Source organism: Pieris brassicae, chromosome 2 (genome assembly GCF_905147105.1).
Source record: "Pieris brassicae chromosome 2, ilPieBrab1.1, whole genome shotgun sequence".
Lineage (NCBI taxonomy): Eukaryota > Metazoa > Arthropoda > Insecta > Lepidoptera > Pieridae > Pieris > Pieris brassicae.
Window position 1 is genome coordinate 17,398,442 of NC_059666.1, and position 102,173 is coordinate 17,500,614.

The window sequence follows — 102,173 nt, forward strand, 5'->3', positions numbered from 1 at the left end:
GCCGTAAAATTGCAATGGCCAAAGGTTTATGATCAAATATATTGCGCCTTTTAACTTTTTCGAGCAAAGTGCATAAAGGCTCGATGCTTTTACGTTCAGTGGAATGCAGTACATGGCAGTCCTTAATATCCAGCGCCTTTCTGTATGATATTACGTCAATCCTTGAAGGCCACATCATAACGAGCTTTTAGCTAAATCACTAGCACGTAACTATTATCATATTTGCTTACACTCGCCTCTCTTTTGGAGATTTTTTTTATGTAACGGGGAGGCAAACCGGCAGGAGCCTCACCTGATGTTAAGTGATACTGCCGCCAATAGATAGTTACATTGACAAACCGCTTGCAAGTGCGATGCTGGCCTTTTAAGAAGCACTTTTCTTGAATGACCCTAAGGCGAAACGGTTCGGAAATACATCGGTGAGCAGCTAGCACCAGATAGTGATGGGGCGCGGTAAACACGCTCAGCTGTGGAACGACGGATGTCGAGGTGAAACGGATGGAATTTCATAATCTGCCTCGACGTCTGATAATGAAACTCAGCAGGTATTAATCCGAACAACACCCCCATGGTATATGCGGTAAGCGTTGCAGAGATACCACACATCTCTACGCAACGCCCAGGAATCAAGTGAAAAATTAAAGTAAATTAACCAAACGCGTGACCAATTAATATATACTGGCATAAATGTATTTAAAAAAGCTTTGTGTCAAGGTCAAGCAGCTTGCATTGAGTGGGAATTATTAAATTTTAGATAAACTAAGGAGGTCAACGCGTAAAACAATTTAAATCGTAAAAGGTGACAATTAGTACGTGGTCGGGTCAGGCACTTATTGTGGCCTACGCTCGTAATTTACATTGAACCGTTCTCGGCAATTTAAAAGCTCGAGTAGGAGTATTTTAAAATAAGCTTCTTAAATACAGCATGGAATTATTTACCATCGAGTATTTCAGAGTGTATATCGTTGTTTGAATTCAATTTTAATGAGAAATAATCACTTACATAGGCAAATTGTGAGGAATTTACAGAAGATGTTAATGTTAGCGTAATTTGTTATATTTTTTATGTTCAAATGTCACATAGTGTTCGTATTTATCAATCCGTGCGTAGCTGGAGTAAGACGCTAGTATAAATGACGGAACGTGGTACATCCTTTATAAACTCAGAGACTACAGGGCCTAATAAATTATTTAGGCTGCTTTACATAGAATGTTCATGACGACAATAAGGTCATTTTTCATCAATATCTGACTAGTTAATGAAAGAAGTGAACCCACGTTTTCTCGTAATGATGAATGATTTTGCTCCGCTCCAAAGAATTTAATTAAACTTATGTATTTATTTTTAAAATCAGTTTTTTCAACTTTGGTAAAAAATCTAATTTGATTTTAATTTAAAACATACTAAATCAAATTTACCTTAATTAAGATTCTATTTTTTATATGTACCTAGAACAAAAGTAGGCTTAAATTAAGCTCTTTATAACAGTCTACAACATTTTAATTTTTTTAATTAAAAAAAATACTCCTGTTAATATAATTAATAGGTTCAAGATGTCATGAGGAGTGGAGTGTCAGGAGTAACCTAAATAAAGAATGAAAAATATTTCAATTCAAAATAGACCAATTGGTCGATTATATTCTATGCAATTACGCGGATTATTTTTTGTACTTACTGTATATTTCTTTAAAGAATGAAACAAAGCTTCTTTATTTAAGCTTTATAATTGATGTTTAATCATATTACAGTATATTTAAACATATGGCCAATTGTACTACGTATTTAAACGTAAATCTTTTACAACTTCAATTGTAATGAAACGGTAGACAAATATGTCGTAAAACAGTATATAAACAAAAAAAACACTACTAAAATAAATAAAAATGAAAATAATTCCACTCTCTCCTATTCGTGAATATGTAATACAAATGCATTTGATAACATTAACATTTACGTGCAAAAATTGAAATTGTCTTGTAATTTTCATCCCAAATACACAAGTCATCGTCAAAAGTTTAGCACAAATGAAACCTAACTATTACACTCGTCGTGACTCCTTATACACTACGTTTCTTTAACGAAATATATTGTCATTTATAGACAATCGTGTAAGTTTAATATGTACTATTGGAATGCAACTGTAATGTAGATATTTTTATTATTATTATTGAAGTTCATAAGTGTGATACCAATATGATTTCAAATAATTATTACATTTTAATGCGCGCACGGTAAAACTATGATACTAAACTTAAATAATTTAAAAATACCTTGGAAAAAATCCATTAGGTACTTGAACACAAATTTAAAGTCACATTATATATGATTTTTGTATAACTTTCTCAATAACAAATAATTATGGTTTCTATTAATTAATGCTCCTTCACAATTTTTCGTTGCTTGATGTTTTATAGCCTGATATGAAATGATTATTGTTTTGTTTATTCGAAGCTATAACTGCCGTGATTAGCGCGTTCAACGAAACCACCTAACTCGGTTTAACTCGCAAGTATTACACATTATAAAAAATCCATATGTTGATGTTTTTTTAGATATTTAAATGACCTTTACCCTCTTACCGTATGAATATGCTTTAGAAAGTCTAGTAACCAAGACTGCCGCAATCAGAAACTCTCGCTTATTCAATCCAAGAGCTAGCTATGTGGACTTATTCTCATACAATAAAAATATACATTCACAGTATCTATTTTTTAAATATTTTAAAATTATTTAAGCTATCTATTCTTAATTGTTAGAAATTTCACCGGTTAATTGTCCTTTGTCAGACATGTAGACTGCAGAGGTAATTCTTAGAGCGATACAAATCTAATCATATCTTTTCTCTCCTCTGTAGCTAATTGATTCCCTACTGATCGACATCAGTAATTTATTGCGTTTGTAAGAAACGTTACTTAAATATTTCAAAGGCAATACATCTATAATGATCATCTACTTTACTTTGTCGCTATTTTTTCATATTCGCAAATAAGCAATGGTTATACCATCTCACGCTTGGGAAAGACTAAGTAACGCACGCAAGCGTTAACTTGTGTCATAAAAACATATATAATGTAATACAATAATAAAAAAATGAAATTGTATTGGTAAGGAATATTCGATAACAAGGCGTCACTAACGGAATTTTACATATAAGTTATGGTGTATAACTCTCATATACATATATTATTTTTTTACGTAAACATATATATCCTATATTTTAGTACATGTAATAGATTTACTGTAACGATGTTTTAATCGTTCGTAATTATCTATCTTAATTCTTACAGTAATGGTCCTTGTACAATAACATAAATTGCTTCCCGTGTTACATACAAACATGGGGAAGTCGAGTACACAATTTTAGTTGTACAAATAACGTTACAAAAATATATAAACAACGAAGTTGTATCAAAGAATAACTTCTTTAACTGACAAATTCACAATGCTAGAGCCACACACATTTCGTCAGGTGAGTTAAACTTAATTTGTGTTTATGTGTCTACATTAAAAAACTTATAAAGCGTACCGTTAGTTAACGGACATAGTTATATCCCAAGTTTTTTTTTAAACTTATGTATTGTAACAAAATATTATAATTTCATCGACGTTATGCAAATTAAACATTTAAGAATCATATAAACTAATGGTTGAAAAATATTTTGTCCTCTTTATTTTAAAAGCAACTTAAAAGATAAAGAGAAGACAAACAAAAACACTTGATAACTATTTGACACTTATAATAAACAGTGTAAACACCAGGTGCCGTCCCTCGATTTAACTACGAACTCCCTAAAGCGTCTAAATCAATTGGCTTTAGTTGGTTTAGCTTGTCTTCTATATTTCTCTACATAGCATTACACCCACTCCACAACGACAACAATTGAGTAATAAGGTACTTTTTAAGTTGCTACAATAAGTTAAAACTGCGCAGCTGTGTATGTTCTTTTGTCGCTTTATTATCCTAACATCATACATACGAACTCTCTAAGAAATTCGTTCCACTGTGTTTATGATAAGATCTATTAATTTGAAGATGATGTGGGTAATTAAACACAGTATAATTAGAAAATCTTAAGTTTGGTTTAGTTTCATAAGCGATAAAGCGGTTAGCCTAGCATAAATAAGTTGACAAGAATTTCAAAAATAAACGATCAAAAAGCTTTCTATATGTATATGTAATGTCTGGAACAGGTCACATAATATTGATCTTCACAAATACGACGCGACACAGGTGCGGTGGCGCCATGTCTCGACGCCATTAAATTGCTATTTTGATTTCAAGGTGTCCACCATAGTCATTTGAATTTTATACTATACTTCATACTGTTATATGCAAAACAAAGTACGATTTATATTATAGACATATCAGATTTCATATTTACTAAGTCCAGTTCATAACATTTATTTGCGATTGATAAGGATATTGCGATCTTCCGAGAAGTCAGCGAAAGGAATAGCAACATAAAATAGAAATTATTTGTTAAGAATACTTCTAGCAAATCCTGTTGTCCCACCATACTTGTACAGTATAATTATACAAAAAATATTTTTAATATACTGCTTTGTATATTTTATATATTTTTCTTTAGGTCATCTAGTTCCAACACAACCACTGCATATACACAAACACCACAAACAAATAATTTAATAATAAATCATTGCGTTGATCAAAGCGAATTAAAATCCATATTTTTTATTATTAAAGTGAAAGCGTTTTACTGTTTTTGCAATTCTCTATGGTATATCATAATAGCCATGCCTCGCGGTTCCCTCGTTAATTCGAGGTGCATTTAGCTCATTATGGAACATGATCATTATTTTTTTGCAATCAGATTAAAACTACATTTAAAATATTATTTGCAATGAAATGATATAATTTTTGAAAATGTTTCTTCTAAATTAAATACACATAACCTGTCCGTTTGAATATTATTAATCCTGTCTATGAACACCTCCGAAACGGCTCCACCGATTTTATGATTTTTTAATGCATAGTCTGAGAATCGACTACTATCTATATTTCAAACCCTCAACAGATAAGACAGGATTCTACCGCAAAATCAAAAAATATATTTTTTGGATAAAATTATTTTTTTTATGATAAAACATTCAAAAATACATACAACCCTTAATTGTCACTCCTCTACGATCAACCCCTATCTTTTATTATAGTAGATAGGTTATTTTTATTGCACTAAAAAGATGTTTCCTCTAAATAATATAACATGGCACGACGTTTGCCGGGAAGCAAGCAGCTAGAAGTAACATAACATTACATTGACGCTTACCTCCTCAATAGGAGAAAAAATCAATATTTTTTCATGCATTACTCGATAAACATCCTATTAAAAGGGAATGTAGTTTTTAATACATAAAATAAATAGCGTTCAACAAACGATAGTTCATTATTATAGTAAGTTCGATTGTGATATGTCAACACTATTATGCCTAACACAGACACACGTTAATCCATCCATCAGATCGTTAAAAGACCAGTTCCGCTACAACCTTTTAGGTCTAGGCCTTAGATTTCTGTATGTTTATCGTTTGTTTTTCTAATAATCAAGTACATGAGCAGTATTCTATGCTGCTCGAAAACTTTTGGGCCTTAAGGTTTCCGCACGAGATTTCCCTCACCGTACATATCAGGCGATCATTGAAGCAGTCGAGGATCGACTGAAACCACTAGGGCCGACAAAGTCCTCAATCGTATTGGATTGAATAAAAACCATAATTACTAAAAATCCATATTTAATAATAATTATTATTTACAAAACATATTTAAACTTATATTACAATGTTAAAGCTCCAAAAATAGGCAATATATTTGTTTTCCTTAATTTATATTTAAATCGATTTAACAATCCACTAGCAACAATTACGCCTTTCATGTGAGAACTACTACTGTAAAGTTTTGTTTCCTTCTTTATATCTTTTGACCGACAATTTTTAATTTTTACATGGATTTTTCGTTTCAAATGCGTTATTTCGAAGATCTCGCACGGCTTCACGTGTTTTCTTTTTGCATGTTGAGGTAATAATTTCACTTTCGGTCGACGTAAGGTGGTTCTCAGAGGCGGATAAAAATCATCGTCACACGTTTTTTCAGATTTTTCAGTTTCATCTTTGGGTTTTTCTGGAAAAAATATAAATTTATATTTAAGTATATATGTAGTATAATATAGTAAAACACACGTAGAGCGGAAAGAGAACCAATATACTTCTAATATACCCGTAAAAAAAAAGTCCCATTAAATATCATGGTGATTAATTTGGACCTTGATGATGTTAAGGATTCAAGTAGATCCCAAAATTATTCACCTACTTGACTACATAGAAAAATAGTATATTCTTTTGTTAACATAGCTTTTACACATTAAGAAAAACACTTGGTCACGGTGACCACGCACGCTGAAAAGCACGCGAAACGTCGGAAAAATAAATTATGTAAATAATTAGAAGTTTTTAAAAATAATACATAGCTTCACTCCGTTCAAAAAGTGTTTTTCTTACAAAGAAAAATATCAAGAAATAAGTATTCAAAAATACCAGTATTTGTATCGCCACACGATTTGTTTTATTTGTACGAGCCAATGCTGTACAGTTTGCTCACTGAGGCTTTCTTAGTTACAGCCCCTCAACATTTACATTATAATCATTTAGCATTCGATGCATAGTATATAATTATTTAACATATAATTGTACGCGAGTGGTTAATATAAAATACATCACTTAAATATTTTAGCCGTCATTCAGTGTAAAGTTAACATAAAAGTACTAAATTCGAAATTTAAAAAATTTATTAATTGAAAAAAAGACAATAAATTAATAATGTTACCTGTATAAGGAAATATCGTTCGTCTGGGCATTATAGAGTCGCCTAGAATTTCGTACATAGTATAGTCTGTCATCACAAAGTCTTCGAGATAGGTTGTTGGTTCAGATCGGAGTAAACATGTGCAAACATCCTATAAAACACCATTAATTACATTATATATCACTTGCACTACGAACTTTATATATGTCAAAAACACCTAAATAATAACTCACAAGCATAGTTTCCCGTAGATCACAGTGTCTATGGTTCCTTCTTGGCGCGTGCGCAGCATTGTCTATGTGATCTAAATGGTCACCCAAACAACGTATAAGAGCGTCACGACCGAGCGCCATTATACATCTTATCATTGGCGCTGTTAAACGCTCCTTTGTGCCTTGAGATAAATAGTCAAATAGGATTCCTTTGCCTAAAATTAAAATAATTTCTCTATAAATGAATGTCTAATGAAATTGTACTAGATGGGCAGAGATGAGTCTAGACAATAACGATCTTCTATACAAACTTTAAGTAGAGAATACTACCCCTTTTTCACGATAAAAGATATAGGTTCCTTAGGTCTCTTACACCTTTAATTACATTAAAATTGGTTTAGTAATTTAGCCGCGAACCATGGCAGACAGAATGCCTTTTGTATTTATAATATTGATAACGAAATATCGTTGAGATAGTCAGAAAGGACTACTACATTAGAATAAATTCTTTATAAATATCTAACTATTTGTTATTCCGTCAGTCCTAACTACTTTTGAAAATACTTCCTTAGTATAAACGTGAAATCATTATACTATATACAAATTATTTGGTCAGCTAAGTGCGCTTAATTGAAATAAATACATATGACTTGCATTCATTTAAACTAAAGAAATACTTTTAAAATCTTTTTTCTCGATAATAAATGGATTTAATACCTATTGTGATAAATGAAGGCCAGGTCCTTGTGATTTTAGTTAATATGGCAACCATTTTCTCAGCCAATGATCCATTTCCTAATATATTTGAGACCATCACTGGAAATAATCTCTGAAACTGAAAATTTTATTTGACATAAATAACTAATTTAGCAATGTATTTTTTATACTATAATATATTTTTATCATTCAAGTAAAAATAAGAAAACGTTTTCCCCCTAGGAGTGTAATTATATCATCTGACAGTCATATTTATATAATAACCTTATTTATACGAATTTAAAAAAAGTCTGAAAAAAAGAACTAATTGATAACGATTATTTGAGCTTTTTTATAATTTTCGTATATTTTGTAAGTTTATGTAATCTTCACACTAATAATACTGACAGTGTTGGCTTAGGGAATTGAGCTTGCGTCTCGCATTTAACACTAACAGTGAATGAGACCGGCATGCCAATAGCCAAAATTGACGGTATGTGTCAGGTACAGAAATCTGTGAAAACATATATATATCACGAAACAGATAAATATATATTATATATATATATAAGGCTGTATGCTGTTTTCTATAGATTTTTCCTAACAAGCAACTGTTTTGTTCATTGCATCAAATAATAATCTGAAGTAGAAAATGAATTACCATACAATATACAGTATTTTTTACCTGTTGTTGAATATTAGTATCCAAACTGCACGGATTTGAGCACAGAGCATCAACCATATCTAATACATTTGATTGTAAGGGTTTCTTTGCCGGAACATTCAGTGCATTTAAATTATCATCATTCAATACTAAAACTGCTAAATTAAATAGATTTGGAAATATTGGTCCTATTCGTGTATTCGTTGTGAGATCCTCAACAGCTAATTGTTTTGGCTTCTTTTTGAGATTTAATATTGCTGAAAAAACGTTAATAATTTCAGTTAAAAACACTATTTATAACTTTACCACAGTGTTACCACTTTCACGCATTGTTGATAACACTAAATGGTGTATAGCTTTCTGTGTTACATTTTTAGCCTACCAAAATTATTTTATGTATGTAGCTTAACTATGTATGTTTAATTTAGTAACAACTTTTAATAAACATACAAAACACATGTTGAAAATATATGAATTCTGGTAGGTATGTATGTAATACACCCCATGTTTTGCCAATTATTAAAAGAAATATACAGTTAATTATTGAATAGTAAAGTTATCATAAAGATTTTAACACTTATAATATGCCAAACAGGTTTTAAAAAGACTTGTAATACATGTATCAAAGAATAATCATTATTGGTATATTTTTCAAAACTAACAATTTTTTACAAAGGCTACTTTTGTTACAATAAGATCATACTAGTTTAACATATTGACACATGGATTCCAGTGATGTTACTAAATAAGACTATGTGTGGAATAATTCAATTAAAACCAGTTGTTTCCGAAAGAGGTGTTGTTACCAAAAACCAGTTGGTACCAAAAATGATTTCTCTTGATAATATATAATAATAGTAAAAAAAAATGAAAAAGTAAATCACAAAAACAGACAGACGTGTACAAGTTACCCAGTTGCTGTGACAATATTAACAGCCTGCATGACATATTTTCCAGTTTCAACCTTGTAAACAATTTATAAAAATGCGTGATGCTCACATATATAAACAAATTTATATTGTAATGCAATCTAATAACATTTGAAATAGTTACCTCTTGCAACCTTTGTATAATAGTTTTGGAGACTCGTACTAATTTGACCGTTGGTATTTAAATTTTTGTCATCTGTGACCCATTCTACTGACATTGTAGGCACCGTTGCAAAAGCATAACTTTGAGTTGTGAGTGCTTGCTCTGTGACATTTACAATACTTTCCTGAAAATATTACAAGTATTAGGAAAAGTGAATTTGAAATAAGCAGTTATACACACACTCACCCAGACTTACACCCATTTCATAATGTGATACAATATTATAGCAGATAATTTAGTTTAATGCAACAATTGTAAAAAATTTAAATAGAAACCCTGACAGAAATATAATACTTACACTATCTTTCTACAACTTACAAGCTCTTTGAAAAATTATCAGTCTACATTTTGATTCTTTATCACATAAAATGTACTGTTCATGGAAACTTAAGTAACTTAAATATACTTACAACATAACTGGATCTTTACACTAATATTTATCTCATTTGATTAAGTAATTTCAAAATCCTGAAACATTTTTATGGTTTTTTTGTATGTTCAACGGTTGCTTTGGTTAATATTAATATTATATTATATAAATACTTACAGCTTCACAACACAATTTGTCATCACCAAAAGTAGCATATTGGGTAGCACTTGTTCCAACAATAGGACTTGTATCAGATAACATTAATAATGTGTTTACATCCCAACTGTCTACAGAAGTTTTCTTCATCATTTCACTGTGTAATGCTATAGCCTGTGAAGATCAAAATGAAAAACAATAAAATACTGAAACTAAAACGAAATAACCAATTAGCTGAAGAATATATTCCCATAACCATACAATTTTCAATGTAAAAGACTGATGACTGGACAGGTGTGACATGCATTACAATAAATTTTTCATCAAACTTATTCAAACATCAGAATTACTAAACTTTGATAGGACTAGCTTGTTTTCCATTCAATTCCATTTCATTCTATATTACACAACTTTTTCGTCTTCAGTGTTACTAATATACAGCTTACACTTCATTTAACTTTACACAAATATTAAATTTGTTTGTAATTTTAACATAAGTATCAGTTTTAATTGTACTTTTTCAAGTTTTACAATTATTATTAAAATAAATTTTGAAAAATGTTGAAGAAAGATGGAAGTAGTAAATATAATATGTTAAATTTATCATGCTTTTATATTTTACATTAAAAAAATCAGGTGTCACTTTAATTAAAATTAAATACATACACTTATAGCTTGCCGTAGCTTATAGCTAACATCTTCAGCTAGATTTGTTGCAGCCTCAGTATTAAGCTCCACAGCTATTTGTTCAGCCATACAATGTACTGAATCAGGCCCAATACCAGCAAATTTACCCTGTGATGTAGATCCATCCTGGAATTATTATTAATTAATTAGAGCTTTACAGACTATACAATTAATTTGGAATTGTGTAGAGTTCAGTGACTCTTGATTATATCTGGTGAACATAGAATGTCAATATTAATGTGAATTTTACATCAGATTCCTGACTCATACTAAATATAAATGTATTCTAAGGGAAAACAGCTTGGAAGTATATTATTGTTATGTAAAACACATCCCAGTTCTTTTAATTCTAGTAATTTTATACAATCCTATAAATTACTAATTGAAATATATAAATACTATTATATAAAAATCATGGTAAAATATACAATAATAATAAAATCAATTAATATATTAAATCAGTGTGAAACCACTTCAATTGTTGATTTTTCCAGCCACAAAACTTTTGGTGACAATTAATAAATACATTTCAGATTAAATGCATACAACCTGTACAAAGTCAAAACAAAAAGGAATAAAAACGTAAAAGTAAAATAAAATATTTATATTAATTATAAATACCTTTTCGATTAACGGAGGAGTATCACATTGACTTGATCCACCAGATTCGGATGCTGTTGATTTGTTTTTATCACGCTCTCGTATGCTGTTTACTTTTTTAGAATGATTCTTTGAAATTGAAGATAGGGTCGACATTTTGTAAGCACTAATACGAAATAACCCTCGAATAAGAAAACGTTAGATACAAGTTAATAAAAAATTAAAGCTTTTTCATAAAATGTTTTCCATATTCTATTTAATCGTGTAGAAGCGAGTTGCTTGTAACTTGTAAGTCATTTGTTGACGCCTAGTAAAATACAATTATGTTACCTAAAAGTAATGTCATACTTACATTTGTTTTTTGACAGCTGACAGCTATATCGCCGTCATTCATCAAAATAGATGATCTACTGTCATGTATTTGTATGCCACTGTTATTGTCACAACATAAGATCCTACTCTTAGTTTTAATTATTATTGACATATTTTACTTTAAACTGGCAAAACTTTAACTTTATAAAACTCTTGCTAAAATATAAAAAAAAATATTGACATAAGACGCTAAATAAATTTTACTTCCCAATAATAAGTAATTAATTAGCACTATAATTACTAAAAACATACATCCATCGAATACTGGCTAAATCAGTATGTATACTTGATAAAAAAATTGAGGTGGTTCGCCCCAAAATGTAAACCAAGGAACCGAAGTTCGGTTTTCTCGCCTAACAATATTTCAAAGTCGGTTGAAAAGTATATTAAACTTAGGGTCTGTAAAACACATAAATTATTTAGAAGATAAAAGTTCCGAATAAGAAACTTCGCGTTTCATCGGACTCATGACTTATGATGGACATTATGTGACGAATATCAATAGCGCTATCTGACAGTCGTAAAACGCAACAATAGTGTTTATCTTACCAATAAGTAATAAACAGCTTATTTGGAACTTATGTAGAACTTATCCGTACATTGTGAAACAGACCCTTAACCAATCATAATTATATATTGGAATTATATCGAATAGTTTCGATATATAATTATGATTATTATAAGGGATAATATCGAATGAATAAACATTTGACATTGGTTCCGCATTAATTGCTAAGGTCGTCAACAGATATCATTATTATTGATTAAATAAAGAATGTCGGGAAATGTCGCTTTTAATCGATTTTATTAACTCTGAAGACTTTTAATCGTTAAAATTTTAGTTAATTAACGTCAGTTAGTTTAGTTTAACTAACGTTGCAATTAAGCTTAAGCAAACCCAATCAGTCGATATTTTTAATAAGTAAACCTATTTTGCGTAGTTGTGTTACATATGAAAACTTTTAAAAAGTCAGCATGGTTTTATCATTTAAGGTTAACTCGCTGTATTTTTGGTACTAATCAAGTTTATTTTAAAAGAATATATTTTCAATATTATAACATTTATAATGTGCACTTTCTAAACTCACACAGCTAGTTTTAAATAATTTGAATCTTGACCTACTTTTTATTATTTAAAAAAATACATTTAATTTAAACAATATCTAGCTTAAGTAACCTTTCTTCAAGCAAAATACCGAGTTCGCGTATTTATTGCTTTTTTCTATATGTTTTAACGTGTTTTTGACACGACCAACCAATATTATTAAATATTATAAAGTCCGATGCGTAAATATTGGTATAAAACAAGAAATCGTAGATTAGGGCTTTAAATAGCAACATATAGTGGGTATTAACTCAATTTCTTTAACCAATTTTGACGTAACTAATATTTTACTGGCAATATCAATTCAGTTGCTCTTTAATTCTTATTGAAATTGTTTAATTAATAGCTAAGTAAGTTCGCAAAACCCTCGCATATCCCAGGGAGTAATCTTGAACGATGTTCGAGAACTTTCTAGGCAAGAGTGGTACTGAGTAGCTGATGATCTATCCTTACCAACATATAACGTACGCACTCTTTAACTCTTTCGCACATCACACCGTCCTCGTCGTACGATGTTCTAGAATAGTCAGCAAGGTTTCGAATAGATTATCTTTCTATCTTTCCTCTCTCTGGCGTATCTTTCCGTCCTTACCTTACCTACAAAGTTCACTCTAGTTACCTACATCTTCGGGTTTTCTGAGAACTGTACTGAACTGACCTCGACTACACCAGCTCTGAAACAGCCTGATAAAAAATTTCAGCCTCCCAAAACGTTATGCAAATTACAATTGCCTGGAATGCGATAGAGCCTATTCCGAAACGGCCATAAATCCCATTTCAGCTTGCTTTAAACGTCTCTTGTCGAAGTTGTGGAAGAATCGAGAAACATTCCTGTCTACCCAGCTTCGGAACAATATCAAAACTATAATCAGTTATGATTCTTCAAAACGATCCATGGACATTTGACATTAATTGATTAGAAATTAATAGCGATCTCGATTTAGAAAAGAACATTAAATTATTTCATGACGTAATTAATGCAATAAATAATCATGGTATAAGGTGCACATTCTTAGTCATTCAATAGACGATAAGTAGAACAGTTACGTATACGTATACGTACGTATTAAAAACACATTATGTGCCTAAAAAGCGTCCCTGGATACATAATCAAACAGGTAAGTTTGGTATTAAATACTTGCTTAAACTTTTATAGACTGCATTTTCTTCTTTTTTTTTAAATTGAAACGTGTTTCTAGTCATAAGTCAAAGTCAAACCATTTATTCCAATTAGACCACCTAAAATAGAACTTTTGAACGTTAAATAAAATATATAGATTATAGTTGCCCCTTCCAAAAGGTAGTTTGGCAACTAAGCAAGAAACTCCACACTAACTCTATTAAAATAGGTTTAACAATATTTTGTATATATTATTAAACTAATTATATGTGAAGACACAAAGTATTACTTACAAATTTAAAATTGTATTGTTAGTAGGTACTATATCTTCCTCACGGTCAGAACTAGTAAGAACTAATGATTCATATATATGTAAGAAAAATAAAATTTATTTGGTCATATTTCGTCAGAACATTCAGTGGTTGGTGGTCATATAATTAGAAGCACTTCTTATGAATAAAGAAAGTATTACTTCAACGTACAAGTGTTAGTAAATAAATATACACATTAAATGATTAGTAATCATACAACAATATAGCCACTCAAATACAAAAGCTATATAATGCATAAAATATAAAATTTATCTTACTTTTAATTACAAAATGAGTCTTACACATGTAGGAGTTTATTTTCAGTTATTGACTGCTTGGAAATCTTATTAAAAACTGTTTTTTTTTAAATATTATGGCAATAGTTTTGACTTTATGCCAGTTTAAGTAAATGGTTGGGAAACTACACGCGAGAAAAAATACACAAAGACATCAAAAGAAAACAAAGGGATAAGCTAGTTAAAAACAAAATATGTACATAAACATATTACATCTTAATATTATTATTGATTATGAAAAAAGATTTAGAAACAGTTTAACAGGCATCCATAGCTCGTTCTTTTTTTGAAATTGGAGAATAACATTTCTTTCTTGGGTTTTTCGATTATTTTGGCGAAAATTCAAAATTTAATCTGTTTTTTATTTTGTTCAAAATGGGCAAAAATAAAAGTTGTGACGCGTCAACTAGGCAAATAATTGTTAATTTACATATGTATATGATATGATCTATATAGATCATAAGTATAGAAGAATAGCTGAGCATTTAAATTGCAAGAAAGTTTTTAATGAAATTGATCATGGAAACACATGGAACTGGTGAACGTTCTTAGAAAGGCTCGGCCAAGTAAAACCTCTCCGTTCGTGTTACTAAAAAAGACTCAACTAAAGGCTCCAGCCAGATTAAAAATGAAGTTTCGCCGGATCACCCGAGAAACATCTCGTTATAACTTGTACGCCGAAGATTAGTGGAAGCTAAATTGTTTGGAAGAATCTCTCAAAAGGTATCACTTGTTACCAAGGTACACCGAAAGGAGCGATTATTATTCGCAAAAAAATATGTTAAGTTAAGTAAAACTATACGAGAATAGAAAAAAGGTGTTATTTTGGAAAATGGAAAACACCATGAATTATAACTGGTAGGCTGTAGATAGCAGCTATTTTGTAAATAACAAAACTAATTGCTAATACTTAAAAAAATATTGTTTTTAATACTTTTCTGTTCTTGTTTCCAATTAGTTGACCATTATTGTTCATACCTTAAAACCGATTAAAATTTTTGTCCATAATGTAATATTAAAACTGCACTTGTGTAATGGGATTTATATTGTTTTTATAATAAATGATAAATCGTTGAACATATTGTTGTCCTATTTATTGTTTAATTTAAAAATAAAAACGATTGCGGTGAAGTATATTACATAATTTCAAGGACCGTTAGTTGTGTTTCTACTTATACGACCACAACTTTATATAAAAACAAAATGTTCAATTCTAAATTATATTTTTATTAATTGTCTTTATAAAAAATATATAGAGGATAATGTGGCCTCCCTATTTTTTCAAGGTTTATTTCTAAACTAAATTATTAAAAATATGAGTAATGTTTTATTGGGTTTTGTATTTATTTAAGTATGAAAGAAATGAAACTCGCTAAATAAAATAAAAATTATTATTTATTCTTAAGTAATCAAATTTGGCATCACGAGACTGATGATCGTAACATGGTTTACGCGAGCAAGCTCTATTATGTTGCGCATGTGACTGTAATGGCCGTCGAATATAAATAATATGGGAGACTCGGCACTTGGGCCAGTTTTATCAATAAAATGCCTGAAGAATTCAGTGAAAAAATTGGACTGAATCCAACCAGATGGATAAAGTTTGCCAATCGCTCGAGGAGGTGCCTTTTATCAAAATATCCGTAAAGTTGTTCCTTGAAAAAATCATCATAGGTGGGACAAATATACCTGATGCACTCATGCAGCAGACAAGAGCATACACACTGATCCTCGTTCACCCGCAGTAAGGGCACCGATCTGCTTTTTCCCTTTTTTACCTAACACTTGTGGTACTTTTACTTGCACGATAGTTAAACCTGTCTCATTGAAAAAATATGTCGATTTTTACTCATTTCGGCTTTCAAATTTTCAAAAAAAAATTGCTTCACGGTAAAAGCGGTGAGTGATCTAACACCAATACTGCTTGCAGTGAAGATCGCAGATATTTAATTAATGCGCTATTTAGGTACCTATATATAATTAGTCTGGCCATAAATACTGTTACAATTGAAAATTAACAAAATATTACATTTGAATTTAGAGTTTGTCATTATCATTGGGTTTTCTCTTCTTGGGTTTCTGGTATCAAAATATCGGCATAAGTGTATTAAGATACCATCCTTGAGAAGATAGTAAAGCCCCTCAACAACACCATGTTCAATAACCAAGAATGACTGAGCACCGGGTCACAAAGCTCAGTCTACGCGGTCTTGGTTGGAAACGAACGTTTCGGACTTCATCAGAGCTGAAGACTGGCCGTCGTCGAGTGCTGATCTAAATGTGCTGGCTTATGATGTATAGTTTTACGGTTTTAGAGTACGGGCTAAACGCCATTATAGTTTAGACCCTAACACAATCCGTACAAGTGAAGAATTTTCTCATGGAAATAGTGCGGGCTTCTATTGATACCTGGCCTCAACGTTTAAAGGACTGTATTGCAGCCAATGGAGACCACTTCCAATAAGCTTCTTCATTGTTATATATATATATATATATATTCATATATACTTATTTTTATTTGTTTTATATTTATGTATTCTAATACACTGTAAAAGTAATAAATGTTATTAGCATTAGAAGAAAAAATTGTTTCCTTGATTTGGATTAGGCGGGTACTTAATCAATATTATACTGAAATAGTCCCGTTGCGCCAACATGATATTAGATTGCGTTGTGCGAACTAACTAATATTCAAGGGGGCCAATTCTTTTTTTGGTTTTTATTTTGCGGTTTCTTGTTTAATTTTTTCCCTTTCCTTTCCTTATGTGTATGAGTGTAAAATTTGTGATGTCATATTTTCTTGTATGATTTTATGGATTGTTTTAGAACCTATAAATTAATTAAATACATTCGGAGGTCACGTTACCATCTTCTCCTCTATATATATATAATAATATAATATAAAATCTGCGATGTTAATTGCAAGTTTTGGTGTTGGATTAAACGATCCACAACATAATGATTTAAATAAGTAATAAAACTTTGTAAATTAAATAAATTCTGTAAAGCGGTAATACATATCTGCGTCAACGTTTTGCATTCGAATGTTAATATAATTTCTGGCGCCATACATTTTCATTATTATTTTACTCATTTTGACATATTCATATTACGAGTCTCGTCATCTTTAATTATTCTTTTTATGGCGACATATATGCTGCTATGCCTACCATCTAGCAATTTTGGTTTATCTGTTTACATAGCATGTTTCGCTGAGAATATTTCAAGACAAAGTACTCGTTTTAAATCAAATTTAGCCTTAGAGTAATAAAATGTATTAAGTAATCATTTTTAAGTCTTATATTCGAAATATTTAACGAAGATCTACGACTAGTAACTTTATAAATAAAATTTATTATTTTCAGACTGTCGTAATGGTGGGGATTGCTGTAAGTAGCCTCTCCGATGGCTTCATTTTTGGTCAAATGTCTGGGATGTTGGACGCTTTGCACAATGCTGATGGCTCACTCACGCTCGACAGTAATGATCTGTCATGGATCGGTAATTTCTTTTATTAAGTTTTTGATTAATATCATATTATAATTCTATATTTAACCGTACTCAATCAACCAAAACTGCGTGGTAATATAATTTGATTTCAACAATGTTTTTGCTAATACGCTTAAACACATTTATTCAAGGTCAACTAAGTCTAAGTAACAGAATTCTGTAGTAAGATATAATAACACAGACATAATAAATATTGTGTTTCTACTCTTATGTTAATGTTCTAAAATTCGATTGAGCCTGAGCTTGCCAATAAAAGACAAAAAACATAATAATATGGTATTAAGTCAAGAAACCCTAAAAGATTGTTATGATATGAACCAGTTTTGTTATACATAATCTACGTACAATTACTAATTTCATACATTAAATTAAATTCAGTTACAAGTATTAAGGATTAATCATACAATACTTGTTTTCAGCTTCTACGATTAACGTCACATGCTTCATTGGATTGGCTATAGTAGGTGTGGTCACAGAAATATTTGGAAGAAAAAAGGCCGTAACTATAGCAACAATCCCAGTGATTATATCCTGGATAATGACTTACACAGCTCACAACAAAACAGTTTTAATAATATCTAGATTGTTTGCAGGAATTTCGTACGGTGGTATTTTATTTATAAGTTATATAAATATAGGCGAATATATGTCTCCTAATATCAGATTCATGTCTTTTAATATGCTAGTTTGTGTGGGATCTCTAGTCGGAACTATGTTAGGACACATGTTAAGCGTGATAATGGATTGGAGGAATGTGGCACTCGTGGGGCTTATTCCTTCCCTATTATCCGCTGCGATTCCATTATTTTGGGTTGAGAGTCCGATGTGGTTAGCAGGAAAAGGTAGATTCGAAGAATGTGAAAAGAACTTTCGTTTACTTCGTACGCCAGGAGAGCATGCGGAACAAGAATTAAAACTTCTTATTTCTGTTGAGAAAGATAAAAAAACTAAGTATAGACAAATTAAAAGTAACCTTGTTATATTGAGTATGCTAAAGGATGCTTTTAAGAAACGGTATTTTTGGAAAATATTCTTTTTATCCTTACCCATTAATATATATAAAGTTGCAGCTGGCAGGGTCTTGTTTAGCACATTGTCAATAACAATTCTTCAAGGTATTACTGGTACATCTGATATACTTTTATTTACCTTAACAACTAATGGGTTTGCTGTCTTTGGCGCTTGCATATCATGTTTATTACTGCGAAGATTTAAAATGAGACAATTGCTTTTTCCAACTGCATTCTTAGCTAATATTTGTCTTATTATTTTTGGCCTTGTCCTATACTTGAAGCCGGATAAAGATGAGGTTTTTAATTGGGTTAAAATTTTACTTCTTGCGACATATTTAGTCATTGTTGGCGCTGGACCTTATCCAGTGTTAGAATCTATATTAACTGAGATTAATCCACTAGAGTTCAAATCGTTCAACATTTTTACAATCGGTGTTATTACTGGTGTCATACAATTTTTAGCTATTAAATTGGCCTCAGATATGTTCCTTGTCATAGGTTACCATGGAGTATTTTTCATTAACGCTTTTATAACATTTTTATGTCTTGTTTACCTCTGGTTCTTTTTACCGGAAACTAAAGGTAAAACATTACAAGAAATTGAATTGTATTTAAAAAATAATCATTATTATGTCTCCGACAACATAAAACAAGAACAAATGAAGGAATTATTGAACATAAAAACAATGGCGGCTTGTGATTTAAACGCATGAAAGTGGATTTGACTAAAATAGAGCAAAAATATACCAAAGAACAACCACAGCATCTAATGAAATTACGATAGCCAAGCTTGATCGTCATGACAAGATTTTTAATAATCTAGTCATGACGATCAAGCGGCTTTTTTAATTTGTATATATAATTATTTTTAAATATGTTTTGGTACTTGGTAGTTAAAATATGAATTATGTGTTTGTCGCCGTTACCAATGACATTTTATTTATATACAAATAAAAGACTGTACTTAATAACTGTGTTTAAATATATTGATAATATTTTGCTATCATATAAAGTGTTATAAGGAGTTTATGTTAAAATTAAGACGTGAATATAAATAAGATGTACATCTAATTTATAATGTGTTTTAAATCGAAGCTACCAAAGTCTTGCTTTTGTGTTAGAATCTAGACTCACATTACACAACACAACACTCACAATAAAAATCGTTTTATCAATAAAAGTCAATAAGTGAGTTATAAATATATCGGCCCTGTCAAAAACTCTGTCAAAACCTACCATGAGCTTTCTTAAAACAATCCAGTTGAGATGCTGATGAGTTTTGGTTACTAAAGTGAATAGTATTTTTTAGTACCATGGCATAAGCTGAAACTTAGTGGTATCGCAAGATCGAACGAAAGAACGATAATTTTGTTTGAGGTGTCTATGTAAGTTTTTAAATTTAACTGACAAACTTGCTTCTATAAAATAAATAAAATATAAAATTATTTTAAATAATTCATCAATCACCATAACCTATTATGTCTTAATATATTTATTTAATATAAAACTATTATTTTGATATATATTTTAAACGGCGTAAGTAGGAGTTTTCAATATTTTGGTATTTACAAAATAATTTTATTGTAACTACTTAACAATCCTTTGATATAATTATATTAAACGTAAAGTTTTCTAGTTTTATGATAGTTGACACTTATTATTTTTAAACGTTTCCGTCAAATTTTGATAGGAGCTTTCAATATTTTGGTGTTTATAAAGAGTTTTACAAATTGCTTAACTTATAAATATGATGGGGTAAATATTGTCCAGAAGTGAATTCCTGATATAAAACCCTTTGCAAAGTAACTATAACATAAATTAATTCCTTTAAGTTGTGCAAATTTAGTTCGTATTAGTTAATGAATTATCATATAATATAATATAATTATATATCATTAATAGCTTAAACCAGACTGAATAACTAAACTTTGCTGAATTGAAAATGAAATACATTTATGAACGTATGTTTATTCGCAATTGGCATTATCTATTTAAAAACATCTTTTTGTATCTTGATGGCGTCATCCTAACTAAATAAATACTGTTATAAGAATATTTTCAAATTGCTTATTATTAACATATTATCAATTTAAAAAATTACCTATGTTTAATTTATACAATAAAAGAAAAAATCGGTTGTCTGTAAAGTCGGTTTACTGACGATAGTTGTACGTGACAACGTCATAAGAAAATACTAATGGAATGGTTGTTTTTTCAAATGAAAAATTTAATTTTAATTCATATATCACACATAATTACCTAACTAAAATCACTTTTAGGCAGATTTTGGTGAATATCATAATGTATTCCGCAATCCGTAGGTCATCTAATTTATAATTGTGTAGTCAAGCCACATTTCATATATTTAATTGAAATATGGGTGTACCCCATATGCATATGCATGCAAAAACAACTAACTTTCTAACTTACAAACACTACAAAATAAATTAATAAAACCACTATTTAGATACAATTTTGTAACACAGACTAATACAATTTACCTAGAAATAAAAAATTATGACGATTAAACAACTATATGTTTATAGCACCTGTATCGTCATGCAATACTCGTCGAGCGAATTTGCTTATCTTGCCGAAGCCGCTTACAAAGTATTTGAAGAGGTCAATTAGGTAAGAGGGTGTGCAACTATTTAATCAATTACCATCTAAATTTCGCAATATTACCGCGTTTAACAAATTCAAAAGGGCATTAAAAACACATATCAGAGTGAATCTACTAGACTGAAATTGGGACGTGTATCTCGCTCGTATATACATAATGTTTCTCATGTAAATAAAATACAATTTTGTGATGAGAAAATAAAGTTCTTTAAACATTAAAGCTTTAGCTTACTTTTAGATTTTATATTTAATTATTTCCCACATAATTAACCTATCTACAGTTATTACTAATGCGATAGGGCTACACAATTATACCTTTATCGAAAATTCTACTTAAAAAAGCAACGCATATACCTGGATCTTATCGCTAGTAATATAGCAACCAGCTCTTGTGAACTCAGCCAGATTACAAATCATAATATACCTGGATAGAAATCTTATTAATTACGTACACGCTTGCGTGAGTAACTCCTCGCTTACCAAGTTAGAGTGTGCGCGTTACATCCAACGGTTGCGACCTCAGATTCTTGTAAAACCTGTTGTAGATTAGACCCAGACCCAGTAGAAACCTGTAGACACCCGTAGACCCAGTCCCCCATAATATCGACGTTATGCAACCGACCTATAAGTATCCTAAATAGATATACTTGTACGAAACGTTATCTTATCGAGTTGTAAGTATATCAGCAACATCGTCGAAATTTCAACTTCTTAAACGACGCTGAATCTAAATGCATCTGCATTCGTAACTGCGTCCTACGTTTGCTTGGTACGGTCGCGCTTCCGCTTTTCATGCGGGTTCCAATCAAGCGAAAAAAATAGTTAAAGTTACTTTACAATATTTATAATCGGTCTATTTGCACAGCTGGAAGATAATTATTTTATAAAACATTATTTGAGTATCATCATATAGTTATTAGTTAGCTTGAATGTTCGACCTAGTTACGTGTACCTCGGGCTTGATTTTTTTTTTGCGAAGTCCTCAATATGCGCTCGAGTGGTCAAGAAATACATCGTGATAAAACCGGGCAACCATTAGACGCTAAAGTCCATAGCGTGTATAATCACCAATTTTCCATTAATATGATGTGTTCATCTGTATCCATTAATATGAACACAAAACGGATACAGAAATCTATAAATATACATATAGAAAGCCTTAGTTGACTTATCAGCAATATCAATGAAAAATTATGCAAAAACGGGAATACTTTATTTAACTATATCGTTAGATTAATCACAAATATTTGCCAGGACTCAAATGCTCATGTTAATAATTTGCGTGAAATAAACGTCATTCCATGTTATGAAAATAATATAGCGACATTTTATAAATTCTTATTTCTCTAATCATAAATACCTGCGAGGGAAATAATGTTGAGCCCAATTAGCAATATTTATTACTCTTAATAGTGTATTATGTGATCAATATTGTGCTGTTTCGTTATCAAACGTGTTTTGGTGTATCTCGGTTAACTATTTCGGTTTGAACTTACGGTTCCAGTGATGAACTAGTGCCCCATTATTCGCTATTTTTCTTTAATAATATCCTTTATTTAACTATAATTAACCTAATGTTTTGTAATCACTTCTTTAACTACCTTCACTTGAGCTATAAATTTTTCACTGTTACTTTATTATGGAGGATCTTAAAAAGTTTTTAAGGGATGAATCCGAAATGGCGTCTTCTAGAATGCATTGCAACTCAAAATAGGTCCCCCTCGCTGGAACAAACTCCACTTGCTTGCGCTTAGTTTGAGGCATTTAAAAGTTCTGTTCTCTTCTGCCTAGAGAATCTCCAGGCCCAAATGGCGATTATATTTAAAGTACAAGATGAGCAAGAGATGCACAGTATGCGTGTCTGTTGCTGCATGGAGTTAATGAAGCGAAGGACGAAAGTCCGGGCTCCATTGCGAATATGATATCTGTCCTGTTAAAGTGTCCGGTAAATATTCCGTATCGCGCCACCAACGATTTTGAGGCTGATTTTTATAACTAGTGTTGAAAGAAAACAATTTTTAAACCGGATTAAAGCTATTTGTATTATTATAAACTAATAATTATTTACATAATTTTAAATTTTCCGACGTTTCGCGTGCTTTACAGCGTGGTCACAGTGACTGAAGACGAAAGGTATTGTGTAATGGTAATGTCAAAAGATACACAGCTATAGAGAAAGTTGTGTTATCTGTATTTATTTTCCCGGAGTTGGTATCGAGTAAAAGATGATGGGTTTTTTCAGAAATGACTCACGGTGTCCTCTATTTTCGCGGATACATATTTTAATTTTTCATACAAATTGGTAAATAACACGCAATTATAAAATAATATAAATTAACAAATAATTGATGTCAAACGTCAATCACATCACGGTTCAATTAGTGAAGGTTTCGAAAATTTTGTAGTACTAGTATACTACTTTTTTTGTAGATTGTACTCAAGTATTTAAAAGTGTCGACACTACGCGGATCACTTAATTAGTTTTTAGGCCATTTATTTTGTTTAATAGCGTCCAGTCCTTCTCGGATTAATGTATGTGCTGGTGTTCCACAGGGTGGCGTACTTTCGACACTTCTATTTTCTTTCTTTATCAACACCCTGATAACACGTCTATCGGCTAATTATCACCTTTACGCTGATGACCTCAAATTTTACGTTCAATCTACACTGGATAAACTTCCTCTTGCGATACAGGCGAAAAATGATGATCTTCATACTATAGCCAACTGGAGTAAAGACTTTGGTCTTAACATTAATCCTGCCAAGAGTCAAGTCATTATTATCGGAAGCCCTTTCTTTATTTCAAGGGTCAAATGTGCTCAGCTCCCTGGCATTTACCTTGATGGCGTGGCCTTGACTCTTCATAAGAATATTAAAAACCTTGAGGGTCTTCTTCGGCCAGACGTTATCCTGGGGTCATCACGTAAAGGAAATCAACCGTAAACTTTACGCCGCTTCTTATGCTCTGAGACGTCTTTCTAATTTCTTTCCTATCCGTACCATGCTCATGCACCTCTGATATGAATGAAGAGCTACTTGATAAGATGGAACACCTGCAGAATTTCCGCATACGTTTCATATTTGGGCTTCGGAAATTTGACCCTGTGTCAAAAACCCCTTCTTATCTCAAAAATTACTTCAAATTCTTAGGTCTTCCAATAGATGTTCATTGGAAGTTCCATTCCACAGCTCATCCTTCATAGGCAATTCATTTAGGATCTCCGGCATTAAGTTGTGGAATAGGTTTCCCGACTCCATACTACAACTCTTCTGTATAAATACTTCTTAACCTTATCCTATCCTGATCAATCGTGACTTGTGTAATTCTTGTGTTTCCTTTTCTTTTGCATCGTTATTCGCTGTTCATGGATCTGTAAGATTAGCTTTTTAATTTCGGTCTGTTATTAATATTTTTGGTATTACTTTAGATTCAGGATTTAGCAAGATTTTATATAACATTTAGTGCTGCACTTCTTGTAGTCATCATTTTTCTTTTTTAGCTTTTCTCTTATATACTACTATTCTCTTATATACCTATATTACTAGGGTAGCCAGGAAGAGGTCGCTTATTAGCGATAAGGCCACCCGTTGCATCCCTTGGAATTTTTATGTATTGTGTTATTTTATTTTTGCAACGAAGTGTGAATAAATAAATAAAATTAAAATAAATAAAATAAACAATAGTTCATTTTTATCGTTGTCCTCAAGTGGTGTGGTTGTTGATACCTCATAAAGTATAGAACCGACCACACTGTAAATTTCAATTTTGTGTACAAATTGTGTTTCTCATACATACTATTTGGTGTAACAACTGCAATGGAGGCCCAAACATTGCGACAGGTACATTAAATTTTATAATAAAATGTTAAAGAAATTTTAACAATTATGATTTATACTTGTAAAACTGTTTATTCAGACAAGACATATTGTAGTCTGATAAAACTAATTTTTAGTAACATATCTTCATGTTAATTAATTTTAATGTATGTTATATGTTGAATGAATGAATGAAGCCTTTATTTCAAACAACCAAGTTCTTACATCTAATAACTAATCGTATGAATTTATATATTTTGATATTAATATTATAATTAATCTTAAACTTCCTCGGTATTTGCTTGTCTTCCGACATAGGCCTCCTACAGATTTTTCCACTGTAGTCTGTCTTGGGCTGTCCTTCTTTATAGTGGGCCTGCTACTTTTTACTTTGTAGGTTAAGTAGTGGAAATCCTTCTTTATCTCTTAAAACGTTTGTAATTCTCTTCTAATTTTTCCATTTATAAACACCATTCACTATGTAAAGTAGTGTTTACAAATTATTTAAATTTTTTAGACCATCTTTAAGCTATAAAGACCGTTTTAGCCTTAACCATCTCTGTTTTAACGTGGGTATTTATAGGTAGGTATGTGTTTATTTTTTACCTAAAAAAACCTAAATAGGAAAATGTTGGTCTATTAATGAGCATGGAAAGTTTTATAAATACCAGTCCTCGGTAAAATGAAAGGCCCAGACAATGCACGTATAAAGAAAGTGTCGCAATAATATCTCCTTTCTCCTCTAAAGTGCCACTATAGTGCGATAATGTAGGAATCATCTCAAAGCTATGAAAATATCTCATTGTACTATAATCGTATATGTCATTACGAGTGCAGAAAGCCTGTCATTGCACAGAGTTCCGACAAATGTCTATCCGAGCCGAGGCGCAAGTTGCAATGACGCTTCAGCACGTGTACTGAACAACCATTTTTAATTCGTTGCGAAAAAATGAAGCAATTTAATAAAATAATAAAAACACAATAGACTCAACTACCTAATCAATTATTTCTTATAAAAGTTATAATTCACATATACATTGAAATTGGTACAGTTTTTATACTAACTGGGGAAGTTTTAGGTTGCACATTTACTGTTTGAGACAAACTATTATTCATTCGAAATATAGCTTATTCTAAATATATAAGTTGCAACTTTGTCACCTGCGATTTCGTAAGCTAAATAATAAAGAAAAATATAAGTATTTATTAATAAATTACCTTTGTGGCTAAATAACGATCTTCAAAGGCTTCGTTTAAAAACCTTTCCACTGTATTCGATGTTAATATTTTCGACATTTTAGTTGTAAAACCGTCTGATTGTCGTTTTAAGAAAGTATTTAGTTTTAAGTAAGTGAATATTCCAATATTCACTTATATTCGCGTTGTTCCTTATTTTCAGCATACCTTTTATCGTTGAAAACCTTGACCATAACGGTTTTAATTTTGCTGAGAGTTCGGAGAAGTATGCCAACATAATATTTTCTGAAAAACTATTTGCTTTTTTTGTCTTCTCTTCTTGAATAAATTCGTCGTATGTAGCGAGATTTGACTTTTTGTAAGTTTTTCTCCGAAGCATTTTGTGTAATTATACTGTGTTCCAGGAAAAATATTAAACTAGCTGCCCCCGCGAACTTCTTTTCAACCTAAAATGATTTTTATACTTAGCCTAATTTTTTAGTTGATTAAGTATGAAAATCAAACAAAACCTTCATCCTTCTAGTTACTACATATTTACAACAACAACAACATATTTTACTATTCATTCTATGAAGATAATGAATCATGCAGTAGGGCTGAATGTAAAAATAACCTCATGACTTTGACTATTTCAGATTTTGGTTTTGACTGGACTTACACTATGCAGTATTTCCGATGGATATATTCTTGGACAATCCTCCGGAATGATTGATGCTTTACGATCCAAAAACAGTACAATAGTTATCACCGAAGATGAGCTTTACTGGATTGGTAATATATGAAGTTTTCTTTCATCCTGTTTCGGAGCATATGGTGTCCTTTGTCTGCTTCTGAGATTATTGTTTTTAAGAAGTACAAACTACAAAAATTAAAAACTCAAACTAAGATATTTGACACAAGATATTGAATTCACGTCTAGCGCAACAATTTATCAGTCTCGATTTGCCAGGGTCGATTACATGGTTAACACACACAATACACAGTTGGCGCTAGGGGATGCCACCAGTCTTATCTCATACCATTTTTCGAGATCTATCCCGAAGCGTAAATGACGAGATCTCGTGGCAATGGAAAATTAATCTCTTCGATGAGCAAGCGTATATCTGAGCGTCGCATAGATGCAATCTCATCGTTAATTGAAAATCCCTGTAATTTTAAAGATGACTTGGAACAGATGAAAGGCGATGTAATTTTCCATTTGCCTTGTAAATATATTAACAATTTAATCAAATGATATCTTCTTTCTTGGTAATAAGATTAACAACGTAACAGCAAACTAAGCTGAATTCCCTCTATGAATGATTGCAGAAAATTAGAATGATCTTGCTGTTGCTATAAAAAGAAACATGTTTCTTTAAGAAGAGTTAAAAAGATACACTAAGAGCAGCTAAAATGTGTTCCTGAGAGATTAGAAAGATTAGAATGACTCGTAAAAAAGATATGAATCTGAGTGAATATGTGTTGGGAGGAATAGCTTTTTTACTTTACAGTTCGCTTATAATTTCTTACGTTGATGCCAACCAGTGTTGAAATTGAGAGGATATTTTCAGCTGCTGGGTACATAGCGACTCACGTAAGATACCGCTTATGAGATAAACTTTCGATATTATTTGTTTCTTATGAAATTATTTCCAAAATCTCTCCTTAATATCTAGGATAGGTAGATATATGAGGAAATAGTTATTTATTCACCACTATGAAGGCTTTTATTAAAACGACTAATGAATATGTTTCGTGTTTTATAGACTGATAAATATAAGTTACAATAAATATTTTTCTCTAAAATAATGTCGTATCTTAATAAATCTCATAGATTAATGATCTCCACTCAAGATTGCATTCCCTAGTTGTCGCCTTTAAGACACGTTTGGTGTGCTCTGTGTCTAAACTTAATAAATATATTTTTTTGTTATATATTCCTTTAATTTTAGTTTTGCTTCGTAATCTTTTCTCTTGTTTTGTTTTGTGTTGAATAACTGTAAATGGTCGGTTCAAACAAATAAAATAAATATCCCTATCTTCAACTATCAACCATGTAATTTATCTGTGAACTGGTAACGAGTTCTTTCCTTTTTCAAAGACAGGTCTTACACATCCTTATTTAAGTCGTTTGGATAAAACCCGCATTTAATACTTAGGTTTATTAGGTTTTGATTATAGAAGAAATTTCTTATTCCATAAGTTTAGGTCATCAAGCCCCTGTGTTTTCGTATGAAACAGTAGGCTTAATTTCGTTTGGTCACATATCTTTCTGTGTTTTATAATTGTATACCACAGTCAACAATACTTATTATTAAAGCAGTCCTGAAATCTGGTCAGCTACATGTACAATCGAGATACGTTGCGAGTCAAAAGTTTTCATGATAGACTAATAAATAAACAACGTCTTTTGTCCTAGTTTTGTCAATACATAATACACTGTTCTTTGAAATAGGAAAAAGCAGTTTAATTCTAAATACCTTCTTATACAAAAAAATGTTTTAAAATTATATTGTTTATTACTTCATTGCACATAATTAATACACACATTAAAATTAGAATATAATTACGCAGTGCAAAATGTGTTATTCTAATTATTTGTGTTATTCTATATATTCTAATTTTTAATAAAATAATAAATATTTTCCTAATTAATGAAGCGTACATAAAAATAAATCGGCAAGTGTACGATGAAAATATTTAAATTTAATGTAATTCACATTAAGTTATTAAATATATAAGTGTATATATAAAATTTGATTTTTGTTTCAGCGTCGTCTATCCAGATAACCTGCTTCTGTGGTTTTGCCATTCTCGCAATTCTAACTGAAATTTTAGGCCGAAGAAAAGCAATATCTATTTTAAACGTACCAATCCTAATATCTTGGGTAATAGTTTATTTTGCTAACAATATGGCTATGTTACTGATATCCCGAATTATATTAGGCATATCTTATGGCGGTGTGATCTTATTAACGTATATCTGTGTGGGTGAATATGCTTCTCCAAACATAAGGTCTCTCTCTTTAAATTTAATGGGTAGTGTAGGCACTTTATTCGGAGCAAGTTTAGCGCATCTCTTAAGTCTAATTATGCCTTGGAGGACTGTTGCATTGATTGGAATAGTTCCTACAATTCCGGCAATCGTCATCCCATTCTTTTGGGTTGAAAGCCCAGCGTGGCTGGCCTCAAAGGGCAGATTTGAGGAATGTAAACAATCGTTTCAAGCGCTTCACGTTACAAATGATGTAACAATACGGGAGCTTGCATTGCTTATATCATTGGAGATAAAAGAACAAAGTAAGTTCAAGAAGAACATGTGTTTATTTGAGACGATAAAAACAAAGATATGGATAGCCATAAAGCAGAAATACTTTTGGAAGATTAGTATTTTGAATACGACTATCAACATCTACAGAATCGCGGGAGGGCGCCTACTCTTTACCACTTTGGCAATTACTATACTAAAAGATATAACAGGTGATAACGATATTTTAAGGCAAACTATATTTATAGATTGCTTCTTTATACTTGGAGCGATGCTTTCTTGCATCTTGGTTAAAAGATTCAAAATGAGAAGTTTACTTTTCACGTCAGGAATTGCAGCGAATATTGTTTTATTGATTTTAGCTTTATATATATATTTATATCCAGGTAAAGATTATATTATTAATTGGGTTAAAGTGTCCCTGTTCGCTGTTTATTTCATAACTATCACGGCAGGGCCCTATGCGGTGTTAGAAACTTTATTATTGGAGATAATCCCATTGAGTGTTAAAACATTTTTTATATTTTTTTACGGTGCTATAATTGGTGTATTTCAGTTCTTAGCTATAAAACTAATACCGGCCATGTTAGAAGTTATCGGTTATCATGGAATATTTTTTCTTAACGCTTGTATTGTTTTTATAACTATGTTATATCTATGGTTTTATTTACCTGAAACCAAAGGGAAATCTTTAGAAGAAATTGAGTGTTATTTTAAAGATATAGACGATAAGATTAACGATTTAGAATCAAATGAACAGCATTACGAAATAATCAAGTTGACTTAATGTGATGTAATGGTAATTAAATAAAAACATTAATAAATAAATGTGATATTTTTTTATTAAAAACTGTTTTATCAATTAACGATTGTTTTACACGAAATAAAGGTTTGAATCATGATTTTAATATTTCCGGACTCCTTTATTTAATGTGGCATCCTTGTCAATTGTACATAGATTAGCATAAAGTGTTAATAAAAATTATATGTTCGTTTCGCTAAATACTGTATTCGACACACACGACACTGTTTTTCTCAAATTACACTTACAGAGGTCAATGCTTGCATTATAAAGGAGTGATTTATCTTGCGCACTTAATTACTTGAAACTTATAAGGAGAGATACAAACCAAATGCCTAAAAAAATTGTCGTAAGATGGTGTATTATATACAAATTCCTAAGAAAGTCATATCATTGTAGTCTTTTTTAAATTAGTATCTGAACAATAATAATGATAACCAATAGCGCTACAATTTTCTAGTCTGGGCTGGGATTTGTGACGATAGACTAGTAGGTGATCAGCCTTCTGTGTGGAACACACGCCATCGACCTTTTTGACCTAAAGTATGCACTCATGATGTTTTTCTTCACCGTATGAACGAGTGTTGAATGTAGAACGGAATGCTGAACGAAAGTCTATTGGTGCACAGTCGCGGATATCTCAATAAATTAAATTAGTTTTCAACGAGGACCTTTGCGGCGTTGTTTTTTTGTAAACATATAATCTTAACATTATACAATGTTCTCCGGGAAGACTCGATCCCAGGGGTGTTTCTGCATTAGAGATTTTTTTACAGTTAAGTTTGTACACAGGTCTTAAATTAAAACAAAAAACAATCTAATTGTTTATCTAAATTTTAAAAGTTATTCGTTTATATTAGTTATTATTATATTAAATGCTACAAATTATATTTACTACCAGTTCTCAAATCAAGGGCGTATAACGGACGAGAAGAACTGGCAATAAAATCTCCATCACTCTTTTTAATCGCCAAGTTTTTGGTTTACAAAATGTTTCTACCAACATACAACATGGCAACCATTAAACCATGTTCCACATGACATATTTAATTAATTAACTATAATAATAAAATTATTATATGTATATAAATGAAAAAATAAATAAAAAAGAATTGTCCTTTATCCATGCAGTAGGCATGGTGAAATAGGAGCACGCACCTACGTGCGTGCGAGAGAACGACACCATTTAGGTGACATAGTCGAAGTAATTAAACATCACCGAATATACAAATTCAATCCGACTAGTCACCAGAAGTAGCACTCGTTCACTAGTACGAAGCCTGACCAGCCATCGGCCCACTCGCCATATTTTGGGGAGACGACCCGACGCATGTACGCCGCCACAAGCATTGACATTTAAGCGAGCATGACGATCCTTGAAATGTGAACTTGACGATACGATAGGACGGACAGTTCTTCATATGAGGTGGTTAAACAGAGAAATGCTAGCCTAAAACATAAAAGTTTTCTGTTAGCCGTTTAGATTTTTTATCTAGATAAATGCTGAGTTAGATAATTTTAAACAAACTGATGCTGTGTAAAACTTAGTAGAGCTTTCTTTGTTTTAGTAAGGTTGATACTACCCCACCTATAAGCTTTTCTTACATATGTATATCTTTTAATAAATGTAGCATCAAAAGTTTCGACCACAAAGCACCAAAAACTCCACCACAATACATGGATAACTTTGACTTTTAAGTCTTCTACATAAACCAACTACAACCTCTTAACCATATATATAACTAATCATAATATAAATCGTGACTTTTGTAATTGTAATTTTTTTGTAATTGTTGTGCTTTAAAAATATACAATTTTTTATTGTATTTTAGTACGTAGGATTAATTGTGTTTCTTATGATTAACTTTTAGTTTTATTTTAGATGTAAATATCGTTAATTTATTTGTCGTGTTTATAGTTGTGTTACTACATTGTCTGTAATTCTCTATATAATATAATATATAATAAATAATAATTATTATGGTCTCTTTGAAGGTTGTGTATTATAAATATAAATATTTTTTTTTAGTTTGTGAGAAATGCGAACGGATGAAATGATTTATTTTAATTGATAAGGCTGTTATGTTATTGTATATGTATTATTAATTTAATAAAGTGTTATTTTATAAACAATCAAACTATCTCATTAACTAAACGCTAACGAGCATAGAGCTCGGTATGGAGTCATGTAAAATTTATTTATAACCAATTATTCTTATCAACAATGTCACGCATACATATCAATGAATATTGTCCTATCTGACAGGATAATAACATATAATTGCATTTTTTTTTCATTAATCGCTATTAATCAATTAGTAGTAGTTTCCACATTTTTCCACAGATTAATTAAATATTTATATTTCAGTAGTAAAAAAAAATGAAATTTTGACTTGTTGAAGGTTGAAAAATTAAAATTAAAAAGGAATCGAGATGTGACTATAAGTTTCAGAGAAATATCCGGAAATACAAGCCTATTCTACGACATAAAGCAGACGTTATTGGAAGCCTACATTCATATTGATCAAACTGGTCTGGATGATAACACTGCTACTACAAAAAAGATATCGTTCCAGATCACTATAGTTTATTTAATAATTTTTAGCTTAATTATGAACAGAAACGAAAAGAAAATACCTTTTTTAGTATTGCATCTGTTTTATGATAGTTAAAAAAAAATAATTTAAACATTAAAAATCGGATGCGATCGGAGTGTGGTTATCACATCATGATGAATAACTAATGGTTTCATCTTCAATTAAAACCAAATCTTTAAAGGTTCAATCGGCCAATTTAATATAAAAGCTTTGCATGTAGAACTTTAAAGTCGAAGTGTTGACCCGTGAAATTTGCGTCAGTTTTAAAAATCAACGTTAGTTTTAAAAATCTTTTCATACACGATATATGTACATATGTACAATAACTAAAAGACGTAGGTATTACAAACAGCTTACTCATTATAACAATTCACGAAGACGTTCATTATTTATGTGATCGAATTTACCTGTCCTGAAGAATAATTCGACATTTTGTAAAGTTTTACCTTTAGTTTCGGGCATATACCTCCACATATAAATTATACAAAAGAAAACAATAGCAGAATTAAAAAGAAAAGTTCCAGAATAACCTATATTATCAAACATTGTTCCCGCTAATTTGATCCATAAAAATTGTATTGTGCCCCCTAGCCCTCCAATAAGAAAAATACTAAATTCCTTTATATGCAAAGGATGTATTTCAGCCAGAACTATGTCCAAAACTGGGTATGGTCCGGCATTAATTATTATACAATAACATGCTATAAGAAGTATTTTTATCCAAGGATACCATTCTTTATTTGGCACAAAGTATAACGATCCACTCACTAGCAATAGTAAAATATTTGCTATAGTCCCAGAAACGAGCAACAGACTTCTCATCGGAAATCTCTTTACCAAAAAGCAAGATAATGCTGCACCAAATATCCCAAACCCGTCGACGACTATTGTATACAATAAAATATCGCTATCTCCTGTTATTTCTTGTATCATTGTTAAAGCTAATGTAAAAAGCAAAATACGACCAGCCGCAGCTCTATATGTTCCAATAATAACACCAATAACAATAATCCGCCAGTAGTATACCTCTTTACATGCAAACAAAAATTTGACGAAGGCACTATTCGTGTTACTCTGTATCAGAAACTCTCTTTTCTTCTGCCTTTCGTGCGTGATTAGTTGCCGAAGCTCAGATTCTCTTACTTCACTTTGAGCATGTAATGTCCAGAAAGCCTCTTCGGATTCTTCAAACCTACCGTGTGTTGCCAGCCAGGACGGACTTTCGGTCCAAAATAAAGGAATCAAGCAAGATATCCCTGTTGGTACCAATCCTACTAACGCAACATATCTCCAATCCATAAGAAGGCAGAGTACATGTCCCAATGTGACGCCAACTTGAGATCCAACGCTGGAAATAAAAGAGAAAGCGTATTGTCGTACGTGGGGATCTAAATATTCCACAATGCACACAGAAACAAGCATTGCTACTCCTCCAAAAGTGACTCCGACTATGACTCTGGTACATAAAAGAAGAATTTTATCCCCCACGAAGTAGAGTATAATCCAGCATATTAATAGAGGAGTACTAAGTATTGATATTGATGCTCTTCGACCCAGAAGTTTGGCCAGTATACCCACTACCAAGAATCCAATTACGCAGGTTACGTTGATGGTGGATGCTGTAAGAAAATATATTTGTTTTTAATAGACCATAGAATATATAACAGAAATGATTATCATACTTGTAATTGACTTTGCAATTTTCTGCTTTATTTTGGAACTTAAACCCTAACTAGGTTTGTTGCTAATAGGAAAGGAATAAAGCGCCATACAATGTATCCACTGAAATATGTGGCAAATCTGTTGAGCCTTTTGATATTTTGAAGGCCATAGTGCTTGACCATATCTTAGTCTGGACTTTTATTTTACGAAAGGAAAGCAGTGATCAGGTTTCATATGAATTTAATAATTTCACCTCTTTCTTTAGGTGTGGAAAAAGTTCAGTTCTGACTTTGTAAAATGTTATAGAGCTTTATAACATAAATTTTTATAATTTTTATTTATATACATTTTTTTAACCCATCTGGGTATATTATAGGGGTTTCTTTGCTTCTTTATTCTACGTATATAAGTTTTGAAACTCTAAAAGATTCACTGTCATGCCGATAGCCTTAACCGTTTACGAAAATATAAATAATAGTTTAAATAAATATAATTATGTATATTGTATTTGGTTTATGGGAGTACAAGACCTTTAAATAAAACGAATTAACGAATATAAACCCTCATTTTCCTAATATTCACGCAACTCGACGTTCCGAGTGTAATTCAGTACATAATGTTTCTGTGCCCGATGTCGACTAATGTTAAAAATTAAATTAAATCGCATGTGTACATGTTGTACCTGTACAAGAATGTTTATTGATGTTTCCATTCCACTCCATCCGAAATTCTTATAAAACCTAATATTACCTAACTATTCTAGAGTAATATGAACGAGATATAACCTATCCATGATATGTCATCATCTGTTAACGGTATAGTGCTGTCAGAAGCTCTTAAGGCATCTGTCATTCCTGACATCTGACCGAAAATGAAACCGTCGGATATACAGCAACATGTCATCCCAGCTATCAGCAGTATCTGAAAGATTAGAAAACACATAAAAGTATGTATATAAAGAAGCAGTTAAGTGAAAACCTAATGATTAAGTGTTTTCAAAATGTTCACGTCAACTAAAGTAGGTAAAGTTTCACGTGTTGGTTTTTTGTCTAACACACTCACGGTAAGAAGTTCACCGGGGAGCTAACCCTGAATGCGCACATATTATGATAAAATTTATTGATTTTAACAAAAGAATCACGCTTAAAGTTATTTTAAGCAATATGGTAGCAAAAGCTAGCCGTCAAATTCGAGTCCCAATTGTGACTTATCAGGTTAAACTTATTTATTTCATTTAAGAACGATTAATCAACCCGAAGTAGTAGTTCATAATTTAAGCAGAAATTAAGTTCTTTGAAATCAGGCCAATTACCGTAATAAAACAGTACGTTATAAGAATCTCGTAAATATTACTTGTTTCAAAAATGTATTTCCAAATATACCGTTATTTTTATGAGGGTGCTACATCTCCTTTTGCATATTTAAATGCATGCCTCACTGCGATAAACAAACATCGTTACAAATGTATAGTAACTTATTGTTAACTGACTGCATAATTGTCACCGCCTTTTATCGCTACATTCTGTGTTTCTTTGATTAATTCTATATATAGATAATATTCTGAATATAATCTTCTCAGCATGTAATATGAAATTAGTTGAACTCAGTGCCATAACAAATGTGTCAGAAAATTTAATAGATTTAGTAATTAGTTTGAGGCTATATTATTTAAAGAATCATGGAGTCATCTTGCAGGCAAGGTTGCCATTACTAATTTGCTTCTTAATAACGAACGATTATTGGTGACTTAAATTAAATTGTTTAACAAAGACTATTATTTCCTTTAATTTACGTCAGAATCTAATAATTTCATTGTAGTACACCGTATAAATTCTTTCATAAAAATTAATTAATAACAATATTCTATTGTTTCTATATAATTTGAATAATAATTGCCAACCAGATGAGATTTTTAAAATTCGTAATTCATTTCTTCGTATTTCGTAATACAAAAACTACGAAATTGATAGTGTAATTCTAAAATAGTAATTATAAACAAATACGTCATTACGTAGTTTCCGCCCATCGCCAAAATTTATTCTATCATACATAACTAGGTTAAATGAATGATACTCTTACCTGCCGATACCTTTCGGTTATTTTTATAAAATATATCTTTCACTATTTACTTAGACGCTACAGCGTAACTTGTTTTTATACATACGTGTAGAAGGCGTACCCAGTGACAAAAAAGCTCACTTGTTATATAGTTTATGTCACTAGAACTAATAATACCTAGTCCAGCCATAATTTCTGTTACTAATGAAAATGCATTTTTAATGAAGTAATGTAGTAATATTAAAATTGATACCTTCTTATTTATTCAAGTCTCAGCAAAAAATAAAAAAAATATTCTATTCGAAATGGCCATCTTTGGCCTTTACAGGATACAGACCTTAAATCTGTTTGGCCACGAATCTATGGATTTACATACTGTTTCCAAGGGAAATTTCGTCACTGCTTGCTCTAAATCGCCGTGACGTTTAGAGCAGGCTATGTCCTCTAAAACTGACCATAATATGAAGTCTAAAGGGTTGAGGTGTGGGCCAGATGTGGACCAATCTTCAGCTCTTATTATTATTATATTAGTTCGTGCCTTGTTACCAGGTGCAGAATCCTGCTGGAAAGTCCATGGTGTAATTTTAAAAGTGTATTGCTAAGAGGTTTTACAACATGATCCAAGACTATCTTGATACACTTTGGCACAGTTTTCTTTTTCACAAAAATGCAGTTTAGTGACTCCTTGATAAGACACGCCCCACCAAACCATCACTGACGCAGGATGTACCTTTCCGAGCACTTGAGCAAATTCTATAGAACTGTGAGCGTACGCTTTATCATTTTGCTTATGCGTCCTTCACTTGTTAAAAAAATTTCATCGCTAAAGAGAATATTTCTGTGCTTTTCACCTGCGTATCGCGACAGAAGATGTTTTGATCAATCCACTCTCTTTAATTGTAAAGATTGATTTACGGCCTCTAAATCGACGATAAGAACAGAGCTTCATCTCTTATTTTATAATACGCGACAGAGTTCTAGCGTAAATCTTCGACAAACGAAGTGTGTTTGTATCTGTTGATAGTATGATATATGAATATACGGCTGATACCAAGCTTTTCAAGTCTCTAGAATATGACCGGCGGCTCCATACTCTCTGTAACACCCCATTCCATATATGTAATTTAATAATAAACAGGAAGAAATATGTAAAATGGCGCAAAATCTAAAGAAATTTTTATAAATAAAATACGTGTTCCAATTTCAAAACAATTAATAAGTTGAAAAAAGGAAAAGCTCTTATGTAACAGTATTTATGGCCAGACTAGTTATAAAAAAGAGCACTCATTTTGAAATAATCAAAAAGGAAGTGATGTTTATTGCAGTAAATTATTATTTTTTGTATATTGGCGCGTGTACAACGTATGTTAATTAATATTGTTGTGAAATAATGAAATTGGATTTATATTTTTAAAATAGAAACGCGATTAACAGACAATGCAGATATTTCATTATGATCCATCGTTATTTTTGTTATACCTAAGCTCAGATGTGTTTCAAATATCCTGACTTATTTATGGATGAAAAATCGTAGTGTGATATGCTTTATTTATATAAATCAAATTTGAATATATATGTCACAGAAAATATGATACAAAACAGTATAAATCCTTATCATAATAAGGTATATTGAAATCGTGTCGCCTCAATCTTAAGTATTTCCATGTTTATAAACTTTTAAATGTCTAGAGATGACTCCTTCAATCAATGAATAAAACATACATATATGTTTAACGAAATTTTAAATGAGTAGTTTGTAAAAATAAGAAACTAAAACAAAAAACTCACCAGCTGAATTTTATTGGTAGCATGATTCGATTTTTTCGTCATGTTTAATTGAAAAACACTAACAAGTACCACGTCTCAATAATAACTAAACTCTAAAGTGATTCACTCAGCGTTGAACAACAGCGTACAATATTGCGAGGTTTTAAGTGGTAGTTACACTTTAAGAAGGAAGGACTTTCCTGTAGAGATGAAACGTTCAAATTTAATTAAATAATTTCTTAAGATAAAGATTAAATTATGTGTTAAAATAAATAGTATTTACCATCAAATATTTTTAAGTAAGAAATCGGAGAGGGTTTGATTATTTAATTTTTTTAACGGCACTGTTAAAAAAAATCATTTCTTACTTTGATACACCGCCTATTTATGTATTTCGTTTTCTGATTATTTAGTACTATTATTCTAAAAACAAAATATAATTTATTCATATAGTTAATACAATATCAAGTCATCAGTTTTTCTCAAGGGCGTCCTTGATAAAATGGGCAATTTTTTTGCTAGAGCTAATTATTCAAATTTAGGTACATTATTAAAATTTAATCGATAACTTCAAGTTAAGTTCATAACTGCTCTACATACAATTTATTTTATTATTATATATTGTTTTATTTAGTTTTGTCCAGGATTGAGCCAAATTTTTATTAATAAAAGTTATTTAAACGCATACTTACGTATTTAGTGGCCTATTTAAAGGTCGTTTGAACACGTGGAAAAAATATTACCTGACTAGTAAAATCCTATCTGATATTATTCGGCAAGAATTGCCGCTCAGCATTTCATAATAATTGTAACGCTGGTAACTGACACAACAAAAATTATTGAAATAAACGATTGTGGAATTACATATCCAGACAATTAACATGAAAGACTGTGTATTTGAGATAGGTCTTCGTCACAGCTACCAAAGCGTTCTTGGTGTTTGATGATACTGACTGGTCGTCGATGATTCGAATCGCTCTTCGTTGAATACTGTCAAGTGGAAGGAGCTGGTAGTGGATACTCCCACCCAGAGGTGAGAACCCCACTCCATGTGGGGCAGAATTTGCTCTGTATAGATTAAGCGGTTGCCCAGGGTGAAATACCGTGACGCCTTGCGAAGCACATGATCTCGAACTTAGATTTATGTAGGTGATCAGCCTTCTGTACCTGACACAACCCGTCGACTTTTTGGGTTTGAGTCATGCCGGTTTCCTCACGTTGCTAGCGAATGTTAAATGCGGAAAATGAAAAATAAGTAGATATATAACTTTTTCTATTAATTATTAGGTATTACCGCTTCACGACATACTGAATAGCGACATTGGAAAACATCCGGTCGGTATCATTCTTTATCTATTTTGATATATGGAAAACCTTAATGGCAATTTATATTATTAAAACATACTAGTTTCGGAACCACAATATCCAATATCGACGTTCATAAGTGAACTTGGTTATTTTGAGTTTGAACATTATCGACATTAAGCTAAGATTTTATAACATTGCTTCGATGCTACAACAAGCGTTTACTCTGTTCAGGGCCTATATCGAGACCACACCTCTGTTGGGACAATGGTAAAATATAATCCTCCACGCCTGTGAACTGACTTAAAATTTAAAAAATCAAAAAGGTGTTAATATAATGGAAACTATATTTTTTCATCAAACCTCTACTTGCGGGCTTAAAAAAAGTCAATCGTTTCAAAGACACTTCCGTAGTAGTAAAATGTGGATCTTCAAGCTTTTAAAAGTAGAATGAGAAATCTAATATAAATCTTATAATCATCAACTTTTAAAACGATAGGTGGTTTGAAACATTCAGCAGTTATAGAGATAACTTATTTTCTAAAATCGCATATTTATCTTTGTCATTTCCAAACACTTCGGAGCTCGTGAGCGTGTCCGACTCGTAGTATGTTTTCATTGCGCAATTTAAGTAACATAATTATTTTTCTGTTCATTTATTTTGTACACGCATAATATATTATTATATTCATTAATTAAGCACCATGGACACAGAATTACTATACTTAAATATTAATTGGACTATGTTTTAATATTCTGTATTTTACGTTTAATATTCTGTGTTTGTGTATTTTAGCTGCAAAAAAATGTAATTATGAACTCTTCAAATGTCGACAAAAAGTTACGTTAATTTATTCTAACACGTCAGAGTTCGGTATAGTATCAGTACTTAAGGCATTAATTACCGCCTTCAAAATAACCGAGGGAGAAACACAATTACCGAATGTTATAAAATTTTAATAGTGAAGTGTTTTAGTTGGTTTAGTGTAAGGTTATCCGTTCTAATAATTAATTCTAAACTTTAACCACTTTATTACATTTCCTTTATTGTATTGTATACAGCTAATTTACCACGTTTCATTCATTCATCACCTTTTATTTCAAGGGGATTAGATCTTGCAGCACATCGGAGTTCCGAAACCGGTCTTCCGGTCTCCGTCGCCAAATTTCAAACCACGAAAAAGCCAGTCCGTCCAGATGTGGCAGTTAGTGCTCGAACAACTATTGATCAGCATTCCGTTTTAATTTTTTGGCTAAAACATACCGCTGATTATGATTTAAAACTAAAAATAAGGTATTTTTATATAATATTGGGTAAACAGGTGGTCCCGCCGCCCATGGACACACAAATTGCTAGATGCATATGCGATGCTTTGCTGGCCTGTTAAGAATTGGTACGCTCTTTTCTTGAAGGACCCTAAGTCGAATTGGTTCGAAAATACTTCAGTGGGCAGCTGGTTCCATATAGTGGTGGTGCGCGGCATAAACTTTCTTCATTCTTTCATCGCTCAGTTGTGGAACGACTGTCGTCGACGGTGATAAGGGTGGTGTTTCGAAATCTGCCTTGACGTCCGATGACAAAGGTGTTTTAATATAATGATAGTTAATATGATAAAAATATACGTATTCAAACAGCTTACTTTTAAACTAATTTGTATGAAGTTTATTTATGTTGAGAGAAGAGGAAACGACTCTTCTTTGAATAAATTATAAAAATGCATATCTTGCGTACTGATTGCGTTATAATAAAAAAAGAAACAAGGCTTTCAGAAATGAGGACATATTTTATTACGATAAAATATATTAATGATATACTGTGACGTATCACGGTGCTATGCGAACGAAATACAATATAAATGAGACGTTAAAGGCACAATTTTTACGTTTAACGAAAATTCTTTAACCCCATGTCGTTAAAATTTAATAAATTTCTCTAAACTTTGACTTTGTAAGACATTCAACGTGTTGAATACAGTGGACATGCAAATTACTGTGAATTAAGAGAATTTTCGTTATACTATTTTAATTCTATCGAGAATCACTCCTACTGTAGCCGAATATCGATTAATGAGCCATTTAAATTGCCGCATGAGTTCTTAATGACACTTTTAAATATAAATAATATGATTAATACATGCATAAACTTATTGTGTGTTTTTTTTTGGTTAACATTGTTTTTTCACATTAAAATTGTAGGTGTTTATGAGCAATAATACCTCAAAATCCGTAGAATTATTTTCGTTTTCATACGATGTTGCTGGACCTTAGATTATAGGCTAACTAATAAGTTGTTTATTATAAAAATTGCATCACATGACAGATGCGACGGTCATGAAACCACCACAAGGAAGATAAAGTTTTTACAGAAATATACGTAACGTAGGAATTACGGGAGTGTTTAGCGGTGCGTCTTGACCTTAAACAAGACAACAAGTTGGAAATACAAATATTAAAATACAGTGTAAACTCCATGTAACGTACCTCGATTTAAAGACGATCTCCCTAAAGCGTCAAAATCAATTGGCTTCGGTTGGTTTAACTTTTCTTCCATACAATGATACACTGTACATAGCATTACATCTGCTCTCAATTGACACGACAACAATTGCGTAATAAAGTACTTTTTAAGTTTCTAAAATTCGTAAAAACTGCGCAGCTGTGTACGTTCTTTTGTCGCTTATGTCGCCTAGTCTTTGTCGCCTAGTCAGCAATAAACTCGACTGTCGGCATCATGCACACGAACTTTCTAAGAAATTCGTTCTTTTGTTTACCAATTGGGATTGCTCGCACGTGTACTGTTGTTGACCATGACTAATAAGTAGGCGTCATGGATAATCTATAAGTTTATCTTCTCTCCATTTAACGACAAACCTTCTATAACGCCATAAAATGCAGTCCTTTCAGTGTTGTTATATAGAGTTTACACAGTACATACAACCAAAACAAAGTACACAATCTTATCTCATTTTCACTTCACTGATTATTTACCGAGACGAATAAAACATAATTTTCTAAAGCTTATACACAAAAAATGCCGGATAAATTGTTTTCGGATAAAGATTCCTAAGACTCCCGATTTTAACAATCAGATTTTTTACTCCAGATTTTTAGATTTCCTACCCTTGAATATGAATGTAAAATAATTTACGATTATTGCGCGATCATGCGGTGAGTTTAAGAACAAACCGGTTTTAAAAGTGTCATTATTGCTCGTGCGACGTTTTCCAAAAGAAAATATATCGGATACATCGATATTCAAGCATTCGTACCATATATTATTTACACAAAGTACTATCAGCAAAATAAGTTTACATTTTAGATATTTTTAGTTAATCTATACATTGATTTTTTAATGAAAAATATAATTTACACAAATTTCAAGCCGCCATATGTCCAAGCATAGGCAACATGTCTAATACCATTGATACAATGTATGTTAAATTTGTAACAAATACACTGCCTTCAATATATGATTTATAATTAAGCCGATTATTTTAAATACTAGATTGCAGTAACAATAAGGTAAATAAATAATGTATCTGTAATAACTGTGTTTGCTGATAGTACCAAAATTTATCCTAACTTTTAACAATATATGTAATAATTTATTGCAGAATTTATTAAATCTAATATGTATAACGTTAGCGATACCGAACAAAGCCCTTAAATCTATTTAAAAATATTGGCATAAAATAAAAAATATATTATCTATATAAATTGAGGCACGTTTATATTTAACATACGCCGGTCAGTATTTTGTAAATTTCATTAAATTTTCAAATACAAACCAATTGTGACATAGTATGTCGTAGTTTTGTATATACATATACATTATCACCGCCAAAGTAAGACACAGGGTTTGACTGAAAATCGAGACTTATCTGTAAGTATTACCCATTATGTCAAAGGCCATTGCTAATAAAATGTACATGTTTCTGACAAATTCAACTTGAATTGAAACAATTTAATAAAATATACACTATACTGACCATTTTTAACATTGGAGAAATTCTAACGAATTATAGGCAGGATTATATCAAGACTTATTTTTTTTAATACTGATTCACAGAATAGAAGTTATATTTTCAAATTTTAAAGAATTTCATATTTAAAACATTGGAGCATGTTAGAATCATAACGATCAATTATCGATGGGATAAATAGGTATTGGGAATAAATAAATCTTAACGTACGTCTAATACGTGTACGCTTTATACGAAATGCGCGTACGTACGCAAAAAACGCTCCCTAGGTACGATGTTGAGAGCTTGATTGGTCTATACCAAACACATGCTGTTAGAACAAGATAAAAAACAAAATGTTTTCATAATAATTAATTTTAAATATGCAAGTATAAACTGTTTTAATTAAGGAAAAACTAATTTAAATAACATTTGTGCTTGATATAACCCTGCAAAAAAATTGAGTTTTGAGTACTCAAATTATACCCAGATGATAACATTATTACCTTTCAACATTACTTTTGATATTATGAAATATACACGTAACCGTTTAATTATAATGACAAAAAAACTGGTTCAAGATAGCAAAATAACATAATGCTAATACATAAATTGAGCATGCATTTCAAGTATTTTTGCTAAATATAGCTAATTTGATTTAACAGATTTACAAAATCAAATTTCAACTTACGAAAGATTGAAAATTCATTAAAAGTTCAGAAGTAAAAATATTATTCATAAAAACAAATTAATTACACATCATTTATTTTATAAGCTATAAAATAGCAACCGATTCATTACTAAAAATTAAAAAATCAATGGCTACAACCTTTTTAGGTCTGGGATAGGCTGTTTCATGATCATTTGAACAGGTGAACAGCCTTCTTTTTCTTTTTTGTTACTATATGTATATATAATTAGGTAAATAGTATTTATTTTTTAATTAAATTTAATAATTTTTTGTCTTTGTTAACTGCCACAAGCGTTATAAGGCCAAATATTTTATACCTATTTGTGTTTATAGCACATTTGTATAAAGATCTTTATATTTTTATTTATATTCTACTTCAATAAAAATCCAACATTTCGGTCGGAATATTGAAATCCAAAAGTCGGAATATTAGATATAAAGTGTTAAATTAACTCTGTTATGTTGACAGCAATATTAGGTTAATGATATCAACTGGGCAAATTAATTCAAAAGAATAAACGTCCGTGAAACAAAGGCGTGTGTTGTGGTCAGTCAGAGTCGCTGCCGGATTCAGACAAACAGAGATCATCGTTTAGGACATCCGTTGGTAAGGCTGGGTTGCTAGGTACACCTGAATGTATGAATAAACTTGTGTAAACATGTGTAACCATATTGTATATGAATCAAATTCCTAGTGCGTTTTTATCAATTTCTTATTATTTAACAACTTTTGGTCCTTCGAGCCAGGCTTATAAAGAAATTGATGATCAAATGGTTAAACTTACTAAAACTCTACTTTTCCTAAAATTTTCTTGTGATTATCAAATATAAAACTCTAGTTCTAAGGTCGAAAGGATTAAATACTTTGAAATGTATATCTTACCAGAAGGAATCGATGGTCTAGAGTCGTTCTCATCGCTGTCACTTCCACTACCACTGTCACTGTCACTATCACTTGATGAACTAGATGAGCTATCATCTTGTTGTTGCTGCAAAAAGTATAAACCGTTGTTAGGATACAGCTTATCCAGTGCTTAATTTATTTAAATCGCTTGAAGAATGAAGAAAACGAAGCTTGATACCAACTCAAATATTGAGATCATTGCAAATATATTCCTGCAGTTGCCAGAAAGTGCTGACAAAAATATATGTCTTTTATAATAATATAAAGTAAAGCTTTACAGTTACTCTGTGTAACTTAGAGACAAGACTTATTAAAGTACTTACTGTAGCGGGGTTTGGCGGCGCGGGAGGCGGCAGATGTCGCGATGGTGGTAGAACATGCGTAATAGGGGCACTATGCACGCTAGGGACAATGGGTGCGCTTGGAGTGTGCAGACTTGGGACATGGGCACTAGGGATGTGCGCGATAGGAGCGTGCGCACTAGGTACATGCGCGCTAGGCACGTGTGCACCGGTTGCATGCACACTAGGAGCGCTAGGACCATTGGGAGCGTCGTCCAGACCGATCATAGGAAGGGACGCTAGTGTACTGTTGCCGCCTGCTGACCAACTGTAGAGAAATTGCATGTTAGTTAAAATTACTTTTGTTCAGTCAAGTCAAATAATTTAAAAACAAAAAAATTAATCTTTGATTGACTCGCCTCGTCTTTACAATGTAAAGTTTCTCATATAACAACAACTCTCTATAAAGATCAGATGTGCAGTTCATTCAAAGTTGCTATACATGTTTATACTTCTATATTTCTTACTTCTTGACCTCTAAAGTGATTATAGCATAATTGTTTAGCTCTCATTTGCCAGATATGTATTATTAAAAATAAATGATTTTGTTCTGAGTCCTTATGGGCTCACAAAATTCTTGCAGGTAAAATAACAAATATGAAAATTTCTGGCCTTCAGTGTTTAACTTTTGTATTAATATTCAAATATAATAATAGCTTTATGGCTTATCAGTTTCTTGCATCTGGTTTATTACATTTTTTTCATATCTAATGATACATCAATTGAGTGTTAATTAAAATACTATGAAAGTCCATTGGTGCCGGTATCCAAATCCATGACGTCGTCGTCGTTATTACTTATTTCTTTATTCTTCAATATTGAACACAAATATACTTACGGCGCTTGGGGTGGAGACGTTTTGACTCTGGGCGGTGAGCGCACCATGTTATGAGTCTTCGGAGCTGCACCGCCATTAAACCGTTGATGATGCTGGGTTACTTGAGCTGTCATATTGACTGTACCTGTAATATAGATAATATACTATAAAGTCACCACCTTATGAAAGAGGAAATGCCTTAATAATAAAAATTGCACCATATGAAACCACTCCTTGTTCAGTCAACATTAATAATTTCTATGGAACCATAACATAAACATAAATTAAATCTTAGTCTTAACATACTATAGACCTCAATAATGTAAGAATGTATTATTGAGACACAGGTATAATAAGGATAAACCATGTAATATGTGGTTAAAGTAGAGTATTTATCATATAAATATGAGTATATGCATAGAGTGTTTATCTTATAAAAATCATATAGAAGAGGTTTTATCATATAAAAATAGTAGAAATTATAATTACCTTTAGCAACTTTCTTCAAGGACATATTACTTAAAAATATACAAAAACTTACCAGTATTATTGTTAGTTCGACGATTAGTTGCAACACGGGTACGAGATGTTGATCTTTGTGTGGTGTTTGTGAGATCGCTTGTAATAGGAGTCAAGGGGCGTGGCTTTTGAATAGACTCTTGCCTGAAAGATTTAAATTAAAATAACAAACTCAATTAGAATAAAGTATAATGTAAACCTTAATGATCAATTAGTATCAGTAAATTATTAGACATTTTCTTTATATGTGCTTAGATGATGCATGATTGATTCCAAACTAAAAGTAGTGCAATGCAAATATGGTAGGTTTTAATACAATGAACCATTTTTTTCAATTGTTAATGCAGTAGAACAGTATAAAATAAGGGCAACAGTTCTAGTTTTTTTAAGCCATAACAACATACTACATCATACCTTGTCTTTTTTACTTGTATATTACTTGATAATTTTTCTAATGTGATTTCTCCTGTATCTCTATCTATTATCAGCACACATTCTTTTGTATAAGGCCTTTGATTTCCCTTAAACACTGTCTGTGGTATGCCAGCACCATCTGTGAATATATTTTTTATTTTTAATACAAAAATTTACTTAAGGCAGTCAAATTATAAAATTATCCATCAAATTTCGAAAGGCACAAATGTTTTACTTGGTTTTCAATTAAACTTAGCTTAGAATTGTAGAAGTTTTATTAACCTATACTATTTAACATTGCAAATCCGTAATGAATACTTACCTAAATGTGGTACAGTTACAGTCACTTGATTGTTAGTTCCTACATCTACAGTGGCCATTTTATTAACATCAACAGAAGCTGGTTTGAAGTCATCTGAAATAAAATTAAACAACCTATAAATTTTATATGTTTATTTATTTAAGACTAAGAGTTTGAAAGTTCTTAATAGGACAACTGTGTAATATACATTTTAGATTGAAATAAATAACTCTAGACATATAAGCCCTTCACTTTTACATTTTGGCCTTCTCCTAGGCTGTAGCTGTAACAGATTACATAAAACGAAATGTAATTAAATACTTGCATTTAATTGTGTGATATTGTGATGCTTTATTGTTAGTGAAACTTGATCCCAATTTTAATTCTCTAACCTCATAGTTTAAACTATGTTTATCAGCCATTTTATTGTTTTACAGCCATATGTTATTTGCCTGAAATAAAATCACAAATCAATTATTAAATTTAAAATCGGATGTCATTAGGATGCCTTCATAACAATTTATTCAAAAGAAAACACTAAATCAAAAAGAAAACAGTATAGGTCAAGCTGCTAGTGACAGTTGTAGAAAATAAGAAAGTTATTGAATCAAGAGGTTATTTTTTTGTTTTTCTTTTGATTAGAATGTTACGCGTACACATACCAGTCACTAAACTTCATCTGATTATAATTCCTTTAAGTTATAACAGTTTAAATTTATATATTTTACTCCATATACCTTACTGCACCACATATACCATAGGATCTATCAAAATATCATAAAATTATTCATTGGATAGTAATAAAATTGTCGATAAAACTACAAAATATGGCATAATTTACGATTAAAATAATTGCTTTATCTTTACAAGATAATGACGAAAGCAACACGTACCTAGATTATTTCATAAAATCACTTATCATAATTAAAACTTTACTCCAACAAAAATCAAGTGTACTTTCTGAAGACAGCCAATTATTCTTGAATATTTATGTACTAAAAATTACTTTTCTAATCACTATCCACTACCTACCTACTACTTCGACCTAATTTCAGAATCTGAATTCCTAGTTGACGAATCAAGATAGATTTTGACATTTGACAAATACTTCAACTTTCAGGTTACAATTTGTGGACACAGCATTGAAAACAATTTATTCACCTTTTTGCCAATTTGAAGCTTTTATGGTTCACACTCTCATATTTACTGTCCCGCTCAGACATTTGCCGTTGCTATTTATTTATGCTTAGATATATTTCGACTTGTAATTGACTGTATAAATGCCCACAGATATAGTTAGTTTAGTTTATTAAACGTCAATGTCAATATCATTATGTCTGTATTCTGTAATCAACAGTTAATATTCTTATTGAGTTTTGAGTTATTTTAGTAAATTATTTGTAATGGTCGTTGCATTTTAAGGTTTAGTTTTCTGGGTACATTCTAAAATTTATGGACTAAGCGCAAAAAATCTGATCCATATTTGATTTAATGCTCATGTACGGAATTTACAATACAAATAGTTCTTTTTTTAAAATTCGCATTAACCGACCGCAGCTATAAACAAATTCATTCTCCTTAGCAACCAAAATGACTAAATCAATACAATTAGAGGTTGATCCTACTATCATGGAGCAAAATATGCGAATTATTAAGGTAACTTTAAACTATATTTACCGTTTTATTACATTTTCACTAGATACATTTAATTAATTTGTTTATTGTAGGAAAATCCAATGCAAGATGAACTTAACAAACTTTTTGCGAATACTGATAATTATCCTTATAAAATCGTTCAACCAACACCAGGTAACATTGACAATTTATCTACATATTGTATAAAAACTAAACCTTAATACTAAAAAATACATTATTTATTGTAGGTTTTTGTGTAAAGACTTTTACAAAGAACAGCAAAAAGCTTTTTGTTAATGTATGCCGCACTGATGCTATTCCTTGTCCTAAAGATATTACTAATGAAGAATTAATGCAGATTCTTAGCTCAGACAACCCGTCTAGCTACAGAGTGCCTATGAGCATTGGTGAAGGAAGAATGGAACCAGATAAATCTGGAATCCCTGCTACTGTGTATGATGTAGCCATAAACACAAACTTTTTTTCTAAAATAGAAAAGGATGAGGTCTTTCAGACTTTTTTTCTGACAGTAGTATTTGAGGGGTTACAAGACAAGTACCAATTTGAAATAGATATGTCTAAGTATACTATTCTAAAAAATAGGAAATCTATTGGCAACTTACAGTCACATAGGATCCAAATCCGTGATGTTAAATCGTGCGAGGAAAAAGTAAAGCCATTAATTGAGGAGATAAAGAAACCCACAAAAGAATCTAGAAAAGAAATAGCTTATAGGCTTAGGAGGGAACCACCTACTGGGGAAATTCAGTACCTTTTGGCTGAATTTAAAATACCTGCTTCAGTATGTATTTCTTCTAAATTACATATAAAAACTTCAATCACATGTATATCTTGGATAATATAATTATTTGGTTTATATAATTCAGAATCAGATGTTTTTCTGTTTATATCTATAAGGCTCTGTATCCAAATATTGCTTAGAATTATATGCATAAAACAATGTAACACATAAAAATCAATTGCAGGTAGACATGCAAGACCTGAACTTGGAAATTGGTGAAGATAGAGTAGTTTTGGATTCCAAAGGGCTTTTTCATCCAGTAGATTTCTTCCTACCCTGTAGTGTTGATCAAGACATCATAGATGCTCAGTTGAATAGGAATATTAATGTAAGTTTTTGATCATAATACAAAACTTGCCTGCTTTTACTCAGTACATCTGCAATTTAAGCTGTAACAAAAACAATGTAACTACAGTAAAGTATCAGTTTTATCATGATTATAATACCATATATAATCTCACAACTTCTATAACTTGGTATGTAAAAAAATCAATTGTTAAAAATACAATTCATAGCTTTTAAGTGTAATTTTTTGATTACACATTGCTTAATGTGTAAAAACTCGTAACTATAGTTAAGATGCAAACTCAATAGTACTTTTTTTTTCAGATGTTATCAGTGAAGATGCCAGTAATCCATTAATACTTTGATGTTACTGCTTATATATTAACACTATTGGTGTTACATTCCTAAGTTGAATGTTACCTCTCCTTGTACATACATGCAAAGAAATAAAACAAATTTACATTTCAATATTTTTTATTGTTTCCCAAAGCATACTTTGTGGGTATTAAGAGAGAAATCTTTGAAAGTGTGTTAACATTATAGTATGAGAGATTCAATAACATCTGATTTTAAATTTCAGTCATATGTGATATTCTGATAATATTTGTGTATATTTATCACGTTGCCTTGGAAAATCAAATAGTGTTTTAAAGTTGTTTGCACAAATATTAGTTGATATTAACAAAATATCACAAATGCTCCTAGTAGTTATTATTAGCAATTGAATTAAAAATTCTTAGTCTGATACAAACATGAATCTATGACCATGATTGCTTTAAGTAAATCTAATAAATTTGTGAGAAACCTGTTCAGAATTTTTATTAAAGTGTGTACCACTAGCTTAAACCTAACACATTATTAATATTATTAAGTTTACTACATGCTGAGTATATTGAATACTATATTTGTTGTATTAATAATATATGTGTTAGAGCCATATATGGATCATAATAAAAAGTATAATAGGATTTCATTAACAATCTAAGTCACATAAAATTAATATTTTTTAAAGATTTAAAGTAACATTACATACAAAATTGTGTGTAAATAATTAAAGATATGCTAAAATGTATAGTTTCATACTGTTAAACAATGAAGTTGTACAAAATCAATTTAATTAACAGGTTCAATAATTATAGATACTAGGAAATTTATTATTGGCTATGAGATTTCATGATTAAGATACATTTGAGATTTAAAAAATTCCTAAGCTAATGATTAAATAGACAATCACTACCAGTCAGAAGTACCCAGAAATACCAAGAGGCATTTAACTATAAGCCTCTGGCTTTGTTCCATATGATTCAGTAAAGTGTATATTATATTGCAATAACCAGTTCCATTCTTTCATTTGGCGTATCCATCACATATCACATTTTTTCTCTTTTATTAAATTGAGAAATTAAATACAAATTATATATAATACAAAAAAAATATATAAATGCATTGGAATGTCGAATACTGTATACTAGCTGCATATATGGCAAACTTCATCAATTATCTTTCATATGTACTTAGTAGTTCAACCATAACAATATCCGCCGCTCTTTCCACTAACATTGTTTTTTCTACCGCTAAACGCAGAGTATGGGCGAAAAAAAAATCGCCTTTGCGGTTATGCGACCTTTAGGTAATATTACAATGTAACCAGTACTGTTAACATAATAAATGTAATAAGAATAGCAATGGTAAATTATTTGTATTGGTATATATACAAAAAATTTACAATTGCCTCAAAACGGTTCACTCTTAGCACAGACTCATGAGACGTCGTTTTAATAGATCTGTCAAATCTATTAGTAGTCTATTCTTTGTGATGACATTTTACAATAGCAAATCTCAGCTATTAAATTACAATTCATCTCGTAAGTACTGGCTTTTTATATCGAAACTGTTGAATTTAGCTAATATGTCGTCGTTATAGTCCTTCAAATGCGGTCGTATATCCTTCCAGAGTTGGGAGTATGAAGATACTTCAAGGTTAACTACAGCCCTATAGGGTTGTCGCTCATTTTCGTTAGAATATATATGCAAAGATGGGTAGCTATTTATGTACTCTTGCTGGCAAATTTGACGCTCCGTAATACAGTTCACTTTACCAAAATTTATCACATTGCTGAGTTGCTGAAATGTTACATGTAAATGTTAGAAAAATCAGTGTTATTTTTTCCTTCACCGTACGATTGTTACATGGAAAAATTCAATACTGCATAACCGGGATTCGAGTCAAGTAAAAATTCTCTATGTAACAGAAAATAAATTGGTGAAACATAAACTTACGTGAGCAATAATCGCGAAATCTGTGTACATTTCGTAACACTTGTAACATCTCGGCGAATGGAAATATACGACCCATGGCTTCTCACTTCTGAAAAAGTAAACTTCATATTAGGTCGTTACATATGAAATTGGCGTATTTCGTACTGGTCACTTTAATCACGAGGTTCTCCTCTTTGGTAAGGAATTCCAAATTCAAATATGTACAGCTATTTACTCATGTATTTATGCTTCGATGACCGTCATTCATTTGTTTTTTCTTGTTTTTTTCTGTTTGCGTCACTCATTTTACAAAATGGAAAACTTAAAGTATCGCATTATTTACGAGTACGAGTTCCGCCGTGGCACTAGTGCTGCGGAAACGACTCGAAGGGTGAATGATGTGTATGGTGGTCATGTTGCAAAAAAAAAACACAGTTCGTTTTTGGTTCCAAAGTTTTCGTTCTGGAAATTTCGACCCGCAGAACAAGCCCCGTGGACGACCTGAGACCCAAGTTGTAATGAAGTATTGAAGGCTATTGTGGAAGCGGATCCATCGCAAACCACGTCCGAGTTAGCTGCAGGCTGCGGTGTTAGTGATAAAGCTGTTTTAATTCACTTGAAGCAAATTGAGAAGATTAAAAAGCTTGAAAGGTGGGTACCTCACGAATTGACTGAAGCAAACGGACAAACTCGCGTCGACTGCTGCGTTACATTACTGAACCGGCACAATAATAAAGGTATTTTAAACTGAATCATTACCTGTGATGAAAAATGGATTCTTTACGATAATCGGAAGCGCTCAGCGCAATGGTTGGATCCTGGCCAGCCAACCATCTCCTGCCCCAAGCGGAAATTAACCCCAAAAAAGTTATTTGTAAGCGTTTGGTTTACGGCTGATGTCTATTGTCAGCAATTGCAAACCATGATGGAAAAGCTAGCGGCTAAACAACCTAGGCTGGTTAATCGCTCCACGCCACTTCACGACAACGCTAGACCACACACTGCACAACAGACGGCTACCAAATTAGAAGAGCTTCAATTGGAATGTCTAAGACATTCTCCGTACTCCCCGGACCTTGCTCCAACAGATTACCATTTTTTTCGAAATTTGGACAACTTCTTGCAAGGGAAAAAAATTAACTCTGATGGGGCAGTCCAAATCGCCTTCACAGATTTTATTGATTCCCGTCCGACTGGTTTTTTAGTAAAGGGATCAATGAACTACCTATGAGATGGCAAAAATGCATAGAAAACAATGGTTCATACTTTGATTAATTAAATATATTATATTTAAAAATATTCAACTTTTTGTTCCTCCCATACAAAACGCCAATTTCATATGTAAAATAAAATAATAAAAGTAACATAAGGATGTAAAGTAAGTATTTTTCTTTTTATTTCAAAATCGGCATACACTATAGGTTTCTTTGAATTTTTCAGTTGGTGATTACGTCAACACTAATTACTTCCTTTTTACTACCCACGTATTGTGTATGCTTGAACACGAAGCTCATTAATACGTTTATGTATTATAACTTTTGAGAGCTAAGCTTTACCTTTTGCTTACAAGAGTAAGGGGAGGGGATACATTGCAGTAAATCTGCTTACGTCATACTTGAACGGCCCCTTACTGATCAAAATGTTTTCTTAAGACAGTACTTAGAAGCTTTAATAAATCTTGATTTATTCTAATTCCATAATGGTTGTATTATATGCGTACATGTTAGTGATAACCTTTTTTCGAAGTAGGTAAAAACCATTCTTAATGAAAAAGTAATAATATTTAACGCAATAATTCCTCACCCTCTTTGTGTTTGTGAGTAGAATGTGTGCATATTCAAATTGACGATGGAGTCGTCTATATGATTCAAAGCCCACTCAAGTATATACGGCGCCTTTGACAGCTGTTGTAGAGGTATTCTGTAATGAGTATTACCAGATTTAAAACAATCCGATAGACGAAGGGCCGATTGTACTCAAGTTACTATGTTAATGTCAAAGTTTATATTAAATAAATGGTTCGATAAGTCTTAAAAATATATACCTTACCAGGATTTTTTAGTTTAATTCTAGTTTAATCTAGTCTTAATAAAGTCTTAAACATAAAATACGAAAGCTTTTTAGTAAAAAGGTTTGTTTACATATCAGGATTAAATGTAAATGAATATTTTAACTTAGTTACATTAATTTTTTAAATAATATGCAATTTGACGTGATGTGGTATTCTCTTAAGACTTTTCGCAATACAGTTAAAAGGCCGACAACGCACTCGCGAGCTGTCCGACAGTGTGTGCCCATGGGCAGCGGTATCACTAAGCAGCTGAGCCTCTAACCTGTTTGCCCATGTTCTATAAAAAAAAAGGCTGCTCATGATCTGACGTTATAGTTGTTATACGTACAATCAATTAGATTAATATAGAACAAAAACAATCAATTAGATTAATATAGACGTTTTAAGTATATTTGTAAATAATTTAAGCATGTGCTCAGTGGGATAAATAAATAACTCACGTAAAATGTCGTCCCGAAGCGAGAGGGTAGACGCGTAACATAGGTGCGCGTACATTGTTACAAAAACCGCTCGTACGTTCGCTCCTACACCAGAGGGCGCCGACGCGTACGAACTTTAATGGACGCAGCTAAAATAGTTATATAAGGAGTTTTATAATGGTCCATTTAAGAAAAGTTTATTTGTGGTTTTCACAGAAGTCATTTCTATAATAATAATTATATTTTTCATATTACTTTAGGCATCCCGCCCTCCTTTCTGAAGAACGTGTTTTGGTCAAAATTCTGCCATATCCAGTTAGAGCATTCTGATTAACGAGATCCAGACCTAGTCTGGACTTGTCACAAATAAATTTTCCTATAGGTTAAACGACGTGTGTATCTATGGATTTATTTCGCAATAAACACTGAGCAAACTGGCAAACCCAGCACCAAAGACAATTATCAAAGAAACAGATTTGAGATCTTGTGTCTTGACACATATAAAGAGGAAACTTATAAAAACGCTGAAGCGGATCTTCACAAACTTAACGCGCACTTAACCAGCAGTAAGCTAACTATTAATCCATCTAAAACTAACTTCATAACTTTTGCTATACGTGATAAGAGCCAACCCCCCTCCAATCTTAAAATAAAATTACACAAACTAAATTGCAATTATAGTGAAGACTGCGGCTGTGACACGCTGCTTAGGGTGAAACAGATTAAATACTTAGGTGTGATTATTGACCAAAATCTAAACTGGCACGCCCATGTTGATGCAGTAATAAAAAGGATACGTAGGTTAAGCTGGATTTTTTGCAATCTACGTCATATAGCGGAACCAAACATCATATATACCGTGTATAAAACATTAGTTCAATCTGTTATCACCTACTGTATCACAGTGTGGGGTGGTTGTGCGAAAACCAAACTTCTAGCACTTGAAAGAGCTCAAAGAGCAATTATAAAAATAATGTTACTAAAAAATAAAAGTAGTCCAACAGAAGAGTTGTACAAGTCTTGCAAACTACTGACCATACGCCAGCTCTATATTCTCCGTTGTGTCCTTAGGAGACACGCAAGCTCTCCACATAAAACAGACACACCTCAAAAAAGGACCCAACATAAAATAATAAGCTACACAATTTGCAAGACAATCTTTGCACGTAAGCAATACAACAATCGCTCAGCTTATCTATAATAGTTTAAATAAAACCCTTAGCTTTCATAATCTTACATACCATAAATGTAAAATAACTTTAAACCATTGTCTCGGTACACTTAACTACAACAAAACAGAAGCATTGTTAAATCATCTAATATATTTTTTTCCTTAATCCATCTTTTCATGCAACACGCGCACACATTTGTTTCGTCTTTCACAAACACATTACATAGTCATCATAATATATTCATATATTTGTTTATTTTTATTTATTTATTTTTCTTTTTTACACCAATTGTGTTGGTTGATTAAACTTTGTAAATTTAAAGAAGAGCGAAGCTTCCCTGTCACAGGTCTCTGACTTACTAGGGAGGCCTCTATCTGAATTGTATTGTACATATATCTGAACAAATAAAGAATTTTGAATTTTGACATATAGAGTTATAGCCCCGCTGGATTATTATAAATCTCTAAAACCCGATTTAGTCTTTTTAATATCCGTAGTAGCGCTGACACCGCAATCATGGAATAAACTCGATATTGGAATCGAAAGTGCTATGGAAGTTATCTGATAGTTGCCGATCCCAGAAAAATACATTTTGAATAAAGATAAGGAAATATTTGTACGGTGACTGAAATGTCACCTACTTGTCTAAGGTCCATATTCTAATTCCTATCTCAAGATACATGCACGTCGAGATCACTTTCAAATGTCAAACGGAATACATTAAAAAAAAATCGAAATGTCTATTCCTTACTAGTTTTGAGCGCTGTCAAATGTCAAACTTCATACGAAAAAAATGTATTGACAGCTCTTGAAACTAAATTTAAGTGTAATTGACGTTTGATAAAACGGGCCTTAGACAGAAATGACATGATGAGTCCCAGGAGATGATTAGTATTAGTAATTAATTAGACATAGACAAATTCACAATCGTTAAGCGTTTCTCTGTTACTCACCCGTTTCGAGACAATTCTCATCTCGTGCAATAATTCATCGCTGACATGACCATAATGCAGTGGCAGAAACGCAACGACCCATGTATATTCACGTGACCAGACATCACTAATCTCCAGTACCTGTTGCTCACTCAGGCTAAAGTCTGTAAGGCGAATAAACTTTTAAAAGCGATGCCATTTCAATGTAGTGTTTTGTAATACCAGTAGCCCTGTTTACTGAAGACACCAATTGGTATTGGATAAAGGTTAATAAAGAAACCAAAAGTAAAGTTAATAATAATAATTTTAGAAATAGACGACGTTATGCATGGCGCAATTTGCTAAAGAATTAATATTTTTTGTCGTAAAATAACATAGACTAGGCCTCGATAGTTGACAGTTGACTCAACTATCGAGTACCTGTACTTGTCAAACTTAATAAAGGACATATTTTTGTGGCAAAAGGAAATTGTTTTCGACCAGTAATGACACTGTTAATTAGGTATAACGGAAATAATAAATTATACATTCATTTGCGCGAGTGTTTGTTTTAAGTTACAACAATGGTAGAACTTGCGAAACATATGGATATATTTAAACTCAAAATATACAACAATCTGTCTTTAATTTAAAAACGCTATCGTTCTGAAAGCAAACCAAGTCCGCATATAAAAACACCTATTCATACAAAAAAATCATGAAGAATAATACTCACCGTCTATATCTTTAATTAAGTCAACAAACTCGACTATATCAGATTTATCGATCTCTCCACGATACCTGAAAGATTTAAAATCAAAGTAAAAAAAAAACTATATGAAAAAGCTTATAATAATTTTAATTTTAAGACGCTTTCTTTATGTAGTTTTAAAATAAATGTTGCTATATACTTGTGCAATTTTCCTCTCTCCTGTACCGCGATCAATGCATTGTTTTCAGACACAGATTGGCAGTAGTTATTTGTATGTGTGCTGCACGACATCACACCGAACTGCGAAAAAATATGTAAATAAGGTTTGTTTAAGTTTAAGTTCTTTGAGAATGTGCGGAAAGTGAAGCGAGCGCAGGGAAGCGTGTCATTTGAGGGCAATTGTGTAATTTATAAAAAAAAAAGTATACAATGTTACGTCATTATGGTTTGACATTTAATGTCATACCCCTTTTAATGTCACTAACATGTAATATAAAATTATATTAGAATTATTAAATATTATTTCAAATCCATATTTATATGTTATTATTATTCTATCTGAGTATCCATTACTTTCGTTCCATAATAATCGAATGTGGTACTTTTAAAGTGACACGTGTTAAAATTTGTCAATGAAATGCCACCTATGGCAATTTGGTTGTTTTGGAACTTCCCAGAGGAAGAGTACAAAATGAAATTCCACAGTATGAAAGAGGAGGCTCCTTAATCAGTCTACTGGCCCCAGTGGCAAGGTGGATATAATGACGATGTTCTGTAGGTGTCACAAAAGCAACATATTTAACGTGACATATAATTAATTAAAAATCAAATAAATAAATCAATCGCGCTACAATCTTTTATGTTGGCCTTGGCCTCAGATTTCTGTATCTGTTTCATGATCATTTTTTAAACAAATGGGTAAGTAGGTGATCAGCCTTCTGTGCATGACGGACGCCGTCGACTTTTTGGGTCTAAGGCAAGCCGGTTTCCTCACGATGTTTTCCTTCACCGTTCGAGCGAATGTTAAATGCGCACATGGAAAGAAAATCCATTGGTGCACAGCCGGGATCGAACCTACAACCTCAGGGATTAGAGTCGCACGCTGAAGCCACTAGGCCAACTCTGCTCCATATAATTAATTAAAGCGTATAATTATTTTATTGCCTTTTGTTTGATAGTAATGTATAACTGGTTGGAGGATTTACAATGTATTCTTGTGGTTTTAATAGATGTTTATAAACAAATAATATTAGCATTAAACAAAGAGCATTGAAGTTGTTTATATACTTACACTAATCCCGACTTCAACAAACTCAAGAGAAGCTTCAATGAAGGGTTCGATCATATGCTGCCACGATGTTTGGTACGGAGCAATTAATAGTACCCACGTGGTTGTATCTGGAATAGTTTTCAATGTGAACTTTATTGCACAGAAATAAATATAAAAAATGACACCAATAGGCTTTACAAGCACTTCCTGAGAGAAGAACTTCGCTCTAAATATGTCAAAAATATTTTAGAATTACCCTTAGAGGGACTGAGAAGTACAATTTTTTTTATTCTAAAGTAAACGGTTTTATATGACATATTTACGCTCGCTAAGGAAAATGTAAAAGCTTCATTCGTTTTTAAAGAAATTCTCATTTTTACTGGAATATGCACCGCCGCGACTCTTACAGCTAAGAATATATTTGTATGCAAGGATTAAAGGTCAGGAAATAATTTATATAGCTGAACAAAATATATTATTTTACAAAGAATTGTTAATCTAAGCTCCAATAAATGTCATAATGATTGGCCGAATTTCTAACTTGTTAAATTGCAGAGGAGCATGCCTCTTGAATCCCTAAACATTCTTACTTACCAGTTTTTTTATTATAACCATATGCAGTATAACCTACCATCTTCTAGAATCTTCTTGAAATCCGAAGCAGATAGCGTATGCATATTATACGCTTTAGCAGATTTTTCCAGAATTTTCCGCGTCGGTTCACCAAATAGCTTTTGGTAGCCGCCCCCTGGCTTAAATATGCCCCACGCTGGGGCTTTGTTCACTTGTAAAGAGTGACATAGCTCACCTAATTTGTCACAATTAATTTCACCTGTTGTAATCAAATTTAATATAATTTTATTTATTTATTTTCTATTTTTAGAGTAACTTAATACTAATACAATACTCATATTTGGTCCTAAAACCGATAGTCGTAGAACATAATATAAACAAAACAAGAAAACATAAAACCTAAACATTTTTATAAATACAGTCAAAATCTGAAATAACGGACATCGAAGGGACTACTCATATTTGGTCGTAAAAGTGGTAACAGCCGATGACGTTGTTATTAAGTACCTAATACTTTACCCGCTGGGACCTTTGATAATATAACCGGTATATCGTTAAAACGGTTTTGACTGTAATGCAATTCTTGTGAATTCAGCCAGTGTGCAAATATACCCGCAATATGCAATAATATGTGTCAATATCATAGAATAACGGAAAAGAATTTAACTTTGATTAGCTTCAATATGAAAACGCGACGACTTATAACAATTTCACAATAAATATCGTCAGGTTTAACACTAAATAGACTCAGTAAACTTCAATAAATTGGAAAAGCATTCGGTAAAAAGTGGATTAAAATTTCTATATAAAATTACTCACCAAACATCATATTAGGCATGTTAACCTTCAAATGTTGGACTAGGAGCTTATCATCACCCTGTGTTGAGAAATATATTACCCATGGCATTTTTTTCTCATTACGCAGTTCATTTCTGATCTCCTGCAATGTTAAGATAATTTTATTAAACTAAGACGTTACATTACCATACTACAACTACGTTATATTGTGCATTTTTTTTTTACAAAAATACAGTAGTGACCGTGGATATGGTTATAGAATCTTTATTCCTGTTACAACGGTTTTCACACAGATACATTTATATATAATTAATATGATTGCACAGACTATTAACAGTTACACAGAATAAAAAAAATAAACAAGATAAAATAATACAAAACAATAACAATTAATGATAAATAGAAGTCTAATAAAATAAATTAGGGTGGAAAAAGTTGGAAGAGGCCATCTCCCGGACAGGGGCCGCATCTTAGTTAAAACTATAAATTTATCTTTTTTATCTACTAACAATATATGGATTTATAATGATCTGACATAAATGATTTTATTATTATTATTTTATTATTATTATTTTATCAAATGTATGTCAAAGATGTGGAATAAAGGCTTATTATTATTATTATATATTTTTAGATGTCTAGTAATTTAACAAACACACAAATTTATAGTTTATTGGTATTATTATCAGCCATCAAGCAAGCCAAATATCTCTTAAAGGCTAAAAACTGTTGACACTTGTGCCGCCTCGATGGCTATTATAAGGGTATAAGTTCTTAAAATAAGCGAATCTATGTAACACCGGATTACATAAACGGTTAAGACGATGAATAATAATCACAAGTTATTTATGTAAATATATCAAGCAACAGAAATACAAAACAACGGTATTGTAGAACAAAAGACGTAGTTTCAATCTATATAATATGTATTATTGTATAATATGAATTGTTTTACTCACTTGTATCTTTTTCAATCCGACTTGTTCAATCGGCGGCAGTATTCCTACAACTTCCTTTATTATAGTCTGTTCGTCGGTTGTGTTTATCCACACCGTTATATTATTGTACTTTAGTAGAATTTTAGATTCCAAATCTCGGTTGAATGTCCTTTGTAAATAGTCATCAATTTTAACCAAATTTGTAACCGAGTACTAAAACATTAATATTAAGGTAAAAGTACACAAAGCATACAAATTACTTTTCATTAGTCACCACGCATTGTTTCGAGTTTTGGTATGAACTACGATTTCCATATGTCAAAATCTTTACAATATAACGAATTATGTGGATAGATTGTAAACTTGTTGTCCACTGAAACCCTATTCAGCAACGTTTGAAGCGTAATAAACTTGATTTAATAAGTAGCAGTAACAAAAACAATATTTTAGACACAATCCACAGAACAGTTTAATGAGAATTATTGACTATTTTATTTTACTGGCAATTTTTATGATGATAAAAAAATTATATATATAGGAAAGGAATTTGATTTTTATAACATTGCTTGTGTTTTAAAATACCTTCTTTATATATCAAATCATTGGAACACACTACATGAGGTTTTGAACATATAATATTCTTTTTTTATATATCCATAAATTGTAAACATAAATGACAGTTATACTAACCAATTTGTAGGCAATCCGTAGTAGCATATTCTCATTGATATCTGTATCAAGGACATAGGCAACTGATTTATCGTCATATATAATGGCATTTACAAATGGTATTGTGACCTTTTCCTTTAAAAAGAGCACTACAAATTTCTCCAAATCCTCAAAAGTATGCTGCCCAGTATATTGTACAAAACTGCCTTCTTTTCCCTGTAATTAAATACGATATTTACTATACAATAACTCGTTTAATTTTTTATTCAATATGTTTATAGGCCAGGAATCAAACCTATAGCCGATTTGATTCCTGATAAACACAACAAACTTGATTTACAAAAAAAGCAATACTCGAAAACATTATCCAAAGCCTGCTTATTACACTGAAGCCAATGAAATCTTGCTTTTAAGCACTACATAATCTTATGTGGTGTTTTAACCAAATTAATAAAAAACAAAATTTAACTAATAAAAAATAAATATACGTTATAATAAGCTTTTATACAACACTACATTAAAAATATGAATACATAAAGCTTCACATTTATAAGTCATATTATGAATACTTACATTAGGATATAAATACAACGATGGATATTTACCTATCCTCATTGAGTGATAGCAAAACGAGTTGTGATATTTACAGTTCACAGCGCCAAATTTCACCTATAAAAAAATTGGAACTAAATCAATTACAAGATAAATATTTATTATATGTAACAATAAAAAAATTGGTTTACCTCCTAATGTATTTATTAGTCTTAAGCTAGATCGTAATTTTCAATGACGTCTTACTGAAGAGACAATTTATAAAATTAAAATAAAGTTTCAAATGTACGTTTTAATTTGATAGTTAATTTATTTTTAATAATCATTTAAAAATAATAGAACACTCTTATAATTCACAGGAAGCAGTTGTATAAGTTACACAGGGTGCTTAAATTAACGCCAATGCGATTCGGGCGAAAGCATTGTACGGGTGCCTCGTATGGGCCGACAAACTCACCCGACTCTATCACACAAACGCTCAGGCAGTCGCAACGAGTGGTCGCTGTGAGTGTTGCGAGGGCGAACCGCACTGTGTCTTATGACGTAGTGTGTGTTATAGCCGGTACCGAAACCTGGAATCTCGATGCGGCTGCTCTTAGCGAAATATATTGGGGGAGTGCCGAGCTAGGGAAAGAGGGAGTAACCCCACACTGGAACAGGTAAACGCGTGGCGAGCATTGGATGACCAAGAAATGCTAGTAGAGTGGGACAGCGAGCTGGCGGGCGCAAGTGCCGGTCAAAACACTATCGAAGACCTCAGGCCCCTAATTCAACATTGGTTAAGGATGCGCTGGGGCCACCTTAGCTACCGACTTGAGCACGTGCTGTCCGGACGCGGATACTTGGGTAGTTATCTGCAGACTAGTAGGGTGAGAAGAAGCACCAACCTGCCACCACTGTATCGAAAACAGCGTTGACGACGCCCTGCATAAGCTAAGGGACTGCCCAGCATAGGAAGCGGAAAGAAGAACTCTTCTAGATGCACTCCTCTAGACGCAAACCAAACCAAACATACCTTTTACCAAACATAGTAAAAGCTTTTTTGAGCGCGGGATATGAAAGCCCGTGGAAAAATTAAAAAAAAAATCTGCGAGGCGGTCATGAAAAACAAAGATGCGGAAAGTACCAGATTTGTCTCGAAGCTCATCTGCTACGGCGAAAGAAACCGCAGGCCCGTAGCGTAAGTGCGCGACGCGCTCACTTAATGCTCGCCACCTAAAGTGCCATTGCGGGGAAGCAGGGGTCCATGCGTTCAAAAGAAGCAACTACTGGACCCGATCTCTCCTAGCGATTTCTGGATGGCCCGGTATGTGAAGGATACTTGCTGTGTCAAGTATCTTCACAAACTAACAATGGGCGTGGAGAGGCGGATGAAACCGCCGCATCGCATGTGGGTAAGCGGGTAAGGCTCTGCTTGGGGTTTTAGTGGGTGGCACTAAGCAGTTCCGCCGCGGACAATACATTTCCCAAGAAAAAAATATAATAAAACTTACAATTCCCTTATACACTTCTGCCAATTTTTTCCAATCATCTACCAGGCTCTGACATGGTGGGCAGAATGGAGAATAGAAGTTTATGAAATGTAGCCCACTATTTAGGAATGTTTCTGAAATGTAGAATTAATAATTAGACTGTATGTATTATAAATTAATTTCCAACTGCTGAAATTATAGAAAACTCCTTCGACTAACAGTCCTAGTACAAGAAGACTTTTTTGCTTTGTAAACAAATGTTTGTATAATTCAATGTATTGTATAATGAAAACCTTAAAAAAAACTTACTATAAGTAGATGGTGTTATAGTTTCCATGTTGGGATCTGTATGATATAATCCTTTTATAAGTATGTCATTATACTTAGATTGCGATTGAGAGCCATATTTCTGTGTATAAGTGCGGTGTGAGCCATACATATCATATTGACGCCGTTTCTCAGGATCTTTGAGTGTTTCATATGCTTCAGTAATTTTAAAAAAGCTTTCTTGTTCTTCTTGATTCTAAAATTGTAAGATATTTAATTTAGTGTGTACACTACATATTATGTATGTGTGTTTTTTGCTCACGAAAGACTTCCTTTTCGATTTATTATTTAAAAGAATAAAGTAGTAAGAAAATTTAATATTATATTTGTCCCCTAATTAAGATGGTAGTATTTCTTACATATGTTTTATATTTAATTATACTACCAATATATATAACCGTTAATTAATGAATTTAACAATTTTTTAAACAGTTTTTATTGAATCAACAATGAAATCTGTTAAGGAATATGACAAAATTTTTATACTAAAATGTTATATTTTTTATTTAAAAGATTTGATCAATAGATAACTCTGCTATTAAGGTCACATGTGAATGAAGTAGATCTGTGCCACCCACACTTCCACCTACACAATATTTTGCAATATGTACTTCAGTGTCAATACTAATATGGAAATGGTTTATATTTAAACAAAGTAATATAAAAAAGTATATTTACTTACAGAATTTTTATCAGGATGCAATTGAATGGCCAATTTTTTAAAGGCTTGTCTTATTTCAGCCGTTGACGCTTGTTTGGATACCCCCAATATTTCGTAATATGAAGCATGGCAGATATTTAAAGTCAATATTATAACTAAACTAATAATTATTACTTTGTACCTGAAATAATGTATAAAACAAGGAATACAAAAGGGAATAAAAATTATTGAAATACATACATATATGAATGTTATACTCACATTTTGATAAGTTTTGCTTAGTTAAGAAGATTAGAAATTAATATTTTAATTTGTTTATTATATATGATCGTTTCCAGTCTTAGCGCGATTATTTAGACCATAATGAATAGTGTACCTGTAACCTAAGTGCTTTAGTAATAGCTCAAACTAATACACGTTTTTAATTGTAGCTGGGATATTAATTCAATATATAAAACCATTAACTTGCCATTATTCAGTTGTTAGCAGACACCACCGATTATCATTTATCGCTAAGTATATTATTAATACAAACATCAATTGTTGTATATTTTTCTATAAAAATGTTCTTTTAACGCACAGAACATGTTGAGATACATATTAAACCTACTCTATGTTACAAACTGCAATACATAAATATAATCTATATCTTTAGAACAAGAACAAATATATAAATCATAATTCGTTCATTTTTCGAAGACCATTCTAAAGGCCCATTTAGATGGAGAGTTTCTCGCCCGTTTTGGGTGCGAGAAATCGTACGCGACTATCGCCAGCATTAATCGCCATAGTATTATCTTATCAAAATGTTTACATACAGGCAAAAACTAAATTCTCGCCTACGATTATGTCATACGAGAATCGCCAGGGAATTATCGCTAGGCAATAATTTCCTGCGTCGGTTTACACATCAACACGAGAAACTTGACTAGTATAAACACAATCTCGTATATCATTTTTTTTTATGTTCATGCGAGTATCGTACAAATCGGTTTGAACTTTGAACCGTGTTGAGTGCGAGATTATTTAATTTTTTTATTATGGCAATAAAGTAGACTTTATGGCGCCAGTTTCAAGTAAAAGGTTGGGAAACACGGTTACAAAAAATAAACAGACATCAAAAGTAAACAAAGGGATAAGCTAGTTAAAAACAAAATATGTACATAAACATATTATATCTTAATATTATTATTGATTATGAAAGAAGATAATACAATAAAGGATAAAGCAAAAGGTAGGATATTTTAGTCGGAAACGGAACATGTAGTAATTGTAAGGAATACAGAAAGGAGGTGCGGACATATTGGGAACAAGAAAAGAAAATATGGTCGAGGTCACCAATATCTTCTCCACACTCACAAATATTGCTATCAACAATACAAAGCCTTACTAAATGTTGAGGTGTACATACATGTCCTAAACGCATTCTAGATATTATAGAGGTGACAATTTTAGAACCTTTAATCTCATAAAGGTTTACTTACCATGGTTTACTGGGGATCCTGGGTTGAATTTCAGCACAATGTTTACCTTTGAACTCGCTGCTTCTCAACCTTGTTGGAGTTTGAATATGTTAATAAATAATATGTTAATGGCAGGCAGAACTTGTCACACGCGAAGAAATTTTTTTTAGTTTAGAATATTGGAATTCATGTTTAAATTTTATATAAAAAGATTGTTTTCTGTTATTTGTTAGTGCTTCTCTATTCTAAGAATAGGTGATGATGATGATGGTGGTGATGATGATGATTCCGGAAATAGAAATAAAGATCATTCCAATGAACCTAGTTTTAATTTGTAAGACTTTGATAATCCATGTTCCTTATGGTAAAAATGGCATGACAATAAACTTTCAAGTAAAAATCATTCGTATTTTAAAAAACGAAATTAACCATTTCTGGGAATTCACTCCTGCTAATCAATTACTTTTAATAACAATAGCAATACAATCTTAAATTAACTCATTTAATAGCTGTGGATCTGATGAGGTACAGCTTGGTGAAAAAACACAGTTAACACTTAAATTTTTAAACGATTCTGTAAAATTTTTGATATGAGCCATTGATAATATCAGTATTATAATTATAGTTTCACAAATTGTTTATCTTTATATGCTTAATCGAAAATTACAGTACCTACATGTACTTCCTCATAATTACTCAATCGAAACTAGATTAAGATAGAATATGGATAATTTTATAATGGATTGCTGATAAGTGGGCTTTAAACCGTAATATAATTAGGTTATTATAATTTAAATTAAATAATAAAACAATTGTATCTTTCATATTTTTATTAACAGATAGAACTTCATATCCAATTGGTATATTTTTAAACTAAGTTGTAGCAAATATATATTATATATCATCAGATATGATATAACGACTCTTTTTTGGTCTATCATGCATCATAAATACGAGGCTTTATACTTTTCTAAATTCGCGATAGTGTATTATATCAATGTGTTTCTACTATTGAGGTAAATTAAATAGTATTATCTTAGAATCTACCGAATTATTGAAACACTTGTTTCACTAAAATATACCTATAGTAAATATACACAAAACCTTTAGTAAAAAAATGTAATTAATAACATATTTAAGTAAGTGCCATAATAATCACAGTTTTTAACAAAGTGCAGTGTAAACTTAAGTAAATCCATACTTATCTAATAATAATATTTATAAACACTCACATACATGGAAACATGTCATGTATGCAATCAGACTGCAACAATGTTGCATATACTGTATTGCAATGTTTATTTACCATAAGAAACCATTCTTAATTTCTTTTATATTTCAAAATCCATTAGTTAATTTTCACCCAACAACTAGATTAGTTGGTCCAGTATTTAAATATGGTACCCACTATTACTATGTAATACTCTATTTTGATTAAAAATTACAAGCCCTAAAATCCCTAGTATACAATCATTATGCCACAAGATTACTATTAATATATTCACTAATTATGTACACACTTTATTCTATACAAAATATTTACTTATTTATAAATAATCGGACCTCCAGATTAATTTAAAACACATTTTATTGTCTATAAAAGACTTGACATTCCTCTCTATTAAACGATGAACTTTTAATAGAATACAACTAAGTTCTATCAATCTTACTTGAGCAAAGTTATATGAGAAATACTTCTAGCACCTGGCTTTAATAACATTAGTTAAGTAAATTCCAAGAATATAATTAACTAATCAGTTACCATAATATTAATTTAAATTTTTTGGAATATAATATACTAGTAGTTGTCACATCATGACATGGTGCATCTTATGGCAATATAGCAATTTTACATACACAAATTATTATTGCATCTACCAAACCCTAATTAGCTTTTTTGATCATACGTCTCAGTGTCAAGTAACCAACTATCCTCAAAATAACAATCTCTGATAGGAGTATGGCAACGTCCGTCCAGTAGTTGTCTGGTTTCATACAAAGCTCCTTCATTAATTCTTTGGGATACCTGTGAAAAAAAAATCAAATAAAATCAACCGTTGTTACTAAATCAAAGAAATTTGTAATGCATTCAAATTGAAAGTAATTTTTTAGGAAATGAAGTGAGTCACATGTAACCAAACTAATTTTAAAGTTTTCTCCAAATCTTTTTTAAAATATATATCTTATATACCACAGTTAAACTCACCTCATATGACAGTAACCTACACTGTCTGGGCAGTAAATAGGTGTTCTTCCATATGAGTAGATAGATAAGACCAAACCCTCGAAGGCGTGTCTTAGAAAAGATCCATATGATATAAACTGCATGATGGGGTGCATATGAGGCAGCAGAACCAGGAAACCAGCAAAACCGAGCATAATACACGTTATAATTGCGCCACAAAATGTTCCATTCTAAAATCAAACACAATTTTATATTACTTCTGGTTTCTTTTCTTGTGTATTAAATTTATATTTCTGTGGAGCACTCTTATAGAAGAGATTTAATGTTCTTGATACTTACAATAGGGTTCAGACAGGATCCGATGACATTGCCTATCGCATCAGCCAAAAGAGTAACGTTGGCAAGGATGAGCACAAACATGACAAATCGAGAAAGCTCGAGCGGTTGTCCAGTAATCGTATATGCTGGCAGGGAGTACACAAAACTGTACCATATCTGAAAAATCCATTTAATTTGTTTAAAACCTATTTTTACAACTAGGTAATACGTATTTTACATTGTACTTGAGAAACGGTAACTGGTGGTGAATTTGTAATTGTATTTTAAAGTTTACGACGACTACAGGGGTTGTGCCTTTTTCTTACTAAGTGCGCCCTTGCTCCTACAGGGAAGAAATACAGAAAGTAGTCGTGTTAGGTATATAAGGGTGATAATAGGGTAGTAATCGGTAATTATACCTATTATGATATATGATAATATATTATTGTGTCCTATGTGAATGTGGTAGAAAAATACTGGTAAGTATATAATTAAGAAGATAGAATTATAAAATTAAAATGTATTTAAAGTTACTATGTGGTTACTATAAGTAACTCCGGTAGTAGTCTTAATTCTCATCTTTTTATAATATAGCCGCGGCATTCATAAGCCTAAGTCTGTCTGAAGTCTTACTTGTATTGGAATCGTGGTAACCAAAGTAGCTGCATAATACGTCTTCAGACCGTACCAATTATTAAAATTTTCCTTTTTTAATACAGGTAAAGCGTCGGGAACTGAAAGAGAAAAAACTTTATTATATATTATTTTTATTAAAGTATATGACTGTTTATCTGATCGTTAAAGTTAAGTTATGCATACAGTAATTCATTTTAAAACATACATGTAACATTATGTTTACATCAAACGTATAAATAAATAAAAAAAAAGTCAAATCTAGTAATAGTTACATTAAATCAAAACAACCCATTTTAGATATTATACCAACGATACGGCATAAGTCGGTTGAAATATGGTTAATCGTTTATGATCTATGGAATATTGTGGAAAGTTTTTGGTCGCCATCGGATGAAATAGAATAATTCCGTACAATGAAACATTTCATGATATTATCTATAATTAACCGGCTACAACACATTATTATAACCTCTTCAAACTCAATTAAATTTCACTTAAATATTATTTTAGGTAATTTTTTTTATCAACCTGTCGTGGTCGTCATTAGGATACCCGACCCATAGGTAGTTATTTATATATTAAGTGAATTAAAAAAAAATTAATACATGTTTTTTCTGGTGATTATATATCGCAAATTTTAAGCGGCACCTTTTAAATTTTGTTTCACAGTCGTAGGTATAAACACTCGACCTTACTGGAAGCAAAGGTTAATGAACTATGCAGGTATTCGTTATTTACGAAAACTTGTATGCTGCTAAGAAGACACGACTGCAGTTTCCATTTAAATTTCGGATTTCAAAATAGTTAAGAACACAGTCACAAGTTTTGTATTTAATCTGAATTTAAATTTTAAAAGTTTCAATTTCAAATACTAGGTTTTGAATAAAAATCCAAGGACGAACTGAACACGATAGCAAAGAGCTGTTCGCAATAAATTTGAAAACTACTGCTCGGAATGTTTTGAATCATTTTTCAAAAGCAGTTTTTTTAAAGCAGTCGCAGGTCGCTAGTTATAAATAAAATAAAAAATACGTACATCTGAGTACAGCTGGCATAACAGACGTGTAGCAGAGATAGGTAGTTGATATGAGGAGGAAGCCAAGATTACTAAATGTTTTTGATCCATCGTTGCCTGCATTATCAAATACCAATCCAAGAATGATACCGAGGCATAGATGTAATATCACTTTTAGATGCGTCACAGTCTGTAATCATAAATCCATTGTTGGTGCCGGTTTTGTCCATCGCTTTCTAGCGTTATCATTGATTGTATGATATTTATAATACGTAGTAATTTTCTTAAATAAGGACTAATTAGTTTAATGCAATTAAAAGAAAAATGAGAAAATTACAATTTACTTGACTTGTTAAAATCTAAATTAGATAATAATTAAGAATTAGTTAATATTTATATACAGACCCAATCTCTATACTGTTGTCTCAGACTCCGTTTGAAAAGTACTCCAAACCTGTATGCCTCATGAGGTTGATTGACCATGATTGACATCTTGCCGTAAGATAGATGTGAGGGAGTTTCTTGCTCTGAATGCGGAGGGACCTTCTCAATCTTTTGATCCCGGATACACCGCGCTGCCATCAGTTCATTGAACTTTCCATATTCTCCGTTTGCGATTTCTAAAACTGTAAATAAAACGGTAATGGAACTATACACTCCCTAAACATTGAACGTTACCCATTTAATGTTTTATTTAGATAAAACTGATTTATATGTATCTATAGATAATTTAGTTAAATAGCTAATTAGTCCGGCAAGATAAGCATATGGGAAAGGTTTTATGTAAATTTTCACGTTATGATTGGGTTGTTCAGCGCTTGTCCAAAAGCAATCATGATTATCCTAATAAAAAGAAGGGGCAAAGTTGTGTTTCTTTTTAATAAATATATCAAGATATAGTTGTTTGTGATTATTAGTTTACAACAGCTTTATAATGTCTTTTTTATACATATATTATAAGTCCAGCGAAAATATTTTATAATGACTCGTATCGTTATTGTATGTTAATTATTTTGTAGCAACAAAAATAATAAATAATTTATCTGAATTTATATATACAAGTATTTCCTGTATATTTATGGTAAATTAGTTGTTTTTAAAATTGGTTTCCGTATGTCTGGAATTGTTGTCTAATTAGTCTGGCCATAAATACTGTCATATAAAAACTTAAAATTTATTTTTTTAACCCTTTAATTTGATTTGATTGTACTCATATTCCAGACACTTCAAAAGACGACATACCAACAAAAGATATACAGTTGTATGTTCGTATATCGTACTATCAACAGATACGACAACACTTCGTCTGTCGAAGACCAGAAAAGATCGGGGCGGCAGCGTGATGTTATAACAACAAAGGCTGTTAATGATGTTAAAGCCAGAATTCGTTGAATAATATTACATTATTTCATTTTAAAAAATACATTTTTATTTTTAACAGATTTTTAATTTTTGCTAGTATAGGTACCTATGAACGAGAACGAGTTGTATCCCGCTCTTAATCCTATAGTCCCACCAATAAACCTTTTTGATTTCTTTGTTTTTTTTTGGTTATACAATGGAAATATTTAAACAATTTGTCATATTAATATATTATGCCATTTAAGTAAGAAAAGTTAAAAATAAGATTTTAATCGTAAGTCTCATGATTTATCATGACTAATTAAGATTCAGTGAATTGACTGAAACTCATAAATATACCAGCTATCCCAATTTTACGACGAAAACGGTTACTGATATTACATCGAAATTGGATACAAAATCTCAATATAGGGATCAATATCGCTTTTGGGAATTACACCGTACCGTCGCTTTTCGTAGTTGCACGTCAAGGTTGGTATTAGAATACAGAATAACAAAGTACTAATAAAAATAAACATCTCACACCAACTCTCTCGTACGTAAAAATATGAAGGTACAAATCCACTTAGTAATATTAAAGTCAGTAAATAAGATAAATTATATTACATCATTTGACAAATTATCTTAAGGTCAACAGTTCAGTTACAGGGGTTTGTAGCAGTTTGACGGTGGAAATAATTGACAATTTCAATGTAACGTATTTTAACTTATATTTTAATAAAATGATTCTCTGTTACACAGTTCTGAGACCTATAAAAGCAGGATAACTCGAAATATTGTTAATGCATGTTGCACTTACTGTAATCAGCAGGGTTGTGGTATACAGGACAGTTAAAACCCATAGATGATAAGTATGACACAGTGCTTTCACTAGACCCATCGTAAATGCACATTCCTTCAGCAAGTATGTACACCTGTAGGGAATTAAAAAAAATATATATCGACATAAAATCACCAAAATTGCATCCATGAATGCAAGAGTTTTGAAATTTATATTGAATCAATGGAATTGAGAACGTATTCTTCGAAATTAGTAAAAAACAAATTGGAAATTAAAATATATTGAAACAAAAAGAAAATATAACTATATTTATTTAATTCAATAAAATTCTCTTGAATATCTCTAATGCCAGCTATGTTAAGAAAATCTAATACATTTCTCTAAGTTTTTAATCTTCTTGTTTATATAAAAACCTAACAACGCGTATTTAAAATTTATACAAAAAGTAACTCAATAATTAAAATATTTAAAAAAAATTATGTAGATACATGAATTATAGAATACTTATTATTTTAAGATACTCTTTTTATCTTATAATTTTAATGTTTATACCTGATCAAACATTTTGTAAATAAGTGCAGTAGGTTGATGTATGGTGCAAACAATTGTGCGTCCGCCTTTTGCGAGATCTTTCAGCATGCTAATACACTGATTTGTTGTAAGACTATCGAGACCACTAGAACAAACACAATATACTCTTTAAAAAAGAGGATTTTTATAACCAGTTAATTACAATAATTTCTAGATATATATCGATCGCTTCGATGTCCCCTGTTATAGGCGGTTGTAGTCGCTTTCATCCGCAGGAATTGTCATTCAAACACCCTGTGTCCTCTGGGTGAAGCTTAACGCCGAATATTGAGCGGCGGATATGATAACCCAAATCCTGTCCAGGTATACTAGGTCAGTAGATGATCTTGAGGAAGTATAAGGTCCCATATCCCATAGGTTTTATCTAACTATGTCACCAACTGTGAGAATATTGATATTTTCCACCTCACCATAAAATATGTGAGGAAGTTTTTGAAGAGGCGGGAAGACTCTAATTTTGTTTAAACAGTAATTTAAAATATTATTTGCTGATGCAAATTTCAGTTTTCTTTAGTTTAATTTTTTTTAAAATATATTTTGTCTGTAAATGTACTTACATGTTTTCTGTGATATATATATCGTTAATCTAAGTAATCTATTTTGGCTTTCTGAATTCACTAAGTGTTTTGTTTTATAATGTGTATGTTAGCTGTAAGATTACTAGTAAATAATAAATAAAACCTCTCAACAACCTGGCGTAGAAAGCTAGGGTTAATTACTCCCTATGCCTAGAGAATGTCGCGACCACAAAATTGATAGTATGCCATTAACCTAGCTGCATCGTCAGAGATGGAAGCAGCCGTGCAGTCATTTAGCACAACGGCATAAGGAGCATCACGACGATCAGCAGTGTGTAAGCGAAGGAGGACATTAAGGCTTTTCAACTTCACACCTCGTAGATATACCTACCTACATTTTTACTATCCTAGTCAGGAACCTACACTTACGTTGTTGGTTCATCCAGATATACGACTGGAGGGTTGTCAATTAGCTCCACTGCGATAGACAACCTCTTTCTCTGACCGCCAGAGAGATTGCCAGCCCTTGTGTTCTCGTGGCCTTTTAACCCGAGTGTTTCCAATATATCTGATATCTGTAAAAAACGCCACGCTATAATTAAATGCTATTCTTTAATTAACACTACTTTACCCATTAAACTTATTTTGCGCTTAGTGAGTACCAATCCGCCGCATTTAAATGGGCATTAAGAGGCGTCTCAAAGTCGAGGTGTTAAATCTGATACCCAATAATCAAACACGTATCTATTTAATTCGTCACACTTAGGAATAAGTCTCGACACCGAATACCATAGAGCAGAGTCTGAAATCCATTTTTTTTGTAATATGAGGCAAACGGACAGAAGGTCATCTAATGTTAAGTGATACCGCCGCCTATGGACTCTTACATTGCCAGAAGGCTCGCAAGTACGTTGCCGGCCTTTCAAGAATTGGTGCGCTCTTTTCTTGAAGGACCCAAAGTTGAAGAAACTGCCTTAAAAAAGACGGACGTAACACAACATTGGCAACAGCAGTGCAGTTAGTATGTATTTTTATCGTACATTACTCACATTCGCAAACCGTTATCTTGGAGAAATACAAAACCAAATACAATGACGTGTTGTATATTGAGATAAAACAATAAAAATATGGTTGTAGTTAACTATCAAATTGAATTCAATAAGAAATTTGTGCCATAAGCCAATTGTTCACTGGAATAAAACACTTCCGAGTACCTATGTGCAATTGATTTTCTGTTAAATAAGTCATAATATTTTTTAAGAAACTATAACATATTTTGAATTGAAAAAAACTTGAAGCAATTTCATCCGTTGAGATTCAAATGGCAACTAATCTAGTTTCTCATGTGGACTGACATCTGTCACGTTACTCACTATAGTTCTTTTTAGCTTTGGAGTGATCATGTTCCCCAGTTTGCAATCCGCAGCGAAAGTCATAAGTTCTTTGACTGTAAAAAGCGGATCCAGGCGGTCATCTTGAAGTATGTAGCAGGATTTCTTTCTATAAGCTCGTAGCGCGTTACTCGATGTATCCTTTCTTATTTTACATACTACTTCACCAGCTCTGACTGTGCCTTCTACACCGTTTAAACTGAAATTAATTTAATTTTGTCTAACTAAACCTCCGTTTTTATACTAACCGGAAATTCTAAATGAAATATATATTATTGTTCACAAGTTTATTATTGTTTTTTTTTAAATGTAATAGCAGGCAAACGGGCAAGAGGCTCACCTGATGTGAAGCGATACCGCTGCCAATGGACACTCACATTGCCAGAAGGCTCGCAAGTGCGTTGCCGGCCTTTCAAGAATTGGTCCGGAAATACTTCAGTGGGCAGCTGGTTCCACATAGTGGTGGTGCGCGGCAAAAACTGCCTTAGAAAACGCTCAGTTGTGGAACGACTGACGTCGAGGTGATACGGATGGTATTTTGTATTTTGCCTTGACGTCCGATAATGAAACTCAGCTGCGGGTATTAGACCGAACAACTCTTCTGAACACTCCCCATGGTAAATGCGGTAGAAGATGCAGAGGGACCCAACATCTCTACGCAACGCCAAGGGATCAAGCCGCACGGAAAGTGATTGGTCGTCGACGATTCGAACCGCTCTGGCTGGTTAATATAAGAATATGAATGATAACTGAACTATGTACCTATAAGCAAAACTATTTCATTATAACTTTGAACTCTCGTAATTATTGTTTTGCTTTGTTTTTTTTACAACGGTTTTATTTATTGTTGCATCCGTAAACATGATTAAACTTTTTAAAATTCATTACAATATATTCACGGTTTGTTAATTTTGGCATTTGTTTCGTTATTTTAAGCTTATACGTTATATTTTACCAGAATCCAGTGAGTGCGTTCAGAAGCGATGATTTTCCTGCACCTGATGGCCCCATTATGGCAGTGAGGTGGCCGGATTTGAACAGTCCCGAGACATTGTTCAGGATTGTTTTTTTTTCTGAAAACAATAAAAAATATTAAAAAAAAATCAATGACGCTACAACCTCTTTTAGGTCTGGGCCTCAGATTTCTTTATCTTTTTCATGATCATTTGTTAATCTAATAGGCAAGCAGGTGATCAGCCTTCTGTGACTGACGCACGCCGTCGACTTTTTGGGTTTAAGGCAAGCCGGTTTTACTCACGATATTTTCCTTCACCGTTCGAGCGAATGTTAATTGCGCACATAGAAAGAAAGTCCATTGGTGCACAGCCGGGGATCGAGCCTACGACCTCAGGGATGGGAGTCGCACGCTGAACCCACAAGGTCAACACTCTTAAAATTATTAGTTTTTATTTGTAAATTAGATAAAAGATTTTCCCACAAGAAACGAAATTATCATTTATAAATAAATAAAACGGTTACACTCGGTAATTCAACCTATTATTATATAAGTTTTAAGTAAGTACGTATTATAGTTAGGCTAATTAGATTTACTAGGAATTTTTTTATAAGCTATTATTTAAAAAAATACATTACATTACCACGTAACTTATTTTAATTCAGTAAGGTTTTTGTCCATTTCGCGTTACTAACCCAACTCAACCTGAAAGCTGATGAGCTATTGCTATTTTTAGATTTCTTTATGTTTACCTAAGTATAGTATCCAAATCTCTCACTTTGTAGTCTTTGCCATAGCCTATTTATTACCTTCTTGGGTTACCTATAAAAACCCTACTACTAAACCTACCCTACTACCTACCTATAAGTATTTAATACAGGACATATGGGCTAAAACCCACCGGGTCCTAGGTTCACTTTCCGATAATATTTTTTTTTCGGCTTGGAGGCACGGGGCATGATTACCTGCCTACGAACATAAACCTTAAGAAATAGACGCAAACAGTGTCAAGACTAGTTATGGGCCGAACAGCATGACTTTCGGTTAAGTTCTATATATACGATACAAGTGGTACGCCTCAACATCAAATACTCTGACTGTTTAATGTTAAATACATTATAATAAATAATGAATTTTAATTTGTTTACATCAAATTATTTTCCGTAATAAGTACCGCTGTTTACCCATTGTTTGAAGCAACACCTACCTTGCAAAAAGCATTGTTTATCATTTTGAATCACAATACACCTGCCAATAAACTTGTCAATGCAGTTAATGAACTTTGCAGTCGTGAGTTTTTTCAATATACAATATATATACTATATAAAATACTTCCTCGCTTTAAAATTTATTTATAACTATATTTTAATGCGGTAGTGAATTGGCGTGATTGGTATTGATTATGCAAGGTAAAGGTAAGGCTTTTTCGGGATTCAATTTAAACCTAACCTAACCCACGTCAATATTTTGATACCAAACATCATTATTATAGAAATTGAAAAATTGAAGAAAAATTGTGTTCATAAAAAAGTTATAATTTTAATCTTCCAGCGGTGTGCCACCTCCCGCCAATTGCTGGTTTTGAGATGCAGCGGTTTCTCGTTTTGGTGGTTAATACACTATTTGGGTTGTAGAGCGGAGTGAGTGTTTTAAATTTTTAAAAGTTTTTAATTGTTAACAACGAACATTTTAATATAAAAGCATGCAAAACGTTTACTATCAGTTTCCTACCCAAGTCTCACTTACTCGAATGAAGTAATTCAAGGTGAGGAGGTATGTGATACGATAACAAAGAATATGTTTACAAAAAATTAAAGACACCAACGCCTAATAAAGTTACTTTATATCTACGCTGTGCAAAATTTGTTTTTATAACGGAATTAAGAATTGAAATAAAGCCTAGAGAAATAGCCATTTTGACGCAATTTCTTTTAAATCTAGGGCTGAAGGTCTTTGAATATGAAAGTTCGAACAAAGAAAATGAAATAAGTATCTTAACATTATAACCAATGCGTTTTTAGTTTCACGGCATGTTTAAAAAAAACTTCAAGCCACATCGTTATCTAAGTTTTGCTATCATAAATATTATAATGAGTACGTCATATTCTTTAAATAGTAAAATTAATAATAATGTCATTAATAACATTTAAGATCGATGGAAATACAAATTATATGTCTAAGTGGACTAAGGTCTGTAGTTGCATTTTTTATTGATTTTATATGAGATTTGAGTTAGGAATGTCTTCTAAAAATAGAACTGCTGCGTCTCCGTTGATCAATCCTTATTGCTGGCTCCTTATACCTCAGGCTTATGCTCAAGAAAAGATTCGTCAATAAGATGATTCTCGTGAATAGTTTAATTGAGAGGAGATTCTTGTGTGTATATTTTTGCTTTTTAAGTGGTATTGCGGTTTCTGCTGTTAACTTCTTATTTATTTATTAAAATATCTTTCTTATTTTTCTTTCGATGACATAGTTATTTTTTTAGATATTTTACATTAGCAAGCTAGATATATTTTTTTTACCATTTTCTTACAACCGTCCGTAATCCAAGACTCTTTCTGATTATGAACGTTAATAGTTTTATAAGTACCTACTCGATGCCAGTAACTCATGTCTTCGTATAAGCAAAGACAATTAAAGTAAATTGTCTTTAGTGCAATATATTTAATAACTGAGGCGTGATTGAAAGCGAAGATTTTCCGGCAATACGCGTAAATTATTATTTTATAAGAACTTCGTCAACTTAAAAAAATCTTGTTCATTATGATTTAAGTTACAAGAATACTTGTAATGAAAAATATTTGTCAAATATATTCGGTTTCATAGAGATAAAAACATTATTAATTACATTTAACACAAGAAAAAATATTCTGCGTAAAGGTTTAGTTTTACGTTATTCTTTTATACTTATTTTATGAACCTAAAAATCTGGTTAGTATATTAATTTATGGAACTTTATAAAAGATAAGAACAAAATAACAAACTATATGTATTACCTACGTCAATGTCATACAACCGTAACTCAAGGATGTGACATGTGTACGTATGTCATTATAACGAGAACTATTATAAAGATAATACATATTATTATAAGATAATAAGTATTTACTTGCTTAGTTAAATCGCAAGTGGACATAAAGTAGTATGAAATTAAAATAATAGCTTATTCCAAGTTGGCATATTAATTAAAATATCAGGCATATTAAATGTATACAAAATCAATGATGGGATATGAAACGAGAAACATTTTAAGTGAATAATAATAAAAAATAATACTTTTTTAGGATTTTTTTCAACGTTTGGGTTTTAACAAACTGCAAGTTGTTGCTAATCGTCAATTATTTTTCTTTATTTGACGTCATTAATAGTATCCATTTAAATGGTAATATTATGTTTTGTTAATGATGCCGTACCCAAATAGAGGTCAACTATAGCTGCCATATTTACCCTTATGACTAATTTAAGGAAGCAAGAGTTAAATACCTTTTATGGTTCTGATTGGATCTACCTAGTCCAGCCATAAGTTCTGTTACAAATGGAAATGATTTTTTTTAATGAAGTAATGTTTTAGTCTCAGCAAAAAATAAAACAATATTCTGTTCAATGGCCACCTTTGGAATTGGCTTTTGTACACGTCACGTCTGAATGTACGCACTGTTTCCAAGGGAAATTTCGCCACTGGTTGCTCCAAAGATTTTAAGAGACTTAATGTCGCCGTGTCGTTAATAGCAGGCTATTTCCTCTAAAATTATTGATACAATTATGGTCGAAATACCATAATTTGAGTCTGGGGCCAGTCTTCAGCATTCCGGAACGTTTGTTTCAAGCCAGTCTTAGGTAGTTCGTGCCAGGTCACAACCTGGTGCAGAATCCTACTGGAAAGTCCACATTCTATTTGGAAAAAGTGTATTGCTGAGAGGTTTCACAACATGATCCAAGACTGTATCTTAATACACTTTGGCTATAGTTTCCACTCCATTTTCATGAAAATAAAGTTTTGTGACTCCTTGATAAGACACGCCCCACCAAACCATCACTGCTGCAGGGTAATGACTACGTTGTTCCTTTCCGACCACTTCAGCAGCTTCTTTAGATCAGTGCGCTTACTAGATAATGATTTAGAGATTATAATACATATATTTGGCGCCATCATTACGTCCGTATCTTTGTAAATTCAAGAAAACAGCGTACCACTACTTAAAAGTATAATTTTATCATGATTATCAGCTCGTGGCCCCCTAGACACCTCAGGAACTGGCCGTTAATAATGGTTTGCCATTATTTTGGAGAACAAGGAGATTATATCTATTGTCGATATTTAGTTGGACGTATCCGAGCGATCGCTTTTTTCAGGGATCAAATGTGTTGAAGCGATCTTCTAGTACTTCGGGACTGTGTCGAGGTAGTACAGGTACCGAAAAAGGCTTGTTAGGACCAGAACCAACTCAGGAGTTCTAGTACGCAGCAAGTATGCATCCCATCAGCATCCATGCCATCAGGCCCGCTTGACTTATTAATGTCCAAGGCAGATAGAGTTTTACGAACTGCACGTTGCCACAATATGATTTTCAGCTTTGAAGTGGGTACCTCCCTTAGCCATACAAAGTCGAGTTGGACTCGCCAAATCTGGCATGTGCCCACACTTTGCCCTAACAATCTCCTATTTGAAGGACCTAGAGGCAGAGTTATATGCTTTTTTACGTTCTCTAGTATTGGCATCACAAGATCACGCCGCAAGAAATTTACATGCCATTAACATTTACATATACATTATTACTGTTTTCAAATTTATCGTACCAACTCTATAACCTTGATGAATTTTTACCTTGTTATATCAGTTTTTCATTTCTGTCAGTTAAGACCAATTGTATAATAGGGAAAATCGTATTTCAATGCATCCATGAATATTTCGTTCGGGCACTACGAACCAGCCAGTTCGAGAACGCCGCAAAATGATATAAAATTATATTATTTTTGTAGATGTTTCAATCTAAACCTTAAAAACGTAACCATTGATACTTTGTACCGAGGAAGAACATTTTTAATTATATTACAATATGGCAAAGGGACCGATGTCTCTCCGTGCGTCGTACTCTTGAACAGGCGCTACTGGTGGTGATCGGTCTGACTGGAATCAGTATATATTCGGCTGTGTGGTAATTATTTTCTGCCTTGATACCTTTAACATATCACGAGGAGCATAGGAGCACGATATAGATGCTTACAAACAAATTGTCAAAAACCAATTAAAATAAAAATAGTGTCGGAAAGTTATTTACCAGTTTTTCTGGTGTGTTCTAGACCCTTGACTTGAGCACTGGTAATTGTAAATTAAGAATTAATTTATTTACCGACGTTCATAAGCGTAAGTACTTACATGAAATGATAAAACATTTTCATAGTTTGGTCGCTACTGAAACAATTTTCTAACATTTAAGTTTTTACTCGATGTTCATTTACTATCGTAGTAATTAATGATTGGCTACATTAGTAAACTTTATAGTACAGCAACAGGTCTTCGTTCCTGTTTAATGAGAAACTATTAGAAATTCACTATCACAATCTCAATTATATAACATCGTTCAAAGTAATCTTTTTTAAAATCGGTAGTAGTATTGAGTAAATATAATACAAATCCAGTGGCGCTACCATTCAAGAGAGATTTAAGTATATATATTAATGCGAACAAAACCATTTAATAAATGTTAGAATAAAGACAGCATTATACATATTTTTGGAAAAACTTTGATCATAAAAACTTTTTTATTTAAATATTGATGTAATAAATAGCAATTATTATTCCTATTACGTCAATGAACACGACAATTTTTTGCGTCGTATTTTTTCTAATCATTAATTTTAAACCTTTTTATAAAATTCTAATTTACGTGATTTTTACGATATTGTTAATTTCATTTCTATTTTTTTTTACTGCAAGTGACTGCCGTACTAGGCTTTTATTATTATAGTTCTACTCCCCATACTCTTTGTCTTATGGTAATACATATAATCCATAATATATTATTTATTTATTATTGAGTTCTAAAACATGTATGCATAAAATTATACAAGGAGATACGATATCACAAATTTTACACACATATACATGCATACACATCCATTAGGTATATTAGAACATAAGCAAGCTAACAAAATAAAAACAAAAAATAAACTATATATAAACTTAAATCTCTATAAGAACATGATAAACAAAGTTACGGTATTGTATACCGTAGCTATTACGAGTATATAACATGTTGTACACAAAACTGTGACATAAGGCCTAACTGTAACAGTTGGTTGCAATAATTAACGAGTTTACCCGATAGTATGTTGTTCATAACCATTACATAGATTTTTCGGATAATGAAATTTAAAACACTTTATTTCAATCAATTTGGATAAAATAGATAAAATTCCTAACTCTTTAATCATTTTGCATTTCTTTACGTATCCTGAGGCCAAGGCTAGTACGAAGTAATTACCTATTATTATTAATGAATAAATTTATACTGTAATTAATAGAAATAATTTCCTTAAGACTTACCATTATACTACCGTCAATGCAGCATTCGTTATTCACAATGTTAAAATACAACGATAATTTAATTAAAATGGTTAAATGTGAAATCTTCAAATCAACCAAAAATTGCAGAATAAGAAATTTAAATAAGGGTTTTTCTTAAGTAACGTCAAACCACGAAAACCAGTAACATATATTTTCTTCCGTTCAACAATGTATATTCTCTTTTAATTATTTATTTGAACTTGTAACAATTGTGTTTATTTAATATTGCATGATACAGTAGGAAAAGCATGTGATAAAACCATGTTGTGTAATAATTTGCAAATTGAGTAGGAGGCAAACCGTTTATGTTGTGAATCAAAGGCCGTATTTTTTTTTTTAATTGAAGCATATCGTGCACGTAATAATACAGTGATTATGTTATTCGCTTCAAGGTGATGGTAAACCTTAGGGTTGCTCTTAACTAGGATATAAAGCCATATTTCCAAGATTTGGTTATATTTTTCATATTAATAATCATCTAGAATAAGCCTAATTCTCAAAAATCTTTAAACAACCTCTTAGAAACAAAGAATTAAAAAAACTTACCAGTTTCAAGACAAGTTTTCCGACCTCTTAGTTTTTATAGTTTAGTCATTAATTACAACGAGGTAACCATGTGAAATAATAACAGATGTCTTTAATGTTTCAGTATATATTCTCAAGATGGCAACCCTCAATATAAATTTATCTTTCTGTCAATTTTCTTAAATGAATTAGTAGTCAACATGTCAATGTCATGGTCGGTGTAAGGCTAAAGTAGATTAATGTTTAATGTTTTAAGAACCTTATTTCTCATTATATACGAACGTCGCCATTAGCCGTCCCAATGTGAGTCTCCTTGGCCCATTCTGATGTTTCTTTAATGCCCTTTTGAATTGGTTAAACACGCTAATATTACGAATTGAAGATGGTATTTGATTAAATAATTGCACACCCTCACTAAAGTAGATTACTTCATATGTTAGACGTTACGAAATTTTGCTGATTATAAGACTATATTGATAAATCCGTATAAAGATTCCCTATATACCATCGACTTAAGTATACAAAAAGTCTTTGTACGAATATTTAACAGGGTATGTTCGACCAAAGATAATAAACAGTCTAATATACTCAATGCTAGTAGGAACTAACGCACGCTATACAAACTAAGTCTTTCCTTGAGATGGACTTAAATATTTTTTTAAAAAGGTCATCAATCATGGTTAAACCCTTTTTTGTTTGGAGTAATCTTTTATGGACTTCTGCGCCGTAGCTATGCAAAGGCGTAGGGGAGAGTGAGACTGCGGCTCTGAGAAGCGGAGACCCGAAGCCCTCTTTGCCCAGACTGAAGTTCAGTGGCGATTGTTGGAGGGATGTTCAATAAATGAAACTTTTGATTGAAACCATGAGCTTATAAGTAACATAAAATTAGGAATTGCGACGCTAACAAAAAACGAACTCGACTTATTTAAGGATTCTTAAATCTATGTAACGCTTAAATATACGTGTAGTCGACCTATTGGACATTAAAGGAACCGAGATTGTTATATTACAATTTATGAGTGTATGAAAAACAAAAGGGCACATTTACTATTAAGCTGACGTTTTATAATTTATTGGGTACAAGAGTAAGTTGACATTTAGTTTGCGCTTTATATATATATATATATGTAGTATATACTTACAAGATTTTCATGTAGTGTTTTAAAATATATATAAAGTAAAACATAAACTACATTTATTAATTGATAATCGTGTTAGGGGGGGAAATTTTATTATTGAAAGAAAACACTTTATTATTGTATATATATATCATATTTTAGTATACTTTATATATACATATACTAGCTGACCGGGCCAACGTTGTTGTGCCATGTATATTATTTCCAGCAAACATTTCATTAAATATAACCTATCTACTAGAATAAAACATAGGGGTTTATCGTAGAGGTGTGACAATTAAGGATTGTATGTATTTTTGTATCATAAAAAATCCAAACCAAAAAATGTTTTCTAAAAATTAAATATAGATAGTTGCCGATTCTCACAAACTGAATTTGCATTAAAAAATTCATAAGAATCGGTCGAGCCGTATTTATATGTAAATGAAGGTTCTCCCGTCTAAATAAGTTTAATAGAAACATATTTATAGTACTAACAACTTTCGTACTTGTAATAATACTTGGCAGTAATAATTTCTCCCGTCGTGCAAAGAATCCATTTAGGAAAAATGGTTTATTACAGAAATATATATAGAAAATATGTCTGCAAAGCTGTAGGCATTGGTATTTTACATAGCCTTTATTATACAATTTACTTATACCTTATATAATTGATAGAAATCTATTTAATATCAATATTAGATACTTAATCATAACGTCGATAAAACTTGTTTGTAAGTATATTATGATATTTAGTTAAAATTTTATTCAATAATATTGTTTTATATGCTAACGTTTGCGTTTTTTATAGAACTGGGAGCAAACAACCAGGAGGCTCATCTGATGAAGTGATACCGCCACCCATGGACACCCTCAAAACCAGAGGGCTCGCGAGTGCTTTGCCGGCCTTTTAAGGTGTGGTACGTTCCTTAAGGAGCCAGTCAGTCGGTACGTTACGTACGGATGGGCGTTAAAGTCGCTTAGTATCACGATTTCAGTGGACGGCACCTTTTCGAGCAGGGAATCTGTAGCCATTTGGCTGTGCTCACTGAGTTGGTCAGTACCAGCATTTCCGTTATGGTACCTATACAGGCACGCGCATATTCGTTCACGCGTAGTATCGCGGATGCTCATCCCAGTCTATGCGCAGCCAGAGGTTAGATACTCCGTAGGTCCGTTCCTTCAAACGTCATAAGGCACAAGAATAGACTACCTCTCTGATTTCGTTGCAATGACAACGCCTGGACAATAATAAAGTGTTTACTTTCAATAATGAAATTCCCCCCCCCTCCTTCCCCTCCTAACACGATTATAAATTAATAAATGTACTTTATGTTTTACTTCATATATATTTTAAAACACTAAATGAAAATCCTGTAAGGAATACACTTCCAGTCCTCATTCGCTTAGCTTCTTCTCTACCTTCCTTTAAAACTCTACTTTACAAACAATACTTGTCCACATCGTATCGCTATCTTCCGTACTAACTGATATAAAATTATCGTAATTCGTGTGCTTGTTTGTTCCTGTTTTAGTTTTATCTAAATAACTATATGTATTATGTATTTTTGCACTTCTTGCTTACCTTAATTTAATTTTTTTTTCTCACAGTGGCCTGGAAGAGATCGCTCGAAAGCGATAAGGCCGCCAGTTGCCCTCCTTTTAATTTAATTATGTCAATTATTTCTGTATGCAACGAAGTGTTAATAAATAAATTCTTTTTATTTCTATACTAGGCAAAGGTCTAGAGGCAAATCTTTTTTAGAATTACGTAAATTCATATTTACTTTATTATCCCCAGCTAGATTCCGGAAATTGTTTTTATTCGAATAAATTTTAACTGCGCCCAATTATACCGCGGTTTTTAGACGAAAAACATAGGTCAGATCTCAAGGCGATTAATTTAATTACGACAGTAATTGCATAACGACAGCGAATTATACGTTATTTAGGATTTAAAATTATAATCTTGTAGTATTGTGACGGCTGTTTTATTGGCGGTGGGACGTGATGATCTCATCGCCGACCCGATTGGCTCTGCCCTGAAACCACCGATCACGCAGGAAGATTCTCTCACGACTTTGCTTTATGTGTCAGGTGGTTGTGGCGGTCCTTGTTTTAGTAGACAGTGCACAAGGTGATTTTCCTGGATTATGACTGGACAAAACTGTTCATAACTACTCCTAAGTTAGTATTTAATACGAAAGTTATTATAGTTAGTTATATATATCTATTAATTTATAAAATACAAATTGCTGTTAAATAAATGTAAATTGGTTTGCAGTTCCTCCCCTTGTTAACACTGATTTGCGTCTCACAGTGGCGATATGCAAACGATTACTATTTATTATCTTCTAGTAATTCAAATACAATGTAATGTACTTAGTCATTCAAAATATCCGTAAAGACACTGATATCGCAATTACTGATAGAGTATTGAAAATTGTCTGTGTAAACGAAGTTGCGTGAGCTAGTTAACTAGATCTATACTTAGAATTAACGTTTGTAAATAAAGATAAAAAATGAAGGTAATCATGATTTTATATGTCACGTTATCAATAAAACTTATCAATTATACAGTTCTGACGTCGGCAAATATTGTAAAAAATACAGCACTTAACAAGTAAAAAATCATGAACGCAATGTACCTGCATAAATTAAGAATGTCTACCTTTATATCATATTTTTTTCTTTTAGTATTTTAATGTATAATAAAAATAAATGGTGAGGAATTAACATTTACAGCCAGTTCTAAAATCAAGGGCGTAAAAAGGACCAGAATAAGAGACAATCAACTTTTCACCACTCTTTATGAACGCAGAGTTTTATGCTCAAAACGTTTGTAAGAAGCCTCGTAAATAAACTGTAAAAAAATGAGCCTAAAGTGAAACTGCCTATACCTATAATAATAAAAGTAAAGAGGATAATGGAACCGTCAGTCCTATTACAAAAACAAACTTTTTGTTCTGTAAATATTAAAATAGATCGGTATGTCAGATTAGACACTGATATGCTTATTGCTTTTATTATAGTTTTTATCGACTCTTCTCGGAAAAGATCACTTTCTGAACAGAAACAAAAAATCTGCGTTTCTAAATACTTTGTGTAAAAGTTATTTATATACAGACCAGGACGGCTACATACAATTTGTGTATAATTATTAAAAAAAACAAGCCAAAATATAATGTTATTTTATGTTTACCTCGGAGTGTTAATAAATAGACGTGCGATGTTATTTATCAACATTTTTCATTCCGGTTAAAATATAATAAAAAATAATAACCCTAGCAGATAGATATAACAATGTAGATTTCTATTATCCTTGTCCTCTTATGATATTAATATAACGTTTTGAATTACGAAAATGAGGATAAAGCCTTCTTGCCTAACTTTTTTCTAGTGATATATATGGTACGTATGTAGGTACGATTTTATTATATCGTTTATGTAAAATGTCGCGAACTTTTGATAGATTATCGACCAGTCTTATATGTACCTACCACTAAATATCCCGTCTTCAGATAAATATAGTTAATCTTAGTAGTAAGACAAAATAGTATACACAATTTGGCTTTAGTATCTTTAAGTACCATGAGTTAAATGCGTATGAAACGTTCACGAATTCTGGTCTACGTCGACTAGTTACGCACTAACAAAATATGAAAAAAATATATGGTAGAGGCAGTCTCACGTTATAATGCGATAAATAATATGTCAACACTCAATAAAGTCACTACAAAGTGAGTCTGTATATGTTCGAATAGCGTACGGCGGTAGTGTATCCAAATTTTTGGCATAACTGTAGCAAATTCCATGCCCGTTAAACTCACTATAATTCATGAAATATACGATTACATACACGGGTAACCCCTTTTTTTAATACATCGTATTGTTTGCAAGTTTGTAAAGTGATAATGTAATTTGTAATGTTAATAATATAAATTATTAATAAGATGTAAGATAGAAACACGTTTCCGAACAACTTTTTGTCATCTTTGTATGGCGGATATTGGTTCAAATGAAATTTAGAAAATAATTTAAGAAACTTTATATTCGCTCTACCCGAACAGCAATTATCTTTAATTCCAACATAAGATAGGGATAGGTACATAAGTAAACATTGTGTGCACTAATACACTGAGTCAGTAGACGATTATCATGAACCACAGGGGTCAATACTTGTCAGTATTATTAATGTAATTTAAATGTGAGGAAACCTCTATAAAAAAGTGTAAATTTTGTTTCTATGCATCCTACAATCTGGAACATTCTATTGTATACGTAGACTACAGACGTGATAATAGCAGGGTCTACCCTCAACAATCAAACGAGTTTTACTTATGCCTGTGTTTTTTATTTTTATATTGAAAACAAGATTATCGATACAAGTTTTTGGTGGTATTTGCAAGTAATTAATTACTGGTTTTAATGTTTTTAAAGAACATTACAAAAGATTTATCTTATAACTCAAGTAACTTAAAACCAGAATAAACTAAATTCCATAAACTGTTATTAACGTTCTTTGTAATTAATTTTATTCTATTAATTATTATATGGCATCTCGTTACAAATACAAATAATACAAATAACCTTAACATTCAAATGACAATATCTTGGACGAATTTAAGACTAAAATTTTTGATGTAAATCTCGTAAGTAATCTGTTATTGGTAAATACACCTAGTTAAGTATTCTCAAGTAGGTAGGTATTTACCAAGACATATTTTTACTGTACGTCAACTGGTACGTCGCGTCGTGCGTAATAAGAAGTAATTAAGCAAATATTAATCAATTGGAGTGTTGGGTACAAGTTTACTCACAATGAAAAACTTATTTTTGTTCTGTTATATAGGAAGCTTTTAATGTGTTATTGGCAATATTTTTATTACAATTTTCTTTTAATCTTTTTTATTTTATTACGTTGCGATTCGATGATTTACGGTACATTATTATATATATCGTTCTACTTTAATATTTTTCCTTAACTGCTTACACCAGGATCTTACCATGACGATTTTTATTGATAGTTGATAGTCGAATCGTGAATATATATTTTTATATGATGTGTAGATCTACATATTTTTTTCTTATTTCTGCACCGATAAAACAAGTATATTTTAACTACGTTACTTATTATGAGAATCTTTATAACATTTTAATGGTTTGGTTTGGAGGGTTTGGAATTAAATATTTTAATGTATTTATTTAGATAAATTTATTAATATAGGTAACATAATAAAAATAGTCAATATTTTTTTTAATAGGGGGCAAACGGGCAGGAGGCACACCTGATATTTAGTGATACCGCCGCCCATGGACACTCTTAATGCCAGAGGGCTCGCGAGTGCGTTGCCGGCCTTTTAAGAATTTGTACGCTCTTTTCTTGAAGGACCCTAAGTCGAATTGGTTCGGAAATACTTCAGTGGGCAGCTGGTTCCACATAGCGGTGGTGCGTCAGTGCGTTAAACGCTCAGTCGTGGAACGGCGGACGTCGAGGTGATACGGGTGGAATTTTGTATTCTGCCTCGACGTCCGATGATGAAACTCAGCTGCAGGTATTAATCCGAACAACTCCTCTGAATACTCTCTATGGTAAATGCGGTAAAAGATGCAGAGTGACCCCACATCTCCACGCAACGCCAAAGGATCGAGCGGCTCGGAGAGGGATTGGTCATCGACAATTCGAACCGCTCTTCGTTGGATACGGTCAAGTGGAAGGATACTATTAATTATTTTATTTAAAAATAACTTATTTATTATTTTTTTTGGCCAGTTCCCAAATTAAGGAACGTCATGAAGAGCATTACATCTTTAAGATAGTAATTGTAATAATAAAAAAAACATATCGAAGAAGTTTCATTTATTTATTAAGATTAAGATATTGACTGGTTCAAATGTATTCAAATGGATTCACATCTTCTAGTTTTTAGAATTTTAAAATTTTGTTAAAATGGATTTTAAATCGGTTCTTGCTTCTCTTATCGATGTCTGACACAAAATTCAACGGTCGTCAGGCATGTTAGACTTTGATAACATGTACCATTTACCCATTTACGATTTAATCAACTGATTTTGAAATTCCTCATTAATTTATTAGGAGATTTCATTAGACACAACTAAAATGTTTATAGAGCATAGAATAATTCCACCTCAGAAACAATTAAGAATTATAATAATGTCGCTTTTAATTTTATAATATTCATACCTTCAACTTTCTTAGATGTAATAATTTATTTATTTACACACAAATATACAGTATTTGCAATATTCTTAACCTGTATACTAATAAAGAATAATAAATAGAAATGAATAAAACAAATTTAAAAAGTTTGGTTCCTGTGGCAATGTACAATTTTCTCGCTGGTTTGCAATACTTATTCGTTGAACTAGGCAAGCACTAGATCTGGGCTCACCTGTACTATCTACCAGGCGCCAACTTAAATCTTTAATTAGCGCCTGTGGACTTGAACCTCACGAATTCTCTACTCCAAACCTACAAACCTTACATATCAGGAAGAGGCGGTAATCCTGTTTCGGTTTGAAGATGGCATAAACGACAAGAGATCTTTATATAAATTCTGCTGCCCTCCGTGTTGATACGTAATGCATAGACTTTCACAATAAATTATTATTTTATTTATATTAAGATTTCACTTTTGTCTCATCTACTTACGCGTTTCTTATACAAATCTTGTTAATATATCCAAGAAGCTAGTAGGAAGATTTTCGGTATACTCGTACATTGCTGTGACAAGTGTGAACAGTTAACTGAGCGTGTTTTAGCGCAGTTTTTGCCGCGCACTACTGCTATGTGGAGCCAGCTTCCCACTGAAGTATTACCGAACCAATTCAAAAAAGGGCCCTTCAAGAATACCAAATAGCGTACCAATACCAAAGGCCGGCAACTTACTCGCGAGCATCGAGAGTGTCTATATCGGCGGTATCACTTAACATTAGCTGAGCCTCCTGCCCATTTGCCCGTTGTTCTAAAAAAAACGTAGACAATGGAAAACATCGCAAATTACTTATATACTCTGGTGGAATGTAGGCCTTCAACAAATGACGACATGTCGTCAATTGTTCTAAGAATGCCGGTATTTCCTCACCTTGCCCAAGTCTTAATTACACTTATTAAACGATAAAGGATAAACAATTATTTTTATTGTTATAATTACACGCATTAAAACGTATATTGTATTCTAATTATTGTAAATAATAGCGACTGCGTGTCTGTTTAACTAAACGGTGTTATTAAAATCTAGCGACAAACTCTGGCTTCAGACTGACAACGGAGCTGTAAAACTTCCTCATGAATCATTCTAGATATTGGTGAAAACCGCAGTAAAGTCCGTGCAGTATATATTGACTTTGTCACAAACAGAAACAGTAGACGTGGCGTGGCGTCGCTGACCTTTTTGCAGGCATTATCATTTATCAACTTCTACAACTTTTCTCTAGAACTCACTGGTAGTAAAAATCGTTTTCTTATGACTGTGTTTTTTCGGACTTACTTCATAAATTCGAGTAGTATTCCTTTGCCTCTGCATAATATTATTATCTATTCTAATGTAAGGATAAAATACTGTAATTGTTAAGCAGTAATAAATACAATCCCTCATTCTTATATTTATAACACTTACGTCATTGTTATCTTAACACCCCAATTACTCAAAAAAGGATAATATAACTAGTCTGGCCATAAATACTGTTACAAAAAACTTTTCTTTTTCTCAACTTTTTAATTATTTTGATTTTGGAACACTTATATTATTTTTAAAAAACTTCTTCGGATTTTGCGCCATTTCACATATTATTTTCCGTTCATTATCAAATTACTAAATGGGTGTCAAAGAAATTAGGAATGCAGTAATCGCCTTGCACAAAGTGGGTATGGAGCCGTTTGACATATTCCAGACATTTCAAAAGCTTGGTATGAGCCGTATGTTCGTATATCATACTATCAACAGGTACAACAACACATCGTCTGTTGAAGACCAGAAAATATTGGGGCAGCCGCGTGCTGTTAGATCTACAAAGAGTGTTAAAGCCAGAATTCCTCAAAACCCAATTAGGAAACAAAATAACCTTATCGCAAGATATGAAGATTAGGACTCTCTCGCAAATTAATAAAACAAGACCTGAAGCTCGGTGCTTATCATCGATATACATGATATCTCTTAATCAATCCTTACAATTAAATAGTTTGGTTTGATCAAAACTCCTTCTGTCGCGATACGCAGATGAAAAACACATAAATATCCTCTTTATCAATGAAAAAATTTCACTAGCCAAATGATAAAGTGTACGCTGCACGGTTCTAAAGAAGCTGCTCAAGTGGTCGAAAGGTACAAATCGGTCATCATCGGTGGTTTCGTGGGGCGAGTCACAAAACTACATTATTACGAAAAAGGAGAGAAAACAAAGTGTTCAGACAAAGTGTATAAAGATACAGTCTTGGATCATGTTGTAAAATCTCTCGGCAATACACAAAAATATACCATGGACTTTCCAGCAGAATTATGCACCTGGTCACAACAAACGAACTACCCAAGCCTAGCGTGAAGCCAACGTTCTGGACTTTATAAGAGCTACAGTCTGGCTCTCATCTAGCCCAGACTTCAACCATTTGGGTTGACTTAAAATTATGGCCAGTTTTAGAGACATTGAGTCTCTCAGAAAATCTTTGAAGCAAGCAGTGGCGAAATATCCCTTGGAAAGAGTGCGTAAATCCAGATAGATAGATAAGTGGCCAAACAGATACATATAGACAAAACATCTATAAAAAAATGCAATTTCATTTGTAACAGAACTTATGGCTGGTATAATATTATAGAAATGTATTACGTATAATTGCGTGTTATATTAAGCTTGAAATTTTGCAAGGTGACCTTGGTTATGCCAAATATGCATTTGTTACTTCCGATTTTTATATTTCCTGCTTCTTTTTTAAACAGATTAATAAAATATTATCTTAGAAGGTAAAATCTGCATTATTTGTGTTTTTGACATAGATTCCTTTTTAGAGGTTTAGAGACTATTAAAATATATAAAAATAAAAATAAATCCTAACATATGTTGCTTAGTGCAAAGCTCGAAGACGGCTGTACAAATTCGAGTATTTTTTTTATCTAGAAAGTTTTATTTCGGAAACGCGAACAGTTTCTATGGCATAGCAAAATATTGGTATTAAAAAGTCATATTTAAGGCCATAACGAATTTCGCGGGGACAGCTAGTACAGCCAGCAGTAAATAATAAATATTATATCGAGCAAGAAAGAGAACTTACTACGTACGATAGATATATATACTCGTATAGTGAATTATAGAGCTTCCTGTATTTAATTACGTATTTAAGTGGTTATACAATTTGCATTTTGATCTTTTGACTTTCAATAAACCTTTAACTATGTACTATATTATTATATAACAACATCCTGAAACATTCAACATAAATGTAGATCATTTAGTTCATGTTTTGTTTTGTTGTCACTAGTTTTGTTACATCTGTAATAATAATATATAGGATATACGATAGATAGGGATATACGCTGCAACAGTGTATATTTTCATTTTAGTTGGCATAAAATAATGAAGTACAATTACACTTAGTTGATCAATATCGAATAGGCACGAGGTTTAGGTTTAAAGACATTTATTCTCATAACAGACAATAGTCACTTACATGAGTACTTATATACTAAAGATACAATTTATCACGTCATGGGTCATTGAAAAGCTTGAAGGATGAATTAGCGAAGTAGAACTTGGGCGGACTTTCTATGTAGAGAACTGGGATCACTCAAGAGATGGTCTTTTAGGCTTAATTTTAATATTCCATGAACCAACAATTCCGTGCATGTAGGAATCATACTCTCAAATATTATTTCTAAAATAAATTTCCGACGTTCTAAATAAATAGCAAACAGAAAGAAGTGGTCTAGTACCTTATGCGTGCGACCCTCAACCCTGATGTCATGCGCATACAGGCCTATTTACTTATGTAAATGATCACGAAACGGATTAAGAAATCTGAGGCCAAGACCAAGGCTTTTTATCTAAATAAATAGGCAATGGATGACGTTATTACTTTGAATACGGTGCCTCTGCTGTGCATGTAAAGCTCCCTATTCGAGTATGAGAGTGCTCTTATTTGTGCACTATATCCTGCATTGGCCTCAATAAAGAACAGTGCCCGGTCTGTCTGCTTCCTAAATCGTAAACGTACTACATATACGTATATAAGGATATTGGATTTTTAAAAAGAAAAATATCTGACAAAACAAAAGCCAATTAAGGCGTATCTTTAGCACGTCTATGAATACGATCAGTGTGTATATATAAATATGTCGCAGCCAACAAGCTTAATTAGCCGCTAAATTAACAGCCTAGCCGTTTAACTAAACGGCGCCGTTTAACTAGTGGCCTGAATGATATTCAGCCATTTGATAAAACAGCTAGGCAAATGACTTGGATCAATGACGTTTCATTACTTGCCTAGCCTGTTGACTGTTAATTTAAATTTAATTCCACTTTCTGCCACTCTCAAACTCGAAAAGAAACTCTTCAAACTGTCAATATAGCGTCGGTAAACCACAACCCTGTTGGTGTTGTTCAAAGTTTTATGAAAAACAACAAGAACTATGGAGGAGTGTAGTGACAATCATAATGTGAATTTGACTTATGCAATTTAATTTTAAAATTAATATTTTTTATGACATATGTTTCATCTTTTTTATTTCTGCCAAATAATGACTCCATCGTACGAATGGACTTATCCAGCCAGTTTATTAAATGTTGTAACAAGCGGCTACGGCTGAATATCTTTCAGGCCGTTCGTTAAACGGCGCCGTTTAGTTAAAAGGCCAGACAATAGACATGTATATTATTTTATATTATATATCACATTGACTTATTGTGCTTAAAATATTTCTAAGTTAACATCTGCTCCCGAGTGTGTAAAACTATGTAAATATTATGATAGCAATTCCCGGACAATAGCTCTTTCTAGTCAATATAGATTATAACTACTAAAGGTTAAACCACATATAAATATATGATACATAATATTTTGTGACACGAATGTTTTATACGGTGATAACACAATTATTGTGCAACGCAGATTAGGACTTTGTAAACATTATTTAAATATTTAATAATTAAATGAAATGATATTATTTAATATTCAACGATAGCGAAAGAATATTCTCGATGATTGAAAAATAATTAAATTAGAATCAGTCTAAACGTTATAAGTTATTTGCGTTGTACTTATTATCCATTAAAAAATTTACCATAATTGTCATATTTTTATATGACATGCATTAAATAATGGCTTAATAATTGTCTTAGAACTAGATGTAATTAAAACGTGGGTATAATAAATTATATATTATAATTCCTAAAACTTCTCCAAGAATTCTTTGTTCTCGCACTTAATTAAATATATCGGTAGCTTTACGCTGGCGATGAACTTTGACATTGTACTGAGTTATTTTTTTATATTAAATTTAATTAGGTTTCATTCAATGTCGCAAATCATTCTCTATGGACGGCATCCTCATCCGCGCAACCATCTCTTATGTTTCGACTTTTAATCGCTTCCGTCTCTGTTGTGCTCGCGGGATTTGACTCCACTTTAACTTTTCTTTAAGAAAGTAAGCTAAGTTTTACTATGTGAAATGACAGTTGATAAAACTAAATTACCTTGTCCTTGACCACAACCTAATTATAATATCTGGCTCAGAATATGATTACCTTTATAATATATTTTCCTTAAGATAACCGGAAATAAATACGGAAGGTCGCTTGAAATATGTATTGAGGTCTTCATAATAACATGAAATACATTCATGATGTATTTTAGGCACAATTCTCATTATCTGTGTTGTGAGCTTGGCTAATTATTAAGAAAAATTATTCCGTTTTATCAGGTAAACGTGAGCTAGTTAATTAAATAAGCTTTCGTATAATATTATTAAGTAGTTTTTAATAAAATTTAGGAAATATCAAGCGCTAGTGCATTTCAAATCAATTAATTACATATAAAGACTTGGTTTTTACAGACATTTAAACGTTTAAACTCTTGAATCTGATAAATATAATAAATATAATCTTTAATCTGTTAAAAAATACAAGATATTATTCATGGTGCTGTAATTGTGATACAATCCTTATTTTTAAGTAACGCCTCGTGTCTTGTATAAGACAAAATTATGTATCTCATAGAGTCAACAGTCTAGAGCGTCTTAGGAAGCGTTCAAATTTTTTTTTACACATCATGGTAAATTTTATATACAGTGACACTGGATAGTCACGAAACGTTTTGTATTGGATACAGAAAACGTTACGGCGCGTTTCATTGGGTCAAGAATCTCCAAAAATTGTGTGACGTAATACTTGAACGCTCCCTTACCACTTGTAACATAAACTCCAAGACAATTATGGCGCATAAATGTAACATAATATGGCTAATTAATTTGTACGAAAACTAGGGTTAATTTTAATCATATTTGCTAATTCAGTATTGTAATAGCACGTCTCTCAGATAAAAACGTAGTTACGTAGAGTATTAATAATATTATCATATTTGGAACTGAACAGAAGTGGGTATTGTTCGAATATTATCTGTGTAAACAATAGGAATCTATTGAAAATTTATGCGTTTGTGTTAGTAACTGCAATTCTCGTACTAAAGTGTACTTAGAAAACTATCGAAGAGTTTGTGCAATGATTTTTTTCAATCATTATAATATTAGACATTATTTTATCTAGATATGTATAAATACTAACGTTAGGCCTTAAGAACAAATATTAAATTCTGCAATATCATCTAGTTTTCAACAAGTTTCATGTTACATTCGTAAACATTTACTTAACTGTGAGATTGCTATCGCAGTAGTTTTACTAGTAGGACAAGAAACATGAGTATTCGTCATAAATTGTTGTTAGCAGTTATGGTTAAACTTGTTTTGAACACGCTTTGCACTTGCGAATCTAGTCCATGACAAAACTGGCATTGCTATAAGGCCATTACTATTTTGAAAGCGGACATTATGGTGAGATAAAGTGTAGGTAACGATCTTTTGCATTTCATGTACACCATCATTTCAGCATTGTTGTTTTAGTCATAGACATTATCAAGAAACACAGTTTTCCTAAACTATAGAGTTGATATGAACCAGCTCTCGAGACCCTTAATTATTTAAGTTGTAAATCCGAATGAAATGTTATATCAATTGAATTTAATATAGTGTTCTATTTATTTATTCTTTATTATTATTATTTGTATAAATAATCGAAATCGGAAGCTTTATAATGTAATAAATTATTTGGCTATTACACCAAATGCAAACTCATTTATAATTATTAAATTTGAAAATACTAGCGTTTTAATATCAATTCTAAATGACTATACACCGGATATTTGTAAGGATACGGTCCACCCTTGATAGATTGAGAAAGCAATGTAAACATTCAGTACTGTAGTTGTAACTTGCGTGTCGCAAATGGTAAAATGTCAGAAGCTCCAAAATATTCAATACTAACCATATGGTTAAAAATGTTTAAAAATGGTTAAAAAAAATGTATATATATATATATACATTTTTAAGAACAGTAAATTTTGTTTTACAGCTATACATAATTCTGTTTGTATTTGCGACCCTTTACGATGCGGCCGCGCTGGTTATACCTGATAAGTGATTAGTGGAATGACTCATCTAGCTCTTTTATTTGCGAGAGTCTAAATGAGATTCGAATTTCAGGTTTGATTAACCAATTTTCTACTATGCTGTAGGCGACAGTTTGACCTTACCAAATAATAATATTATTTGTAAGGCTGTGTAACATGCCGGTGTTATATAGTGTACAAATCGATAATTTACGATATAATCTTTGTTTACTGTTACAAAGTTTAAAGTGACGATTTCCTGAATTCATATTATCAATTTTCGATAACATAACATTTACGATTATTTATAAAGATAATGTTTTGATTCGATCTTACCAAAGTGAATAACATAGGTTATTACCGTTTTAGTCTAAAACCGAACTAAATCAATACACAACTGTATTGCAAGCTTTACCAGAACTTATTTATTTAAGTGTTTAATATATTTACTGAATGAAGGTGATAAGCTATTGTATTTTTTGCTCTAAGATTTTCGAAAAAAAAAACGCAACCAACTGAGAGTGGAGGCTTAGTGGCTGCAATAAAGTAGAGTTCACTGAACTTCGGCGATCAGAAAAGAAAAGCTCTCTAAAGATAAATTAGGTAATTTTAGACGAATATTTTGCTGTAATATAACTTCTGATACATACCGAATTCAAAACAAATATTTGTTGCGATAATAAATAAACAATTCACTTCATCTGAAATTGTTTTAGTTTATTTATTTATTTTAAACTAATTTTTATATAACAGCTTAACACTAATTCGATAGAAAAGGAAATAATCCGATAAAGTTACCCTAAACCTATAACAAATATTCGACAATGCCTCTCTTGTGAATGCAGTTACTGTCAAATAGAAAATGTAATTCTTAACACTTACATTATTAAGTGTGCTCTTAAATATTAAGTGGTGAATCTCTGAGCAAGTTAGTGTGCGCTCGCGGCAAAGCCAGCACTAGTAGCCGTTTTCCATTTCTACACTAGGATTAGGTTAATCGGTACTCGCAGCCCCAACCTCTCTAATACATCTGCATTGTGTACCTTACCAGTAAGGATTTTAAATAGACACCGAGTAATAACTAGATCTCCGCTGAGCTGTGTGTATCCGACTATATCATACCGCAACAGTATAAATTAAAAGTCTCATGAAGTAGGAAGTTTTAAATTGTTTTATTTTTCTTGATATAATTATAAATAATTAACATGAATGTAGTTGACCATGACAGTTTTTTTTTATAGAAATATGCAAACTAAATACTCGTAAATAATATAATTTTAATGCGTGTAGAATGTTTCCGTCAAAGGTTAATAATCAATTCATATGTGATACATAACTAATTTGACCAGACGTCCCGTTTTGAACGGGACTGTCCCTTTTTCCTATTACGAGTCCCGGTGTCTCCGGAATGAATTGTGGGACGCCAAATTGTCCCGTTTTGTAAAACCGCGCGAAAACTTGAGCAGCAGAATTAAAAAAAATGTGTCAAGAGTTTCATTCTTATTTGAAATCGTCACCTATTAAAACAAATTTGTTCTTCTGTTCAACTAACCTAACCTTTTGTGATTTTAACTTTTAAACCAACTCACTTTTTCTAAATAAATAACTTAAAAGTGTTTTTGTATTTCATTGACTACATATTATTTGACCTAAATTAAACCAATGTCCCGTTTTGTGTCAAAGAATAAATGGTAACTTTAAGCATAACTGGTTTTGTTTAACCGACCGATGTTAAATTATAGTTCAGTGAACGTACGTATTAAGTTTTAATTGGAGTATTTATGATTCTAATATATTTTTTATATTTTGGACGTCTGAAGTTGTAAAGTAATCGGTGGAGTTTACAAATTATTATAAACATTTTTTGAATTTCTGACTAATTATCAATATCATTACATATTTAACTATCCATTACCTTAATAATCGTTTGAGGTTTTTACATAATTTTTAACATTCTTGGATATATTGATTTACTAACTTGCTTTTAACACATTTTACCGACAATGCATGTTACATTATTTCTATAGGATAAATCGATATTTATTTTCCTACCTTGTATATGTATTTAGAAATTCTTCAATTGACTCTAAAAAAGTTCAGGAAATAGTTTTAGCTATTGGTATTGAATTTTTCAGTGTATCATTACGTATTACTGAATTAATATGGGTATATGTATAATGTAATTGGTTTAATTAATATAACGATTGGCGTTACAAAACTATGTTTGTTTTTATGATAATTATTATCAGCATTATTACGAGAATGTACAAATGTCAAAACCTCATAATTTTAATAAAAAAATATAATCAGTACTTGTGTTATTAATTGATAAGTCAATATTATTTATCATCGAAAATATATTTAAATAATCGAATTAAAACTTACTGTTTCCAGTGATTCCCATAGACACATTCATGGAGATGTTTCGAAATTCAATGTCAACGTTTGTAGCAGGGGGTATGTTTACGTTAAGTGTCCTGCACTCGTTGTGTTCTTTACCCCTCATTTTTTGCCCTAACCCTTGCAATTTTGCTAATGCACCCGCCATTTTATCCAAAAAATTATTATACCACTGCAATAGCTTATAAAAAATCAACTTATTGCATCGCTTGAATTCCTTCAATAATTCACTATTTTACGGAAGAATTATCGCGGTTACACGCGCGCGTATTTCACAACGGGCGACCGAACACTACGCGGGAGTTGTGTTGCGGCAAATAATATTTTACCTCATATGAACAATTTGTTTGAATATTTTTTGTAATAACACTTATGCAAAATTTAATCATTTAATTACATGTGGTTGTTTATTAAAATTAATTGTATAAAATATAATAGATTTTGCAGAAAACTATAAGAAACGTAATAAATAATTATTGAATTAAAATGATAAGGAAAAAATTAAATGTATAATGTATAGGTTTGTATGTATAATATATTATAGTTGCGTAAACTATTTTTTTTTAATAAAAATAGTTCCGTCTTTCATTGCAAATATACAATACATATAATGACTGCTGACATATACTCGACGTAACTATCTCTTTTACCTTTAATTACAAGTAATATACAGAAACAGAACATACATAGAAGTAGTATGATTTTCGGTATTATAAACTTTTAAGCTTGTTGACTCACAGTATGATGTCGTGAAATTTGATACCTTGCACAACTGTTTATTTTCAATGAGCAGGTCAAGAACTTAGCCTAATTAAAGGAGGACCCTTTTATTAGACCTCCTTATTGAAAACTGACAGTTCAGTAACTTACCTACTTAATAGCATCAATAAATTTTAGAAATTCTACTGATGTCATAGGGACAAGTTCTTTTCTCTTTTAAATTAGGCTAATCGTAGGGTAATCCAAACATGGCGGCAACTAAAAAATAAATAATTGTTTCAACAATGATAAAAAATGTAATCTGTGATAAAAATACCAAATTTTTAATCAGTAACATCAATCGAAGAAACATTACGTAGAGTCGGACTAAAACCTAAAAGTTTTT

At 31.8% G+C, this 102,173-nt stretch overlaps 8 protein-coding genes across 12 annotated transcripts; 3 read left to right on the top strand and 5 right to left on the bottom strand.

The window, feature by feature from the left end:
* Window positions 1-5,793: 5,793 nt before the first annotated feature.
* Window positions 5,794-11,588, bottom strand: LOC123720041. Its single transcript, XM_045676477.1, has 9 exons — window positions 11,317-11,588; window positions 10,675-10,821; window positions 10,030-10,182; window positions 9,444-9,606; window positions 8,412-8,647; window positions 7,748-7,865; window positions 7,052-7,245; window positions 6,840-6,969; window positions 5,794-6,137 (listed from the first exon to the last, which is right to left on the bottom strand). Exons 1-9 carry the CDS (start codon window positions 11,449-11,451, stop codon window positions 5,794-5,796), a joined length of 1,620 nt encoding a protein of 539 aa, XP_045532433.1. The 5' UTR covers window positions 11,452-11,588.
* Window positions 11,589-17,873: 6,285 nt separating this feature from the next.
* LOC123720258 (facilitated trehalose transporter Tret1-like) lies at window positions 17,874-19,735 on the top strand. The gene is made up of 2 exons (XM_045676797.1): window positions 17,874-18,000; window positions 18,429-19,735. The coding sequence occupies exons 1-2, from the start codon at window positions 17,874-17,876 to the stop codon at window positions 19,733-19,735; spliced, it is 1,434 nt and encodes a 477-aa protein (XP_045532753.1).
* A 5,720-nt stretch (window positions 19,736-25,455) lies between these two features.
* LOC123720259 (facilitated trehalose transporter Tret1-like) lies at window positions 25,456-30,467 on the top strand. The gene is made up of 4 exons (XM_045676798.1): window positions 25,456-25,484; window positions 27,293-27,428; window positions 29,409-30,135; window positions 30,461-30,467. Exons 1-4 carry the CDS (start codon window positions 25,461-25,463, stop codon window positions 30,465-30,467), a joined length of 894 nt encoding a protein of 297 aa, XP_045532754.1. The 5' UTR covers window positions 25,456-25,460.
* Window positions 30,468-32,796: 2,329 nt separating this feature from the next.
* On the bottom strand, window positions 32,797-38,880 carry LOC123720741 (sugar transporter ERD6-like 6). Its single transcript, XM_045677476.1, has 3 exons — window positions 38,812-38,880; window positions 35,751-35,886; window positions 32,797-34,922 (listed from the first exon to the last, which is right to left on the bottom strand). The coding sequence occupies exons 1-3, from the start codon at window positions 38,851-38,853 to the stop codon at window positions 33,664-33,666; spliced, it is 1,437 nt and encodes a 478-aa protein (XP_045533432.1). The 5' UTR covers window positions 38,854-38,880; the 3' UTR covers window positions 32,797-33,663.
* Window positions 38,881-41,865: 2,985 nt separating this feature from the next.
* On the bottom strand, window positions 41,866-49,225 carry LOC123720103 (ell-associated factor Eaf). 4 transcript variants are annotated; one of them, XM_045676593.1, is made up of 10 exons: window positions 48,938-49,108; window positions 48,707-48,808; window positions 48,370-48,496; window positions 48,066-48,158; window positions 47,744-47,882; window positions 47,352-47,473; window positions 46,832-46,955; window positions 45,976-46,261; window positions 45,632-45,737; window positions 41,866-45,379 (listed from the first exon to the last, which is right to left on the bottom strand). In XM_045676593.1, exons 3-10 carry the CDS (start codon window positions 48,464-48,466, stop codon window positions 45,297-45,299), a joined length of 1,050 nt encoding a protein of 349 aa, XP_045532549.1. In that variant the 5' UTR covers window positions 48,467-48,496; window positions 48,707-48,808; window positions 48,938-49,108; the 3' UTR covers window positions 41,866-45,296. The 4 variants fall into 4 exon arrangements, with proteins under 4 accessions (XP_045532549.1, XP_045532552.1, XP_045532550.1 ...); XM_045676596.1 differs by lacking the exons at window positions 48,707-48,808; window positions 48,938-49,108 and adding an exon at window positions 49,206-49,225; XM_045676594.1 differs by lacking the exon at window positions 48,707-48,808.
* A 177-nt stretch (window positions 49,226-49,402) lies between these two features.
* LOC123719099 (PIH1 domain-containing protein 1-like) lies at window positions 49,403-51,234 on the top strand. The gene is made up of 5 exons (XM_045676153.1): window positions 49,403-49,700; window positions 49,772-49,853; window positions 49,928-50,481; window positions 50,666-50,809; window positions 51,091-51,234. Exons 1-5 carry the CDS (start codon window positions 49,635-49,637, stop codon window positions 51,121-51,123), a joined length of 879 nt encoding a protein of 292 aa, XP_045532109.1. The 5' UTR covers window positions 49,403-49,634; the 3' UTR covers window positions 51,124-51,234.
* LOC123719078 (dnaJ homolog subfamily C member 10-like) lies at window positions 51,229-66,139 on the bottom strand. 2 transcript variants are annotated; one of them, XM_045676151.1, is made up of 18 exons: window positions 66,040-66,138; window positions 65,832-65,946; window positions 65,592-65,751; window positions 64,892-65,105; window positions 64,604-64,716; window positions 63,132-63,227; window positions 62,580-62,774; window positions 61,911-62,102; window positions 60,973-61,093; window positions 60,212-60,412; window positions 59,602-59,708; window positions 58,510-58,610; window positions 58,335-58,399; window positions 57,641-57,783; window positions 55,537-55,664; window positions 54,829-54,945; window positions 53,047-53,134; window positions 51,229-52,890 (listed from the first exon to the last, which is right to left on the bottom strand). In XM_045676151.1, coding segments are annotated over exons 2-18 (2,316 nt in total). In that variant the 5' UTR covers window positions 65,834-65,946; window positions 66,040-66,138; the 3' UTR covers window positions 51,229-52,617. The 2 variants fall into 2 exon arrangements, with proteins under 2 accessions (XP_045532107.1, XP_045532106.1); XM_045676150.1 differs by having other exon boundaries at window positions 65,832-66,139.
* A 1,726-nt stretch (window positions 66,140-67,865) lies between these two features.
* LOC123719970 (ATP-binding cassette sub-family G member 1-like) lies at window positions 67,866-101,363 on the bottom strand. Its single transcript, XM_045676335.1, has 12 exons — window positions 101,054-101,363; window positions 76,786-76,903; window positions 75,813-76,029; window positions 74,869-75,014; window positions 73,883-74,006; window positions 73,349-73,463; window positions 71,593-71,813; window positions 71,209-71,377; window positions 70,170-70,270; window positions 69,558-69,713; window positions 69,240-69,448; window positions 67,866-69,059 (listed from the first exon to the last, which is right to left on the bottom strand). The coding sequence occupies exons 1-12, from the start codon at window positions 101,214-101,216 to the stop codon at window positions 68,918-68,920; spliced, it is 1,881 nt and encodes a 626-aa protein (XP_045532291.1). The 5' UTR covers window positions 101,217-101,363; the 3' UTR covers window positions 67,866-68,917.
* Window positions 101,364-102,173: the final 810 nt, after the last annotated feature.

Excerpts from the sequence above, each read along its gene's own strand:
- LOC123720741 (XM_045677476.1), bottom strand. The coding sequence starts at position 38,853 with ATGACGAAAAAATCGAATCATGCTACCAATAAAATTCAGCTG. Across the intron at positions 35,887-38,811 it reads CTACCAATAAAATTCAGCTG|ATACTGCTGATAGCTGGGAT; the intron begins GTGAGTTTTTTG and ends CTAATCTTTCAG. Across the intron at positions 34,923-35,750 it reads TGATGACATATCATGGATAG|CATCCACCATCAACGTAACC; the intron begins GTTATATCTCGT and ends ATTTTCTTACAG.
- LOC123720259 (XM_045676798.1), top strand. The coding sequence starts at position 25,461 with ATGGAGGCCCAAACATTGCGACAG. Across the intron at positions 25,485-27,292 it reads AGGCCCAAACATTGCGACAG|ATTTTGGTTTTGACTGGACT; the intron begins GTACATTAAATT and ends TGACTATTTCAG. Across the intron at positions 27,429-29,408 it reads AGATGAGCTTTACTGGATTG|CGTCGTCTATCCAGATAACC; the intron begins GTAATATATGAA and ends TTTTTGTTTCAG.
- LOC123719970 (XM_045676335.1), bottom strand. The coding sequence starts at position 101,216 with ATGGCGGGTGCATTAGCAAAATTGCAAGGGTTAGGGCAAAAAATGAGG. Across the intron at positions 76,904-101,053 it reads TATGGGAATCACTGGAAACA|AAAAAAAAACAATCCTGAAC; the intron begins GTAAGTTTTAAT and ends TATTGTTTTCAG. Across the intron at positions 73,464-73,882 it reads TTTACAAAATGTTTGATCAG|GTGTACATACTTGCTGAAGG; the intron begins GTATAAACATTA and ends AATTCCCTACAG.
- LOC123719099 (XM_045676153.1), top strand. The coding sequence starts at position 49,635 with ATGACTAAATCAATACAATTAGAGGTTGATCCTACTATCATGGAGCAA. Across the intron at positions 49,701-49,771 it reads AAAATATGCGAATTATTAAG|GAAAATCCAATGCAAGATGA; the intron begins GTAACTTTAAAC and ends TGTTTATTGTAG. Across the intron at positions 50,482-50,665 it reads AATTTAAAATACCTGCTTCA|GTAGACATGCAAGACCTGAA; the intron begins GTATGTATTTCT and ends AATCAATTGCAG.
- LOC123719078 (XM_045676150.1), bottom strand. Across the intron at positions 62,775-63,131 it reads CGTTGTATTTATATCCTAAT|GGAAAAGAAGGCAGTTTTGT; the intron begins GTAAGTATTCAT and ends ATTTAATTACAG. Across the intron at positions 54,946-55,536 it reads GCTTCGGGACGACATTTTAC|AATACCTCTACAACAGCTGT; the intron begins GTGAGTTATTTA and ends TACTCATTACAG.
- LOC123720041 (XM_045676477.1), bottom strand. The coding sequence starts at position 11,451 with ATGTCGACCCTATCTTCAATTTCAAAGAATCATTCTAAAAAAGTAAAC. Across the intron at positions 10,183-10,674 it reads AGCTACGGCAAGCTATAAGT|GCTATAGCATTACACAGTGA; the intron begins GTATGTATTTAA and ends TGATCTTCACAG. Across the intron at positions 7,866-8,411 it reads ATACTAATATTCAACAACAG|TTTCAGAGATTATTTCCAGT; the intron begins GTAAAAAATACT and ends TAAAATTTTCAG.
- LOC123720258 (XM_045676797.1), top strand. The coding sequence starts at position 17,874 with ATGGTGGGGATTGCTGTAAGTAGCCTCTCCGATGGCTTCATTTTTGGT. Across the intron at positions 18,001-18,428 it reads TAATGATCTGTCATGGATCG|CTTCTACGATTAACGTCACA; the intron begins GTAATTTCTTTT and ends ACTTGTTTTCAG.
- LOC123720103 (XM_045676596.1), bottom strand. The coding sequence starts at position 48,466 with ATGGCTGATAAACATAGTTTAAACTATGAGGTTAGAGAATTAAAATTG. Across the intron at positions 48,159-48,369 it reads ACAATATCACACAATTAAAT|ATGACTTCAAACCAGCTTCT; the intron begins GCAAGTATTTAA and ends ATTTTATTTCAG. Across the intron at positions 47,883-48,065 it reads TGTAACTGTACCACATTTAG|ATGGTGCTGGCATACCACAG; the intron begins GTAAGTATTCAT and ends ATATATTCACAG.